The 125,000-nt window shown below is 39.4% G+C and overlaps 2 protein-coding genes and 1 long non-coding RNA gene across 10 annotated transcripts in view; 1 reads left to right on the forward strand and 2 right to left on the reverse strand.

Moving 5' to 3' along the window:
- paxip1 (PAX interacting (with transcription-activation domain) protein 1) overlaps window positions 1–14,239 on the forward strand; it is a 19,390-nt gene extending 5,151 nt beyond the window's left edge. The window contains exons 6-21 of the mRNA XM_053227722.1: window positions 558–1,079; window positions 1,254–2,265; window positions 3,330–3,424; window positions 3,537–3,629; window positions 3,775–3,912; window positions 4,024–4,145; window positions 7,651–7,835; window positions 8,369–8,412; window positions 9,476–9,543; window positions 10,619–10,721; window positions 10,970–11,138; window positions 11,653–11,753; window positions 12,330–12,464; window positions 12,610–12,685; window positions 13,458–13,517; window positions 13,696–14,239. Of these exons, the coding sequence (XP_053083697.1) occupies window positions 558–1,079; window positions 1,254–2,265; window positions 3,330–3,424; window positions 3,537–3,629; window positions 3,775–3,912; window positions 4,024–4,145; window positions 7,651–7,835; window positions 8,369–8,412; window positions 9,476–9,543; window positions 10,619–10,721; window positions 10,970–11,138; window positions 11,653–11,753; window positions 12,330–12,464; window positions 12,610–12,685; window positions 13,458–13,517; window positions 13,696–13,712 (2,940 nt within the window). The 3' untranslated portion in view covers window positions 13,713–14,239. The remainder of the gene's footprint in view (window positions 1–557; window positions 1,080–1,253; window positions 2,266–3,329; window positions 3,425–3,536; window positions 3,630–3,774; window positions 3,913–4,023; window positions 4,146–7,650; window positions 7,836–8,368; window positions 8,413–9,475; window positions 9,544–10,618; window positions 10,722–10,969; window positions 11,139–11,652; window positions 11,754–12,329; window positions 12,465–12,609; window positions 12,686–13,457; window positions 13,518–13,695) is intronic.
- A 6,383-nt stretch (window positions 14,240–20,622) lies between these two features.
- On the reverse strand, window positions 20,623–83,440 carry si:ch211-207d6.2 (sickle tail protein homolog). 6 transcript variants are annotated; one of them, XM_053227455.1, is made up of 20 exons: window positions 82,932–83,438; window positions 61,858–62,108; window positions 47,633–47,783; window positions 45,319–45,517; window positions 43,619–43,712; window positions 36,822–37,477; window positions 35,314–35,418; window positions 35,152–35,198; window positions 34,259–34,416; window positions 33,982–34,157; window positions 31,266–31,402; window positions 30,346–30,493; window positions 29,738–30,086; window positions 28,836–29,013; window positions 27,895–28,142; window positions 26,909–27,049; window positions 26,252–26,371; window positions 25,232–25,291; window positions 23,525–25,138; window positions 20,623–23,103 (listed from the first exon to the last, which is right to left on the reverse strand). In XM_053227455.1, the coding sequence occupies exons 1-20, from the start codon at window positions 83,116–83,118 to the stop codon at window positions 22,966–22,968; spliced, it is 5,157 nt and encodes a 1,718-aa protein (XP_053083430.1). In that variant the 5' UTR covers window positions 83,119–83,438; the 3' UTR covers window positions 20,623–22,965. The 6 variants fall into 6 exon arrangements, with proteins under 6 accessions (XP_053083430.1, XP_053083433.1, XP_053083435.1 ...); XM_053227458.1 differs by lacking the exon at window positions 82,932–83,438 and adding an exon at window positions 72,343–72,497; XM_053227460.1 differs by lacking the exons at window positions 61,858–62,108; window positions 82,932–83,438 and adding exons at window positions 52,610–52,649; window positions 60,119–61,780.
- A 32,704-nt stretch (window positions 83,441–116,144) lies between these two features.
- LOC113542968 (uncharacterized) overlaps window positions 116,145–125,000 on the reverse strand; it is a 9,119-nt gene continuing 263 nt past the window's right edge. The window contains exons 2-4 of one of the 3 annotated variants that reach the window (XR_008300629.1): window positions 124,066–124,810; window positions 117,611–117,689; window positions 116,145–116,947 (exon numbers count right to left, since the gene is read on the reverse strand). This is a non-coding gene — a long non-coding RNA (uncharacterized LOC113542968). The remainder of the gene's footprint in view (window positions 116,948–117,610; window positions 117,690–124,065; window positions 124,811–125,000) is intronic. The other 2 variants (XR_003404373.3, XR_004580287.2) reach the window with 2 other exon arrangements.

Here is a 125,000-nt window from a genome sequence, read left to right on the forward strand (position 1 = left end):
ACGCTGAAAATAGAAATAAAAATGCTGGAAAAAAGTGGCAGATAATTTTGCAGGTGAACTTTAACCCAGAAAATTTGCAAAGCTTAGAACCATTAAACCTCTCTTCTTCATAAAATAAAATCAAGAATTGGTAATTATTAAGCATTTCGTTAAAGGTGCGATAGTTGATCTTTTTTTTTTTTTTTTCTAACTTGTACAAAAAACCTGCAAAATATGTAGAATGTGATATAAACTAATGGTTTAAGCCGAGACCTCGGGACAAATGCATTCTGTAGGTGAGAAAACCCATTTGGAAAACTGACTTCCGGTCCGGAAGCGTAGATCCAGGGGGCGGAGCTTTGTGAACATGGCCGGAAATGTAGGGGGTGTGTCCAAAGTGTTAAGAAAAAAAAAATCATTCAGATGTTTAACTCACCTTCTTAACTGTTAGAGAGCTAAATTTGGGGGAAAAAATACTAATCTTAGCCAGTTCAATTTCTATATTGCTGAATAATAGACGTATAAAGGCAAGAGCTCACGCATCGTGAGGCGTTTTAGACGTTTTGCTTTGTTTCTAGGCAAAATACGAATGTGCTCTGAGACACAGCGGGATTAAAATCGTCACGCCGGAGTGGATCACCAACTCGGTTAAGGACAAGAGCAGGAAGGATGAGGCGCTTTACCACCCGAGGCTCACCTACTACGAGGAAGAGGAAGAGGAGGAGGAAGATGAGGTCAGCGAGGACGAGAACGAGCGTAGTTCGCGCTCCGAAGGCAGCAAGCGCTCCAGCCCTGCCTCGTCGCGAGGGGCGTCGCCTTCCAGGCGTCCTTCGCCCAAAGCCGAGGTCATGTTCGACGACTCGGACGAATCGGATAAAGAGGAGCTCAACCTGAACTGGACGCTGTCTAAGCACCGCCTCCAACCGAGCAAAGACACGGCGCTCATTAACCTGTGCGACAGCGTTCCTCCTGTGCCAGGTAACGCCCAGGGGGCGGAGCGTTCCGAGATGATTGGTGGGTGGAATTCTGGGCCACGCCCATTGCGGAACATCACTAAGAGCGGAGAGCAGCAGCTTCCGCGGCCGGCCAACGTCGCACACGTACGTGTTCTCAAAATATATTTTATGTTTGTATGGTGATATTTTAAAGTGTATATATTAAATAATTCATTAGCGAATCGAACCACAACGCTGTTGAATTCTGCGTTCTGATTGGACGAAATTGATTTAGTCATTAGTCATGTGTAGTAATTATTGGTGTTGTTATTGTTTAAGATTCTCCAGAGTCTGACCTCTAAAAGCGTCGAACCGCAGGGGAATCAGAACCAACCCGGCGTCCCGAATCAGCTGCTCTTCAACGCTGCGAAACCGCCGCAGCACGCAGCACCACAACTCGCTCCTGAAGTGCAGCAGCAGTTACTCCAACACCAGCAACAACAACTGCAACAACAACAACAACAACAACAACAGCAACAACAACAGCAGCAACAACAACAACAACAGCAGCAGCAGCAGCAACAACAACAACAGCAACAGCAGCAGCAGCAGCAGCAAACACACCAGATCCCTCTACCACCACAACAACAACAACAACAGCAACAACAACAACAACAACAACATGCGCAGCAGATGCTCCAGCAGCATCCCATGATGCACCTGCAGCCGCCGCCGGGCATGCAAATACATCATCCGCAGCAGCAGCAGCAGCAACAAGCGCCGCCGCCGCAGCAGGCAGGGTTTCCTCAAATGCCGCAACAGCCGCATCAGTTCCTGCAGCAGCAGATGCACCAGCAGTTGTACTCGCAGCAGCAGCAGCAGCATCCGCAACAGCAGCACGGCTTCCTGCAGCAGCAACTGCGACCGCCGCAGCAACAGCAGCTTCTCCGACCGCCCTTGCAGCAACAGCAGCTGCAGCAGCAACAGCAGCATGTGTTACAGCAGCAGCAGCTGCTGCAGCAACACAGGCTTCAGCTGCAACTGCAGCAGCAGCAGCAGCAGCAACAACAACAACAACAACAACAACAACAGCAACAACAACAGCAGCAGCAAAATCAGCAGCAGTTGCACCAGCAACATTTGCAACAACAACAACAACAGCAGCAGCAGCATTTCCTGCAACAGCAGCAACAGCACATGCAGCACCTGCAGCAGCAGCAGCAACACTTGCAGCAGCAGCACCAGCAGCAGCAACAGATGCAGAACACGCAGGCTCTGCAGCATCAGACGCAGACGCAGCTGCAGCTCGTGCAGCCGCATCAACTGCTGGGCCACGAACCCGGGCAGGAGAGTAAGTACCGCAGGCTGCGGGGTTTTAAAGGAGAGCAAATGTGCAGCATTTTACCCCCTTACCTCAAATATGGGGCGATATTTAACGATTATATCACGATACTCTGATCAGTTAAGGTGTCTTTGTTTGTTTGTTTGTTTGTTTGTTTGTTTGTTTATCTTCTGAAGAAGCACAGAAAAGAACAAAAAATTTTGTAGAAGTTTTTACATTTTTACTTTTAATTTTGTTATTTAAAAAAATTCCATTATTATCTTTGCTTTCTTTTATTTATTATTTATAAATTTAATTGTTGGACCTTTTTAAAAAAAATATTTTTTATTACAATTTTTTTTAAACAGACTTTGATTGGAAGCAGCTAATTGTTAAATTAAAAATAACTAATAACCTTTTTATAATTTAATAAGTGTAAAGTTACAAAAAAAAGTTGTAAAAGTTACAAATTCTTCTCTTTTTAAAATATTGTTTATATTTTATTTTATATTTTTAAATATTTTCATATATTTTTATATATTTTTAATTAATTTTATTATTATATTATTAAATAATTTTATTATTTATAAACAGTAGTCATTGAACTGATTCTAAAGTTTGTTCTGAATTGTATAATTTAAATTTTTACAAATTTTTAAAAAATTTTTCCTTTTAAATAATTGTTAAATAATTTATTAATGACACATTAATTATGAATTAAAATGATAGATTATAAATAAATCATTTATTGAACATTTTATAAAACTATAAAATAGTATAATTTTTTTATTTAAGATTTAATTATTTAAATTAGTAGTTATTAATAATTATTAATTCTACATCATAATTGCAGTTTAATTTTGTAAGTAAATAAACCGAACACTATACTAAGTGTTTAAGGTCATTTATTGAATATATATAAAATATATTTGACGTTTGTCTTTTATTTATTTATTTATTTAAATGTTTTATGGAGAGTTTAATGTCTTCAGTTTGACCCCTGATTGTTTCAGTGATCGGTATATTGATTGAGTTAGTGATCGGTTTATTGATCAGTTTATTGATCGATCCTCCTGTAACATCTTTCCGCTCAGTTCCTGAAGATGGCTTCCTCGTCGGCTGCGTCTTCGCCATCGCTGATTATCCGGAGCAGATGGCTGACAAGCAGCTCCTGGCCACGTGGAAGCGGGTCAGAATCCGGATCATTATCCTGCACTTTAAACTTAAACCCTTGCTCTCTAATTAAAAGAACCCGGTTGTTGCTCGGTAACCACGTTCGTATTATTGTTTATTTAACGCAGATCATTCAGGCGTACGGCGGCTCCGTGGACTCGGCGTTGAATCGCTGCACTCACTTACTGTGTGAAAGTCAAGTCAGCAGCATGTACCTGCAGGTAAGCACACCTGCCTGTCTGTTCCAGCAAGGTGTGATAACCTGCGCATTAATATCTAACACGCTGTAAGATGAAGCTATTTGAGCTGTAAAGGCGTTATTTTTCGAAAACTAACGCCAGCTCTGTCATCGTCTCGCCACGCCAGGCTTTGAGGGAAGGCAAGCGCTGCGTTACGGCTCACTGGCTCAACACGGTGCTGAAGAAGAAGAAGATGGTTCCTCCTCACCGCACGCTCCATCTGCCCTTCAGCTTCCCCCCAGGAGCCAAACCCTGCTCGCAGCACGTACGAACAACTCCGCCATGCTTTTACTCTCTTTCCGTATGATGTATAAAATCATATCGTATCATGATGGATGAGTTTGTTTTTATCTTTTTTTTTTTTTTTCTTTTTCAGATTATTTCAGTCACAGGGTTTGTGGACAGCGATCGAGAGGACCTGAAGCTCATGGCCTACTTAGCCGGAGCTCGCTACACGGGATACCTGTGTCGCAGCAACACCGTCCTCATCTGCAAAGAGTACGAATCTAATCACTCACTCACTCATTCACTCATTCATTCTGATCTAATCCGGGCGTTCCTGAACTAGGGGTCGCGACCCCGCGTGGAGTCTCTCGAATCATATCGTATCGACAGATGGGTTCATGAGAGAAACTCACAATCTCCTCTCATGTTTCATTCATTTATTTTACAAACTAATATTAGAAATACTGGATGGCGTGTGCTAATATTTTGAAATGTTACTGGGATTCAGACAAGCCACGTTTAAGTTAATAGTGTGCGTGTTATTTTAGTCTTTTTCCCGACATTCAACAATAAAAACGGACAAATTTCCCCGTCCTTCTACCTCCGCTAAACAAACTAGCGTTGTGTCTCGAATCACACGGAGCGCTACTGAGCGCTAACGCTAATCGCTTTTCCCGTCAGAATTTTGAAAACTTCCTTCAAACGTACAGAAAGCTCTGTTTTTTTAACCCTAACCCAGCCTTCTGGATTTTCTAGATCAGTGAGTACTCTGGAATGTAAAGTCAATCAGAAGCTCATGACAACAATCACGACGACGGCGGAAAGTTTTACAGAGAGACGGAGCTCGTCAGTGTGCTTAACGTCGCTGTGCGTGAAATTGCTAAACGTGTTACAGTTCAGACAGACGGATGTTGTGGCTCTGAGTGTCGCTTTTAAATCTTCTGGAAGTACGTAAGATACGGAGCGAGTGCGTGAACAATGCCGCTCGCGTAACTGCTGCTTCTACACACGCATCCAAAAATCACACGCCTTTGTTTTTTAACTTTGTGGTCACAGAAACCTCACAATGTCCATTTATGGGTTGTTTTCCCCCCAAAAAGAAAAGAAAAGAAACGTTGCTCATCGTGACCTGAGCGTTATAATGTTCTACATACGAATAAAGATCTATTTTGAGATAAAATTTTTGACGTTGCAGCTAGCAAAACTCTAATGATAACCTATATTTTATTTCACTTCATGATCAGAAAGTGAACTTGAGCATTATTGATAATTATTCTGTAATATTAAATACTGTTTGGGTTTAATAAATATATATAAAACGCAAGATATTTCACTTCCTAAACCTTTTAAAGTATTAAAATACTCTACAATACTGCACCTGTTTCAGCATGTGCAACCAACCACACGTGGATTTTTTTCTTTTAATTATTACACCAACGTTTTTTTTGCAAAACACAGAAGACAAGAAAGAAAGATGGACCTCAAGCGATAACAGGAACTAATGTCATGGATATTCCACACCGTTAACTGTAACTAGAAACAGATCATTGGAATTATTGGCTACTTGATGTGGTATAAGAGGAATAAAACACACGTTACTGTTTGTGTCATGTGGCACGATTTTGATCAGATAACTACCCGGTTGTTTTTTTCATGATCAGAGTGTTAAAAAGGAAAATAAATAACGTTATAACAGCGAGTTACTCGGGGACAACGCCACGGATAAAGCAGTGTTTTTTTGTTTTTTTGTTTTTTTTCCCCCGAAGTCCTTGACCCAAGGACACATCGGAGACGAATTTATTTAGAAATCGTAAAGACTTGAACGTGTGAAGATTTGGTCGAGGAGTCAGAAGGAGGTGTTTAGTGGTGTTGGTGTTTATGGTCTCTCTCTGAAACTGTCTCTCTTTGAGACCATTATTCCCACTTCACTTTAAACTCTCATTTAATATCAGAATTTAATATCAGGTTTAATCATTTCTGATGATTTCACATTATTCCCTTATATGGACTGGACATGTGCCGTTATATTGCGATAATTATACTATCTCTCTATATCTGTGTGTGTGTGTGTGTGTGTGTGTGTGTGTGTGTGTGTGTGTGTGTGTGTGTGTGTGAAGAGGGTATTTTTTGGCAGTAACACATTTTATATGTATAGATTTTTCATGCATATAAATATTTATTTAGTTTTATTATTTATTTATTTATTAATTTTGCTCATTTCTTAGGGAGATAAAGAGCAATACAGTACAATACACGCACACAGTCACGTCCCCTCTGATGCCGTCAGCAGAATAATATCGTGCATGATAAATATACGCATGATTCATAGACCTGTCATGTTACACCATGTTACATTTTTTTTTTTTTTTTTTTTTTTTTTTTTTTTAACATGTAGTCTTAATTTCACAACTGTCTATTTATTTTTTTTACTGTAATTATAATGCTGGGGCTTTAAAACATGCCACATGACTGTTCTTTTTTTCAACAAACACAACATGATGGGACAAAACTCGAGTGTTTTTATTCATTTCTTCCGTTTTGGCTTTATGCAAATTTGTGTGTGTGTGTGTGTGCGTGTGTGTGTGCGTGTGCGTGTGTGTGTGCGTGTGTGTGTGCGCGGGCGTGCGTGTGTGTGTCCGTGCGTGTGTGGGCGTGCGTGCGTGTGTGTGTGTGGGGGTGTGTGTGTGTGTGTGTGTGTGTGTGTGTGCGCGTGTGTGTGTGCGGGCGTGCGTGCGTGTGTGTGTCCGTGCGTGTGTGGGCGTGCGTGCGTGTGTGTGGGGGGGTGTGAGTGTGTGGGTGTGTGTGTGTGTGTGCGTGCGTGTGTGCGTGCGCGTGTGCGTGTGGGCGTGCGTGCAAGTGTGGGCGTGCGTGTGGGTGTGCGTGCATGTGTGGGCGTGCGTGCGTGCGTGCGTGTGTGCGCGTGTGCGGGTGTGCGTGCATGTGTGGGCGTGCGTGCGTGCGTGCGTGTGTGCGCGTGTGCGTGTGTGCGTGCGTGCGTGTGTGTGGGTGTGTGTGTGTGCGTGCGTGCGTGTGTGTGGGTGTGTGTGTGCGTGTGCGTGGGTGTGTGTGTGTGTGTGTGTGCGTGCGTGCGTGTGTGCGTGCGTGCGTGTGTGCGTGTGTGCGCGTGGGTGTGGGTGTGCGTGGGTGTGTGTGTGCGTGGGTGTGTGTGTGCGTGTGCGTGCGTGTGCGTGCGTGTGGGCGTGCGTGCGTGCGTGCGTGCGTGCGTGCGTGCGTGTGCGTGCGGGCGTGCGTGCGTGCGTGCGTGCGCGCGTGCGTGCGTGTGTGCGCGTGTGTGTGCGTGTGTGTGTGCGTGTGCGTGTTAAAGTCAAGTCAGGACAAATCATTTCAATGCTTGTAGCTGTTTGGAGAGAAAAATATTTCCGGACTGAGAAATGTCACGGCTCAGAAAACATCAAGCGCAAGAATATAAGAATATATGATCTACATAAACATTAAATATTCTATAATCCATAATCAGCACATTCTTTATATTAATGCAGCTTCCTGGATAAATGTATTTTCTATTTTCCAGTTGAAGCACAGTCCGTAGGATTGACCACGTCCTTGTCATGATAAAGTTATTAATGATGATGATGATTATAATTATTATTAACGTGTAAAATATACTGTACTTCATTTGTACGTCTCATAGAACTGGTGCATTTTAATAATAGTGTATAAAGTTCATGGTGGTGTGAATGATCTCTCCTGTGTCTGTAATGCTAATCTGTGTGTGTGTGTGTGTGTGTGTGTGTGTGTGTGTGTGTGTGATTTCTAGGCCGAGTGGGCTAAAGTACGAGAAGGCGAAGGAGTGGAGAATCCCGTGCGTAAACGCGCAGTGGCTGTGCGACATCCTGCTGGGAAATTTCGAGGCTTTACGGCAGATCCAGCACAGCCGATACACTCAGTTCAACTTAACCGAACCTCTCGCTCCGAACACACACCTCGTCCAGAACCTGCTGGGTACGAGTCCCTGAAACCAGTCTGATCATCTTCACTCCTTCATTAGTGGAGTATTTTTTTTTTTCCTCTAAGGAATTTTATCTTATGCTTATGAAATATTATTAAAAAAAATAATAATAATGTGATTTATATGCTGAAAAATGATGTCGGTTCGGTACAATCTGGGAACCTCTTCCCTTCCTGATCTGTTTTCATGAGCAATAAGGTGTTTATTGCTGTCTTTAGTGTTGCACTATTGCCTTTTTTTTTTTTTTTTACATTTATAATTATTTGTGACTCCTTTTCATGCACTTTCCATCACCGTACATATAAAATAACCTAAAACAGTTACAGTCTAAAGAAAAGCCAACATTTTAAATTAATATTTTGATGTCGATGCGTCTCTCTTGGTGTTTTAATGTCTTAAACTTGATCATGTAGTTACCTGAGTACTATAATATCATGAAGAATGTGTAGATCTTTAGGTCCTGTGCTTTCTCATGCCTTGTTTAGTTGATGAATTGTCTTAATGTCCTTTTTATTTTACTCTTCAGCTGCTTGGAGAAATCCTGTAAAAGTCTCGCCGGAAGCGTTGGTGGTAAGAGGACTTTCTAAAAATCGCCTTTTTTTTTTTTTTTTTTTTTTTTTTAATTGGACATTTGGGACTTGTATTAAACCTAGTGAAGGACAAAATGTATTATTTATTAGAGACTTATTGGTCCTGTGGTGGGTGTAATCTGGCTCCCGTTGGATTTTTATATTAGAGGACATTTTCGTAACTCGTTATACGGCGATGATCTAAAAGTATCTAGAGTAACAGCAGTTCTCTCCAACATGTTTTCACACTTTTGTGCAGTGAACAAATACAGAAATACAAAATTACCTCTTAAAATGATCCAGGATAAGTAACCTTAGATACCCAGGTCCTTATTTATCACCTTTATGAGCAACGTGATGATATAATATCGATATTGTTATAAATTATGCCACAGTACACCTTTCTGAGATATTGCAAATGTTAGGATATTTTTTCTGACTTTTTAAGATTTTGTACTTAATCTTTTAAAATGGTAAAATGTTTCTTTTTCCTTTTCAGAGCTAGATATTTTTTTACACATTAAATAAAATTATCTTTTCAGTTGTAACATTTTTTATATACAACTCTACTGCTTTGTTGGTCTGTATATTGTATTCGCAGGAATGCCTTCAACCAACGTGATGTGATTTTTGTTTTTGTTTTTTTTTTTGTTTGTTTTTTCCACGTCACCCAACGCTTCATACCATATATGGTTAATTGTGGGCGTGTCTGTATTTAAAATGCAAGCTTAGGAGCCATGAGCAATGGGTATTTATGATCACACGTGCGTCTGTGATCTGCGTTTGCACATTTGATGAAGTCTGATGTTATTGTCCCTCCGAGAATTCTGAATATTTTGTAGAAGAAACGATTTAGATCCTGTGCCACTGTTGATAAATGAATAGGATAGACATTATGTGAGGTGCTGATTCTATAACAGCTCAAAAAGTCCACAAGCTTTGTCTCTCTCTCTCTCTCTCTCGTTCTCTCTCTCTTTCCCCGTGTTGTTAATAATGATGATGGACTTTGTGTGTAGTGCTTCGTGTGTTATGAGTGTGTCTGAGTGTCTTATCTCCGTGCACAGAGCCTCCGTCTGCAGCAGAAACAGAAACAGGCCGAGGGAACCTCACAGCCACCTGCCAAGAAGCCCAAGTGAGTACTGGAGTACACTTAAGTGTGTTTATCTGAGGTGTGTGTGTGTGTGTGTGTGTGTGTGTGTGTGTGTGTGTGTGTGTGTGTGTGGTTTAGTCTTAATGGATCACAGACGAGTTCACGCTTATTGGACTGTTTTAACGATTCCGACACTTGAAGCAGGAAGCTGACGATAGGGCAAGTGTGGACCGGTTAGGGTCGTAACCATGGTAACTCTGCTTCATCCCACTACCCCATTGTTGATTATTTTACCATAACAGCACCACATACAGTGGTTTTTATACCTGAAATGCATTTAGAAGAATTATGAAGGAACTGCAGCTGTGTTTCAAACACAGTTTCAAATAAAAGGAAACTCTCTTTTGGTTGTGGTATAAAAAAAAACCATATATATATTACACACACACACACACACACACACACACACACACAGTGCTGTGCAAATGTTTTAGGCACGTGCAAAGAAATGCTGTAGAGCAAAGACGCCTTCAAAAATAATGAAATTAAATGTTTCTACATTTAAAAAACTCTATAAAGAGCAGTAAACAGTAATAAATGAAACAAAGTCAGTATTTAATGTGACGATCCTTCACTTTAAATAAATAAAGCAGTATGTGAGGTGCAGTGTGTGCAGTTTTATAAGGAAATGAGCTGGAAGTGTTACTGAGCATCTTGCAGAAGCAGCCACAGTTCTTCTGGAGACTTTGACTGTCGACTTGCTTCTTATTTCTGCAGCGAAACCCAGCAGCCTTCATTATGTTTTTATCTGAAAAGTGTCTCTTATGGAATCTGCTGCTTTCTTTACTGACATACAAACATTTTTCTGTAACATTTCATTTTGTGCTGGAAAACTAATGTTTGGAATCTAAAATGTTTTTGTACTAAAAAATATATAGGGTGCCTAAGACTTATGATTCTGATGTTATAGCGTTGATGCTTTGGCTAATTTCTATCCCCAGTTTCCTGTTTATAAATCTTTCTGTCATGAGTTATTACTGAAAATCCCTCAGATATGGGCTAGAACTTGAGACGGGGCTCGTGAAGTAACTCATACATTCGTTCTTTCTCTCTGTAGAATAGAGGAGCTGCCCACGCCGTCTAAAAAGCTTCCTCCGGAGTCGACTCCGTATGTTTTCTTCACTGGTTTTGAACCTGTTCAGGCCCAGCAGTATATAAAGGTAAGCGAACTCGCTGTGTCTCCTCATTTTTCTGTCGTACAGCCAGTTGATCTCCTCAGTACCGGAGACTGTAGTGCGCTTGTTCTTTTTTTTTTTTTTTATTGATTCGTTTTCCAGAACACGTTCAGGGCAGAATAAAGTCTTAACCGCAGCTCGAGAGCCGAGAGAAATCAATATTTGATCCGAGATGACACTCGAGCGCTCGTGATGCCACGCAGCCCCTCACACGCGTCCTCTGTCTGTTTCAGAGATTGTACGAGCTCGGCGGTGAAGTGGCGGAGAGCGCGCAGAAGTGCACTCATCTGGTGGCCAGCAAAGTGACGCGCACGGTCAAGTTCCTGACGGCCATCTCTGTCGTTAAGCACATCGTCACTCCGGAGTGGCTGCAGGAGAGCTGGAAATGCCAGAAATTTGTGGGTGAGTGCGAGTGGAGGACGGCTTTAAGACCGTTTTAACGCCTTCTCTAACAGGAAGTGGGTTATACAGAGAAATAGGAAGAAAAGGCAAATGAGAGACGCGGATATTTACCTGAATTATTGTGGTTTTTAAATGCTTTATTACGATTATATAGACTGATCAGCTTTTGGATCAGTGTGTGTGTGTGTGTGTGTGTGTGTGTGTGTGTGTGTGTGTGTGTGTGTGTGTGTTGTTGTTCCATCCCCATATTTAATTTTGTTAGTGTTCAGTAAAAGTCCGCTGCACGACTTCTTAGATAAAATGTACTAAAGCATATAATTTCTCAAAAGTATCATTTCTGCTCAGTTCAGATCCTGAGAGATGTTTGATTTTATGAAATAACTTATTTTTGGATTATATGGATAAAGCTTTCATAATAAATTTTCATGCAAGAGCCCTATAACAGCGTGTGTGTGTGTGTGTGTGTGTGTGTGTGTGTGTGTGTGTGTGTGTGTGTGTGTGTGTGTGTGTGTAGATGAACAGAGTTACATGCTGAGGGACGCCGAGGCTGAGGTGCTCTTCTGTTTCAGTCTGGAGGAATCACTAAAGAAAGCTCACGCTGCTCCACTCTTCAAGGTGACGACCATCATCACCATCACCACCACCACCGTTCCTCTCCTCCTTCTTCATTTCTCCTCTTGCTTTCTTTTTTCCTCCTGCTTTCTCATCTTTTCTTCTTTCTTCACTCCATTCTCTTCTGCTTTCTGTCTCCCTTCCTCCACAGTTCTCCTCCCCGTGTCTCCTTTCTTCTCCTTCTATCTCCTCTTCTTCTTCACTCCTCCTACCCTAGCCTTCTCATAACCACTCCTCCTCTTGCATCTTCTCTTCTTCCTTTTCTTCTCCTGGCCTCTTTTGTCCTCCCTCATCTCCTTTCTTCATCTTTTCTCCTCTAGTTTTCTCTTCTTCCTTGTGTCTTTGTCCCTTTTTTTTCCCCACTCACTGTGTTTTTTTCTGTCTTTACCTCCTTCCTTTTCTTCAGTCCTCTCTTCTATTTCCACTTTTCTCCCATCACGTTCTCTCTCCTCTCCTTCTCTCCCTCTCTTCCGGCCTGCGCTGTCCTCCTGCACTGACGCGTGGTGTAATTGAATGTCACAGAGGAGTTGCTGTGACTGAGATGTACGTGTATTAAAGATGTCTGTTCTGTCTCCTCAGGGCAAATTCTTCTACATAACGCCGGGAATCTGTCCGAGCCTCAGCACCATGAGAGCCATCGTAGAGAGCGCCGGAGGGAAACTGCTGTCCAGACAGCCGTCCTTCCGTAAGATCATGGAGCACAAGCAGAACAAGGTACTTCCTCCTCTTCCTCCTCCTCTTCCTCTCATACCTTTTAATACTCTTTCTAAAATAGTTTAGGGGTGAAATAACGTTTTCAGGAAGCAGCGTGTAGGATGTGTTGCAGCCCACGTTCACGTTTGTTCTCCTCTATAAACAGAACCTACCGGAAATCATCCTCATCTCATGCGACAACGATCTGCATCTGTGCCGGGAATATTTTCTGAAGAACATCGGTAAGGACGCGGGGAAAAAAAAATAAAACTCTCGGAGTGTATCGAACCGGTTTAACGTATCCGGTGTGTCGAATGGGTTCATGGGCTCATGGGGTGTTATAAGGGTTTATACCACAGCTGTGCTGGATTCTGGATTCTGATTGGTCAGAAGGTGTTGATTAATTTTCTATAACGTCAGCTCTTACAGTAGCGCAGGTTTATATTAACGCGCACGTCCTAAGACGTTACCGTTTCTATAGTAACGGCTTTTTCACATGGACTTGTACGGCACGTAAACAGATTAAAAAACATTATATGAAGTGATTTAAAATGATAAAATCTCAGCTTACTGTTTCTTCATCTTAAGACACATTCGTAATTAGGAGAAACCTTGGGAGAAATAATATTTATTTAATTAATATCACGTCACAATTCATGCTTAAAAATGATATTAATGATATTAATGATAGATAGATCGATCACTTTATTCATTCCAGAGGGAACTTCACGTATTACAGCATCACAGCAGAGTGTTAGAAAGTATACTGAGTGTAATTTAAGATTATAAATGAAATAAAATAAGAATAAATATATATAAAAAAAGAATACAGTCTGAGTGAGATGCAGTAGTGCAGTGAGATGTAAACATTTGTAGATATAAGCAGCAGAAACATTTCTAATTTGTGTTTGTATTTTCACACTGTTTTATATCATCACACAATCTGCCTGAGGCTTATTATTATTATTATTATTATTATTATTTTTCTCTCTCTCCGTCTTTCCGTGTTATTAGATGTACACAACGCTGAGTTCATCCTCACAGGAGTACTGACGCAGACGCTGGATTATCAATCATATCCTTTTTACCGGGCAATAAAACCCACAGCGCTCTCGTTCTTTACTCCTCCTTCATCTGTCTGTTTAACCTGAACCTTTCCTTCTCTCTCTCTCTCTCTCTCTCTCTCTCTCTCTCTCTTTATATTTACTGCTTAAATCATTTCCTAGTGTCAGTCGTGTCCTTAACAGTCTCACGTATAAATTCACATGATCGGGAGGACGTCCTCGGGAAGAGAACACTAAACTCTCTCTGTACTGGTCGACGCCGAAGGTTCCTTTTTTTATAAATATATATAAAAGAAAGACAATACAGTTTGTTCCTTTGTTTTTTTTTTTTTCCTTCTTTTTCTCTTTTTTTTTTTTTGTACCTGGTTGACAAGTCTTTTTTGTAGAAATTACTGGTGGGGGAAAAAAATAAATAAATAAATCGCCGTTATTTTTTAATGATTGTTTTAAATTATGGCACATTTTTCCTGGTTTGTTTTTGTCTCGCTTTTTGGAATAAAAGTCTCCTTATTGTGACCCAAACCAAACACATTTTACGTCATTGTGTGTCGTGTAGGTAGAAACACACAATAAAAATGTACTACAGTGTGTAAAATATTCTACTTCGGACTAGGAAGATGCCGATATTAATTTTTCTTCTCATTGTAATTACCTTTTTATAATTTTTTTTAGAATAAAATTGTGTTATATAGGAAAGCATTGTTTAAAAAAAAAAAAAAAAAGGGCAAGAAAGAATTTCTCCTCGGTCCAATCATCAGTCCCGTAATTTGCCCATAATTAAAAAAAAATTACTTTTTATTTAATTAAAAAAGGTACTTCCTGAAGCACAATTTCAATATTACTATATAATTGTATATAAATGTAATTATTTATAATATATATATGTATATATATATATGATTTCAGAGGCAGCCTGTCACTATTTACTCACTGGGTATCTGATCATCTCGTACTCTGTTGTAGCTCCTCTTTGCTCTCTGTGTGTGTGTGTGTGTGTGTGTGTGTGTGTGTGTGTGTGTGTGTGTGTGTGTGTGTGTGTGTGTAGGGGGGTAGACCTCTCTTTAAACCGTTATTCCTGATAGACGGAATTCAATTAATTGTTAATGAAGTGTTACGGGTACTTACCGGTGGAAGGGAATTGTGCGCTGTGAGCCGTTTTGCCCGGGGCGATCCCGGTGCCCCCGCGCTGGGCTGTAGGGGGGAAAGAACCCCTGCTAGTGCCCTTCTAATAACGGAGAAATTAAAATGCACACAGCCAAGGTCATGTAGTACAAAAGCTACTGGGACGGAGCGCGTTGAACACTGCTGTTCGGAAAATGTCCGCTAAAAGACTAAAAGATAGAGGTCGTTCCTCGTATGCCTTCGGTCTTTCAGCAGCAATAATAATAATAATAATAATAACAATCATAATAATAATTAATATGAATCCAAATAATAATCTTCTTTGAGCTCAAGACATCAATCTACCCTTATAAATAAAAATAAATCCACCTTGTACTGTTTCTATAAATCATTACATTATTATATATCATTATATTATAAACTATTGTTTAGATTATTCTTTACCGATTATTTACGATTATTTATTTATAAACCACCCTGGATGAGCCAATGTGACAATTTCTTTCCCCAACAATACCACAGTTTATCACCATATTATCAAAATGCTGCATTTTTAAAAATTATTACGCTATTAAATTATTACGGTAATAAAAACATCACTTCCTGTATTTGCCTTAAATAATGCGCTTTAGAAGAACAGACTTTATCTCAGGAGGACAAGACAAACGCTGGCCCAAAATGGAGGACTGATTTATATTTAGATTTAATATCCGTGTGTGAAATATTCGGAAAGATGTAATTAGCAAAACAATACGGTGTTTTAAAATATGCTGTAAATATTATAGGACGATATTTAAAGATATCATGACACAGGATGTGTAAATGTGATGTATACGTTTTTTTTTTTTTGCTAACAAAGCACCAGGAAGGGCCACAGGGTCAGAGGTTTGTGTTCAGCATTTATACAAATAAAAGTTTTTCACAGAAGGAAAGAAGGAAGGAAAATTAAATGTGTAATTAAACGTTAAAAATAATTAAACACATTTAATGTGTACTCAAGTAGTGACAACTTTTAGTTGTCAAAGACAATAATGATGATGCTTGATGAAGTGAATCATGATGATATAATATCATAATATCTATATTATTGTCATCTGAATCCTTCGTGCCGCTTCTCTGTGCTGCGAGAGAGAAATATTTAAAAAATGTATTGCACAGCTTATGAACAGTTGCAGGTTGGAGATGGAGACAGAAGCACAGACACGCTGCAGACGAAACTCCACCTTCATCAGTAACTAACAGGCTCCGCCCCTTTTGTCCTGCGGTGCATGATGGGACAGGTGAGTGCAAAAAAAACACAGGTGTGTCACTCCACATTTTATGTTGTGATCCATCTGTTAGTGTCGTACATTTTTTCAGAATAGTGAAATACTGAGTGAGTGACTGGTGTGATGAAGTGGACGTACTGTTACTACCCTGCAGTTGATTATTTTCCTGTAACACAACGTCCCCAAGTGGTTTATTCCTCTTATACTGCTGCTGTTTATTAATGATTACAATTGTTTAGTTTCTTAAAAACGTTATTTAATGTCCAACAAACAGGTTAGTTCCTGTTTTCACTTGCGTTATAGCAGCTACAAACAGTCGTTTCCTCACCAGACAAAAGACAAAAACATGTAGCTTGTCATGTTACTAAGAAAACCACAAAGCGTAAACTCCTCTATCCCGAAAATAGCGGAATACTTAGTTACATTTACGTACACTTACGTGTTTACTAGTTACACTTACGTACATATTTAATCTGTTTAGTGGAGCTTCCCTGTGAATGAGCTGTTACTATAGAAACCATAACTTATTAGAATGATCACATTAATATAGCAGATTTTTTTTTTTTTTTTTTTTTAATACACAACTCTGCTGTGGTACTTTTTCTCTTCCATGTTGGTAAGTAACTTGAATTAAACAACGGTGCCAATAATTTGTCCGCAGCCTGATTACCTAATTATTTCCCTTAATTGACACACCGCTTAATTGCAATTAAAAATGCAAATGATGGCGCAGATCTTTGATTAAACTCTAAGTTCCTTGTTGGTTTGTGGATGTCCTGGAAGATTTGTGTCTGTTGATGCTCTGCTGCAATAAAACATCAGGAGACGCCGTAATTAACCTTAAACGCTAAAAAGGATGTGTGTTTTAATTACCGTCCTGTCGGCAGCGATGCAACGTACGGCCTTGTCTTAGTGGTAAGTGTGTTATAATACACAAATTACATGCTAATTAGGCAGAACAATGCTTTGGGATTCACAGATTTACATTTGCATATGAGCTAATTAACTTTCATTAAGGAGTGAGCTAATTACTAATCTCAGGCAGATGAGCTTCAGCACGTAGAAGAGATCTGAGCCGTGTCTTTTCGTCTTGTTTTATAAGAACCACGCTCAATTCTCGTGATAAATAATTGTTTTTACTGATAACTACACAATTAATAATCAGAGCTGAGCGTTTAAAAACAATGCAGTTTCTCAGCCTGAACGTTCAAGAAGCTAAAGGTTCTGTAATAATGTGCATTTAACTAGCACTAATTAAACACCATCACTGTAGTGTGTGTGTAGTGTAATCTTCAGCCCACTGATAATGAAGTACATACATATGGGCAATTTAATGAATTATCTAAAACTAAATCGAGCTTGTCAAAAAGAAAAAAAAGTCACGCCCCACACAGGAGAAGAGAAAAAAAAAAAAACCTCCAAATTAATAGACGTGCCAATCATTTGTCTCGGAGGAATTTCTCTGTCCACATACATTAACAAAGGTATATGACTTTTACATCAATCAGATGATAATTGCTTTTGTGTCTGCAGAAATGAAGTTAGCGCTGAGGGGCATGAGCACCATTCCAAAACGCCCTTTTCTCCCCCAAAACCCATTTTTAAAGACTTTTGTTTAAGACGCTGATCAAAAGACAGGCGCTGCAGTTCTCTTCTGATATCTCAATACACTGTCTCGAAATTGTTAGTTAAAATGTGTGAAGCGGTGAATAGTGAGCTCTCTGTGAGCCTTTCTGCTGTGATGATCATGAAAAAGTGGCGCTTTGAGAGTTTTCCAGGATTTTAACGAGCAGTTTCGTTAGTCTCGACGTTTCTGAGGCGCGTGTAGTTGATGAACAGTGTCATGAACGATGTGTAGTGCTGTTAAAATAAAATACTGTGACGCCGACAGGGCGGCGTGATGAAGCGGAGTTACTGTTGCCACCCCGAGGTTGATTATTTTCCTATAACAGCACGTCCCCAAGTGTTTTATTCCTCTTATACCACAGCAATCTGCCAAGCATTACTAAAGAATGTCCTACTTTTTATCCGTTTGTAGTTGCATGTAGTGTTGGGGAACCTCTGCAAAACTGTTTAGTTCCTGTTCTCACTTACGTTATAGCAGCTATAAACAGTCGTTTACTCACCAGCCTCTTTTTTACTCTCTCTCTCTCTTTTTGTACAAAAACAAAAACAAAAAACCTGTCCTGAAGATGTCAGAAAGCTTAGTTACAGCTTTACCTCTGACTTTTACAAAGCGCTGAGACTCCTTACATACGTGTTAAACAAACATCTCCTCTCAGAAACCTTTTTTTTTTTTTAATCGGTTTATTATTAGTAAAGCATCCGCTCTGTGAATGACAGTTACTATAGAAACTATAACCTTAATATGGACCAATCAGAATTTAGGAACTTTAATGTCATCAAATCCTTCAAATTTTAAGAAATCTTAGTCACGGAAATCATGTACATATTTATTGCTATTTTTTATTTATTTATTTATTTTTACAAAATTGTTCTTTTTGTAATATACTGTACATTATATTACATGTTATTGTTTGATGTTTTTTTATACACTGTCGCTGTGGAAAGCTGTGTTCTAGCATTAATTAGATTTACATCCGAATTGAGTTATTAAATAACATGAATCACAAATACATGTTTCTAGATAGACGTCATAACGTATACTTTTAACACACAAGGCCTTATTTATTTCGTTTTATTGCTTTAAAATAACGAGAGACGGATTTTTGCTGTTAGTGAAGCGTGCTCAGTCTGTCTGATCCGTCTTTCTGTTAGATTAGTGAGTGAGTGCTGCTCTCTACTGACCGGTTCGATAATTACAATAATAACATCCTCTTCATAACAATGACATCTGATTTAGATGGAAGTTTATTTATTTAAGAAAAAAAAAATCATCTATTATTTATCTAGGATTTACATTTACACAGTTCCAAAGTGAAAAATAAAGGCGTTAGGCTAAATACAGCATGTGGTTAAAATTTATTTTGCTCATAGTGTTAGAAAAACAATGTAATATAGTCATAAATTTATTAAATTAAGATTAAGAAATGAACTGCTGTGTTCAAACCGGCTGCGGTGACTTCTAATTTTTCTGATTGAAGTGTTTTCGTGTTCTTAGTGCAACTTAGACTTATTTAATTCATGAATGCGAAAGGAAAAACATCAGTTTGTTTTGGTTTAATATGAAGAAAATGTAAAACTTTGCTTTCAGAACTAAAGGAATAAATATAAAATATATTCGGTAATTATTTACTGTAAAAAGTAGAACAGCTTTAATACATACACCGATCAGCCATAACATTAAAACCACCTGTCTAATATTGTGTAGATCCTCCTTGTGCCGCCAAAACAGCTCTGATCCATCGAGGCATGGACTCCACAAGACCTCTGAAGGTGTGTGTGGTTTCTGTCACCAAGACGTTAGCAGCAGATCCTTGAAGTCCTGTAAGTTGTGAGGTGGAGCCTCCATGGGTCGGACTTGTTTGTCCAGCACGTCCTGCAGACGCTCGATCAGATTGAGATCTGGGGAATTTGGAGGCCAAGTCAACACCTTGAACTCTTTGTCATGTTCCTCAAAGCGTTCCTGAACAATTTCTGCAGTGTGTCAGGGAGCATTATCCTGCTGAAAGAGGCCACTGCCATTAGGGAACACTGTTGCCATGAATGGGTGTACTTGGTCTGCATCAACGTTTAGGTAGGTGGTACGTGTCAAAGTAACATCCACATGAAGGCCAGGACCCGAGGTTTCCCAGCAGAACATTGCCCAGAGCATCACACTGCCTCCACCAGCTCGCTTCTTCCCATAGTGCATCCTGGTGCCATCTCTTCCCCAGGTAAGTGACGCACACGCACCTGGCCGTCCACATGATGTAAAAGAAAACATGATTCATCAGACCAGGCCACCTTCTTCCATTGCTCCATGGTCCAGTTCTGATGCTCATGTGCCCAGTGTAGGAGCTTTCGGTGGTGGACAGGGTCAGCATGGGCTCTCTGACCGCTCTGCAGCTACGCAGCTCCATACGCAGCAAACTGTGATGCACTGTGTGTTCTGACTCCTTTCTATCAGAGCAGCTTTAACTTTTTCAGCAGTTTGTGCTTCAGTAGCTCTTCTGTGGGATCGGAGCAGACGAGCCTTCACTCCCCACGCACATCAGTGACCCTTGGGAGCCCATGATCCTGTCGCCGGTTCACCAGTTGTTCTTCCTTGGACCACTTTTGGTAGGTTCTAACCACTGCATACCGGGAACACCCCACAACACCTGCTGCTTTGGAGATGCTCTGACCCAGTCGTCTAGCCATCACAATCTGGCCCTTGTCAAAGTCACTCCTTACACTTGCCCATTTTTCTTGCTTCCAACACATCAGCTTCGGGAACTGTGTTCACCTGCTGCCTAATAAGTCCCACCCCTCGACAGGTGCCACTGTAATGAGATAATCAATGTTATTCACTTCACCTGTCAGTGGCTTTAATATTATGGCTGATCAGTGTATAAACTAATAAGCTTTTAATGTGAGAAGCTTTACAGAATTCAGCTCCAGTCTTTAGCTTGGTTGAAGACCATTATGGAAAATGCTTAACTGTAGAATTTTTCTTCCTTACACTTGTGTGACGTTCTGAACCTTTCTAAGCAGCAGTGACCTTGTGCATGTTCCTCGGAGGAATTTAATCATGGTGCTTGAGTCATTTGAGCAAACTTGTGAAAGGAAGAACACAAAGAGAAGTGCTAAGCGACAGTCCTTTATTGCATAGACACCTTTATATGAGCATTCCTCCACACAGCCTTTGTACACGTTTTACAAAACCAGAGAACATATTTACAGCATTATTTTTGTGCAAACGAGAGTCTTTACGATGAAATACCTAGAAGGCATGCATAGCAGAGAACTTTGGCCAGGTAAGTGAAAACAGCTTTCTTTTATTATTGAACACATCACTTGTGTATGTAGTTTAACACACTATTAGTGGCACAAAAATATTATCTAAACTACTAAGGATATTTTAGTAATATGATATTTAAACAATCACACACACTCTTTCTCTACAGGTGGATTCTAACAGAAGGTAAGTCTTAATGAACATAACTTTGGTGTTGTAACTGAAAAACTCGAACTTGAAAGAATAATGTTAGCTAAAACTGGCAGTGTGCTGAACCCCAAAATCAAAACACTGATTAAACACAGATCACTTCTTTAGGCTTTCGCAGCTTTCTATGATAAGGATAAAGACAATGTCATAGTTTTCATTTTCAGAAAAAATACATTTCGCACGTTATATTCCAACCGTGTCATTCTCACACCTCTAAAAAAAAAACAGAACTCCATTAAATGTCAATCTAATCTAATCTCTCAAATAGAAAACCTACGCAAAAACACCAGCACTAGAGCTAGTCACTAACTTTCCGTTAGCAAGTGTGTTATAAAGAGTTCTTTAAATCGAAGCAGTAGTAGCCAAAACCAACACTGCTCAGAAGACAACAATCCCAAACACCCACTTAAACAGAACAAGTCAATGGCATGTAAAAGATGTACACGTCCCCCCACAAAGTAAAGATTTGCAGAAACAAAAAGTAAGCAAAGAGAGAAAGAGAATTAAAATTTTGGAGAGACAAAACGTTCATGGTGTGTCCTCCTTTGATGCTGGTGGTGTCAGGCTGAAGCTCAAGCGCTGTCTGATTAACCTTATGCTCACACTGGCAGCCATTTTTCACCTTGCGATGTTCAAAATGCTTTCCGTTGGTTGCTAGTGAGTTTCCCCTATATTAAATATACTGATGGTTGCCATGGTTTCACTGGTAAGGCCACTATAGCAAGATGTCCACACAAACAACAGAATTTGTAATGCGCTAGCTACAGAACATGTATCTTCCCACTAAAAATAAAATTCAGAAAGGAAAATCGCTTATGTATGAAATGCATCCGTGCTGCAAGTCACCATAGTATTAGCAAAATAACGTTCTTGTTAAAATCAAACACAGGAACTGTGAGAAGGAACCAAATGTGGAACCAAATAACAAGGATAACATTTCACAGGTGGGGCAAAGAAAGAACCATTCCTCGCTTAAATTCGCTTCACTTCTTACTTGCGTAAACCTTATTAGGTCACTCACCATGCCCACTTCACATCAACAACAGTTGGTCCACCCCTCGTTGCTCAAAATCGGCAACTCTCGTTGAAATTAAATGACTTCCGACTTGGTGTCGGTGTAAGCGCAGGGTTCGATTCGACCCAGACACAGCAAGCACTGGGATAGGGATAGAGATGGGGATGAGGAATGGTAGCCAGATCAACTGCTGAGGTTGAGTATTGAGAGTGACAGGATGTGATCTTTGACCCACTACAAATCACCAGAGACGTTGTGGCTAAGACGTGAGTGAGCACTTGTTGGATGATTAGCAGGGTTAGGTTCAAATGCAAAGATGGTTTCCAGAGTTAGTACTAAAACTGGCTAAAGTGTTAGAAACAGGTTAAGCATTTATATACTTTCTAAGCTGCAATGGTGCTCTTGTTGCCACCTGTGAATAAAAATGCTGGAATGTTGATTAACAAAAGTGTAAATGTGTATACTGTGTATAAATATCTAGTTGTAACATGGTAACAAAAATATTTGAGTCTTGCTGGTTATATATGTAAAAACTGCATTCTCTAAAAAGAAAAAAGGAAATTTGGCACGCCACAGGTGTAGAAAGCTAGCATTTTGCCTCATTAAACATTTTAGTATGTGACTAATCCCCCCTCTCTCTATACACATCGATATTCTTTTGATGTCCTTTGTGTGTTAAGCGATGAGATTGTGTAACGCGTTTACACATATATATAACTTCAAAAAAAAAAAATTTTTATAACATTTATTTATTTGGCTGATGCTTTTATCCAAAGAGACTTACTCTCTATGGCTCAATTAGAAGGTTAAGCATCTTGCTCAAAAACCCAACAACTTGGCAGTACTGGGCCCATCACAGTAGACCAATGTCTGGAGAGTCAACAAAACCACTCACAAGTTTACAAGACATCAGGAATTTGTGTCTTTAGCGCATTGCAAGTGGATGTTCTGCGTACAGGTAGCTCTACAGTAAAACTACCTGTCGGAATTGGCTTTGGGAGTCCTGGAGCTTTGGTGGTTTTGGAGGTTTTTCCACACTTCCTGCTTGTTGCCGTGATCTGGGTGAAGCAACTCGAGTTGTAGAAGAGGAACCACTGGTGGTCTGGAAAAAAAAAATCGCAAGGAAAACAAATCAGGGATGAGCTGAAGGAGAATTGAAAGGTGAGAGCAGCAATTTATGGGATTTCAGAGACCCAGGAAAGTACAGCCAGCATGCTGAAGCAAACCAACCTCTCACCATGCACAATCAAGTGATCGATCAAAGGAAATCAGTTGGATAGGAAATACCATCACCGTGTCAAAAAGTGAAGTGGTAAAGACAAGAACAGCAACCCATCAAGACTCCACAAATCATAACAAATCAAACACAGGACTGAACAAAGAGGGGTCCCCGCTGTGAATCCACCCCACAGGCACCTAAGAAACACATTCACATTGGATTAAAGTCAGTGGTTAGAACGACAGAATCTCAGAGGCAAACCCAAAGCACCGAGAGTCAGGCGAGAGTAGCTGAATGGAGAGACCTGTTTAGTGCTGCCGGAGCAAAGTGAGCTGGAGGAAGAAGGCCGAGGAACGCATTGCACTTTGGACTTCTTCTTCTGAGGAGGCTTCTGAGGCTTTGGCCCAAGAGGAGCTGGTTTCTTTGAAGGACTGCTTTCGGCCTGCACCGTTTGGTTCTCCACAACTCTTTTGACTTTTGGATCTTTACAGGCGGCGTCAGGGGACAGTCCAGGGTCCATGTTTGTGATTGTGGTTTCTAGTTGTTTAATGGTCTCCTCCAGGCTGTCTATGGTTTTGTATGCAGTTTGACAGATCTCATTAGTCCTTCCTGCAGAGTTTTGCTGGGTGGTGGTCTGGGATTCAGATGGTTCACTGGCTGAAACGTCAGGACTGGCAAAGTCTATATTTGATTTAATCTCAAATCTCTTGGCTTCTCTTGCTTCCTTCAGCGTGCCATCTGGCTCCTCCTCATCCTCATAAACCACCACCTGCAGTGTCTTTTTGCCTGTTTTTGTACCAGTACGAAGAGCCTGGCCAATAGCTGCCAGTTGCTTCTTGGGGAACTTGAACTTAAACTTCTTTTTAGCTTCTTGCTTGGCGTCACTGGGGAGGTCTACTTGGGACGCATCCTCTGCCACTGCAGAAGAGCACTCACTGAGGTTCTGCTGTTGACCAGGCACTTGGAGATGATTACCACTACCAGTGCTCTCTGATTTCCTGCCAGGCTTGACCTGATCTTCAGCCGTATCCGTGGCCTCCTCTTCTTCTTTGATCTCCTCAGTATCCTCGATGATGCGCTCCTTTGAGAGTGTCCTGTCCAGCTCTTCCTCGCACTCGAAGATGGTGGAGAGACGCTTGTAGGCCTGTCGGATGTCCATGGGTTCATCAAAGACGATGATGACTGGTTTCTTGCTGAACTCGCCGTCCTCTGGGGCGGACACAGTCTCATCCGTTCCTACTTTAACGGTTTCAACATCTTGTTCCTTGGAGCTCACCAGCTGCTGGTATTCCCCAGTGGACAGAGCCTGCACTCTGGTTTTGGTGATCATGAAGGCGATGTTGTCAGGTGGAGGAGGAGCCTCCTCTGCAGGAAGGTCAGGGCTCAAGCTCGTCTCCTCACTGTACCCGGTTCTACCCCTAGATGATCTCATTACCACCTGCTGCTTGTCTTCCTGGTACCTGGTTTCTTCTGATAGCAGCAATGTTTTTGGTCGCACCAGTGATTTAGCCACCTGGACCTCGGATCCATTGCTGGATGGTTTCTCAGAGGCATGAATGAGATTTTCAGAAGAAACCAACTCTTCATTCTCTGGCTTACTGGTGATGTTCTCAGATGCCTCTTTTGGAATCTTTGCTTCATCTCCATCACTGCTGATGTCCTTCTGAGATTCTGGAAGACTTGCATACATCATCTGAGTGTCAGTTGACACTTTCAGGCTTTCTTCTACTGATTTAGGGGAATCTAAAGTCAAGTCAGATGGCGTTAGTACGTTCGGCTGTTGGGTAAAATCAGGAGAATTCGGATGCGCCACCTTAGACGAGGAAACGACTCCTTCCCTAGGCTCGTTTTGGACTTCAGATCCTCCGAGTGGATTGTCGCTGGGTGTTTTTGCCGTGCCAGTGATGTAATATATGACCTGATGATAAACAGACAGAGATTTTTAATGCAACGCAACTCAACTTAAATATACACTGGAAGAAATATTGACAAAGTAAGATAAATATTTTACCCCAGATCCAGGTGAAGCATGAGGAGAGTGTTTTCCATCTTCGCAATGAAGAGCTGTGCTCTAACATTTTTTAAAGACAGATAATGAAATGGGTAAAATCTTACATTTAACAACAGATTTTAAAGCCACACGTTGATGCAAGTGTGTATTAAAACGATGATCAGGAGCTTTATCCACATATTCTTGGTAGAAATCATGCAAGCAGCCTGAAAATGAAATGAGTTTGACGAGGAGATGAGACATTAATGAGTTTTAAATGAATTCAAAGGTGAAATGTGTTCTGTCAGTTGTTCATCAGAAAGTGCAGAAGGCCCTAATGGGAAAGAAATTTGTTAGCATATTCATTTAGCATTCCAGGAAGACCTAGATGATCAAAATTTTAGATCTAGATGCCATTCCCATGTAATTTTATACACATCATCCTCGGGATTCTTCAAACTGAGTGTGCAACTCATGTTTTTCGAGTAGCCTTTAACATAAGGTGGTTTGAGGTGGGATTGTGGAACTGGAAAGGGATGTAACTCTGAAAATGTTTGTTCAAGTTCAGGGATTCTGGAAATCTAGAACCATAAACCAACCATCCAAATAATGCTTAAGGAACTCTTTAAAGGAGCTAAAATTGTCTTGTTTAACAGCTCCTGAAGAAGTTCCTGTGGTGGAAACCTGCTAAAATTTATACTATCACACAAAGTAAAAGTTAAGAAGGAGACGAGAGACACTTGGGACACTGAGAAAGACAGCAGAGAATAAATGCATCTTTCAAGACACTTTAGTTCAGCAAACGTTTAATGCCATCAAATCATTCCTTGGTCCATCGAGCAGCAGATGTGTAAGTATGAGAGTGGGGTTAGAGACACTGCAGCATACCAATGTATCTCTTGAAGCACTGCAAGCATAGTTAAAGCCAAATCAAGGCTAAGTGTTAGTAAAGTTGGTTAAAACGGCGTTAAGGGAGTGTTGATACGGGGCATCAGCGTTATGACGGCGAACAGCTAGGGGGCACTAGACTGAATCTGTTACCTTTGGGTCATACGAGGAGAGCGAGAAGGCCGGCTCCAGCTCTCGGTCTGGGAACACGTGGGTGGTCAGGTCAACAATGTATCTGGGCTCTAAGTCTTTAACCGGACACTTCTCAAACACCTGGAGTGGAGTGTGTGTTAACATTACACACTATTAGTTCTTTCAGAACTGAAAAGCATTGATTTTTGTATGTAATTTCATATGTTTACCGCACACCGTCCAATCGGAAGGCAGCTACGTAAGTAGGCAGCATTTCTAGCCATTCAGAAGACAATGGCCCTCTGAGAGTTTCCTTGTACTGGTCAAAGAAAACTCGGTGTATTTTTGAGCCTACACAAAATGTGTAAAGTTGGCAGGTCTTTGTGAGGGAAATTGTTAGAGTCAGCTCACCACTAGAGGTCATTAAACACCAAAATATGGCACACAGCAGAGTTGGAACGGTTTCAGATGATGCCTAAAGACAGAGTGCTGGTGTCAGCATGGGTGTGACTCACATAAACCAAGTGTGTTTGTTCCAAAACACCTCCACCCCCCATCCGTGTGTTGGACAGGTTGTTTTTATTTCACCTTGCCAATGCTGACTTCATACCTGCACTCAGGCTGAGGGTTTACCTGACTAGGTGTGACTGTGTGTGCGCAGAATATGCAACTACTCACCTGCAGTTCTGCTATGATCTTATCTTCATCGTCTTCCTCCTCCTCACGTGCATTGACTGGAGGAAGTGTGCGTGGTTTGGGTTTCAACTCTGGACGAACTCGCTGGGGTTTGGACTGGAGAGCCTCCTCCTCCTCTCGCTCCTGATGATAAAACAAACTTTAACACTTCAGTGGTGGTTACACTCACGTGCTCTTATGCTAATTTAACATTTCAAAGCAAAAAGCCATAGCGAAAACACCAGAAGTTTTAAAAAAAACAAACCACTTGCATCTTTATGCTTATGTGAAACTTAAGATATGAATGAAAGTGTGTTAAATATTTTTTTTTTGCAATGTTGAGTAAACCGCTGTACTGAATAGCGCCAAAGTAGTACACGATCTGTGGTGAATATTCTACTAAACGCTGTGCTGTAACCAGTAAAGCTTACATTTAAATGTGCAAATGTTTGTGCACCCACAATGCACGTATGACTAATCTTTCAGTTGAATAAGTCTGTAAATGTTACATAAACGCCTCCTTACACACATTGTTAAAGATCCTGCTGTTATAGAAAATTAATAATGACACCTTCTGACGAATCAGAATCCAGAATTCAGCAGCGCTGTGGGATAAAACAGTTTAACTAATAGTTCCAAACTTCAGCGCAGACAGTTTTACTTATGACAGATTAAGTATGAGGAAATCTTGCATTAAGTACCTTTTTTGCTCAGGTTATGTCCCAAACTGCATACGAATATATTACATTATATTGCGGTTTAAGACGTAGCCCATGAGGGTGTGTGATGTATTTTTGGAAATTCGTTCACCGTTTGTGAAATGCTTGGAATACACGTAAATGCCCATGACAGATTTGTGCCTGAGGGACAGTCTAAATCTCTTAAACAACATTCATGCTTGGGTTAGTCTGAGAAATGTGTCTGGGAATGTGATTAAAAGAGGTTTCTCGCTCTCTCTCTGTCTCTCACACACACACACACACACACACCTGAGGTGGGGCAGGGTCCTTGCGAGTGGTGTAGATGACCTCCCCGGAGCGTCCAGTCGTCAGTCCCGTCGCTGCGAGGTGGAGTCGGCGGGGCGGGGCAGGGGGTGGAGATTTGTTTGCTGCATCCTGATTGGGCGTTGCTCGGTCCACACTGGCTCTGTGAAGCTTCTCTATAGGAGATTTATGAACACACTCCGAGCTGGTTTGGACCAGTTTATCTGCTACTGGTTCAGCTGGAGTGGTGGCCTCTGTTTTGAAACGCACAAACAGAAACAAAAGCACACATTTTTGGGTGCACGTAGGTGTTAATGGTCGAGCTGGTAGTGCAAATGTTTCATTTGGAAAGGTGCGAAGGCTTATAATCACTCAGCGACACAACGTTTTACTAAACATTAGAGATACGATGTGCATGTAGAAACGTGATCACTGACCCGATGTATAACATACATTTAAAGCAGTCAACAATTCACAATGATGTTTCAATACAATGCAGTGCAAGAAAAGCTGGGCAATATTAAAAAAATACTGCAATAAATACTTCAGCAAGCCATACTGGAACAAAATAACATTTATAATTTATATATCTTTTTGCAATTTTTTTCACATAAAAGAATGTTCTTGTGTCCTGGCTTAGACAATTAACCACAACATAAAATATTATTATATCAAAATTAGCAGTTAATCAAACTAATTTCAGTTAATGTCTAAGAAAAATTACTAGACACACCAACTCTTTATTTAACTTAAGCTAAGTTAAGCCTCGCCTCCTCTGCATTATCATTGGATGCTCGACTCAAACAGGCACAATCATTTCCTCTGGCCACGCCTCCTTTAAGCAAGATTAATTGGCACACAGGCCACACCCCCTTCATCAAGACTGAAGGCTTATTTAACATTCGATGGAATTTCATAATATGATTAAAACCAGCCGTGGGACAGACCTGGATGTGGGGAATGAGGAGTGTCCACTTCATCAGGCGGGATATATGTCGTATCTGAGGCTTTGCTCTTCTGATTGGTCAGCTCCAGGTCAGGTATATTCTTCATCAGGTTGGCTTGAGCCTGCTGTAAAATGCGCTCCATGTCTGCTTCTTCCTCGGCCTGTCTCCTGTCCACTGCCTGCAAGCACACACCCACACCCTCAAACCTCAAAATCTCTCATGTGTGTGTGATAGAAAGGTCCAAAACATTGACAGTACGATAATCCTACAACCCAATATCACAGTTTTCAATACATCACATTGTGAAATTACTTGGTTTTGAATTTTAAAAAATGATCAAAACTCTAAAAAATGTCTCACTCAAATCCAACAAAGAGGAAAACAGTTGCAGAGAGCTGCTATTTCTGACATGACACTGTTGTACATTAACACCATTAAAAAAGGAGGAAAAATCCAGAAAGGAAATAAAGACAAGAAAGTAAAAAGAAAAGAAAGAGAAGGAAAAAAAGCAAGATTAAAAACAAGGATAGAAAGAAAGGGGGAGGAAGGAAGAAAAAGACAGGCAGAGAAAGAAAAACAACGACGATGATGAAAGGTGATGAAAAAATACAAAGAATGAAAACAAAGAAAGAAAAAAAAGTCAAAGCATAAAGAAAAGCACACAAAGGAAGAATGAAAATAAAGACAAAGCCAGAAAGACAAAAAAGAAGAATCTAAAAGAGTAAGACAAAACAAAGACATAAAGATAAGAGAAACAGGAAAAAGAAAGAAAGAACGCAGACAGAAAAAACAGAAAGAAATACAAAAGGAAAAACAAAGAAAGAATGAAAGGCGGGGCTTAAAGTGACGTGAGGGTGGAGGCGCGGTCTGTGGGTGAGAGTCAGTAACTCGCCGCTCCTCACCTCGTCTCTCTCAGCGGTTTCTCTGCAGCTCGGCGGCTCGTCCTGGACGTGAGGGACATCACCGGACTCCTCGCGGCTCCTGGAGGTCACCGTGACCACGGCGGGGGCATCTCGGTTGTGACTTGGGATCAGTGCCGAGCTGCAGGATCTCTGCGCCATGATGGGAGAGGAGGAGACGGAGACGAGCTCACAGTGGGCGGGGTTAGAAGAAGAGGTGATAGTAAAGTGGGTGGGGTTTGAGGATAAATGCTGTGGAGTTGTGGCCGAGTCTCGGGTCAGTCTGGGGGAATCGGGTGACTCAGGCTTCACGGAGATCGGGTCAGTGCGGAGGGAGCCTTCTGTAGCACGTCTGCTTAACACACACACACACACACACACACACACACACACGTCTAGATAAAACATCCTCTTAAAGGTAAATGGATAAAATAAATAAAAATAACTAGGAAAGGTAGAACAAGCATCACTTTAACACTCTACCATGTCATCATGAAACTGCTATTATAAAATGTAGGTTCTGATGTGATTCTGATGTGTGTGTGATGTATGTGTGTGTGTGTGTGTGTGTGTGTGTGTGTGTGTGTGATGGATGTGTGTGTGTGTCCTACATCCTGAGGCTGCTGAGAGTCTCAGTCAGGGCTTTGACCCTCTTCAGCATGTTGTCCATCTTCTGAGGTTCCTCCTTCAGGAAGCGCACGGCCTCCACCTCCATCCTCAACACCGCGTGCATCCTTGACTGCAGAGCTGGGAACTCTCCTGATGACGTATACACACGCGTACACACACACACACGCGCACACACACACACACACACACACACACACACACACACGGGCATGACTATTCAAGCCGACTGAACAAACTTGTTTCTGCTCTCAGCTACACGTCGTGTTGTGAAATCAAACCTGACAGAAGGAGAATTATGACTGTCATGTTAAGTCTGTAGTAACAGCAATGACATTCCTGACAGACCCATGACTTTACACGGCAACCTTTAAGATTAATACTCGGCCTCTTTTAATCTGTTTTCCACCAAAAGTGTTGTTTCTGACCATTTTCGACCAAAGAACCTTCAGTGCATCCTAATCAATCTGTTTAACTGATGCGAACTACATGCTTTTTAAATTTAATATTAGATAACTGGAACACAGACTGATATTTTATTGCATATTAAAGACATATTTTTGAGTGATGACTCTCAACAGCAGCTGATGTTAAAGTATGGAGCTCCTACACAAAATATATGAAGGTTAGAAGGTCTGAACAGTGGTTCTCTGTTATCCCTGAGATTTAAGCTCACATCCTGCTGGTCGCTATGCTCAAGCAGTTACCAGTAAGCCATCATTGTCTACTTTATTATATCATGTTTTTAAAATATATTTATATTTTTAGTTTTAAGTGCAAACACAACTTGCTGCAGCTCCTTTCCTCCATGCGACTGACCTCTGGATATCCTTGCAGCTCAAACCGTTAATCACAAGAACAATTATTTTCAATTTCACTTGCTGTATCATGTGACGCCGCTTACCTTTCAGCGTGGCGAGCTTCTCCCCGACCTTCCTCAGATTAACCGCTCCGTCCTCCACATCCCGCAGTGTGATAGGTCTCTGAGCCTGAGCCGAGCTGGAGTTCCTCTTCAGCTGCTCCACGTGTTTCTCCAGCTCCCTGTAATGATGATGCAGAAGATTAACACTAAAAACAGGCACATAATGGAGTTCCGCATGAAATAAAGCTGCTAAATAGCAAAATAAAGCAATACATTAGGCCTGGATTTGCTTTGTATTTTTGTAAAGGAGCACTGCAATATAAAATGATTAAGTTACTGCAGTTTTTTATTGCAGAGCTCAGTTTTTTGCCTCATGAGCACAACCACAGGTTTTCTAAAGGTTATAATATGCTGGTAAACTTGTTTTACCCTCTTGTTGCATTAATAACACGTTTTATTTTTATTTTATTTACAAAAAAATCTGATTAAGAGTTGAAACACCAGGTGGATATAAATGCATTATTTTGCAACCTGAGTTCACACGTCAAACGACAGCTTTAAAATGGCTGAAAATCATCCAAAGAGAGAAAACTGAGCGTAATTTACAGGTTCTCCTGCTTTAGAACACACCATTAGGACATATTACACTCATTCTTGTTCTGATATTTCGATTAAATTATTCTGTTGTCTCTCGCAATCCGGTAGAACATTTCCATTCCAGTCCACTAGATGGCAGTGTTGCCAATTTAACCACTTTTTAGGCCACTAGCAAAACAACATTAATATAACTGCTGCAAAAGTGATTTATAAAATTTTCAGATTGATTCTTAGCTGTAAAAGAAGTCAAACAAACCTGTAATGATACCATTTTGCGTTAACATCGCACACGACTTCTGGACAAACAGGCCGTAAGTCGCCCCCTAGTGGCAGTTGTATTGCATTTACAGAACATTTATTAAGCCCTTTTCCCTACATGAAACATGGGCTTGATAATTAACTTCCTGTAGATATTTTTGTCATATATGATGTACGGTACTGTACATGTTTTGATGAAATTCTAATTAGCTAACATCAGCTAGCTAACGAACCACAAACGAACACATTAGAACAAAAATATTCTACACAACCTATGACTAAAGTATGAGCGATGATGAAGTAAACGTTGGATTTCAAATACAAAACTAATAACCTGTGCTACTTATTTCTGATAAAATGTATTATTTCTTGTATTGTATTGTATAAATGTATTATTTCAACTTGCAGTCTAATGTGTGTAAGAAGCAGTGAAAAGGCGTTTACAGATTCAAATTTAAAGTGCGTATTTGACCAACATTGATCCGGGACGTGTGTTTTTAGGAGGTTTAGTACCTTAATTAGATTTATATTTAATTTACATGATTATATCTTGGTCTAACCTGGCTTTATATCACACACCACAAAGAGAATCAGAATAAAAATAAAGCTCTGATTCAGTCAAATCCTGATTTCTGCTGGTCTGCAAACCATGTTTTTGCACCGTGAACTCATACATTATGAACATATGTCTTGAGCTTTCATGTTTTGTTGTTTTCCAGTAGCTAAGTGGAGATTTATTGCAGTGAGAGACAGGCAAAGAGTAGAAACCTGTTTGACACGATTGGGTGAGAGAGAGAGCGAGGTTTGGGTGTGTAGGACTGAATGGTTCGCTTCAGGTACGAACAACTGCCAAGTACTTCAGCCAAACAGCAGCACGGATCAAATCTTCTGAAATGTGTGGAAGCTTCATCAACCATTTCCTGTTGAAGTCACAGATCAGTGAAGAGAAAAGCTCTCGGTCCTGCATGCATTTGTTTTGTTTGTGAGGCCATATGACTCGCTCGCCCACACACACACACACACACACACACACACACACACACACACACACACACACGCACAAGTTTCTCATAGCGTGATGTGAGAAAATAACGTGTGTGAGAAAATGATGCCTGTTTGCCTTCAGCCTGGGATCGAGAAGCCTCGGGGGGAATCTGAGCTCTGGGGCAGAGTGACAAATCCCACTTATTTGATTGTCAAACACACACGGCTTCTGGTTGCACAATCAAACCGTGTGGTGTGTGTGTGTGTGTGTGTGTGTGTGTTAGGAACCCAACAGCTGGAGCTCTGAACACTCTTGACATAAAGGGATTAAAATATTTGTAATCTTTGATATGGTGAAGTTACTGTAAGGAGATGTTTATTTAACACTTATGGAAGGAGTCTCCAGTGTAACAGTCAGAAGAAAAACTTCAAGTTTTCAGGACAGAGACAGGAGTTGAAGCTTTTTTTTTTTTTAATATAATAAATATAATTTTTGCAGTTTCTTGGTAACGTTATGCTTTTTTATTATATTATCTTCAAGAGAGGAAACAGGGTGGTTGGAGAGGAGGTGACTGCTGCTGCGATAACAAAAGCGAGAACAGGAACCTTGTTTCGTAGATATTCCACAACACTGAGTGTAACTATGTATCATGGATAAAACGTAAAAGACGTCACACTTCTTGTTCAAAAAATAAAAATTTGTAATTGTCGGCAATTTGCTGAGGTGCAAGAGGAATAAAACAGTAACTCTGCTTCATCACACCACTCTGTCACGCAGTATTGTGCTGTAACAGCGTGTCACTGAGTGTTACTTACTAAACAGACAATATTTCTAGCTGGGACGTGAACTCACAACCCTCTGGCCTTGTTAAAACAGTTACAGGTTATTTGTGGGCTGTTGTTAGTGCTAGCTTCTCACCCCAGCTGGAGCAGCACGCTCTCCTCCATGACCTCGTATCTGTGTCTCTCCTCGTCCACCTCCATCCTCTGCTTCTTCAGCGGTTCTTCCAGCATCTGCAGCTTCTCACACATTCTCACGGTCAGTTCCTCCTCCGCCTGCTTCAGCATCGTCCTCATCGCCAGCTGGTTCTGCAGCTGGATACGACGCACCACAACGGTCAGACACACTGTACACACAGGTTCTCAAACAGAACAAACAAGAACAGTTGAAGCTGTAGTGATGGAGACGCTCTTACCTGCGTCTGTCGGATCTGATGGAGCTGCTGGCGGAGGCTGGAGACGTTTCTGCGGAAGGTGGACAGGAGGATGCCGAGAGGTGGGTCTCTGAGTGAAAGAGACACGGGAGGCTCGGACAGAAGAGTGGGACTCCTACACACAGCCACGGGGGAGACTCCTGTACAACACACACACATACACACACACACACACACACACACACACACACACACACACACACACACACACAAACAATGCCTCAAAGTTGTCTCTCTGGTGTTTCTATCTATGTGAACTCACTCAGACCAAATTAGTGGCTTGTACACATTGATCAACCCAAAGACACGCCCCATAAACATTAAAAACAAACAAACAAACAAGCAAACAAACACCACCCTATATTTCATTTTAGCTAGCTGGCTAAAATTCTGAAAATACACACGAGTGAATGCCAGTGTTTCCTTCTTACTACTTGTGGACTACCATATATGGACTCAAAGACACACATGTATTTACATATGGTCTTCGATACACGCCCACATTCTCATATATGGTCCTCAAGCCACGTTCAACCAAGATACACCTTCATTTCCATATACAAACTCAAGGACATGCCCACGTTCTTATTTTATACTTTAAAGACACACCCACTCAGGGCACACCTATATTTCCATATATGGACTCAATGCCATGCGTACATTCTCATCTGACCTTCAAGCCACGCCCCTTAGAGAGAATCACAATTTCCGTTTTCGTCTCAGGCCCTAACATCAACTAGTGTGCTAACAGCTAACCATGCTAAAGTTAATTAAAAATGTTTTAGAAAAAAAATTTACATGCTTCTAATTATTTTTTAATTAACTAATTATGAGTAATTAATATATAGTTGCTCATGAAGAGGATATATACTAACCGCCACTGTTTGTGTCTTGAGCGAGAGACTCGCAGATCAGTTTCTCACTGAAATCAGAGAAGTTCTGTTGGTCAGTTTTACAATACAACCAATTGCACATATTTTAAAAAACACACATATTAATTTAATGCTAATTTTTTTGGTCATGATGCTGTTGTGTACCTTGCTGTCTCTTTTCCTCCGCTGGAGTTCGTCCCTTTGAGAAGTGCGTGCTGAACGAGACCAGTGAGGCTGGCTAACTGCTGCTCCATCGCCTTCATGCGCTTGCTGAAGTCAAAGTAAACCGCAGTTAAAAATTTAACAACATTTACCACAGCGAATCCAACGCGATCCTAATAATCCTCTTCACTGTGGCTCTGAAGGCTAGCAATGATTTATTTACCCCAAATTTACCCCAAACGCTAAATGTGCATGCTTAAATCATCACAGATTCATAAAATACAAGCATAAGCTAGCTAATGACTAAGTGTAATGCTTAAGCTAGGTAGCTCGTATCTTCCGTATAGACAATATGAACACAGTGATTGTGGAATTGACGCATAATTGATAAAAACACCAACATTTTCCTCACGTGTGGGAAAATGATTAAGAAAAAACTCTGTATAACTAAAATTACACGTAACTAGATTTAGCTACAGCCGCTTTTCTTCAATGTTTGACTTTTCTTCAACGTTGCTACGCAGCTCATGACTTTGACATCTTGACATTGTGAACATATTAAACGTGATCACGCGACATTTACGTAAACACTAGCGTGGTTGTCAAATATGTTTAAATGTGCATTTGAATTTCAGATACTTAAAATATTTATATAACAACATTCTGCCATCAGACGAGAAAAGATTTCTTTTGACGAACTCCAAACATTTTTCACACAGAGCTTTTCAGGAGTTAACATCTCGTCACATGTATTATTTAATTTCCTAGCTGTAATTTGAGGGACTTTTGGTTATTTAGCGGTGGCCATGCTAGCTAAACTGTTCTGGTGGCCGATACTGCCCCCTAGTGACATGCCACTTTTCTTACATCAAGCTACGACTGGCATTTGACCAAAACATTTGGGGAACACGTGTTTCTTCTATGGACTTGTTTTAGACAAATAAAAGTAAAGTATAGGATCCTAAATATTCAAATGTGGAATTTCACCTTTGAAAACATAAATATTATGTAAATTAGACTAATAAATCGAATAGCTAAATTATGTCTGACCATTAATGATCATCCAAATCACTTTTGATGTATAGCTCCACCCCGAATCTTTAAGCCACGCCCCCTATCTGAGTCTGATGATGGTGTGAGTGACACCAAACTACATTTAAACTGAATTCAGGCTAATTCTTGGCTGAACTCTTCCTCAGAAGTACCGATGAGACAGCAGAGTTGTATTTTCACCGATGTGGTTTGGTTTGATGGGTGAAGAAAACATTAGCTGTCATTTCAAGCCTTGAAAAAAAGACAAACGCAAACTTCCACATCTTCTGTCACTATGTTGAAATACCTGAATGATGCTCTGCTGCTGAACTGCGTTTTCACGTGTTCATCATTTCCAAACTTACAAAGACCCAAAACTGTGTCTGTAGTTGTTGACAGCGCAAATAAAACATGCTTACACAACACCAGTGTCTCTTCTTACAAGGTCTTGAAGTAGCGAAATGTGAACCGAGCCTCACCTCTGAGGATCTGCTGATGTAACGAGCCCCTGGAACGGTCTTTCTCCGTGCAAATCTGTGTACGTGGGGGGCGCCATGTTCCCTCTGGCCCTCGCTGCCACCTCCAGCGTCCCGTTGCTCTCTTTCCTGTAAGATCTCCGCAGGGACGACGTCCTCTCCACCATCATGTGTGGGTTCTGTCCCGGGTGGATGTCAATCATCCTGACCTCGTTGACCCTTTGAGGCGAAGGGGGCGGAGTTTTCTGATTTTTCGGGCTCAGCGGGCCATGCTGGTTCTCGCTGTACTTGCGAGATTTCTGCCTGTAAAGGGAGTGATGGTGGAACACGGAGCCGTCGGGGGCGTCAGACATGCTCAGGCGTGCCTCGGGAAACCCGTACGGGTCCACGTCCTCGTCTGGTTTGACGTCCCGCCGCTCCAGGATGGCGCTGGAACACGGCGTGCTGGACACGCGCTCTCGAGGAAGCGTGGCGCCGGCTGGCATGGTGCGAGAGTTGTAGGAGAACCGCGATGGTGACGAGGGAACGGAACGAGCCAGCGGTGGAGACAGAGAACCCTGGAGCCCCTGGATGGGATTTTGGGACACAGGAAGTGTGTGACCCATCGACTGTCCACCAGCCTGCTGCTGTCTGGAGCTGTAAAGCCTCTCACGAGAAACCTGAGAAGAAGATGAATGAAATTTGTTGTGTTTAATTTCAGCCCATGTTTTTAGATTTTACACCAACATTTTATAATAAACAAACTGTTTATAGTAAATCCAGATTAGAAGCAAATTCAGATTGTTCATCTTGGCCTGTTCATAGCTCCTGGGCTTTTATCTTCATAAATAGATTTTTTTCATAATTTGTAGAAATGATCACAGATTTATAGTCAGTTCATTATAACTGTTTTATTTTTTTAACCCTTTAACGAACTCATAAAATACTTAACGCCCCACTTACAGTTGTATAATTTTAAGTGAAATAGAAAAAAATCTTTTGGTTCAATTCTACAGATACTACATTTATATTTATATTACAATCAAAAAAATCCAAATCCATGTGAATATGCAAATTAGAATGCCTCCATCACAGAATGCTCCACCCCCTTTCTGTGGTAAACGTGTGGTACAAAGCCTGTGTTTGCATACTGAAACATGATTGGCTGTTCTATATTATGATGCAATAACACCAGTCTGTTAAACACTAAATCAGTTTTTCCCCAATATTTCTTAAAAGAATACACCAAACCACTGCTGCAACATCTGTTCACGTGAATTAATTTTAAACATTACTATTTCACCTTGCTTGTTTCAGAGTGAAAATATCCTCACAGTTATTTCTGTGCTGTAAATAAAACTTCATTTTATAAAAAATATGAAAAAAAAAATTGTTAATATTGTTTCACTTCAGTAAAAGTTTAAACTTTGTTATTGTGAACCAAATGGAACATAAACATTTAAACTTCGTACTTCGTGCTCATTTCCTTCACAGCCTTAGAGAGCCGCCGCATTGTGACGTTACTTGGCTGAAAGTGTGTTTACCTTCATTTGCATTTGTTTACCGGAGAGAGAGATTTGCACGCAACAGGAAACACACGTGTGTGCAGCAGACGATACACACCTCCACACCGGAGGATTAACTTGTCTATGGGAAACAACGAGCATCAATGCGCCGAGTTTTGGTGGAATTAAAGAGGAATTTAGTCTGAAAAGCGGCCCGTCCTCATCGCAGGCATTTTGTTCTAATGAAGATGAAAAGAATGAAACTGTTTCTTGTCTGAACGACTCCCTATTCACATTAATAACCAGGTTTAGGAACAGAATAGAATCCGGCTCCTGTGTTGTTGTGATTACGGCTGAAAATAGAGATGGAAACAAAGGGCTGAGTGCGGCACAACAGCGGCTCTGCCCGAACCTGTCGGAGCCGAGCGAGACGCAGAGCGAGACGCAGAGCGAGACGCAGAGCGAGACGCAGAGCGAGACGCAGAGCGAGACGCAGGACAATCCGAGCTCAGAGTAAAACCCGGTCTGTCTCTCATCACCTTCACCATTAGAGATATCAGAATGTGTCTGTTCATGCACATGACCTCAGACTACCTCACATCACATCACTGCAGTTAGTGACGCAGCACAAACGCTGCATTTAAGACCTCGGGGAGTCCTCAGGTTAACATCCTCCTGCAATAACCGAGCTGGGAGACGTCACGGAGCACAAACCCTGCGAATAAAACCCGCTAGTGCTGCAGAAAAGTCATCCCAAATAACCCTTTATAAACCTTTACAATGAAATCGATTTCATTTTCTCTACTTTTATATTTTCTCTACTTTTATTTGTATCATTGACATTTTATGAACATTTTAAAATTTTTCATTAAATGTTTTTTTTTTTCTGAACTCCCCGTTTTATCTCTAGCACTCATTTATTTTTCACTTACTTTATTATTAGTTTCAGAATGATTTATCTTTTTTTTTTTAGAATTTCTTTTACATTTTTATTTGCTCTGTTTCCTTATGGTTCTTTCTTTACTCTGTTCTTTTAGTTTGCTTTTTTAAAAACAAATTAAACATTTAGAGCTGCATTTTAATGGATAAAATTTATTGCTTTTGTTGTTAATAATAACTGTCACCACAGAGATTTTACAGGAAACTAAAAACCTCATTAGAAAACCTGCTAGAATCTTTTATTGGTATAATATGCAAAAAAGTAAGAAAAAGGAAATCCATTTTTAAAAAGTCCTTACTGAGGATTTAATTGACATAAATCTATTTCTGTGTTTTTTTTTTTTTTAAACAGTGCTGTTGCTGGTTAGCTGTATGCAAATTAGTTTATGCTAGCTCCACCCACTGGATGTCACAAACAGCATTTCTTTCTTTTATAAGATCTATTATATTACATATAAAACAAAAGAAGGGCGAGTCAGTGCAGTGCTTCTAATGCAGAAGAATTACCCATAATCCCCGGGGGAAGGCGTGTTGCAACAGGTGCTTAAACTCTGCTGCACATAAACCACTCGACTAACGGTTCAAGTTTCTCATGAGAACTAGAAACACATAAAAGACGCTTGTAAAACCGTGAGATCATTAACACGTCAGCGTGCAGGAGAAGCGGTAGAGTTCATGGAAAAACTCCTGATTCAGTGTTTCAGTTTGTCTCGGACACACAGGAACCTGACTGAAGCTGACTTTGTGCCTTTAACGCCTGGTCCAACCCCCTAAAGAGATTTAATCCACAGCTGAACTGCTGAAAGACAGCCCTGAAACGCTAGAACCAGACAATAAGTCGTTTAATAGCCTCAACGAACAGGTGTGTGACGCTAACAAGCGTGTCGAAGCACGTACACGTCTGTCCTTTCGCTCTGAAAATGTAGTGCTGTCTTGTTCTGTGGTGGTGATGGGCGTGGCAGGAATGACACAAAGACGATAAGTGATGACAACAAGCCATTTATTCTTCTGTAACACGTTTAATAGTGATGAGAATTTCGTCTCTTTTCAGCGAGTCACTTCATTTGACTTGGCTCTACAACAAGAGTCGAATCTTTCAACTTCCAAATGACTCTTTGCCATTTTTTTCTTAAACCAGACATAGTTCTCATCATCATTCCGGCTAAAGACGAAGCGGATGTTCTCCTTAAAGAAGACTTCAGTCCTATATGCCTATATATAAATCATGGCTAATAATGCTAATAACAAAGATGTTACTTTTTCTGGAGAACAAAACACAATCCCTGGATGTCTGCCAAGGGGAAAAACGTGGGCAAGACGACAAGAAATATCAAAATACTGTCACATATTCTCACGGTTCACAAATTCACACATAATACAAGCTATCCATCATGATTTATTGAACTTGTCTGAGGTTTGCTAACAGACATAACGTTTCAAACAAACCTATGAGTTTGTCTAGTTTTTTATTTTAAGTATTGACAAAGCTGAGGACCTTTTGTTTGTCCAATGCTAATCATAATGCAGCTAGCATGACTAAGCATGTTAGCATGGTTTCAGATGTAGCACATTCCAGTAGTGTCATAATCAATATAATCACAAATTAATGCATATTAATGACCTTAACCAGCACAGTAACTCATTATAAATGTATTTGGGTTGAATTATGTTAATTTTTAGGTTAGTTAACATTACTAGCTAGCTAGCCATAACATTATTTTCCTTGCTAGCTCGCAAGACGTCCCTTCTCAGCATAACATCTCAGTGTTTTATTAGTACAGGACTGTAAATATATACGAAAATGCACTGATATGTTTGACAGCTTAATAACGTTCCTATGTTTATTAATGTTAAGGATGTAGCTGCTTGCTAGTTAATATAATGTTCACTTATTTTCTTTGCTAGCTTGAAAGCAAAGTTCTTAAGGAAAATCTGACTTTTTTGTTGTTAGAACAGAACGTTAAAAACAACTAAATATTACTTTTTTGTCTTCTATATTTGATTGTGAAGTTAATTTCCACACCACTAAAACGTAAAACTAGGCTTTAAGAGCTGAGACATTTAATAAATTATGATTTTTCACCTCTGCTGTAAGATTTTTAATGTTATGTTTTCATGTAAAGTCAACCGTAACTTTTGGTGAAGCAGGCCTGCCGTAAATATGCTAACAAACAGGCAAATTGCTATAAAGCTAACGTGTCATTTATGCCGTATATCATGAGATCTGTTTTTAAAAAAGCTTTATAGTCTATAAAACACTCAGAGATGCTTCACTAAGAGTATTTCCTGTCGTTCCTGGTGAAGTACGGCTTTAATGGTAGGTCTGATAACATCAGAATGTAGCAAGCGTGAGCCACACATCACACTGTGTGCGCTCTCATTAGTCAAAGGTCAAAGGGCGTGACCTCGGGGTGAGTTTAACTCACAAACACACTCTTGCAGGAATTCCAGTTAAGGTTTGGGAATAATGGAAGGAAAATCAGAGTCTGATTTGGCACATCATCCCTGTAATATAAAAAACATTTTCAGGGACATGTTGGAAAATTCTCTAAGCCCTTTTGGTTAATCATTTAAAACTGGTCATTACACAGTTTGTTCTTGGCGAATCAGCATCTGGTGTAGTGTCATTCCTCAGTGTTTGTGTGTGATGGTTTCAGACGGAGAGCCAGACACACGCTCACTGTTATTAACTACAATTTGTGGTAACGCTGCGTCCCTAATCGACATCACTGGCGTCTTTTAACTGCCCGAGTATCAGACACGAGAAAAACAGCAGGACCAAAAAAAACTGCTTTCATTTCATCATGACTTCACCATGTAACCTTTTATCCCACGCTGCTGCTGAATGCTGGATTCTGATTGGTCAGAAAGTGCTGATTTTAATCGTTTCTATGGTAACAGCTCATTCACAGGGACTTGTACGACAGACGTTGCACTAATTATAAACGGATCAAAAAAAATCGTTGATGTGGTGAAGTTTTCTTGAAGTAAGGAGATGTTTATTTATCATTTAAGGAAGGAGTCTCCAGTGTCAGAGGTGAAGTTGTAACTTGAAGTTTTCCGACATTTTCAAGACTCCGTGAGTTTACGGTTTGTGGAAACATGACAAGCTGCGTTTTTTTACTTCAAGAAAGAGGGAAAAAAAAAAGAGAGACTGGTGAGGGAACGACTGTTTATAGCTGTTATAATGTAAGTGAGAACAAGAACTAACTCGTTAGACATTAAATGTAACTATAAATGGATAAAAGTATGACTTGTCGCTCTAGGAGACGTGCTGTTGTATGAACATAATCAACTTCACGGTGGTGACGGTAACTCTGCTTCACCGATTAGACTCTGAATCACAGAACCGCTGTGTCATAGATCTTGCTGATTTCTTCAGTTTTTGTTTCTTTAACATTTTTTTCAGCCCTAAAATGAACAAATTAGCTCCGCCCCCACAGAAACATAGAGGCTAACAAAGCTGTACCTTTCTTAAAAGGATAAACATGTCATTTTAGCGTAAGGTTGGGTGGAGAATGCTTTCCAGAGGCTTCTTGTGAGCTGATCTTAAAATCTGAATAATTAACGACTTTCCAACGTTTACTAGAATTTCTCTGCTTCATTTAACGTAAAGTGGGCGGGGCTAAAATTGGACAAAACGATCATAAGCTTCACAGTCATAAATCATATCATACACTTTACACCATATTTCCTGCTACTTTATGTGGCAACGTTAACGTGTTACCGTTAAGTAAAAAAAAAAAAAAAACAGCTAAACGATCGATGCTAACTTCACGCATTTTTCATAACTGATAAGATAAAAACAATTTTCAGGAAAGGACAAAAAAAAAAAAAAAAAAAGTCCTGAATTTATGGGCAGTTGTGCTGAGTGATACGATGATACGAGACGATAAAATGTTCCTGTAAAGTCTTTACACATGGCTTTCATTAGACCACAAATAACAGCAGGTCTGGTTCCAATTACAGCGGCTAATCCGCACCACATGCTAGCAGGAATGCTAATGCCACTGTCTGGCCTCCTGAAGCGGTGTGTCGCATTTACTGCTCTTACAGGAAAGGAACCAAAAATAAGATCGAGATTTACACAAGTTTACACAAGTTTACAAAAAGCAGTGTAATGACATCATAAAAAAAAATAAAAACATATGATATGATCATTCTTTTCCTATCTCCAAAATCACGTAGAGAACTTACAATAGCGCTGATATGAACATATTAGAACGAATTTGTCATTTTTTTTTTTTTTGTGAAAAACTCCTTAAAGATGGCAGCAGTGTGTTTGGTGAAGCAGTGTAACCTTGGGGTGTGTGTGTGTGTGTGTGTGTGTGTGTGTGTGGTGTGTGTGTGAGAGGGAGGTGTGAATGTTTCACTCACTCTGGCGTCTCCGTTGTTGTTTCTCGAGTTGTGATTAAAGGCCTGATTGGGGTCTTTGTGATAAACCTTCAGGTAGGAGTGCGGCGTGATGTTCCTGCAAACACAAAAACACAGAAAAGGTCGACGCCTGCGATTCGGAATCAGAATCATTTTCACCGCTGAATGAATCAGTAACAACAAACTCACTGATTCGATCTGTATTTTAACACACATGAATGAATGAATACGGGGTGTGATCATCTGATCTCAGGCATGATCGCAGCGTTATCGCATCAGGCCACGCCCACAGGATACATCATCATCAAAACAATTAAATAAAACGTAAACCAATGGATGATTCGTCTGCGCCATTAACAGTCAGGGATTCACAGCAGCAGTTTTTAAGCTCAAGTGATCCTTCGCTAAGCCCCGCCCCTTGTTTCTGTGTTCAACAAGCTTTCAAGCGCTGAAGGTGATGTTTAAAATGTGACATAAGAATTAAGAATTAAGTCTCTCCAGTGTCAGTTTGGGAAAAAAAGTGTTTTAGCTACACATGATAGTAAATTCAACACTTCTGTTGTTTCTCAGTGTTTTTGTCTTTGAGAGGGATCAGAGAGGCTGGTGAGGGAGCAACTGTTTATAGAGTGATAACAGGAACGTTCCACATTAAATGCAACTATAAATGGATAAAAAGTAGTGCGTGTGCGAGGCTGCGTGCAGACAGTTGGGTGGCTCTCAGGTCCACACCCTCCTCTGCACCGTCCCCTGCGGCTCACACACCAGTCGAACAGGAAAGAGAGAAAGAGAGAGTGATCCAGCGTGTGTGTGTGTGTGTGTGTGTGTGTGTGTGTTGTGAAGAGCTGGGCGTGGCTGTTCAACGTTTGAAAGTTATGGGAGCAAACGTGTGTCAACACACACGCCTGAGCCGTCTGTCAAAACACGTCGCTGTTATTTTAACAGGCACGAACAAAAAACATAAACATGCGGATAAATGGCAGATGTTTTTCAGAAAAGTAATTACGCCGAGATCTGCAGGAGCGTTTATGCTCAAAAAGCTGCAGATAATCAGCTGCATAATCAACTGTATAATGCCTCATTATGTTCTATACAGTGTATCATATATAATATAGATGACACGGGTTCCAGCTTTTACTGTAGTCACAAACAGCTTGCACTGACAGCGAGCAATAAAACACTCCACGTGCTGCTGTTCTAAGAAAACAATCAACAGCAGGGTGGCGTGATGACGCGGAGTTACTGCCAAAACTCTCACGCTGATTATTTTCCTATAACAGCATGCCCCCAAGTGTTTTATTCCTCTTACACCACAGCAATTTGTCAACAATTACTTTAATTTTTTAACATTTAAAAACAAGTACGACAAGTCATACTTTTTGTCGGTTTATAGTTATGTGGAACATCCGCAAAATGTCAGTTCCTGTTCTCACTTACGTTATAGCAGCTATAAACAGTCGTTCCTTCACCAGCCTCTGTTTTACTCTCTCACCAAGTTTATAAGACAAAAAAATAAATAAATAAATAAAGTAGCTTGTGTGTGTGTGTAAGGAATTAGCAGTAGGTATGACCTGATAATCATTTACAAAATATATCGCAATATATAACTAACACAGTATTGTTAGGCATGGACGTTATTAAAGTTAGGTGTAAAAATACTCATGTTTGATGAATTAACGTTTTTAATATTTAAAAAGTAAACCTACCTGACGTCTGTGAGCTCGTAGTAGACGTTTCTCACGTGGTCCTTCGTGTAGATGGCCATGTTGGGCGACTCGAGCATCGCGAGTGTGAGCTGCTGGGGGAAAGCGCTGACGAACAGAGCGCGCACCGTATCAGCACTCGACACCTCGTTAGGCATGAGGATCTGCTTCGTCTCCTCGCCGTACTGCAGGTACAGAACACCTGGAGAACACCGAGAGAACCCACAGCTGTCTAACTAATCCATGCGTGTTACTGTACAGGTTCTTATCACGCAGTACGCAGAACTGTAGAGTTCAGTGACACCGGCGTTAACTCAGCCGACATCGCTAACAACACAATCCGAGCATTCAGAGACAAAAAGCGGAATTTTATCAGCGTGTGTCTGTAGACCGCAGTCTGACGACGCTTTTACTGAATACACAGACAAGCAGACTGATCAGATATCTCCGATATCGCCATAGCAACAGCTCAAAAATCTTAACCTCTACGGCGAAACTGTAAATATTGGCACCTTTGTTAAACTGATCAAACAATAAATTCCATGTCATCTATACACAACATCACTGCTTTTGAATTCTGAGTAAGAAAAAATAGGTTTTTTTCATTAAAAAATAAATAAATAAATATTTGTTTATAAGGTGTGGACTGTTTTTTCCCTGTAAAGTCATCTGCATGTTAAAGAAATGACTGTAAATTTACAGTTCCAGGTTAATTACTGTAATTAATATGTGCAGTATTCTGACAGCTGTACTGTATTTTATTTAGTGCATTTTTATATATTTTTTAACATTACTGGAAAAATATCTGCTGTACATCTTAAATATATAAAAAAATATCAAAAGGTCCTAATGTAGGAATCTAATCTAATAAACTGTCTTTATTATAATTGTGTTCATTTCAGAAGATTTTCTGAGTCACTAGCTAACTTCTTTAAGTTAAAATAAGGAGCTGGACTGACTTTAGAGATTTGTAAAGAATTTCAGTGGTGAAAGTAAAATCCAGACCAAACATATGTGGTTAATATCTGTGTTCTTATTTCAGTCTTACTTTCAGTAAAAGCTAAATCCAGCCTCTAATTATCAGTTTAAACCACATTATATTTACTGAAGTGTAAAGAGTATAAACTGGACTGTGTGTGTGTGTGAGAGTGTGTGAGAGAGAGAGAGAGAGAGAGAGAGAGAGAGAGAAAGAGAGAGAGGGAATCTTAAACCCCTGCTATTTAAAATCAAAATAAATCCCAGCAGTGCCGTGGCTCTGATTCAGCTCAACACCACTGGAACAACACCCCACACACACACGGCACATGGTACGATCCAAAACTTCGGCTTCTCTTAAACACCAGCTTATTTGTTGGTGCACGCTCAGCCCAACCCTCGGGCTTCTGCTCGCCTCGGTGTTGTGTTTAAAGAGAGACGTAATGGGATCTGACTCCAAACGGAGGAATCGCACCTAACTTCCAAACTAAACCGTTTCAACAAGCAGTGGCAGATTTTTTAATGTGGAAAAAAAAAAAAACACATCACCACCGCACACCATGGCGAACAGAAAGAAGTCAGAAAGCAGTTTGGAGAAAATTCTTTGATTTTAAAGTGTATGTAGTAAATGTATATCTTTATTGAATAAAGATTTTCCGCCTGATGAGAACTGTCAGATTGGCGGTAGTCAGTGATTGGCGGAAGCGTTTCCCTGGTAACGCAAACAATTTGACAACGAAAACGGTGTGAAGAAAAGCAAAAGTGGAAAGTAAAAGTTTATGAAACACTTTTTTTTTTTTCCTGTAAGCCAAATATGTGATGATGCATGCATATTTCTAGAGACACTCACAAAAACAAGTAAAAGTGAGATTAGGGATGAGTGATATTATATCCCTGAATCGTCACGTCAGTGAATCGTCACGTCAGTGAATCGTCACGTCACTGAATCGTCACGTCACTGAATCGTCACATCAGCGAGTAGTCACGTCATGATACTTGAAGACTTTTCAACGATACTTTTTTTAAAAAAAAATTGAAAACGGTCAATAGTACCAAAGAATTCAAATAAAAAATAAACACTATTCACATACGAAAAGTCTAAAGTATTCTTTAAAAGTGTTTATACTTAGAAACTTGAGACAGGAATTAAAAATTGAAATGCATAGATGCATAAAAAAATCGAGTCCCATCCCATTACAGTGAGACAAACAAATTAAGAAAAATATTCCAACTTCGCTATCTGTGAACGCAAAGCGAAATCATCCTGGCTTCGGATTAACGGAACGTTTCTCACGATGAAGCTGAAGAATGTTTAAATATCTGAGAGAGGAAGCGGTGATACCCAGCGAGCGCTCCTTGGTGTGGTTGCTGGACTTGACGACAGGGAGGCTGGCGCGAGTGCGGCTGCCCCGCGTGAAGGACGCGAGCGCTTCTCCTTCAGACATGACGTCTCTCACACACTCCTGCTCCCCTAAAACACCCTGAGTCCTGATCTGGAACAGAGAAACACACACACACACACACACACACAATGTCAGAACATTAGATTAGAACTTTAAACTATCGTCACTCGTCCCGCGCTGTATTTGAGAGTACACTCACCAACAGGTTCATATTAATGCGCTCTTTCTAATGCGTTATCGTTTCCATAGTAACAGCACATTCACAGGGACGTGTACGGCGTACGCTCCACTAATAAGAAACGGATTTAAAAAATTGTTGATGTGGTGAAGTTTTCTTGAAGTAAGGAGACGTTTATTTAAACACTGATGGAAGGAGTCTCCAGTGCTTTTTTAGTTTTTAAATCTACAAATCTAATGAAGTTAACGTTTTTTTTTTCATAATGTTAGTGCATTTAAGGTAAATGTCAAATTATCTGTCTGAATTTTCACAAACTTTTTCCTTACACTTTAAAGTCGGCATCCTGGGAGGTTATGGAGTTAAACTCAGTCATGATGGGAAATCTCAGAGTCATGTTAAATGCTTTTTGGTGGCTGTAAAGGAGACGAGGAGAACAGATAGAGACATGAAGAATGACAGAAATAGCACAGGACATGTTCATTTCCTCCTCCTGATCCTCCACACACGAGGAAATGCAAAGTGTGTGTGTTTCTGAAACCACAGCGATCATGTGGGCAGTTCGTCATAAATTATTAAATGTTTAAAGTCTAGCTCATGGAACCAGCAGCTCTGAGAACGACCACATTTTCCACCTCCGTGTGCGGGAAAGATTCTTCTGGAAGCTCGTCATAACGACTCTGTATGCAAATAACCAAAATTACTATAGTGCAAGACTCCTGCGATTACCATTATTATTATTATTATTATTATTATTATTATTATTATTATTATTACAGTAAGGCGTCTGTGAATGAGACTAACAAGCACTGAAACATACGATTCTGATGAAAAAAATTATGTTTTCATCAAATACAGGATCATAATAATATTGTACATCTGTGAAATGTCTTTGTATAAAAATGAAGAAAGGGTTTTAGAAGGTTTACTGCCACACACACACACACACACACACACACACACACACACAGCAGGCTGCTGGAGGGAATCTCCCTCTTTATTGCATGAAATACAAACTGTCAACACAATTACAGCTCAGTTTTTTCATCTGCTGCGCGACAAAAATGTGATTTGTGTGCAGTGGCAGAGCTGCGATTAACACACACACACACACACACACACCCTGTCACTCTGCAAATCTGTGACAACAATCAGAATTTAGAGAGATTTACTGAGAGGTCAAGTAGAAACTCTACTAGGATATGGTGACTCCGTGGTTAAGAGGTTGGGTTTCTGAACTGAAGGCTGTGAGTTCAAATCCCAGCACCAGCAAACTGCTACCATTCAATCCCTGAGCAAGACTTTATCCTTCAACAGCTGTTTTATCCTGTCTCAGTTTTTATTTAGATAAAACTGCCAGACAAATGAGCTACATGTAAATGAGCTAAAAGTAAAAGAGCTACTGAGTATGAATAAAAATCCCCAGAGAACAGCCTAACACAGATCTGCATCAGCTCCAGATCCGGCCCGGATCCGTTTTACAGAGCTGCGCCAAAACAGCTTTAGAAGCAGCTCAGGTTAATAAACAATAAGGTCATAATGTTATTTTTAATATTTCACCTGGTTTAGAAGTGGTGCAAACTCAAGTCTGGCCTCGCAGCCACTTCCTGTATCATTACTCACGAAAACAAATTGTCAAAAGTTACGGTTTTGTCAATACAGCATTTTATTTTTCACAAAAAGTAAATTTAAGAGGCAAACATAAAACCACTCACTTTTAAAATAAATTTTAAGTTGTGGAATTATGGCTTATAGTCTGTGTGGAGATTCCGTGCATGTTCTATGGGTTTCTTCCAGGTTCTCCGGTTTCCTCCCACCTCCCAAAAAGTGGGCTAAAATAACCCCTTGGTGTGAATGAGTGTGTGTACGGAGTCCTGGGTGTATTCCCGCCTCGTGCTCGGTGTTCCCGGGACAGACTCTGGATTCACCGTAATCATGACCAGGATAAAGTGCTTACTGAAGATGACTGAATGATTCTTTCAGTGCAGTATTCATGAGGAAAAACACTCCTGCTATTCCTCATCACTGCTGGGGTCACTCGCAGATCGGTAACGCTCATGAGCTAAACGTTAAAGGATAAAGCTTAAATATTATGATGTGTTTGTTAAGGTTTTTATTTTATAGCTTGGAAGGGAACTGTGTTCTCGACAGACCTAATCAGAATGTTTGTACATCCAGGTATTCACTTTAATATCTAAATTACCCTCGGCACTATTCAGAACCTCAGACGTAATTACGGACTTAAGCGCTATTCAGGAGCTGCACAGGAGTTACACACGAGTGTGGGGCGGAGTTTAATTAAAACAGAGGCGTGTCTCAGTTACGCACGATTCTGACCTTGAACTTCCTGTTCAGCGCCACTGTCTGACATGTTTTATGTAACTACAATATGTCATGCTGAAATTTATATTCTGACTGTAAATATACTCAAAAACAATATTTGAGGCCAATATTAAATACATCAATATGCTACATCTTAATCAGAGACATCTCAAAGAGTGAATTATTTACGAATAAAATTATGAATGAACTTCAAGTTTCTTCGTAAGTGTAGCAGAAGAGTGTTCGGTCAGCTTATCCTTCCAACCAGGGACAGGTTTATTTTATTCATTCAGCAAATCAAAACAGTGAATTAAAAGCGTGATATAATCACCTTTGTCTTGCTCAGACATCATCATTTAGTATTTCTTTTGCGTGAGAAAAATCCTACAACTACGGATGCATAGTCTGAATGTGGGGCCCAGAAAACGGATTTAAGTTCTGCGTAGCCCGACTCTGAATACACGTAACTTTCCCCACGTAAATACTGGATCATCTAACGCACATTACAAAACAAGAAGCAGCTCAAACAGAAGCCACTTGAACTTGAAGTTTATTTTTTTGCATAAATACTTCACTTCAATAAATAATTCACAACTAAATATCTTCATATTCTGTTTCCTGTGTGTTCCTGTTTGTACTTGTATTGTGGCATTTACATGTATATGTAGTTAAAAATGTAAAACTCTGCGTAGATGATCTGTCTGCATAGACGAATAGTATCTACAGCTTATATTAATAAACAACTTAAACAAAACAGACGCTCAGAGAGCTGAGGAGTCTAACCCTGGTTTTAAGAACAGCACTGAACTGCGTATGCAAATGTACATCATCATTGAATTTTTTTCAGCAGTGTCAGAAAGTTCCAGAAATGAAAGAGCAGCGTGGTTTAATGGTTTTTAGCTTGACTGCTCATACTCGCTGTTATGAGCTGCAGGAATGTGTGAGAGAAAGGCAGCACATTCTTCAAAACCACAATCAAAACACGAGGCGCTGAACTGGTACAGAGTTTAAAACACTAACAGCGAGTCTCCTGTTCACTCGGACCAGTTTCCCAACCTCTAACAGCCTGCACAACCGACCACAAAACCTCCCAGCGCCCACAAACAGCACACAACCAACACTGCTATTCAAACTACAATTACAGCAACAACACAACAGGCACCAGTAATCTGAGCAGGGTTGCCAGGTTTGTGCTTTTCAGTACGGTATTGACTGGCAGCCAAGATTTTTTTTTTTTTTTTTACCCACAGGTTCAGGGTAATTAGATTAATTAATTATCCTAGATGGGTTTTGTTAATGTGAACAGTAATTACATGGTCAATTATGTGATTAAAATGTAGTCACTCAAAAGATTATTTATTTGATCATCATTCTTCTTTTCATTCTGAGATTATTATATGAGATTTTTAAACCCTTTTTTTTTCATATTATCTTGTTTTACTGCCAGATGTTGAGCGTAAAATAAAATCCAATAAAATATGCTTGAAATGAGTAAAATATCTAGATTAAATAATAAGCTAAATATTTTTATTTTTGTTACATAAAAATCTCAAAGTAAATTTCAGATAAATTACCCATATTAACAGCTGAACAGGTGAAATGGTTTATTAGTAGAAATAAGAAATAACATTATATTATTCTAAGAAATATATTAATTATAATAATATCCACTAAAATGAATTAAAAACTGGACTGATTTCAGTGCATGAATTGCTTATTGTCAGTGAACTGGTTTAAGTGTCTGGCCATTCTCAAAGTGATATAATAATAATAATAATAATAATAATAATAATAATACCATTTTAGCATCCAAAACTTTACTTTACATTACTGTATATTTGGTGATGATGGTAATGGTCATACCTTTAGGATTCACTGCAGTCCGATTTCTGCAAACAGTTTTTGGAAATGGATTTATTTTGCCTTGAGGTTTTTTCCTCACACAGACCTGGCAACCCTAAATCTCCATATTCATGTCGAACATCTCAATAATTTATGTATTTCCTGGCACAAACCCAACTCCACATGAAATACTTCACACTCAGGCCAGAAGAGCGTGCTGACTGACATTCTGCTACGGTGCCAAAAGTTTTTCCACCCACTGAAAGGGGAGACGATTCCAGTCATTAACATTTCAACACAAAGCCCCGGACATAAAGGCGCTAATGAACACGGCTCGTGCAGGAAGTTCACTGAGAGAGCAGGTTTATCCTGTCAGAGCTTTACAGATGGACAGGGTGAAACGATGTTTGTGTGTGCATATATACGTGTGTGTGTACACTGTAAGCATATGAGGCGGAGGTGTGTGACAATAATTTACAACTTTGTCTGTTGTAATCTTTATTTCATTCAGAATTCAGTTCCAAGGGCACCGTCACAGTGTAAAAACATGGAGGACAAAATGACAGCATACACTCACGTGGTGTTCCTCAAGGTTCCATTCTGGGTCCACTGTAGTGCTGAGGAATATAACAATATATTATCAATATTGTGATAAACTGTGGCTCAACACACTTTTCTGAGATATCGCAGGTGTCCTGATATCTTAAACATTTTAACAAACAACTGCAATCATATTTTCTCCCCAATTTTTTTCAGCTGCAATCTGCCCTCTTCCACATACATAAGCGCTGTGATTGACAGGAGAGACAGAGTTATGCCCCTCCCATGCAGACAGCACAGACAATTTTGCTTCAGTTTTGAAGACTCCCAGCCACAGAAGGTTGAGACATCGTCAGGATTCAAACTTGTGATCTCCAGATGATAAAGCGTCGCTCTGGAGCCCGCAAAAATGTCCAGATTTGCAAAAGATTTCCAGTTGTAATAGACATTAAGTAAGAATAACTTCAAACTTCATAGTTTTGTTTAAAGGCAAGGCTGTTTTGCTTTAGCAGTCATGTATATCATCATACATACTACGTACCCTAGAAATGTCTCAAAGTATCATATGATATGTTTGTCATAATCACACACCTTTAGCCCATGATTTAGTTCACCAAACAAAAATGTAAAAAAAACACGCTGGACATGCAGGGATGATTCTGGGTACTCTTTTGCTCTTTTTTTTTTAAACAAATAATCAGGTGGATTTAAAACAATCGGCCAATCAACAACTTTCTAATGTACATGCAATTCAGCTGACGAGTTCCATGAAAGTGTAAAAAACATGGAGGACAAAAGAATATTTTGTGTAATGTAATTTGAAATACGATCTCGTGAAAACATAATGAAGGGAAATGTATCCAGTTATTGTAATATACAGAGTTAATATCAGCACACGCCTGAAGCCAGTAAAGCCTGCACTCCTCAAAAACATCCTTGTCCTTTTATTTCACAAAACAGCGACTAGACGCCTACGGCTAGATTAAGGGTGTAACTCCGGCGTATTGCTGTATTTGGACACCGAAGTGGAGCAGAGTTGCGACATGCACAAACTGTTGCAGAATCAAAATAATTCAGTTCTTGCGCCAGAGGACTGTAATTAAAACGATCTGTGGTGAAGCTTCATTCTAAAGCCAAACGTTTTATTCTCATAATGTGGATAATGTTTTATATTGATATTTCCATCAAGCTAATTGCTTCCTTCTAATTAAAGACTGTATGTGATATGTGAAACGTTCGATGAGTTTCTCAACACAAACGATCTTAACAAACATTTCTGAGCTGGGAATTCTGGGTGTCCCTCAGGGACCAAAGAGTCACTGAATACGTTCTTAAAAAAACCAAAAAAAAACCCACCTTTACATTTGTATTGTTTGTACGTTCAACCATCATCCAAGAGTTTTAGATCGGCTCTACAGGCATCACTCGTGCTCATAGTCATGTGGTATTCCTCAGGGCTCCATTCTTGGTCCACTGCTTTTTTATTTTTGTTTTGTTTTGTTTTACACTATTGTTTTACTAATTTTTAAACTGTTCTTTACTGTATTTTCATTCTTTTTAATCATTTTATTTCTTATAAACTCTCTGCAAAGTAGCAGCGTCATTGCCAAAAGTTTGTATCACAGTTTAAATCCTTTAAATCCAATTTCTTGTTGAAAATACATTTTAAAAAATACTAAAAAAAAAGACAAACCACATAAAATTTAGCAATCCAGTCCAACACTGACTGAACACTGCTTTATCATTATTCATTATAAAAAATATATTTTTTTATTTTTTTTATTTTTAATAAAAATTAACTAGGGTGTTTTTGCACTGTTTGTCCTACACATTAACACACATCTCAGAAATTAAAAAATATTCGATTTTCATTTGTGAAAGACCAACAAATAGATCTAACGCTGCACATTGTTTCACACTTTAACTGTATATATAAATATATAAGAATATATATATAGAATATAGATGCACACCTGTAATTCTGTGGATGGATACACATCAGTGTGTTTTAATAACTGGCTCTGAGCCTCGTTAAAATTGATTATTTAAGCTAATGATTCACAGATCGTGTACTACACAGTAATTAGCTTTCTCCTTCGGGACAAATAAATTTGTGAGAACACTTTTGCCTCTACATCACATCGTCACATGAATTTGATTACTGATCGACCAATCGCAACTCTCCGGAGGTGAAACGTCACTAAAATAGTCGTAAACCGGTGCGGACACTCCAGCAGTGTGACTTTCGCTCGGCCGTATCGCATTCTGCGTGCACCGTGTGTTATACGCAGGGGTGGGCGAAATGACAAAAATGTCATATCACGATATTTCTGGACATTTCTACAAAGTACCATACGATACGTATCACGATATAAAGGTTTCCTGACAAACTGCCAGCAAACAGAAGAGTTGCATTTAAAAGAAACCATTAAATCATCAAACTAATTCCTACAAAAATAAATTAAAACAACGGAAAGATTTTAATTATTCAAAACAGTAAAAAAAAAAAAATTAGCTAAATTTAATAAGATATAACAATAGCATAACATCTCAGAATAGTCTATTGTGACATAATTTATCACGATACGGATATTATATCGTCCTATCTTCATATCAGTCCAGCCCTAGATATACATCATCTTCTCAGGTAAAGGTGTTTCATTCGAGTATAACTCCTTACACTCTTTATAAAATTACATAAAGATGGACCATTAAGTGCTCTTTGACTGTCGCTTTGGAGGAATCATTAAAGGTTTTATGTAGAACCCAACACCAGGGGATAAGATTAAAGTTCCTTTAATTCATACCACTGTACCGGATTGATCATCATACCATCCATAAATGTGCTACATGGATAATAAAAATAATAATAATAATTATAATAACAATTCACATCTGTGTAAAGAGAGAGACTCATTAAGGGTGTGTATTGGAATGCAGTGAAACCCAAAGCAGCACAGATAACGCCTTCACCTAGTTCCCATACACACTTCCACTCATAAAACACACACACACCCTCAAACACACACACACACACACACACACACACACACCCTCAAACACACACAATCCCCTTCTGAAAAGAAAAAAAAAAAAAAAACTGTAGAAACCATCACAGAAATTCTAATAGTTTCCACTACAAGTACTATTACAAACCATCAGGTAACCAGTAAAACCATCACCATTACTGGTCCTTAATGGTTTCCACTAGAAACAACATGCCACCAGCAGAAGGCAACAAATTAGTAGTAGAGACAAACAGGGACCATTACAGTTTCCATTCAAACCAATACAATCCCCATTATAACCATTAAAACCATTACAAATTATCTGAGGGTTTCTATTGTTTTTTTTTTCAGCAGGGTCACCACACACTCTCGCCACACACACACACACACACACACACACACGTGTGCTGACAGACGCAGGAGGTGCTGTGGTAGATGGTATCTCAGCACAGGTGCTGGTGCGGTACAAGTTTCCTGGCCAGTCATGCGTAACGACACGCTGCAGGAGAGAATAAAAGCCTCGATTGTCCTCGCTGCCAAATTTCACATCCACTCGTCCTGAGGTTTATGGAGCATGACAGGTGGCTCGCTGCGCTGTGTGTGTAATGACTCAGCCTGCAGTGCCTTCATTAAAAACTAGCGTTGAGCAACAGGCTCTGAAAGACTAAACCGGTTTGGACGTGGGAGAAATGGAGCAGATGGAGAACGCAGCATTTTTCGAATTTCAAATCGACACAAAAAGGTGTCGGATGTGAATGACGTCAGTCAAAGGCGTTCCAGCTGTGGCGAAATCAGGAACTCATTTTGCGCCACAAGCCGTAACAACATATGTTAGCATTCAGACACTGTCATTATGCGATACTTAGTCTGTGGGAGACAAAAAGATCCGTGTAGAGACGTCTCAATTAGAGGAGTAGGTCTAAATAAAAATCAGTTCACAGAAGAAGGCAGAAGAACGCTTCCTTATGTCACCTCATTTGGTCTCTCGTGGGAGTTCAGAGATTGCCACTAATCACAATAAGAAACGCTAATAGTCATAATGTTCAGGTTAAAAAAAAAAAAAACCCGTTTTGCTTTTCCATCCACACTAAAACAGTGCTCATCTTTTCAAATACACACTTTAAAGTAGACAAGAAAAAAAGCAGCTTTTTGAAAACACAGATGTATGATTGTCATGAAATTACTTACCTGTGAATGGAAACAGCTGATTGGATAAAATGTTGTACTGAATCTTTGAATTTGATTGTAAAATTTGATTTAGATTTTTTTCGAGGGTGCATATGTAAAAAAACCAAACAAAAACAACTATGAACTACAACTCTTAAGAAGAACGAAAGAACGAAACAAAAAAGTTACAACTTTAGAACGAAAGATTACGAAAGTTACAATACAAATTTTTATCCAATCAGCAGCTTCCAGTCAGCGTTTAATAACAATTTTGTAGACAATTTGTACACAAACTAATCAGTACGCTCACTTTCTCACAGTTTTTTTTAAAAAAATGCAACACGCTATCTCAATCCCACTCGCTCCTGCAATTATTAATTTTGTTTGTAGCTGCAATATTTTCTAACAAACTCTAACAAATTTGTTAGCAAGCATATACACATACTGTGATATATCTATCTCTATATATACTCATGCATTGTAGAAATGTCATCAATGTCCTCGAATACCTCATTGTTTAACATTTTTGGTGCTCTAAAGTGAAGCAGTGCACTCTGAAGGCGCTCGTCTGCTTCACTGCGCTTTCTAATCACAGCTGGAAGAGGCTACGGTTCATCTGCGCTGGTCTTGTGCCAGGCCTTTGAAAATCTCGCAAAGGCCAGAATAAATCAAGCCTCCTCAGGCACGCTCTCCGGCTCCAGAGGATATCGGAGGAGGGAAAATAAGGGCATCGCTCCCACGGGTTCGATATCGCTCAGCGCCAAGGGCACAGGGATTTCAGCCAATGAGAAAACACACGCTGAAAACGCACTGGCACCGGCGGGTCTGCGCGAGCGGCGGGGGTGTGATGGGGTAGTTACTCTCACCAGGACACTTTCAGAAATATGGCTCCTCGCCGTCATCACAAATATGAAGATTAGAGAAACGAGAGACGTCTGATCAAATCTCACAGCTCTTTACTAGCTTTCCTGTCCAAGTGTCGCTATCAGGATCGTAAATCTGACCACATTTTGTGAGTACGCTAATTACATTACAGCTACAAATTCTAATTTACATCTTTACCACACTCATGAATTCACACGCTTTAATGCTACACTTCCGATTACACTGTCAGCGATTGGGTTTTAGTGATATGACAAAAACAGCACATCATACGATACTTGACATTTCTTCAATATGCAATATATCATGATATATAGTTCGCTAACAAACAGCTTGTAGTTACAACTTGTAAAAGTTTTCAAGCTGCGGCTCAGGACAAGTTCTGATCTGTAAAGCCAGACATAAAATTGAGTGAACGGATGTTATGTGAGAATCATCGATATTAAATTTGTTTAGCAGGTTAAAGGATTGTTTTTTAAATCCCACTGCCGCAATTCTTGAAACAAAATTCAATTTTGCTTGGAACCACTTCTGATTTTTTTCCCTAACAAACTTACTTAGTTCTTTTTCCTAAAATACGAACAAATAAATCCTCTCAGCTAGTAAATGAGGTGGGATTTCAGCTATAAGAACAAATCGGCAGACATTTAAACTGAGATTTTCTCAAATGCTGTAAAGTGAAAAACCCAAATGATCGTCTTGAACGATTCCTCGGACAAATCCTTCGGCTCACAACTTCAGCTCCTGTCTACAGTTAGTTCCTGTTTACTGTATGACACACAACAACGGCAGAAAAAACTTTAAGTGTGGTTTCATCTGATCCCGTCATATACGACCTCACGTTAAATGTGTATAGAGACGTTACGAGGAAAAAATAAACCTCAGATAATAGATAATGGATTTAATATTTAAGGCCACGCCCACAAGCGATAATAGCAGCAGTCCCGACATGCCCAGAAGAAACTAGTTACAAGTGACGCAAGGGATTTTTCACTTGCTAGTGTGAACACACACAGTCATAAATTTACTTTTCAAATACACCATTCAGGTTTCGCATTTATTTTCAGCATCAACGCGACATTGTTGTAATGCACAAAACAGTATATTATCACAGTGTTGTGTTTAAAAACGACTGTGTTGCTAAAATACTAAGTGTCAGTTTATGTGGCATGTGACATTCCTTCAGAAAGTGTCCAAAAATGATGCATTTTAAAACACAACCTGCTTCTGTCCGAACAAAACAACGGTGTACTGACGATATTTTGACAACAGCGGTGCGTGCGGTAGTAAATCTGTTTACAGAACATGCGTGCTAAAGAGTGTACGCTTCACTAAGCCCATAATTTAGTGAGGGATGAGTATAAACACCATCTACACAACACAACACAACACACACAGCACTGTCAGTGCACATCAGCATTTGATAAACTGCACACCGAGCAGGAAAATACAAGCAGGAAGATAAGATTATGAAGATCGTGAAAAATGAAACAGGAATTCAGCCAATACAAATACTAAACCTGAATAGCCTGAGCTCAAATCAATCGTTCTGTTTACATTTGCATTTACTTTGTACTTGAATTCCTGCAACATTTATGCAAATTCACACATTTGTTAATAAAGAAATGCCAGAAAGCTCAGGTTTCTATCAGAGGTGACAGTTTCCCAATACAATAAACATGATATTTAGATTTGCTGAGGTTTTCCTAAGAACACAACTGCTATGTTACACATCTAAAGTTCACATATTTTTGGGTTTAAAGTTAGTAAAGACTAAAAAAAAAACTTTGAAAGGAATACAAGGAAAAAAAAACTAATCACTGATGAGTAACAGTGCAGTTAGTCAGAGTTACTCAGTACTCTGAAACCTGAGATAATTCCAGAAAAATGTACTGTGGTTGCAATTTATTGTGATATCAATAACATATTCTCACACACTCACACACACACACACACACACACACACACACACACACACAATACTGCTATTGTTGGTCATTTTTTATACAAACCAAAAGCAAAAACACTAATAATACAGTACAAACTGTTACAGTATGTTATTATAATAATAATTATTATTACTATACATTTACATTGGTGCATTTTGCAAATGTTTTTGAATCTTGTTCCAATTATCTAATTATCTAGCTGTTAAACAACAACAACAACAACAGTGCAAGAGTGACCAGAGACAGCATGTTCCTTCAGTCTTTCTTTTAAAAAGCTGTTTCTGAAAGGTGTCTGGAGGTCTTTAAGCTGATGTCATGTCCTGAACTAGTCAGCTAAGTGCCTGATTCCCGGTTAATCCACTTGCACTGCACGCTGTAGTGTGTTTCCTGCTCTTACATCTATTTCACCCAATTAAATAAAGGCTGATTAATTAGAGTTGCGCGTGCTGAGTTGCGTCAGTGCGTAATGAGAAGTAAAAAAGAAAAGGGGGAAAAAGTAGAACTGGATGAAAAACGCTGCTGAAAATCACAACTCAGTACCTTATAGAGTGAGATCCGAGTGTTCCCAGACTTCACCGCGCTGATGGACGCGTGCACACCGGGAGTCGGCACGCGGAGGGCGGCATGAGCCAACCGAGTCGCGCGCCACAGCAAGCTCCTGCACGGTTTCCGGTTAGATTCCCCTGCTCGCGGACTTTTCTGTTGTTGTTGTTGTTGAACACACACACTCTCTCACACACAGTCTCTCTCACACACTCACACACGCGTGGGTGTGTGTGTGTGTTGAAATGAATCCTTGCTCAGCTCTACCTGTTAAACCTGCCCTTCTACTCCTAACTCCTCCAACTGAACTGATTCACTAAAGGAACCGAATCCACGACGACGAATCGGTTCGACGAATTTTGTACAATACACCAACAAAACATACATTCATTTCTGAAATACAACAATTCTGCATACACGTGTAATCGCTGCAACAGTGCTTGATTAAGTACTTTAATACGCATGTTTTGCTGTTGTTGTTGTTGTTGTTAGCGATTCATTTGAATGATTCTCTTTAATCGACTCTTATGAATGAGTCGAATCAGCAAATCAGCTCGCAAGTCATTCTGGCAAGTAAACTTTTTTTTTTTTTTTTTTTGCTTTGCTGCAGGATTAAACTATAGACATACATTTCTTCATCGTCTTTGTGTCGAAAAAGGAAAATTCAAATCGATTCATTTCACGTAAATGGTTTTGTTCGGAAGAGTCGGTTCAGTGTAGTGAGTCGTGACGCTGTAAAAGCGCCGTCTTGTGGCCAAAGCGCGTCATTACAGTGTAAAGTTTGCAGTTCAAATCTGTTCTGCAGCATAGATAACAATGTCAAATGTGTTGTTCCAAACTAAATCTTTTCAGTCCTAATTGTAATTTTAAAACACTCAGACACACACACTTTTAATCATTCAGCAAGTAAAATAAATATAAAAACTCTAAAGTACATCCTGGATGAAAGATTTCAGGCACATCGGGGTTAATCACGCAGAAAGGATGCACTGGAAATGTCAAGTGGAAATGAACAGCTATAGAAATGTCATCTCCACTAAGTCCATTAAGGGGGAAAATGCTATTAAAGAGACATTACATTGCACAGTAGCATCACAAGAACAAATTAATTAATGAGCTCATTTACAAAAGCTTCAAAACATACTTCAGAGATTTATCCTGTCAATAAAGTGATTGTTTCTGAGTTGGCCATGACAGTGACGCTAATCACAACTCTGTGCTGAACGCTGCACCGGGGACGAATGAACTCATTTAATTTAATGTAATATAGTATAATTAAAAGGAAATGTCATCTCCAGCCAGTTATACATTAAACCGTGAGATGAGCTGTGACTTCTAAATCGCCACAGAACTGCAAAACATCGATTAAGTAAGAAGTAAAACACTCCATGTTGTGCTGTTGTAGTAGAATCCAGAGTGACGATGGTGGTGTGATGAAGCGGGGTTACTGTTACTGCCCTGCAGTTGATTATTTTCCTCTAACAGCATTATTTTCCCCAAGTCTTTTATTCCTCTTATACTACAAAGAATTTGTATTAAAATTCACACATTTTTATTTACGTGGAGCGTCCGCTTTACACGTCTCTGTGCATGCATAGCATCAGCTATTACTACAGAAAGGATAAACCTGTTTAATCTGCAGCTGCACTACTGCCAGAGCTGCAGTTCTAGAAAATTAATCAACACCTTTTAACCAACCAGAATCCAGAACTCAACAGCACTCGTGAGTCTCTTACGTGATCCCGGAGTTTCTCCTGATGTCCGGCGATGGTCGATGCGTGATGAGGGTATTTCTGCTTCAGGAGCTCCAGAAAGGCCTCTCTCCGCCGCTCTGCGTTCTGCGTCTGCATGGTGAGTGCGTGCTTTCGAGGAAGCGTGCGAGGAGACCAGGGGTTCGATCGGTCACACACGTCCCTGCTGCTCGACTTCCTGTCCAGACTGTCCACATCCTCTGCCGAGCACGGCCTCCGCTCTCTCTTCACTTTCTCTGATGAAGAGATGAAAAACTCACATGTTGGAAAAGTTGATAACTCTGTATGGGATTTTGTAAACAAATATACGTATACTACAAGTTTTAACATATCATATACACGCATAATCTATACGTTCCCTCATGTTTAGTGAAATTATACAGGAAATATATACAGGAAATATATAAATATATATTTTTTAATTATGTGAGCTGTTGTTTAAAACTATCTTCGAGGTCAATATTTATCAGGGTTGCCAGGGTTTGTGTTTTTAAACAAAATTGGGACTAGATCTTATTTTAAAGCAAATAATCTCAATTAAAATGGAATTAAATGGAATCAATTTTCAGAGTGGCAAACAAAGGGAAAGTGTAAGTGCAGACAGTGTATCTATGAAGTATAAAACCTTTTACGTTTTAAGGCATATGTATATATTGAAATATGGCGAGAGAAACAGGGATAATGTCCAGGTGCACCACAATGCACAATGTCCTTGTTTCCCAAACAAACACTGAGAAAAAGAAGAAAAATGTCTTCCTTTTCCAACACGCAAAGTTTTTTGTGTTAGCTTCAGGTCCTTTTGAGACGTAGAGAGTAAAGTTCCTGTGCTTCCTGTCACAGTGGTGTAAACCCATAACATGTTCATGTATATCTCACATCTCACATCAGTCATTCATCATCATTTTCTTTGAAGAATCATTTAAAATGTACATTGGGACTGGAATCCGCAATTCATTAGCATGATAAGCCACAAAGCTACGCTAATTTACACCCCAAAAGCACGCTAGTTGTTTGCAGAGACCACGTGATGGTTCGATATTTATACAGGTCACACTGAAGAATCCGAATGTTGTGTTATCATCCGGTCTGTAACAGGTTTCTGCTGAGAGCCGGTCTCATCGCTTGTCTCTGAGGAAGACTTAAAATGACCAGATATTTGTTTGTGCTGCTAATAAGCCATTTCTGAAGAACAAACACTGAATCCCTGCTGATATTTCAGTCCCAGTTCCATAATAAACAACTTTTTTTTTTTTTTAACTGTGCATGGATTAGGACAGAAAAGGAAACAAAAAAGAATCAGATTCTTTTTTTCCGCTAATATTATTAGCACTGAACTCATATTATTGATATTATTATTGATCCAAACACAATTTCTATTTCTGAGCTAAGAGTTTTTATAAATATGAATTCCCGGTCAGTCATCGGGAAATCCTGAAAGAATGTGGTTTGGGATTCAGTACATATTAGTCCACTTGCTAATCATCTAAAAATCAAGCTACACTGTTTGAGCTAACTGTGCTCTGTAAGTAATAATTCATTTTATAGAGTGATAGTAGCTAACACACTAGCTAGCTAGCTAGCTATTTATATTTAAGTACACCATTGATAACATCTGTGGAATGCTAGCCTGCTAGCTATAGTTATAATTTTTTAATAGAACTATGTTTAGCTAATGAAATCTGATGACAGCTTGTCATGGTACCTAACTAGGTAGCTAATTTATTATTATTTTTTTATTTAAAAAAAATCTGGTACATGAATACACTGACTTGTGTATGTCCAATCTAGTAAGAACATGTTTGGGACCGAGCCACAGTTCAAGGCCATGCTAATCTTGCTAATAAAAGCTAAATGACATCATGGTGATCTGACTTGACCTGTAATTACATTCCCACATGTGCCAAGCCATTGTTTTGTACATTGTTTTGTATGGAAAATACTTCATAAATCCATACGCAGAACTTTCCATTAAATCCAGGTTATTATGATGATCCAAGGAGTAGAAGTGCGCTTTACTCCACAGGATGTACAGATCACTTCCTGTTATATTAGCAATGAGCTAATGTATCATATGGAATATATAACAGGTTATAACACAGTTACAGAGTATAACATGAAAAAAAATTATGTTCCTGGTTTGTAACAACATGGCTGTGTTTTCACCATGTTTATGAGATTGATTAGCGGTTGATGCTAAATTAATCACTGTGTAATTTTAGTCATATGGAGCATTTTATTAGTAATTGACCAACACATCTGAGGTAAATGTTGATGTTCCTGATAATTCTGTCTTGTTTTCACCTTCACAGTGTCTGTGTAAAAGGCTGAACAGCTACATGCTAGCTAAATAAATTCTTAGCCTCAGTCACTAGCTAGATAATGCTCTGCGTTTATATTTCCCGGTTGCCGAGCAACAGTGTTCTCAAGACTTGAGCCACTCGAACCTGAATCAACCTTTTTCCATGATGGAAATGAAATGAGAACTTAATAATTCGGCCTTATGCTAAAAAAATGCAACATTTTCTTCGAAATGATGAAAATGTTTGAACTGGTTGATTGGACAAAAGTGAAAGTTTTTCCTCATAAACAAAAAAAAGTGATTATATGAATGAATGAATGAAAGAATGAATGAATGAAGTGATTATATTATGTAATTAGCTAGTGTGCTATGTTTTGATCCATATGCTAGCACTTTATATTTGGAGAAAGATGCTGTTACAATCCAGACTTGTTCGATGACATTACAACATTTTTGATTACAGTGAAAGAACGGCTTTTTATTATGCTAATATAACACTAGCTAGCTAGAACTAACATACCTACTGACACCTTAGCAAAGTCATTGAAATGAATTAACTTTTATTAAGTGTATGTCGCAGCAATAAATGCGCTAATTAGCATAACATTATTAAATGCACACTCTTCCTTATAAAGGACCTGCTCCATGCAGCTCATGTACCTCGGTCTTTAGTTACAATAATATCTCAAATTTCACAGTTAATAAACTGTCACTTTTTTACCCAAAGAATTGAAAAGATTTCTGTGCTGTTAGCAGGACATCGTGGTCTTCCATCATGTACTTTTTCCCATTCTTTAATGAGATGTAAATTCCACCCTAAGCCCATTTTGGTTGATAAAAGGAGCTGCATGTTCAGACTCATCCCGATCAGACAGATCCGCTCGGAGACACAGACGGCTGGGAAGTCTTTGGGACGGCGTCAGTCTTTATTTAGCTCCACTGGAGTCACAAAGTAACACAGATGTGGGCTGCGGTTCTTGGTGCAAATCTCGGACAGGCTCAGATCATACTCGAATCAGGAAACTCTCTGTGAATGACCTGGAGCTCAGATCCGGAATTCTGACAGGAACCAGACTTCAGATAGCGCGCGTTCCTCATCGCTTATCCAAAGTCCCAGTGCAGAGATCTGAGCAAACTACACTCCTTTTCCGCTCACAGCCACATACACTGCTTATATTTATACAATTTACACCAAATCGCTGCTGAATTCTGGATTGTGATTGGTCAGAAGGTGTTGATTAATTTTCTATAACAGCAGCTCTGACAGTAGTGCAGGTTTATATTAATGCGCTCCTTCTAATACGTTATCGTTTCTATAGTAACAACTCATTCACAGGGACGTGTACAGCAGAAGCTCCACTAATAATAAAAGGATTTAAAAATGTGTTTATGTAACTTCTATGGAAGGAGTCTCCAGTGTCAGCGCTGTGTAACAGTCAGAGGTATAGCTGTAACTTTCAGTTTTCCGACATCTTCAGGACAGAGGAGTTTACGCTTTGCACGCTTTTATTTCTTGGTAACATGACAATCTAACACTTCCAACATTTCTTGTTTCACTGACACTTATCAGATTTACTCTGATTTCAGAGGATTTAAAATAAGGTCATTAAAACAAAAATGCTGAAATGTAAGAGGTTCAGAAATGTTCACACTGGCGCTGTAAATCGCATATCTCACGCCAGACAGATTTATTGCAGTCTCGCTGCACCAGAAGGCTGCTCACTGTTTTTCCAACAGATGTTGAGTATCTGTTTTTATGTATGCTGGTGTAAAATATGGCGTTAAATGTTCTGGTCAAACATCTGGAAGGTTCTGTGAGCACAGCAGCATCATTAACGCTTGTTGAGAGGTCGTAGATGACTGACGACGGAGCAGCTGTTCACATGCTAGTGCTCAGTGAATACGTGATTGTGTTTACTAATGCGCTGGCTAATATTCTCTCTCACACACACACATACACACAGAGAGAGAATGAGAGAGAGAGACAGATAGTCAGTGAGAGAGAGACAAGGACATAGAGAGAGATAGAGAGAAAAAAGAGAGGGAGACAGTGAAGAGAGACAGAGACAGAGAGAGACAAAGATACAGAGAGAGAGTGAGAGAGGGAGAGAGAGAAACAGACAGAGCAAGACAAAGAGAGACAGACTAAGAGAGAGAGAGACAGAGAGAGATACAGACAGACAGAGACAGACTAAGAGAGAAAGCGAGAGAGAGACAGACAGACAGAGACAGACTAAGAGAGAAAGCGAGAGAGAGAGAGAGAGAGACAGTCAGAGACAGACTAAGAGAGAGAGAGAGAGAGAGAGAGAGACAGAGAGAGACAGAGAGAGATACAGACAGACAGAGACAGACTAAGAGAGACAGCGAGAGAGAGAGAGAGAGAGAGAGAGAGACAGACAGTCAGAGACAGACTAAGAGAGAAAGCGAGAGAGAGAGAGAGAGACAGAAGGATAGAGAGAGAGAGAGAGAGAGAGACAGAAGGATAGAGAGAGAGACAGACAGAAAGAGAGATATACACAGAGTGTTAGTAGTTTTAGTGATGCATTACAGGTGTGTGTGTCTCAGCCAATCAGATTCCAGAACCCAAATGATCCACTTTATAATGCAATAATTAGCATTAAAAAATTGATTTATTTGATTTATTATGTCTTAATTAGAAGTGATCACACCTCTCTTGTTTTTAATTAACCATGTGTAATGAAGTAATGAGATATGAACAGGCTGTAATTTGGTGATGTGCCTGACTTTGTTCTTTTAGACACCAGCGTTTGGGACACGCCTCTAACAGCAAGTGAATTGAGATGGAGATGTGTGTGTGTGTGTGTGTGTGTGTGTGTTTGTGTGTGTGTGTGGGTGGGTGTGTGGGATCTCTGTTAATGTTTTGCTGAGAAAAAAAAAAAACCTTCTCCATTTTCCTTCCCTGGAAAATCCAGAAGCGTGGTGGAGAAAATCCAGGCATTGTCCTCCTCCAAGCTCATTTTCCAAGTGTGTGAGTTCAAGTGTAGGGGACGATTTCCTCTAAACACACACACGGATGTTTTTAATGAGCTCTTGCATCTCGTCGCCAAACACAGACCCCTCCAACGAACCCCGAGCGCTCGGGAGTGGACTGAAATCTCTTTAATGTTTACACAAAAGACACTTACTTATTTCTATAAGAGACTTATATATATATATATATATATATATATATATATATATATATATATATATATATATATATATATATAGTTATTCATAGAAAAAAGTAATGTTTCATATCTCTACATGCTGATGGACGTCTAGAAATCTGCCGCCAATTAAACTTAGACCACAAAAAGACTGGACAATTATCAGATTATATACACATAACTCAGCTAAAATACATGCACCCGAGAGAGAGAGAGATACGGACAGAGAGTGAGAGAGACAGATAGAGAGAGAGACTGGGAGACAGAGAGAGACAGATAGAGAGAGAGAGGGAGACACATGGAGAGAGAGACAGACAGAGAGAGAGACTGGGAGATAGAGACAGAGAGACAGAGAGAGAGACAGATAGAGAGAGAGAGCGGGAGACATATGGAGAGAGAGACTGGGAGACAAAGACCGAGAGACAGATAGAGAGAGAGAGGGAGACACATGGAGAGAGAGACAGACAGAGAGAGAGACTGGGAGATAACACATGGAGAGAGTGACAGATAGAGAGAGAGAGAGACAGATAGATAGAGAGAGGGAGACACATGGAGAGAGAGACAGACAGAGAGAGAGACTGGGAGATAGAGACAGAGAGACAGAGAGAGAGACAGATAGAGAGAGAGAGCGGGAGACACATGGAGAGAGTGACAGATAGAGAGAGAGAGAGAGAGAGACAGATAGATAGAGAGAGAGAGAGATTTTCAGCAAGTATAGCCAGCTGTAGTCTAGCCTTAAGAAAAATATATTTTCCCTTCTCTTGGCATCATATATTCTATACAAGATGATTTGGAGAACCTTTAAAGGTTCTGTGTAGAACCCTACATCAGAAAGAGTTCCACATAGAACCTTTTATTGAAGAATAAGAACCCTTAATGATCCAACGAACCCTAAAAGAACCCTTGAAGAACCTTTTTTTTTGCCTCCACCTCCAGAGCACTACAAAAATTAATAAATAAAAAAATAATGATAAAGAAAGAATTTAAATAATACTGAATTATATATTCAGGGTAATAATGAAATGATGAATAAAGAATATTGGAAATAATTATTAAATTTTTTAAAATGTCTTTTCTTCTTGCCAGCCATTGCTAGATTTTTGAGCATTGATGGATTCATGGGCATTACAGTAACAGGCTAATCAACAAACTAGCATAAAAGTAAACAGGCTAACTCATGAACAAGCATTATGTTAAAGAGGCTAATCAACAAACTAGCATAAAAGTAAACAGGCTAACTCATGAACAAGCATTATGTTAAAGAGGCTAATCCACAAACTTGCATTAACAGGCTAACTCAAGAACTAACATTATGATAAAGAGGCCCATCCACAATCTAGCATTGAAGTAAGCAGGCTAAGTCAAGAACTAGCATTACAGTAATAATAGCATATTTATTATATTTTATCCTTTTGTCGTCAGCCATTTTTTGTGTTTCTGTTGCAAGATTTTTTAAACCACTAATGGATTTCTAGCTAAAACTGATTTCATGTTTTTCCCTGTTTGTGTTTGTGTTAGCCGTGTTTGTGTTAGCCGTGTTTGTGTTAGCAACCTTGGCCTTCACTGTAACTTTAACCCTGATTACCTTACAATAAACCTTAGCTGGTATTAATTCTTACACATGGGCACGGCTGCAGGAGATCAATTACAGCTTTAATCATCTCTCATCTTCTGCCAAGCTGCAAAATCTCACCATTAATACTGGAACAAATGTGAGGAGTTACAGCCAAGTTCCTCTTTCTAATGAGAAACACTGAGAGAGCCAAAGTTTCACTCAAGCATTTAGAACAATTATGTTAAATTTGATCTAATCTCACAGATAAAGAACCGTAACACTTTGATGAATCGCAGCTGAGGTGGAGAAATTGTCATTCCTCAACCTCGTTATAACACCTTGTTAATGTTGGCAGCGGGATTTGGCCTGTAGCTTCATGACTAATCCAGAAAGTCCAATCCTGTTATATCAGATTTAATACTGTATGTCGGTGCTGTATTAATTTGTCAGAATGCCAGTGAATAAATACAGACTCCAGTTTTGGCTCGTTAACAGTAAGTCCTCGCTCACAACTCCATACATTTTAAATTTCGCTGAAATACTAATTATATCTTTTAAATGACATGCGATTAAATAATGTTGCTGATTTGCTTGCTTTTCTAGATGTTGCGCAATCCTGTTTCAAAGCGCTCACTGCCTCGTTTAACTCCATAGAGTATTACTGCACCTAGTGGTCAAACATGGGAACTGCAATAAGCACTAACAGTGGCACACTGGGGCAGGAATCACGCTGCCCCATACTCGGGGTGGAAGAGCAGTGGACGGGACAGCTAATGACAGGGTTGCCAGATTGGGGTAGTTTAAAAATACTGTGCTGCCTCCAATATCTTGTTTTATAGCAAATAATCAGAATTAAATCTAATAGATTTCTGCAATCAAAGGCAACTTGTAATTTCGGACAGTGTGTCTGTGATGTACAGAACCATTTCTATTGTAAGATATATTGTAAAGATTGGGAAAGGGGGATTATGGAGTGGATAATGTCTCCATGTGCACCACAGTGACCTTGGTTCAGAGAAAAAGAAGAAAAATGTATCTCCTTTTTTTCCAGTGGCTGAATTCGTGGGCTAGTTTCAGGTCTTTCGTGTGGTTTTTGAGGTTTAGATGAGCTGGAAATTTTACAGAAACCTGGCAACGCTGCTTAATGATATTACCTCCAACGTAGCTGAACAAATCTACGTCAAGCTGCCAGACTGTACGCTGGATGACTGTATGATGTCAACTCTCATCTGCCTATTATTATACTGCACACGTACCATTAGCAGTGCTGTACACACACACACACACACACACACTCCTGTATAAACACGTAAGAAATACAGCATGACTTTACATTTGCAGCTGAACCAGCCCCAGGACTTTGGTGACATTTCCATCATGGTAGTGGAACTGAAACACATCTCACAGTTCCCCGAATGTTATTTCACGTTACAAAGAGATGTCACGTGAAATAACTCAGAATCAAGATTTATTTCAGGTGCATGCCACATGACATGGAGAAGAGACAAAGCAGTAAAGCCTACAGCTTGAAAAAGACGTGATGTCAACAAGTAATTAGCAGAAAAATCTGAATCTGTACGTGTTTAAAAATGACGCCATTTCCTAAAAATTATTTTTAGCCAAATTTAACACACAGAATTCGGAGTTTAAATGCTCCAAACACGACCCTAAAATATAAACCAACACTAGCACCAATCACTGCTGAAGGCTCTGTTAGTAACCGGAAGGTTGTGAGTTCAAATCCCGAGATTTCCAGAGACACCTTTTGATTTGCGAGCAAAACTTTTAACCCTGAAAAAAGCGTCTGTCAAAAGGATTAATGTGAAAGAGTGACCTTCTGAAATCCAACCCTTTTATTCTCATTTATACCAAGTCTGGATTGTGATTGGTCAGAATGTGTTGATTAGTTTTCTCTAACAGCAGCTCTGACAACAGTGCAGCTGCAAATCACAGTTTTATATTAATGTGCTCGTTCTAATATATTATCGTTTCCATGGTAACATCTCATTCGTTTACTTTAATTGACAAAGTTGGAAACATTTTAATAAGCTGTACATTAGATTTAAAGCATTTATTAATATTTAGCATGGCTTAGGAGTGTAAACGTCTGACTTTAACATCATATGATATGATTTTAATTCTTGAGACAGTGATGTGATATTTGACGATTTGACTGAATCTGTTACGACACAATACGATATAATAACTTTGTTCAGAATCTGGATTAGTCCTACTGTTAATTCATGAACGATGATGACGTAGAAATGGATTATTTTAACAGTCTCAGAGTTAAACCATCTTGCTAGCCTGTTAAATTATTTACAGTTTTCAGTTTAATAATATGAATGAACTTTTACCCATCAGTTCTCTGTCCTTTTTCAATAATAATCGATTTATGATTGTTGCCTCGATTCATTTCACATCGTTACACCGCTAGCATTGCATAGCTACTGCATGTTATAGCTGATGTTTCAGAATATTTGAATATGGAATAAATACTAAAGCTCGCTCTGCACACCAAGTGTGATCCGTTTAACCTTTCTAAGAGCTTTAATTTTCATTTCTTTAAGCTGTGAGTAGTAAGTTACGCATGTCCACACACACACACACACACACACACACAGCATGAAGGCAACGTAACTTCTAACGTAAAGTCTGCACACCTTTCCAGAAACAAACTTTCAGACAATGAAAACAAACGAACACAGCAGTGATTTCCTCCAGGGCTTTACACACGTGTGTACCCGTGTGTATTCCACCTGTTGTACTCATCACATCACCATCTAATCGCAATAAAGAACAAAAATTCAGATAATTATCTAATATTTGTTAGAGCAGATATTTTCACATAAGTAAATTTTAGTCTGTAAACACTTACAATTTATTGGAATATTTATTTTTAATATTTCTATTTCTATTTAAATATTTTTATATCAATATTTTTTTATTCAATTATTTTATTTATTTTATTCTATTATTATTTATAATTATATTTGTTGTGTAACAGAAATATTTAATATAGTTGATCTTAGCTACTGTCACAAAAACATATTTTAAACAACAGAAAATCCTTTTTACACAATAATATATTATATATTATATTTATTGGATTAATTTACAGAGTTTTTGCTACAGAACGTAGTTCAGTAACTCAGTGTATTTCAGTGACATGTTTTATTTATTTATTTATTATCGTTCTGTGTATTTCTTTTACTTTATTTTTTACATCTTCAGTGTTGATTAATGGTTGTGTTTTTGCTATTGTGTACTATTTCTTGTCAACAGAAAACAGAATTAAATCATTAACGGCACCAAATTATAACAGCTAAAATTTCATAATCGTGACTCAATCAGTGTAAACAAATCGAAAAGAAGTTCCAACAGTATTTTATCAAAACTTCTCTCTGTTCATGATAAATTTAATAACTGAAATAAAAAAAACTCACCGAGCTGAACGTTCTCTTCTCTTTAAATCACACACGAGGAAAACGTTGTGTCCTGAACACACTCTACTGCTGAAGTGCACTTCCTAACACACTCTCTAACACACTGCGTGTTTGTTTAAATCTGACCGTGTGTGTGTGTGTGTGCGTGTGTGCGTGTGTGTGTGTGTGTGTGTGTGTGTGAGCTGCATTCAGAGGAAGTGCTATTGTGTAGCTAATGGTGTTCCATCTCCTCAAGTGACCTCATCTCCGTTAGAAGATAAAAGGTGTGAGAATCACAGACCGTGTGTGTGTGTTTGTGTGTGTGTGGGGTGTGTGTGGGGGGTGTGTGTGTATGTCTGTGTGTGTGTTTGTGTGTGTTTAGGGTCAGAGTTTAGGACTGGGATCTGTTACACAAAGTCATCCTTGAGTAGGGAGTCACCCGCATACCAACGGATTTCCCAAACACACACACACACACACACACACACACACACACACCCTCACACACATGCACACAGTGGAGCTCTAGTTATTTATTATTAGTGTAGATTACTCTGTGTGTGTGTGTGTGTGTGTGTGTGCTCTAACCTTTCCAGCACCTGCGCATTGTTTAGAGGAAATGGAAACGTTTACTTAGTGCTGAGAGGAGGAGGTTCAATCTCTCACTTCCTCTCTCTCTCTCCCTCTCTCTCTCTCTCTCTCCCTGATGAAAAAGAAGAAATCTCAGCTTTTATTCCAGAGGTGTTAGATAAATCTCTACAAAAACAGAGAAATTCTTACAGAGTTAAATTTCTGCCAAAATTTGCAATATTCATAATAACAATAAATAACTCAGATAGATAGATAGATAGATAGACAGATGGATAGATAGTAAATAAATAAATAAATATTTCTTCATTTTCTTCTTCTCTTTTTCTTTCTTTTGTTTGTTTGTTTCTTTCTTGTTTATTGTTGTGTTTATCTGTGTGTTTATTTGCAGTTTCTCTTTTGTAAAATAATTTTTGCACATTTTTTTCAAAGGTGGACAGAAATCAAATCTTCACATTCATTCATAGTTCTTAGTGATTATATAATTTTATTTATATTTAGATTTTTATGTTTAATATTTTGCTTTACATTTCACAACTAAATTAATTCCATAAATAAGTTTATATTAAACTGTAACGTAAATAAAATTTACAATATTATCAGAATTTCTTTTTAAGGTATACAAACAATATTTTACATGATTTTAACATAATGTTTTTAAGTTAGAGTAAATAAGGTAATAAATGCAGGTTATTTTAAAATGTGTGTGTGTGCGTGTGTGTGTGTGTGTGTGTTGAGTACGGTGGTGCTCTGTATAAGTGATTATCAGCTTATCAAATTATCAAATTATTATTATCAGATTATCAAATTATTATTCCTCAAACATCAGCACGACGCTGTGGTTAGCTGCGTAGCTAACCACAGCGTCGTGCTGATGTTTGAGGAAACATCGCTCCTCTCCACAGCACTGCACTTCTGACATTTTGTTTTTCTGCTGTTCAGATGAACCAGAATGTCACTCTGATGTGTTCACTAAAACCTCTAAGCGTGTCATGAAGGCTGTGTGAGAGACGAGAGACGTCCCTGTGCTCCTGTCAGCAGATTGAACTGAAGAAATGCCGCTTCATCATTTTACCAGAACGTCTGCTACACAAACGCACAAATCTACACACATTTCTACATCAGATGAGACGAGCTGGGTGTCTAAAGTACTGAGTAGCCTTAGCTGGTTACTGACCCACACACACACACACACACATACACACACATACACACACACACACACAATTTTCAGGAACTAAAGCATGTTAAAGCCAAACACGCTAAAAACAAACAGCTGATGAGGGAATATTTAGCATGAACTTTATTTTTTATAAAATGCTAACTGGCTGTTTTTACACTTAAGTCTCTCTCTGTGTGTGTGTGTGTGTGTGTGTGTGTGTTCTGCGCTGCTCTTATGAAGACCATTCGGGATTCTCCAGGCTTGACAAAGCCGAGCTGATTGATTTAGTTCAGCCGTGTCCTGGAGCGTTGATCTCAGCTCCGCAATGCTGTAACGCTTCACTACACACACACACATACACACACACACACCGAGCAGATCGGATTGTCCACTACACAGTGGAGACTCTGGAGTATCACACACACACACACACACATGCCGAGCAGATCGGATTGTCCACTACACAGTGGAGACTCTGGAGTATCACACACACACAAACACACACACACACACACACCGAGCAGATCGGATTGTCCACTACACAGTGGAGATTCTGGAGTATCACTTCCATCTATCACACACTCCTCCTTCAATGAGACTGACACAGAAGACACACCTACTGCACTGAGGTAACAGAGGCCACGCCTTCTTCTCTGAGAAAAAGACATAGAGGCCACACCTCCTTCATTGAGACTGATACAGAGGCCACACCTCCTTCTCTGAGACTGACATATCAGGCCCTTTGCTGAGACTCTGGCACAGAAGCCATGTCTCTTTCACTGAGGCCACACCTCTTTCAGTGACTTAACAGAGGCCACACCTCTTTCAGTGACTTAACAGAGGCCACACCTCTTTCAGTGACTTAACAGAGGCCACACCTCCTTTAGCGACTTAACAGAGGCCACACCTCTTTCAGTGACTTAACAGAGGCCACACCTCTTTCAGTGACTTAACAGAGGCCACACCTCCTTTAGTGACTTAATAGAGGCCACACCTCTTTCAGTGACTTAACAGAGGCCACACCTCCTTTAGCGACTTAACAGAGGCCACACCTCTTTCAGTGACTTAACAGAGGCCACACCTCTTTCAGTGACTTAACAGAGGCCACACCTCTTTCAGTGACTTAACAGAGGCCACACCTCCTTTAGCGACTTAAGAGAGGCCACACCTCTTTCAGTGACTTAACAGAGGCCACACCTCCTTTAGTGACTTAACAGAGGCCACACCTCCTTTAGTGACTTAACAGAGGCCACACCCCTTTCAGTGTCTTAAGAGAGGCCACATCTCTTTCAATGACTTAACAGAGGCCACACCTCCTTTAATGTCTTAACAGAGGCCACACCTCTTTCAGTGACTTAAGAGGCCACACCCCTTTCAGTGACTTAACAGAGGCCACACCTCCTTTAGTGTCTTAACAGAGGCCACACCTCTTTCAGTGACTTAAGAGGCCACACCCCTTTCAGTGACTTAACAGAGGCCACACCTCTTTCAGTGACTTTACAGAGGCCACACCCCCTTCACTGAGATAACACAGGCTGCTACTCCTTTAGTGACTTAACAGTGAGTAAAAATGGAAAAAGCAGCCACTCAAATGTCATATATTTATAAAAGTGAATCGAACACAAGGACTTAGAGCGGTGAAAATAAAAAAGCACAGAAAAACAAAGCTACAATCCTGAAAAAGATGAAACTGGCCCAAGCGTTAGTGATGAAATCACACTGATGTGTCTGAGGCGAGGGGTCATATCTGCTGAATCTTCTTATGAAGGTCATGAAATGTCACAACATTTTTTTCTTAAACTTGAAAGACCTCTGCGTTATGAAACGCTGTCCGAATAAAACACTGTCTGACTGTCGCTATGTGAAGACGAAGCGAGGACGAGGTTCTGCTGAGGCATGAAGAAGCACATGCGTTTTTAGACAACTGTGCACGTCATCTTTAACTCTTACACTACTGATAATGTCATGAATTGTTCTTACATTTTATCTTACCTAATATCACGGCACTGATGAATTCTGGATTCTGATTGGTCAGAAGCTGCATTTTATTGTCTTATTAACTTCCAGACAGAGAAAAAAACAGAAGCCGGTGAGGGAATGACTGTTTTTATCTGCTATAACATCAGTGAGAACAGGAACTCACTTGTTTGTGAAGATTACACTAAATGAAACTATAAACTGATAAAAAAATATGATGTGTCACATGTCTTGTTTAATTTATAATTGTTGGCTCCTTGATTCGTTCACCCTATCTTCCATGGACTGGAGGAGCAATGCCGGCACATTTGGCATAAATGGAAAATTGAAAAATAGAAAATAAGACTTTTTGTCAGGCCATTCCTTTAGGATTGTTGAGATCATCCTTACAGGTTTGTTCTGTTCACTACAAATCTCAGCCTGAACTCCTACTGACTCAAACACACAGCTCTGTGTATGTCTGTGTGTGTGTGTGTGTGTGTGCATGTGTGTATATGCGTGTCAGGATTGCTCATGGCGTGTCCCAGATGGGAGCTGGAGTGGAAGCACTGAGGAGGCAGCATGTTAGAGAGGAGTATGTTGTCTTACTGCTGCTGCTCAAAGAGAGAGTGTGTGTGTGTGTGTGTGTGTTGTGAAATCAGCTCTCAGGCTAAATCACTGGTTGTGGATTTGACCACCAGCACATGGAGTTTGGTGTAATTTCCGCAGTGCATTAGTGCAGCAGGTCGATGCAGACACAGGAACAGAACCGGTGTAGTGTGGAACGATTCTTTCACATACACAGTGTTTAGTGTGTTTGAACAGAACCCTGGTGTGTTCTACTCTTCTGTGTGGTTCTTTAGGTGGATGAGAACGCAGTGATCACATTCGGGTCCGAGAGCGTCTGAGTGAGGTGGATTTTATTCAGAGGAAACCGGATTACCCGGAGGAAACCCCCGAAGCATGGGGAGAACATGCAAACTCAGCGCACGCAGGGCAGAGGCGGGAATCCTCGAACCCCCAACCCCAGAGGTGCGAGGCAAACATGCGAACCACTAAGCCACTCTGCCCCCCATTATTATTATTATTATATTAAATATATATTACTAGTAACATTTACTGGAAGTCTTTATTGTCTGTCGGTACAAGTCTGTGCTCATTTTCACCACTCTTGCCCTGACTGGAAGTTAGATGGTATATTTACTCCTCTAACAGGCTGAAAAGAATGTTTTATGGAAAACCTCAGTTTCTCCAGTTTTATGTGAAAGGTGTGAAACTATTGCATGTACGTTGCTGTATGATTGCACTCACGGTTTAACGACATTGCTACAGCCACTCAGCCAAAATCATGACAAAGCACTGAACTGCTGCATTGCACAAAGACAGCCACAGGAGGTGCATTTTAAAAATAGTGTGCAGTTTATCAAGGCTGAAGCGTCACACTGCCCAGATTTACTGAGTAACACTGCTGAATAATTTTACATCATCTGCAAAATATCCGCTTTAGCATGAAGGACTCGTGAGGGCTCTGGGGTAATTCTTTTTCCTCCAGAGAACCCAGGACTGCCGAGTTCAGCCTGTGCCTTGGGCTCCGTTCTCCTCCACCACCCAGCTAATCGAGTGTGATATCACCGGGGGAAAAACTAGTCACACATGGGAGAGCTATTTAATATTAACCACAAAGTAAAAGTGGTATTAATTTGGGTGTACCCAGTTGCACATTGCTGGGGTCAAAAACACAGACAGAAAAAGATCAAAAACAGGAAGAGGAGCAGGAACTAGTGCTGTGTCTCAAATGCGAAAATGAATGCCTAGTTAATTAGTGTTCTTTAAAAACATCCCAAACTTCCTGATAGTTATTATTTTCAAGCGTGAAATATGTGGTGACACTCTTTGTATCTATGTTGATTATGTATATTACTCACAACAGACTGCAAGTTTATCGTCAAATGGAAACGAATGACACCTTGAACAAACATGTACAAAGTTTCATCCTTTAAATAAACGTGCGATGGAAGTAAAGTGTAAAAAAATAGCCGTGTTATGTATGTAGTTAGCATGCTTTTCTCACTAACCGCTAATTAGCCAGTTTAGCTCTTAGCCATGTACTTAATAAGCTACAAAAGCTGAAATGTTTGACATTCCCCTTTTTAGCAACTTGTCACAGTTTATACACACTAGCACACAAATAGGAAGATTTCTCTAAAGCAATAACACTCTAGGACAAGGAAACAGAAAGGAAAACGAGGAAATGAATAAGACTAGAGGTGCTTTTCCAACAGACAGTGTGGTATGGCATGGGATAGTTACGAAAATGAATGCAGAACTGTCTGGACTCAAGTGTGTAATCATGTTTCCCATCACATGACAGTACCTGTGAAGTAGGAGGAGTTTCTCTAGAGGATGTCATGGGGAGATCCGGAGTCTATTCTAGGATTCACCCTGGCTAGGATGCCAGTTCATTCACACACTCATTCACACAATCTAGTCTAGACAATCTGCCTACCTGCATGTTTTTTGGACAGTAGGAGGTAATCTGAGAACCCAGAGGAAACCCACCTCGTTGTACTCAGTGGGAATGTACACGAATTCCTCCTTCACATCACAGTCCCCAATAAGGGTGATGAACTTATTGAATTTGGCTGTCAGGACACATCCAGAGAATGTAATGAGACTGAATCTCAGCCATGATATGGATCAGAACCTGCAGTCGAGTCAGATTTGACCCTAGCTTTAAAATGCAAGGTAAGTTTGGCTGGTTTACTGTGAGAAACTTCAACTCGGCTCCTTACAGCTGGGAATGTTTGGTCCATAATCCAGTTGTCTTTGCCATTCCTGATCCGTTTGTCTCTAAACGCAACTATATATAACCCTGAATCTTTTGCTCTCTGGAATAGTTCTGCCACAGTTCATTTGGGGATTAATAATGTTCCCTTAAAAGCAGCATATTAATAATATTACTAAATTATCCATGAGGTCAAATGCAGTCCATCTCTATCAGATATTACATAGCTTAGATTTCTACTCCAGATTTGGAAAATATGATGTTTAAAAATAGTCTACTGTTTTCTGCCGAGCTGCCAATCACCCCGCCTCTTTGTGCTGTATGAAACCCCAGAGGTCCTCTGAGTTATAAAGTCACTCAGATGAATTCTGGACCAATTTGGCTTCTAAATGGACCTCATCTGAGCAAGGACAGGCCTTCCTATCTTCTTTAAATAAACCAACTGTCAGGGGTTTTAAGTGTGCAGTAAACAGGCCGGACGTCAGTAGAGAGCTGCCATTCATCAAACACTTGCTTCATAAAAACATGTACAACTTTCAGGAGCCTTTCAGTCTCAGTTTGGGCCGTAAGTGCCGTAAAACCAGTTTAAAGCCCTATAACAGGACGAGAGCAGACATGTAGTGGAGAGGGATGTCTGTTAAATCTGTACAGAGAAATTTAAATAAAGAGAAATGTCTAAAGAAGACACCTATGTTTATGTGATTAATTTGTAGATGTTTTTTTTCGGGGCAAATTTAAAAATGCAACAAATTTCAATCCAGACAAGTTGCAGATAAAGCCTCTGACATGGTTTCATTTACCAAGAGTACACTCAAGAAAATATATCTTTAATTTAATTATATACTTTTTTATTAACGAATACTCACCTTAGAACAGGACGGCTCTAATAATCAGCTCAGTGCTGTGTGTTTATTCAGCCAGTGGGCAGTTTGATCAGCTCGAATGAGATCATGAGCAAGGGAATGTATCCGATCAGCAAAAAGAGTCTGTTGTGCTAATCTCCTCCATACAGACAGGAATCAGGAGACAATACAGACATGTGCTGCCATCAGGGAAGTCGTACAATAACAAGGCAGACGAGCCTCAGACAGTCTGCATTTATCCAACAAAGCAAATAATGCAACAGAAAGACCAGAGTAATGTTAAGCATAGCTTTTTCTACCTACAGAGAATAAATACAGCATGTCTGTGAATGTCTGTTTCATCCAGTCACTGAAATAACTTTTAGTGGTGAAACAGAGTGCCAGATATCATGAGAACATTCATCAGTGAGTGAGTGGATTCTCTGAAATACCTGGCTGATAAGGTGTTCCTCAAGGCTCAGTATTTGGTCTGCTGTTGTTTGTATTTTACTGTTTATTAGGGGTGTAATGCAATGATGCTATCTGTATCTGTATCTGTTTAGTGCTCCATATATCCGTATCTGTACCTGTATTCGAATTTAAACCCAAAGTAGGTATGGACTAAACCAAAAGATGGGAAAACATTAGTAAAAAAAAAATGCAGATGCAGAAATGTCAGCAGTGTCAACATGGTGGGTGAATTCTGGCTCTGACAGTTCCTCAACCTCAGCTACATCACTCCAGTTCATAACTGGTCTCAATTAAATATTTAATTGCAGTTATTATTTTTGTTTATATCCACCTTCGATATGTGTTAACGAATTAAGTTGCTTCAATTTTAAAACACCGCAACCCTGTCCAGGCAGTTACTAAGGATGAATAAATAAATGCAGTAAAAGCATCACACAGCACTGCATGTTAATGTTAATGAGCATGGTCTTTTTTTTTCCTGCAAGCTTCATATCTGACAGCTTGCTCATCCCTACATAAAAGCAAAGACCTCCAGCTTGCTTATTATATGCTTCTAGTCTCAACCAGATGTGAACCTTTTTAGCAAGAAAAAAATTCATATCTGTATTTGTATCTGTTTAGACCACATTATCTGTTCATTCTGAATAATGTATTTGTATTGGGTTACATGTTGATGAACCTCAGATGTTTTCCAGCACTGATACTCTTCCAAAAACCCTTCAGATTCATACTGAAGTCACAAATGAGGCATAACTTTAACTTTGACGCAAATAACATAAGACTGAACTTATTCTCTATGGGCCAAAACTATACATTTTAACATTGACAATGCTGTTATTTTCTCTTTTTTTAGTGTTTCTGTCATTTTCAACTCCTTTAATTGACACTCTATAGTCCAAACTTCCCACTCTTAATCCCTCATCAGTGCTTTTGTCTCTAGCCCTCTACATCATTTAGCTTCCTTCATAAAAGTGTCAGTGTCAGATCTTTCTAAAATTTTCTCATTGCCTGATTTTTCCTCACCTGCTCCTGACACAATATTACACTGGAACTCCAAAATCTTCACACATTCAGATTTAAAATCTTTCTTCTTGTGTATAAAGCTCACTCTGACCGACCCTCTGTAGATCTTCCTGTTCGGCCTTGCTCACTATCTCACCATCTAGCCTCTGTAATATTTTTGGCAGCACGTCACTTCTGGAAGTGCTTTTCTCTATCAGACAACACAGTTCCACTTTAAAACTCTTTTCACGTGCCTAACCAATAACTCAATTGTCCTTTGTCCTTTTAGTCAAATGCATTAATGTTCCTAATAGTGGGCCTCATTATCATTTACTATAGTTGTGTGTAAATGCTTTTGTTGACCAAACTAAAAATTCCCACCAGTTTTACAGACGTTTTGCTGATTTTCTTTGTACACACGTGCATATGTTGATAAACACCAATCATCTGTACAGTACCAAGCATATTCACAGCGAAGCTGATTTACATTGAGCCACGCCTGCATCTCTGTAAAAGGCAAATAGAGCTGAAAAAGACAAAATTGCGACTAAATGGTGGAAGAGCGCCTCCTAAACATAGTGTGTGTTAAATCTTCCACTAATGCAGCTCATCCACTGCAGCTCATCAGCTACCACAGACACACAAACCCTTCTTCCTTTTAAAAGGCACCATTACTTTTGTCCTAATTGTTGATTCCCGGGCTGAGAACCAACCCAGCCACAGTGCCAGTCCCAAGCCCGGATAAAATGGGAGGGTTGCATCAGGAAGGGCATCCGGCATAAAACCTGTGCCAAATCAAACAAGCGGACTAATGATCCACTGTGGCGACCCCTAACGGGATCAGCTGAAAGAAAAACAACTTTTATCCTAATTGAACATCTAGTTTTATTTGTCTTAATTTATGGATTTGATTTGGATCCCTGTCTTTCATAAAAACTTTCTTAAAACTGTGTGTAATCGATTAAATAAAATGTAAAAATAATATTTGAACTTGGCAGTGTAATCTGCATATAAAATCAACAATTATACAGTGAACAAGATCAAGCGAGGTTCACTTTAGAGAGTCTCGTTAATCGTATATAAATAACTTTACACAAACTCAGGAGTGGAAACGTAGGATCGGAGCATTTTTCCGGAGCCCAATTTTGTATGCATACATTTCAGGTTTTTAAAAAGTGCAATACAAATGTAAAATATTATTATTGCGATGAGTGAGGGAATGTCTTGAGTCACTAATTTTAAGTTCCTCTGAGAATCCCACATCTATTCAGATGCCTTTGATCCCACAGAAGAGCTCGGTGTAGCATGTATTAAATTATAAATCTGTTTATTCACTGCATGCCTTTATTATTTATTGTTGATGCTTGATATAGCGAATATTCTGGATAGCATTATTGAAGCATTTCCTTAAATAATTATCTTACATTTAACTGCTAACTGCTTTATACTTTGTATTGTTTGATATAATATGCTAAACTGGTAGCCATAGACTTCCTTTAACTATTAGCAACGTTAGCCTTGTAGATGAAGAAGAAAAATAAAGACATTTGGGGTCATGTGATGCACTTTTTCTTCTCAAACTGTCTATCAGCAATCAATATAGTGTGACTGGGCGTGTGTTATAATTGTGAAGACATTTCACCACTCGTCTGAGGTTCCTCTTTAGTTCTGCTCAGGATGTGACATATACCTCAGCAGTAAAATATATCATTCTGATTTCATTTCAAAGGTCATTATGGTATTTAGCAGGAAGAGCCATCTTTTTTGAGATGATAAGAGCTCTGTGGAAGGTACCAGTCATTACCTGGGTTGGAGATCATCTTCAGGCTCTGCTCCTGAAGCTCCTGCTGTTGGTTCGGTGTGGATCTCAGCAGGTTTCCTTCACTGCCGGCTCTCATCAGCCTCTCACCCACGATCAGCATCCTCGAGCGATCCCCTGACGGCTCCTTCCGCGACTGCTTCGCTGGTTTCGCCAGACGTGACGAGATCATTTTGCGTTGTGTTGAGGACGTATCTCTTCTCAGGATCAAGATCTCAATATCTCAAGATCTTCTCGCCTTCTTCGTCTTTGGCAGCCTAAAATGGAAGCTGTTTTCTTGTGCACAAGAACTTCATTGTGCTTGCTCAGAAGTTTGGATGAGAAAAGAGCCCACTTCACACCTGTCCTGTCTAAGCAGTTCCCGTGTCCCGAGACCCTCGCTGCTGTCCCTCACTAATCCCTTCCACACTCAGCACAAACGCTCCCTCTGGCTCTGAGCTCAGGAATCAGAGCCCTCGTACACTCAGCTAGCTGTGTGAGCTGCACATGGATTTAACGAGGCGAGACGATTACCATGGAGTGAGTGAGCGAGACAGCGACAGAGAGAGAGAGAGAGAGAGAGAGAGAGAGAATAGAGCAAGCAAGAGATTTATTCCCTAACTGCATGCGTCATGCTGAGAGGAAAAAACCCCGAAATGATGGACGTCCAACAGAAATTGCAGCGTTTACAAAATCAAAGTGAGAAGAAGCAGGAAGCTGGTTAAAATGTCAGGTTTACACACACTCACATTCACAACATCTTCATGAATATGTCTCCCCTGCTTACATCATCCAGACGCAGATTTTAAAGTTCTTCTGGTATCTTATTTAAAGCACCTCTCTACGTACCCGAACGCATCCGATTCCCTTTATATGATTTTATCATTATATACGAATAATTTCAAGGCCTCCTTCGTGAATTCAAAGTGAACTACAGATTATTATTTCTTAAGGCTCTGGAACTCAATATCAATGTTTATCAAACGCTCAGCATCTTTTGTGCGCTTTTGAAAAAGCAGCTAATCATACCTGATTTAGTTTTTACTGATTTATAGTCATTATTTATTTAAACGTACTGATCAAATCGCAGGTTTATATTAATGCGCTCGTTCTAATACGTTATCGTTTCTATAGTAACAGCTCATTCACAGGGACGTGTACAGCAGACGCTCCACTAAAAATAAACCGATTAAAAAAATCATTGATATGGTGAAGTTTTCTGTAAGGAGACGTTTATTTCACATTTATGGAAGGAGTCTCCAGTGTCAGTGCTTTGTAACAGTCAGAGGTAAAGCTGCTTTCAGTAACATGACAAGTTGCGGTTTTTTTTTTTGGCTTAAGAGAGAGAATAGAGAGAGCCTGGTGAGGGAACGACTGTTTATAGCTGCTATAATGTAAGTGACAACAGGAACTAACTTCCACAACATTAAATGTAACCATAAACAGATTATATATTAAAATTGCTGTGGTATAAGAGGAATAAAACACTTCAGGATGAGCAATTTAAAAAATTAACTTATTTACATACGTCAGGAAACATTCTCAGAAATGTCATTTCGCTATATCTATACTTTAGCTATTTAAGTAGCTAGCTGATATCAACAACGAACAGTTTTTAGTTAACAGTTAAGAAACATTATACAAAATGTAAAATGTTAATAATTTAAATCATAATTATGTCATTACAGTATAACTTCATGCCCAAACTTCAGTATTTTTTGTTTACTTAAAAGAATAAAGAGCAATAAATTTTTTTTTGTAAATAATCGTTTTTTCAATATTGACTAAAATTATCAGGACAATCATTTTAATCACTATCTCGTTAAAAAATACCCATTGTGTATTACAGTGTGAAAGAGGTTTGATTTAAACCAGTATATCTTTTGTTAAATTGTTCATAAGCTTAGTGTATACAGGTGCAACATGGAATTATTTTTAAATCAGAAATAAAAACAAGTTGAATTATTATTAAAAATAATAATATCAGAACATGTGTCAGTTTCTGACAGGTTTTTGTTTCTGTCCACAACTTTCTTACCAAAAGAAAAACAAGTCCTAGCCAGGAATTAATTTCTGTTTAATTAATAATCCATCTCTTGAATAATATAATTAATGGTAGCAGCATTGTCTTAATGCACATTCTCTGTCAAAATAAAAAAACGCAAACGCTTGACAACTCAAAGGATGAATTCCCAAACTCGAGGCCATTCTGTGTAACATCCTGTTCATTACTGAGTTTTTCTCTGCATCATTAAAAACTATTTTTATTACACGCCGTGAGAAGCCTGAGGGAGGGCCGGCTCTCTAATTTGCTCTCTCGTACCCTGGGGATGAAAAATAAATTCTGTGAGCAAATGTGAAAAGGTGACAAATAATCCAAAAATACTACAGCCAGAGGTACAGAGACGCAGAGCAACACTCACACGCAGAACATTAAAGAGATCGGCTTCAAAAATACTGTATATTTTACTCAGTTCTTATATCCGGTGATATCATCCTCCTGTCGGACGAGCCATGCAGGAAAAACTTCTAAAGCATTCATGCTAAACATATGACTGCTAGTTATTTCTTTAAGAAATATTCATGTTCATTTTTTTAAACAGTATCTTTGTGGCTGGGTGAAAACGCCACATATTTACCCACAGCTATTTGCAAAAATTTGCAAAAAATCTACAATTTAGTAACATTGCAATGCGCTATTTTTATATTTATATAATTATTGTTGCTAGCTTTAGCAGTAGCTACTTAACTTGAATAGCCAAGGTCACTAAGCTAGCCAAAGTTAGGCTAAGTATTATATCATGTACTTAAAACCAGTCTTGGTGCTAGCTGACATTAACTTTATATGTGTTTATTATCTATAAAAATGAATGATGTTCTTTAATTAATAAAAGAAATTGGCAAATTGCTGTGGTATAAGAGGAATAAAACTTTGCAGGACATGCTGTTATAGGAAAATAATCAGCTTTTGGGTTGTAACGGTAAGTCTGCTTTGTTACACCACCCCAGAGTTGATTATTTTCCTAGGACAGCATGACACTGAGTGTTTTATTCCGTACATAATAGATGTAGGAAAACATAGGTGATCTCTGGACTTGTAAAAAAAACAGCACTGATCTCTTTTTTAATTGTGAAACCCTTGTATCTGTCATAAAGCTGTCATGTACTTTAAATGTAAAAACATGTAATAACTGCACATTGGGAGCTTCAGCATCTTCACCTCCACATGTTCGGGTGTCGTATTAAACAAAAAAGCCCTCTCAGTAGTATGTTGCGCAGATAAATCATTAACCTCCTCCGCTGTTTGTGAGCACAAACTCTGTGGCTTCGCTATTCCGTAATGAACGCCTTCAGCATTAGCGTATCGAAATATCAGGAGGGCCTTCAGTCTTCTGCCTCTCTGCTGCCGCTGCTCCTGTCGAGCATAAAATCTATCACACGGAACAATAACTGCGGCGCTGAGGAAGATATCGCTCCCAAAAGCGCTGTTTTCAGTCATTAGTCTCTCTCCACAACGGCTCCAAACTCGAACCGCAGCAGAGGAGTGAGAAGACTGATGAGACCACTGATCGTAACACGGATCCTGAGAGCCTGCGCTTTCAGGTCGTGTCTGCTCAGGATTTTAATGGATTGTGATAAAACAGGACAAGATCGATCTGCTCGGTTACCATCGGAGGAAGTGTTTACTCACAGGGAGAAATATTTACAGGAATATATGAGGAACGCTTTGGGCCTGTATTTTAATGAGGCTGGGTCAGCACTGGTATCATGGTATTTACTTAATTAAGAAGATATACATGCAGTTTTATAGCTGTAGAGCCCTGTGATGTATCATCCGAGGTTCTGTGCTAATCACCGGGAGGTTGTGAGGTCAATCCCAGGACTGTCAGAGAGCCACAGAAAACTTCCCATAAACTCTCATAAAAACATGAACAAACTGTTAGAGCAGCATGTGTACAGTAAAAAACATACAAAATGGACAAACTACCGTAACTGCTGGAGTATCATGTCCACCGTAAAAACACTGTCAAGTGGATAAATCACTGTAATTACTGGATAAACCATAAAAACCCTAGAAAATGGCCAAACTACAGTAATTGTTGGAGTAACACAACTAGTGTAAGCACACAAACAAAGGGGAAGAATATTGTAAATACTGGGGCAACATGTCTACTGTAAAAACCCTAGTAAATAGACAAACTACCGTAACTGTTGGAGTAGCACGTCTACCATAAACACAAGCAGGCAAACAGACAAATTACTGTAATTTGTTGAAGCAGCATGTGTACCATAAATACACTAACAAATGGACAAATTACCTTAACTACCTATGCAGCATGGCCACTGTAAAACAAATGTGCAAACTACCATACTGTTATACAAGAACATGTAACAGACTACCGTAACAGCTGGAGTAGCATGTCTACCGTAAAAACCCTAGTAAACCTTTCACACCCTGCCGAATGAAGATTGCCATAGCTTTGAACTGCTAATACTTTTACTAAACTCTACAAACCCTGTGGTTGTGGCTGTGGTACCATCGTCCACCAAAATGTAACAGGAACTTTACTGATGAATTTGTCGATTTTTTAGGGAAAACTGTCCCAAACTATGACACTGACATTATTTTTCTTTTCATGTAAGTTGTAACCCTAACACTACTTTCCTCCTCTGTTCATCTGTGATGTTCTCTCATAGCACTTTTTGTTTTGCACCACAAAGACGCCGGGCTCCATTTCCTGTCGCCGAGAGCGATGCAGTCAGCTGAGGGTGCTTTAGTTTAATTTTTTTATTGTGAGTCGGCGAGCACTCCAGGGCAGCATCTCTGACTTTGGGTCTTCAGGAAATGAGATTTTTGAGCTGTTAATTTAGTTCACCTTTGCTGGGAGCAGAAGGACATGCGAGAGCAAACACACAGATCGGACAAGCTTTTGTATTCGCAAAGTGTATGTGTGTGTGTGTGTGTGTGTGTGTGTGTGTGTGTGTGTGTGAGAGGAGATGAGTAAGTACAGACTCTAATGCTGCTTATGGGTTATTGATTTTGTCCCTCACTTGGCCACGAGGTCTCACACAGAGGACGTTGAGGAAGAAGAGGCAGTAAGTGTCCTGTAGCTCTTCGACTCTTTCCTCTCCATTAGCCACAGTGCTAAAACTGTCACTTTGTTACCTACAGAGGGGGTAAAATACAGCGTTCATTATGTCCACTGAGGCTGAGGGGCAATAGTCGTGTGTCCTGGTCAGGAGTAGGACGCTCAGAGTCCAGGACTGCGTGCACGGTGCTGTAAATCACATCCATCTAAAGCTTAAATTACCTTTTTACGTGTTATGTTTGCATTTCCTGAAAAAAGTTCTCAAAAGTTGATGAGATCCTTGCAGGGTCAACTTTTCACATTTAAACCAAAAACACGTGTAATCGTTGATATGGTGAAGTTTTCTGTAAGGAGACGTTTATTTCACATTTATGGAAGGAGTCTCCAGTGTCAGCGCTTTGTAACAGTCAGAGGTAAAGCTGTAAACTTTAACATGAAAGCTGTGTTGTTTTTGTCTCATTAAGTTCAAGAGACGGACAAAAGCGTTAGACTTATTTATATTTTTGGTAGTTTGTCTGTTAGGGTTTTATGTTAGAGTAGATGTGCTACTCCAGCAGTTTTAGTAATTCGCACCGTTGGTTGGTGTATTAAAGGCAGACGTGCTGCTCCAACAGTTTTCCATTCGATATAGTTTTATGCTGTACAGTACATGCTAATCCAGGAGTTACAGTAGTTTGCTAGAGTTTTTTTTCTGTAGATGTGCTACTTCAGCACTTACGGTAGTTGGGCAAATTGCTAGCATGTTTAGTTTGTTCAATTACTTGTTTTTTTTACGATAGACATGCTAGCCCAACAGTTCTTTCCATTTGATATGCATTTATGCTAGATGTGCTAATCATAAGTAGTTATGGTAGTTTGTCTATTTGCTAGAGTCTCCAGAGTAAATGTGCTAATCCGACAGTTATGGTAGTTTGTTTATATGCCAGGGTGTTTACGGTACACGTCCTGCTCCAACAATTTTGGTAATTTTTTTACTATTTGATCAAACAATTATGGTAGTTTAGCCATTTGATATGTTTTATGCTATACATGCTAGCCCAGCAGGTACAGCAGGAGTTTTTACTGTAGACATGCTACTCCAGGAGTTATGGTAATTTGCCCATTTTGTTCATGTGATTATTATTTTTTCAGTAGAACATACAGCTGTTTATTGTCCTTGAACTTATTTGTGTATTTCACATAAAGGTTTTACATATTATACACCTAATTATTAGTTATTTGTTAGTGACAGGTGTAAGCCAACACGCCATGAGTCACAAGTTTACTCTAGATAATCATGATGCTCATATAATTTGGGTAAAATCGCCTCCTGAAGTCTGAACCCTGGGAGTTGTGAGGTGTTTTAAGTGAACTGCAGTGTAATTATCAGCACTGAGTCATCCTCACCTGTCCAACACACTCGCATCTCCTCCTTTGATATCCAGCTCATTTCAGCCTTCATTAACTTCCACGGCTCTGATCTTCTCTCACACACACCTGCACAGACGCTCCAGCATGTGGACGAGAGAAAATTAACATAAGCTCTGCATTTAATATCGAGTTTATTTACATTATTCATTCATATTATCATAAAGATGCTCCTGGCTCATTAGGGATAGTTTATTTAGTTTTATTTTATTTTTATTTTTTAAATCTTCATTAAGAAAACCTGAAATCAAAACCAGCCTTTTTTTACACTGTTAATTTTTGTCCCTGGTCACAAACAGGTTTTTTTCTCAGAAGAGTAAAGAAATAAAAATAGCCTGAACTAAAAAAGACCTGAACGTAACAAAAAAAACAAAAGAAAAAAACAACATTTACTCCTAGAATGAAAAATAAGCCACTGTAATTAAGTACTAAACCTACAATTCAGGCTCCTTGCCTATTTTTATACAGTATGTCTTTTTTTTTTTTTTTTTTGTCTTTTAGTTTTTAGTTTGTGTTCCTTGGCACCTCAAAAAGACAACATTTTTAATTTACTTTTTTTAAAAATGAAAATGCAAAGAAATTATTTCACACATAAATATATAAACAAATATTTTTCCACATGAAAATCTGAATTTGTGATTAGACATGAAGGAACGAGGGCTTCTGTAAATTAAATAATATTTCAGGCCACACTATCACACAGATATTATACATTTGTATATGTTGTATATTTATATTTTTACAGTTTATGTGGTTGTCACTGCAAAGAAAATGGCCTTGATAATCAGACCTGGTCCTCCAGTGTCCTCTTGTGACCACATAAAGAAATACATTTATTCTACAAACTGCAGCAGAACTCTGAGATCTGATCACTGCTGAGTCTAATCCACAGTGATCAGATTAGCTTTAAGCTAAAGTAATAATAATGAATCAACTTGTTTAGCAGAATAAAGCTTCATTCAGTGCTCATACACTGTGGTGGAACCCTTAAAGGTTCTGTGTAGAACTCTACACCAAAGTGGCTGTGTATCAGAAAAGGTTCACATTTATGAAGTGAAGAACCTTTAAACACACACACACACACAGACACACACACACACACACACACACAGATCCTCTTAAAGAACTCTTTTTCGAAAAATCATCATATCGTATAATAATATTTAAATTAAAAGTGCTATGTGATCAAGCATCTCAAATGGATTTTAATATATTTGAGAGTAAATTTGTGAAAAAAAAACAAAACAAAAAAATTAATCACTGAATTATCACTGGAATTTAATACAAAAAAATAGGCCATGTTAATTAAGTACATTTTAATAGAGCTATTTTTCTACAAATAACAGTATAGTGTCTTAGCTTTATTTATTACTGATATTCATCATTTTCTCAAGTTTCAGTGCCAGGAATGAGTGACTACAGTGATGTGAAGCTAATTGAATTGTAATTTAATCAGCTTATTTCACTTCCTCTGCAGTAGAATTAAAGCGTCTCTCCATAAATCGACCATCTGTCATATTTAATATCAGTCTTCCCTTCTGCCTGTTAATTAATTTCTCAGTTTTATTTCTAGATTAATCTTTCACATGAAGTCCTGCAGCTTCTTATTTTGACAAATTTTCTGAAAGGTCCTGTTTTTTTTCTTTTTTTCTGAAAACTGTCCTGAAAAAAAAATTAAAATGTATTTTAAAAACTTGCATTTATTTATTTATTTAAAAAAGTAAAACTAACTTTATGTAATTTCAAGTAAAATATACTTGAACTATACAGTTAAATTCACCTGTGGTTCCTTTCATTTAAGTAAATTTCACTTATTTGTTTCATTCAAGTGAACTTAAATAATTTATGTAAAGCTAAATTAAACAATTTTTATTTTTGAGAACTTATTACACTAAAAAAGCTCATGTCACCTAAACTATATGTATGATAATTAACTATAACTTTGACTTATGATGATGATGGATAATAAACATGCTTTAAAAATAATCACATTTGTAATATGATGATATTGTTTGATACTGGCGTTACATCTCTCTCTCTCTCTCTCTCTCTCTCTCTCTCTCTCTCTCTCTCTCTTAACTACATACACAAACAGAAATCACACTGAGAAGTTTTCCTGTATTTATTTTTATTAATTTGACTAATCCAAGGCTAAACACAGAGACTGATCAAACACTATACTGCGCCTTTTACTCTACATACAATACTCTGTATTTAATACACTGCTGTTATTAACAGATTGAGGTGGACATATGTTTAAAGGAGAGAGAGAGAGAGAGAGAGAGAGAGAGAGAGAGAGAGAGAGTATAATTTGGCTCTTTGCCAGTTTCTGTCTGTTTAAAACCCAGACTGGCAGCTTGGTGACCTCATTTCCACACTTATACATGAAGAGGGATTAATGTGATTAATGCTGCGACCATAATCATGATGAATTAATTAAAAAATATGTAAATTAAAGCACATCTGGGATCCTGAAAAATAAAAAATCATGTTTAATATAAAATGTGTAATAGTTAAAAAGGACTGTGTTGTGATGTGGCCAGTAGGGGGCGCCAGGCAGCCTGGAGGAAATACACTAACAAGTCTTAATGTTTGATGACTTTGCATATCATTTACACAAATTCCAGAATAAAATATTAGTATTACTATTTCTAATCCCCAAATAGTTCTACATCTGTCAGCTTAAAAAAGTGTAGTCACCAATAATTTATTATTGTTTTTATTTACTATTTTATTTTTTTAAATATATTATTTAGATTTATATCTTATTTTAAATGAGGTGTTTAGCTAAATAATCAATATACACAATGCCCTATTTACTGAAGCTGAGGTTATGCAGGCTCATGTACAGTAGCCATAGTAACCCAAAGACTCGACACAAAGAGTCGACTCATTCTCGAACCACTCGAATCACTGATATTAATATTCAATATTCTTGCATTTATGGCATTTTTAGATGTGTATTTATTTTTTAAAAGATCTGCATCGTTAGCCTAACACGTTGAGGGTTAAAAATAATGATCCATCTGCAGTAGTGATGTGTCGCTCGAGAATGAGTCGGCTCACATATATGCGAATCGGCTCTCAACATTCAACTAAAAGCGCGTATTCAAAGAGCCGACTCATTCGCGAACGACACATCACTACTGCAAATGAATCATTATTTTTCCCAGCTAACAAGGCACGTCTTTTCTAAAATAAACGTCTTCAACACAAGGTCATTGATATGAAAATGAGATCAGTTAATATACTTTATTATCACTTCAAGACTTTATTTTTTCAGAAGATGAGGTTCGGATGTTAAAGAGTCGGTTGGTGTTGAAGCTTCATTTATTGCTGCTCGATGATGCGTGAATTATTGATCCTGAAAGCTTTGGACACACTGTTTAACTGTGTTTAACTCCAAAACTAGTGACTAAACCTGATAAAGAGGGTATAAAACTTTCCTAAAAGTCCCTGTAATGTAAACAGTCTTTATAAATCAATGAGCTGAGAGACTGAGGAGTTGTTTGTGTGAATTAAGGCACCATATTGATGCCCTGAGGACAGACTCTCACACTACAAACTGAGGGATTAGGTGGAGATTATAAAGATTATCCTGTTTAGCCAGACTAATCTATTTTAATAGACTTTTCCTCGTCTGGGAGAAAAAAGAGACAGATTTGTGGCTCTAAAATGCACAACAGCTCTGAATAAGACAGAACAGATTAGATGATATAAGAGCATTAATCGGTTATTTGTGATCAGAAAGTTTAATAAGATACTATAACTATAACATATTGGCTGTAAAAGATGTGCTTTGTGTTTATTAAAGGTTAGGGCTAATCATACTCATATTGGCCTGATCCCAAATAGTTCCCTATTGAACATCCAGTGCACTATATAGGGTGTAGTAGCCATTATTTCACACCCTACACAGTGCCATTATTTCGTGAGTAAAGTCATGTTAGTGCACTACATAAATATTTAACACTCTGTACAGTACAGTTATTTAAGCAGCACCCAGCTGAATTTCAAATGCCCTCACATTGGATCTAATACCCTACATAGTGCACTTATTTACAAAGTAAGGAAGTGTTTTGTTTCAGCCATTAGATTTAGTTAAGTAAACTGGATAAAACAAGCAGCTAGCTAGCTTCTGTCACACAAAATACTACAGAAATATCATTCCCAATTAAAGCTAATAACATTTTTAGGGAGTCAGATCATCTGGCTCAGCTCACTTGTAAGACTCGATGCTTTCAGCTCCTGAATAACTCCATTTTTTTTCTGTAAACCAGACTAAGGTTTGCAATATTTTGGCAAGTGGTCGTTCTAATTTGTCTATCTATGGCTGTAAATGAGATTGCAAGAGTAAAATATTGCCTACATTTATAAAACAGCAAAAATACAACTCTGGCTCACACGTAAGAGTCGGCTCTCGATGTTCACCAAGAAGAGCCGAGTCGAAGATCCTACTCATCACAGATATAAATGTTTTATGTTCTTGCTTTTAAACCGTTTTTAAATATGTATGCATTTTATAAATACGTTTCTTATATATGCTCAACTGGTTGTTGAGTATATATCCAGATACGATTCATCCACATAAGAATGAAAGTCAATTATAACATATCTCAAAATGTTAAGGCCCTGTTTACACCTGGTCTTTTCATACACTTTACTAGGTGCAGTTTAGGACATGCCTTATGTCTTTACGATATGAATTTTTGTTGTTGAGAATGAGAATAAGGCATTGAATATTTATACTTGGCACATACTGTAGATCAGCGAACTCGTATCCTGCACCTCTGCTGTGTCACGCTGACATTAAGCGAGCATCAAGTGAACACTCCATGTCCTGTACACTTCCCTCTGTAGGTCTTCTCCGGGGAATCCGTTGAAGTTGGGCTTCTTTGGTCAGGATGCCAGCGTCCAAACAGAAGTGTCTGAGCTTCCTCCGGTCACATGACTGTCTACTGAAACAGCACAACTCATGAAGGTACAGGAGTTCATGCAGTTTTTAACAGACTTACACAGAATGTGGTTATAATACAGGGGGTGAGGAAGTGACAGCATATCATAAAATAGTTTATAAAATACATTTAACCATGTTTATACCACAACGCTGCTGAATTCTGGATAGTGATTGGTCAGGAGGTGTTGATTAATTTTCTATAACAGCAGCTCTGACAGTGGTGCAGCTGTAACGTACAGGTTTATATTAATGCGCTCATTCTAATACGTTATGGTTTCTATAGTAACAGCTCATGCACAGGGATGTATATAGCAGACGCTCCACATAAACATATAAAAAAAATGTATATAATCTTGATATGATGAATTTTTCTGTAAGGAGACATTTATTTAACATTTAGGGAAGGAGTCTCCAGTGTCAGTGAATAGGAGGGCAGAGAACAGGAACTAACTTTAAATGTAACTTTAAATGGATAAAAAGTACAATCTTTCATTCTTTAATAAATAAAGTAATAATTGTGGATAGATTGCTGTGGTATTAGAGGAATAAAACACTCGGGGACAAGCTATTACTGGAAAATAATCAACATGAGGGTGGTAACAGTAACTCCGCTTCATCACACCACCCCGTCACTGATTATTTTACTGTAACCGCACCACACACGCAGTGTTTTACTCCGTACATGTCACTTGAGATATGCTGCATAAAAATGAAATCCTGTGGAAACACCTGACGCTTTGCACTGCTGCTGCATTGAAGTAATGATATTATATTCCTATTATAAGGAAGGTTTACATCTGCACAGCACATCATCATGAATCTCGCAGAAAGCGGTGTCTGAATGAAGGCTTGGCTCGGTCTTTAGACGAGCTTGACACCGCTGACACCGAGTGTCAGTGCATTCCGTTGGATTTGCTCGCCGAGTTCATTCACGCTGTGGCTCTTTTCACGCCGTTGCTGGAGGATTCCTGTGTGTGTGGTGGTGAGCGGGCCGGCCGGCTCTCCCGCTGAGAGGGCATATGGTGGCTTTGTGGCCTAAAACGGCGGCCTTCATCGCGCCTCCTGCCCGCAGAGTTAAACAAATTGATTGGCAGGCTCGCAGCTGAATGAGGGCCCCTCTCCCAAACATAATACCTCATTATGTATTTATGTTAAGGCGACCCTTAGCATGCGTGTTGATGATTTACATTCACAGGAAACTGCTTCTTCTTCTTCTTCTTTGTAATACAAACTCACATTTTGTATTCTCACCTTAAAACCAAACTTATGAAATTAAGGTGGAAATATAAAATGTGAGCTGAAAATGTATGATTTTTCAGACATAACAGAAACATGTTTTTTTTAATTCACATTCTTGCTGATTCTGTTTTTTTTTCCTGAAAGGAGATGGACACTCTGAGGAAGGAAATCACAGTGAAAGTGAAGTTTCTCCAGGCTCAGTATGAGTCCCGGCTGAAGCGAGAGGCCGATGCCTTCCGTACAAGAATTAATTACAAAGTCAGAGCCATTGAGGAGCAGCACAAAGAGGTCAGCTGTGCACACCGCTGCTGTCTCGATGTAATAACGTGATTATGAAGCGATTAAAAATGCATGACCAACCACGTTCATGCTTTCTACATGCTGTTCGCTTCATAAAGTGCTGAAAATGTTGAATATTTCATCTGAATTCAACAGAATTTCAACTGTAAAGTTTTCTGTAACATTGATGGAAGGAGTCTCCAGTGTCAGACCTTTGTAAAAGTCAGAGGTAAAGCTGTAACTGTAAGTTTTCTGACATCTTCAGGACAGAGGAGTTTACGGTTCGTGGTTCCTCTGTAACATGACAAGCTTCAAGAGAGAGAAAAAAGAGAGGCTGGTGAGGGAACGACTGTTTATAGCTGCTATAACGTAAGTGAGAACAGGAACTAACCTCCTTCACAAACGTTTCTCAACAGTGAGTGTAACTATAAATGGATAAAAACATGATGTTCTCTAATAAATTCTACATTGTAATTGTTGTCAAATTGCTGTGGGGTGAGAGGAATAAAAGACTTGGGGACGTGCTGTTATAGGAAAATAATCAACTTCAGGGTGGTAGCAGTAACTGCGCTTCATCACACCACCCCTTCACTCTGTATTCTAACAGTATGACACACTGTGTTTTATTCCTTTCTCAACGTCTAAACTCAAATTAATGTCTGTCTTTCTGTTCAGAAAGTAAAGGTTCTGTGTATCGGCTGTCACCAGCAGCTCGCTTATGCAATAGACCTCTTCAAAGCCAGCTATATATTTCTATAATGTATAGAAAAGAACAGAATAATTTTTCATTTGCATATTATCTTTAACTCTGAAACTGTTTCAATAAAACACTCCATGAAGAAAACCGGAGTGATGGAGGTGGATCCCAGAGACACCAGATGACTACAGGAGCTTTTAAATGAGACCCAGGAAAAGGATTTTAAAATTGAGAGCATGAGTGATCAGCTGAAGGAATACAAGGAGCAGCTGGAGGTACAGGCACGTTCACAAATCATCCAGATGAGATGATGAGACACATGGTTCAAACACACTTTATTACTTTATCAGTAATGATTCTTCATATTTCACATATATATGATTATTCAAATACAGTATTTCTAACATAAATATGTGACTGTGAGAGATTTGTGAGAGATATACTCATTCACACTATGTCATATTTACCAAAAGTACATAGCATAAGGAGACGGACGATCTCACAGATGCCTGAACCCTGTACCTGGAGATTTCACTGCTCTAACACACATGATCCATCTAATCACCTAACAGGCCCATCCTCAGTCGATGTGTGCTCGTTAGAGTGGGGAAATCTCTGAAACGTGGTTTGGCACGGTGATATGACACTGATATTGAGATCAATTTTGTCACTGTATTTTTTTTCTGAAAATATCACACGTATCATCACTTAGTAACACACACTGACTCCATTGTTACACAGCAAAATGCTGATTGGACATCAAAATACAATTTATGTTTAATATTAATTAATTATTTTTGTAGAAGTTATTAAAATGATCGTAAATTAACACTATTTTTGGAAAATATTGCATTCTGTTTTTAATTTTTGTTGCACTGGTACTTTGTTTTCAAACTGAAATCTCACGCTTTCTGAAAATATTTTTATACATTCTTGGATGAAATGGGATTTCTGGACATATATGTGTGGTAATTAATACTGTCAGAGTAATCTGTGGTAATTATGATCAGTTCGCTTTACATGAGCGATCTCTGTAGCATATAAATCCCAGAGATGGGCGTGTCTTCATATTGTCTTCACCTCATATTAATGCATATTAATGCTGATTGTTTTATCGTTTATTATAAGCATTTGTTGTAAGACTTGTTGCTGCACGAGCATTAGTAGAGGATGTGACCATAACATATCAACCACTCAGTTTGGATGGAATATATTTTACCTGGAGTTATTTCTACTTGTCCTTTTATACGAGTTTGAAGACAACGTGAGCTTTCCAAACACGGAAACGCACACACTATAAAAGTGACTGTCATGACGTATTCAGACTAAAATTCCAGGGATCCTCTGGTAATAATTACATTATCCATCTCCACCTGTAAAACTAATCTCATCTGAATAGAGCTTTAGAGTTCCTAAAAACATTCACAGTTTTTCCCTTGTCACAAGAGACTTTTTTACATATCATGACTTATTTAAAAATAATTTCCTGCACGAATGCCTTCTCTATATCTCATCTATATCATAAATATAGTGTGGTGTTATGTTTTTTTCCCCAAGAAACATAATTAACTTAATTGCAATTTAATGGCCCATTTTGGCGAACAGCCATTTATGAATAATGACATCATTGTTCTGTGTGACAAAAATTAATATGCATTCAAATGCAGTACAAGGCAATGTGAATGGCTAATCAGGTGTCAAAAGCAGCCACTCTCGCATGGCCTGCGTGACCTCTCGCTCTTTCTCATAGTGTTAGAGCTTTAGCTGAGCACAGAGGCAGATGGCACGTTATAGCATCCATACAAACACACTGCCACTTGGTGTGTGAGAGGGGAGAGAGAATCTTGGTTCAGGAACAGCTTTGTTCTCAGGGCTAATGAGGTCTCTCTGGTCAGAACTTCACTGAGGATCACCTGTAGTTCTGCTTCACAGCAGATGGTGGAGCCAGAGGTGAGGGATGGAGTTTAGTGTCAGTGAGCATCCTCTGATTGGATTAGATTTTGGCTTAGTGATAGTGTAAGATAGGGGAAGTTAGTTAGGAGGAAGTGGATGGAGATTTTAGAACTGGCACCACCTGTAGAAGACATTTTGCTTCAGCATGTTAGACTTAATACATCAGAGCTAAAATCTGGGATAAACTCTGAGCTGTATGCAGGTCCAGCTCTGGTTGAGTCGTGGTAAGTCACATTTGAATAAACATATGCAGTTCCTGACATGCACTGCCTCAGAGAAGGACTCTCTACGACATTCAGCCATTTGGGATCATTCCAATGGGGGCAAAATGTTACAGAAGCATCTTCATACAGCCTACTGTCTCTGCTTTCCTTATGAATGAAGCAAAGAGAGAGACGGAGACAGAAAAAGCGAGAGAGCGTAACAAAACAAGAGCGAGGCAAAAAAACCCTTCCTTTTGAAAGCCTTTGAACGGCTGTACGCTCCTAAGTGTGACAGGCATGCAAAAGGCGTGTTAATGCGCATGGCCTGAATGGACATCACAGAGACCTGATGGACTCCATGCGGCTCTCGGCCTGCGGGCTTCAGCGCGATGACGGCTGATGTGATCTCGCTGACACTGGCAGGGAGAAATACAAAGACAACAACTCCCCCCCTCTAAATGGAAACGGTGCTCACGGAGAACCCCCGATTCCCCCACCTTCGCCTTCCTCCTCCATCCCTCGCTCCCTCCCAGCCTGGCAAGGGCTACGGTCCTTCATCCTTCAGCTGCCTCGACAAACTTCCTGAATAAATTCGACCTGAATGACAGGGGCACCCGAACAGTATGATATGCCATTATTCCTGTCAATAAAAAAATGTCCCCGGCTTTGTATGTAATGTACAGCCTTCTGTCTTCCAGGCGCAGAAAAGAGAGAGGCAGAGTGGGCGAGACAAAACAAAATGCCCTCCTCTGAGACTTTTTTTTGTGTCTCTTTCTTTGTTATTCAGGGGGAAATGGTAGGAGGCAAAAAGTTGTCCGATGGCTTTGTCTCATATTTGCAGCGCAGCTTGAGCGGCGTGTCTTTTGTTGGGCACAGTAAAAAAGGGTAAAGTGAAAAAAGGGTCTTGTGTCATTTTTTTGTTTCAGGCTGCAGATGATCCGGAGGAAAGTTGGCTGTAGATGGAGAACAGCAGGATGCAAGGTGACGTCGATGGCCTGCACGTCAAAATAGAACAAATTCAACAAGTTCTCATGGCTAAAGACCAGAGCCTGAATTGGTTGAGGCTGAATTGAGGCTGATTTGGGTAACATTCATTGAGGCACATTTTTAAACTTGCTTTTATTAATACACTTATTTGAATTTGGCATCTTGTGAGGTTTTTAAAGTCAGTATGAAAGGACTGTACACTAGGCCTGGGCAATAAGATGATATGATAGAGATATTGTGATATAATAACATTATTATAGTCTTTTATAACTCATTTATTACTAACTGTAAAAACTATTTTTGTTTACCTTTCCCCCCTTTTCTAAGGGAAATTTTCTTTTAAATGTTGGACAAGAATCTCTGACTATGAAGTGGCCCTTGTTAACAAAACATAATGATACACATGATGTATCGTGAAGAAGATTCAGAGAATTGATCTTGACCTAAATGTAATTTTACACTGGCTACAAGGCTAATGTGGTTAATAAGTAAGAGAGACTTATGGCATCACACAAAATGCATGTCTAAATCACCAAACACTCACCTCTCCTCAAAAAAACTGTCTGGCTCAAATAAGATCAGGCCACACTGAGTCTGATGGTAGTGTTGGAGTGACACCTAAGAAGAAGAAAGTGATGGAGCTGCTGAATTGTTTGTAACTCACGTAAACTCAAATCCACTCAAATCCACAACCCCAACTGAAGAGAAGCCACTGTGAAAGGATTCACACATCCACACAGTGCACCGTGCTAAACTGGAGACTATATGCTTCTATTACGTGTTAGCTCCAGTGCAAAACTAAAAAAAAGTAAACCATGGACACCAAAGTCGTCTTGGCTGATTGATTTTGGGGCTATGGCGACACTGTAAAGATCATTTCTTGCTGATGTATTGTAAATGTAACAAACAGGTCCTTCACAGTGATATTTTTGTATAAAATATCTATTTAAAATCAATTTTAAAGGGCAGGTGCTTTAGAGGTCAGAGAAGCATTTATTAAAAATATTTAAATTCACACCATTCTTATCTTTTCCTGTACTGTCTGATCAGACAGCAATGTTTGAGGACACTTAGTAGATCATGGCTATGATCCTGCAGCATGCGCTGTCTGTGAGAAACAGGTAAACACGAGACAGGTGTATTTTCGAAGGTCAGCTCTTTATCTGTCTCAATATTTGATCTTCACTCATTGCTTATGTAACTTTGGCAACCATCTGAATATTTTCCCCAGGGGATCTCGATCGTGGCCAAATGCCGCCGGTTTATAAACCAGGCGTCGTACGACCCGGATAACTGAGCTGTTCTTAATCATGCTTTCTTTCCAGTTTTGTTAGTTTTAAGAGAACATCAAGTCCTTTGATACATTTCTATTGAAAAAGCCAAAGAGGCTTCTGTTTAAAGGCTTTTGCATGGGCTGTGACTAACCTTAAGCACTGTCCGGTGTGTAAATGGAAAGAAAGACATGCGAATGCACACAGCACACAAACACTTGGCCCTTTAACCCAGTGGTCAGCGTTTGGTCAGAGTGTGCGAGTGGACGTGTCAGAGCCAACAGCCTGAGTCATTCAGAGCGGCAATGACCGCTGACCTGAAACTTAACGAAAGAACAAAGAGTGTTCACCCAAACTTCTGCCTTCTTTCTCCTCACCTACACTGCCTTTCTGAGTTATTTCGCAATTTACTCTCTCTCACAATCTCTGTGTCCTTAGCCTCGGCTATTTCAATGGTGAAATCAACAGCAGCAGATAACAAGAAAGTCCTATTACATGTTAAGTCAGAGGCAGAGGCAGAATTACATTAACATTAACAGGAAATACACAAAATACACAACAGCACTTATGATACAATAATACAAAAGACAGCTGATGAAAAATATACTTAAAGGAAAAGTGCAGCATTTTACACACACACACACACACACACATTTTTTGGTGAACTGTGTGAAAATCCAATTAAGCCTCAAACAAAGAGAATAAATGAAGGATTTGATTATTAGTCACTTTTTTTTTACTCTGCACCTTTTTTCAGCTGATCATTGAAAATGCGCAACTGAAAGTGCAGTTAAATGTAGATAAAGAAAGTGGGAGAATGAAAGTGGGAGAAAGAAAGTAAGTTGTGCAGAAATATAGACACCCAGTGTATTCACAGACAACTTGTGAACTTGTGTATTCAACACTCAAGTGATTAAGGTCATGAGAACACTGTTGCTAGACAACTTGGAATGACAGACACCGAGCTTAAGCTTTGTCATGGCTGGAACTAATGATTTAGCTAGCTAGCACATAGCTGTTAGGGTTTTTATACTGACAATTTAAAAGACTGAGTGACATCAGAAGACAAAGCTGTTCCGAATGTCAACATTTCTCACAGATGTGTTGCTAACTTACTAAAAAAAACCATCTAAAATTACACTGTAATTACACATAGCACCAAATGCTATCTTTTATAGGTCCTGCCATATTGAGAAACATCACCTTTGTAAAATCTGAGGTATGTTCAAATATAGCTGTGTTCATCACATTTACGAGAAGATGCGACATGAACGACTTGTTATTCGCCACTTTGGAAATCTGAATGGAGAGCTGAGATGTGAGGTCAGCAATGGAAGTTGGGTTAGCGGTCAGTGCTAAATCTAATCATAGTGTAATTTTTGCCTTATTGAGCTTTTTCCTAGTAATTTATCAACATATCTGAGGTAAATGTTGTTATTTCTGACAGGATTGTCATCTTTTTTTTGTCGCTGCTACATCCTAGCTAGCTAAATATAAACATGGTGTAATTTTGGCCTTATTTAGCTTTTTCCTAGTAATTTACCAACACATCTGAGGTAAAAGTTGGTATTTCTGACTTGTTTGTCATCTTTCCAATGTCACTGCAGCATGCTAGCTAGCTAAATTGTTAGCTTCAATCATTGGTTAGTTATTTGATATGCTGTAGCAATGGAAGTTGGGCTAGTGAACAATGGTAAATGTAATTACAGTGTAATTTTTGCCTTTATTTAGCCTTTCCCTAGTAATTTAACAACACATCTGAGGTAAATGTTGATATTTCTGATTGGTTTGTCATCTTTCCATTGTCACTGCCACAATCTATGTAGCTATCTAGCTAATATTTTCAGTCTCAGTATGAATAGCGTAGTTTTTCAATATGGGGGGAAGAATGGAAGTGTAATTGAAGTGTAATTTCAGTTTATCAACAGATTTGAGGTAATTGTTGTTATTTCTGACTGGATTGTCATCTTTTCTTTGTCCCTGCTACATGCTAGATATCTACATTGGGGAAAACAGTGGAAGTTGGGTTATGGATGGTGCTACATGAACTTTTTCTTAGTAATTCACCAACACAAATTTAGCTTTATCCATTTGTTAGCTTATACATGGTGTCCAATTTGAACGTACCACAGGAGTGGAATTTTCATATGGGATCTTTATGTAAACATGATGAGCAAACAGTATCATATACAGTATATACGCTGTATGTATAGGATATGCTGTACAGTAGATCATATGGTGAATGAAAATTCCTGTTTACTCAGGCCATTTGGCATGTAGAGTTTCTGAAGAGGAATCGATCAGGTCTTAAATGGATGCTGCAGCAGGTTACAGCTTTTAAACGTTTTCCCTAATCTGTATTACCTGCAGCCCAGCCATTTCCTTTTACCAGAAATGTTTGCTGTGTACTTACTTGGACAAATATGGCAGCATATGTCAGGTAAAGGTGAGGATAATTGTTAGCCTCCCCCCATCAGATTGCTGCGTTGTTGTCTGAGTTAGCACAGGGGGGCATGCCAACAGAGCGCGCCTCCGAACCTCCTCCACTGTCGAGCAACTGGCGAGTGAGAGCGACAAAGCTAAATCATTTTATTACCACACATCTTATCTGACTCGCTGTCGTGTCCCAATTGGTAAACCAGTGGCAGAACGACACACGATGGCATTATTTATGGCACTGTTTATCTTTTACTGGGGCTATAAAGATGAAGTGCGTGTGTGATCGCAGCCCGGCGCAGTGTTAAGAGTGGCGTCATGCCAGCAGTTGGATTATTTTCAGCACAGCGTGCGGTTGAATCAGCCACCACTCTACCTCACCAGTGACTCGAGCAAACATTGACCCTTTGAGTCTTCTATTTCACTGCGGGCATATTGAAGCGTTTTAATTTACATGCTATTACTAGTGAACAAAGCAAACCTCGTTGACGATTGAAAAAAGAAACGGACGCTCATACCAGCTCGGAATTAACTTAAGTGCTGGTTAGCAAGTAAGATATTGTGTGGCAATGGTGTGCGATCCCCAGGCGCCGTGCGCAGCTAAGCGAATTTCAGCTCCTCACAATGACTGAAATTAAAATATGAACAGCTGAGTGAAAGAGCGAGTCTTGCTCTATGGAGCCTTTCAGTTTTGGCCACACAGAAGCCAGGAGGTTAAAAGTCTCCCCCTGACCTGGCAGGGTTGCTGGGAGACAAGCAGCGAGGGCTCTCTCCAAGCTGGCAGAGTTTACGCAGCAATCAAATGCTCATATTAAACACAGCGCAAGAGTCAAGAGCCACTCCAGTCCGAGCATGTAACTGGTGTTATCATGCTATCATGGCTGTATGGGCCATTTAAGGGCCACACGGCACTAAAGCAAATCATATCCATGAAAAGCAAATAAAAAGCCTTAATCCGCTGTGAGTGTATTGTAAAACGAAGTTGTAGACTAACACACCTGAGCTAGGGAATTAAGGTTCTCAGGATCATTCAAATATTAGCTGTTTTATATTTATCCACTGTGCAAAAATCATAGGTACATGTAAATGAATTCTATATTTTGGAGAACTTCCACAGTTCTTCTGCACGCTTTGCAGGTTCCAGAACAGCCTCCATGATATAATTATCTGAAATTTGGTCTATTATTTACAATTTGTCTGTAGAATTATATATATCTAATATAAAAATATTTGGAAATCAAAATTTGATCTTGTCCACTGATACACTGATGCAGAAGTCAAAATAAACATCGAAGATAAACTTTATATGACTGTTGGATGGTAAATTTTCCCCTTGTTTTATTTTTAGTTATATTTTTAGTTAATTTTAGTTAATTAATTTTTAGTAAGGAAAGCTTACAGCTACTGGTTCAGTGTCATGCAAAATGCATACCTAAATCATCAGACTCATCTCCAACCGCTTCGAGGTGCGGTTTCTATAAAACCATTTGGCGCTCCTTCTTGAGTTTGATCTTATGCCGTACAAGCATCAGACGCAGGTAGGAGGACTAAAGGTTTATGGTGGGATTGCATGTTAGAAATAATTCATATGTTCATAAAGTTTACATTTGATTTTATATTTAATTTCTTTATGCAGTCTTATTCTGTGTGAAATTTTAGACATCCAGTTTGCATAAAACTAATCTTTAAGCTGGTAGCGATATAAATTTATAAAGTAAATTTCTGACAGCAAACATGTCTTTGTTAAGGGAAATATGAGTAAATTTCATTTCTGGATGAACTTTCCCTTTGTGTGTTTCAACTTTATGACATTAAAAAATACATTTTTGCCACTAAATCTCTGGAAACATACAGCTTCCTATGTCTCCACTTAATCCTTGCTAAGTGCATTAATGTTAGTTTCATTGACTCAAAGACAGACTATCATCAGTGTCAATGTCTTTTCTGCTCCAAACCCAAGAACACAAGAGGTTAATGTTGGGGAGCAGGTGGTGTCCAAACAAATCTTCTGTGCAGAAGCCCTGGTTGAAAATGACTAATAAAGACATCCTTATGTCATTTCAATCTCCAGTGAATGGCATTGTCCATATTTAGTGTCGAAGTTCAGAGTGCCACCTATTCAATCCAGCCCACCTTTTGTTGAACAGCTTCTTTTGTGTCGGGCCTGACAAACTCAATGTGAAGGTCTACCGCAGAGGTTATGCATAAAAATGTAAAACGAAAAAATGACGTTTTTTTCCCTCCACATTATTTTTGGTGACTTTGATCAATGGGGCAGTGAATGTGTTGCGGTTGCTGGAGGGCCGGTGCGCTCAGCTGGGTGTTCGCTTGGCCTCTGTGAAAAATTTGGGCTTTCAGATTGAAACTGGCCTTCCACAAGACAAAGCCAGCGATCTAAAGCACCACCGGCTGACCACTGCGCTGCCTGTCTGAAAAGCCTCACTACTGTAGATAAATGTGCGTGGGGGTTCAAACAGGTTCATTTATTTGGACGAAACTAAGTTATTCATGAGAGTAATTCACCACAGTGAAATGGATGGAGCCGAGGAAGTGATAGATCATAGATAATTAGGCAGCTTTGGGTACAGCTTTTGTACACTTTTCATTGACAATAAAACAGCTTGAGAGCAGTATGATAAGGTTTTGTTATATTTTTACAGATTTTATAGATGAATTTTGACTTTCAGCTCCACTCCATTGAATCTCACACCAGGAAATTTATAATATTAATTAGGGAAGAGAGAGAAAAAAATGACAGGGTGGTGTAATGTGGCTCGACGCTGACCCCACCACAGAATTCTCTTTTATCTTATATCTTAATTCTCACTTACCTTATAGCAACTATAAAAACCAGATGTCCCTTAACCAACCTTTCTTTTTTCTCTCTTTTGAAGTTAAATAAAGTTTGTTGTGTTACCGAGAAACCATAAAGTATAAACTCCTCTGTTCCTCTGTTCTTGTACCAAGATGTTGGAAAACCTAAAGTTACAGCTTTACCTCTGACTGTTACAAAGCGCTGACAGTGGAGACTCCTTCCATAAATTTTAAATAAATATCTCCTTATAGAAAACGTCATAAGGGTATGCAAACTTTTGCACTTGTAAATTATAGAATCCAGCTATAGATTAAATATGTATACATGTATTAAAAATACATCTCAAATCAAAAGAAAAAACCCTACAATTTATTATAAAAAATAAAGCATGGAAGCAGAACATTTTTAGATTTCTATGCACATCCCAAATTGTAAGTTTCCAAAGTTTGAATCAGAGCGGAGGTCATCTGATCATCGTGGGATTTTGTTTGGAGAACATAAAGAATCTCATGTCCCTCTCTACACGGGCAGGTGGAGGCTGTCACACTGTACCAGTATGGGGTCACACCCACGCATCATCCTGTCCACCTACAGTGTCCCAAGGGGGCCAAAACTTTCACTGTGCATCACTTTGGACTGGATCAATCAGACCCTTAAACCTTTAGTTTAACCTTTTTAGTACTAATTAAAATGAGCAAATAGAATGTTGGTTGTTGGCACATTGTAAAATAATTATTTGGTCGTGAGTTGAGATCAGCGGTCTTAGAACGCATAATGTGATGTCCACATTATCGGTGGCCAATTAAATGCTACTGCAACCAAAGACGGTTAGTGACAAAGTATCTGTCAATGTGAGACATTTTTGATTAAAAACTCAGAGTGTGAGGGTTAGGGTTAGGGTTAGGGTTAGGGTTAGGGACGCTCATCTACAATCCACCAATAGGAGGACAGCAAACTGACGGCAGAGCTGCAGATACAGTAGCGGTGAGGGAGAAATGTAAACAAAACATGCTAATGCAAGCTCATTTTGAAGAATGCTTGTTTTTCATCATGTAATCTGACATGGAGAACACACGCCATCACACAGACTGTTATAGAATTCAGACAAGATTTATCTGGGGTCTTGAACATAGATATATATATATATATATATATATATATATATATATATATACACATACATACATATACATATACATATATATATATATTTTGAAGCTATAGCCATTTTGAATTCCACTATTTTTCAGCACTTTATTGTAAACCGTCGGAACTGTACACACGCTGGAATCTGCAGAATCTCCACATGCGTTGTATGCATTGTAGTACTTCATTTTTCTGACGTTATCTTCTCCTCCACAGATGACCAAACAGGAAATGGAGAAAGAGATCGAATCCATCGAACACTCGTGCCAGAACGAGGTGAGGCCCTCAACACACACAGCACGCGTTCATTCTGTTATCTGGCACATTTCAACTTGGCCTGGCTGTAGCTGGACGTTTACGGGTCACGACCTCTAGGGCGAAGGACAGTCCAGCCATCAGCCCCGATATCAGAGCGCTAAAGTAAAGCGAGAGGATAAGGAGCACACGCCGCGTCTCGGCCATATTGATTACAGCCATGGGGCTGTGGTTAAAATACAACCATCCACACGGCAGCACATCCGTCAAGCGTAGCCTTTTAACCCCGCCCCCTTCTCCTCAGAAGATCTTGCTCTTCATTTCTTCATCTAAAACATATTGGACTTATATTTCTATAATGCACGGAAATAATTTAAGAGTCAGCCATGCACTCTGGTTGTATTCCTGTTAACTATTTGTCTTACTCTTTTACCATTATTCTTTTTAGATATCTCAGACAGGACCTATCGCTGCTACCGTTTCCTTTCCTTATCAAATAATGCTCCTGACAGAGCAAGGCGTTATCTATAAGGTTTGCTCAGCGTGCGCTATCAGTGTAGCCCAGACATTAAGCATTCATAACCTCCTCCTCCTTCTGTCTTTTTCCATTCATGCCATGGGAAGGGGGGTGTTATAGAGAGGATGGCTCTGTGGACATGGTGTTGGAAGTTCTCGCTCTCTGCCTCTCGCCGTAGTGCTTGGAGAATTTGGAATGCAGCAGGCAGCTGACCTAACACACTGCCAGGCTGGAGTGGGTGAGGGGCTCGGGGGCTGAATGGCAGCTCCACAATAGGCCCTGTTTAAAGTCCACTTCATAAAGGAGCCTCTGCACTGTAGTGGCCAGTCATTGTGGCCAAGTATGCAGCGTCCTTATCTGTGTCTATACCTCCTAGCGCACCGATTCTGATTTAACCGACACGTGCCAGACCTGGAGCGGAATTAGTGACTCTGGGACAGATAAGGATTGTCATGATACCACAAATATAGTATGAAAAAAAATAGAAGGCACACTACATTTAAAATAATTATAGATTGGATTATACTGGGTTTTTTTCTGTATATACTGATTGTTTTTTTAATGAGACAGAAATAAATACAGAAATAAATATTGTTTTCAAGAAACCACAAAACTCATAGTGGAAAACATTAACTCTGACTGTTACAAAGCACTGACACTGGAGACTCCTTCCATAAATGTTAAATAAAGTCCCTGTGAATGAGCTGTTACTATGGAAACAAATAAAGTATTAGAATGAGTGTTAGAATAAACCTGTGATTTGCAGCTGCACTACTGTCAGAGCTGCTGTTATAGAAAATTAATCAACACCTTCTGACCAATCACAATCCAGAATTCAACAGAGCTGTGGTATTAATGAGGATATCATATTAATATTATATTGTCATTAGTTGTCTTCCAGTCCTCGTCCTTCCTTTCTCAGCAATATCCATTACAGCGTTAATGTGCTGATGATTTGAGAAGGTTGTGTTTAAGCAGTAAACTAAAAGAGGGACTAAAGAAGCAGGATTGGAAAATTGGTCTCTGTATAGCATAATTGCTACGTACATGAGCAATCAACACCTCACAACACCTCACTTAAGGGACAACACTGACGCTAATGTTGAATTATCTCACAAGGAAACAAGCAACTGCTGATTAGTGTTTCTGCACTGATCAGTTTCGGAGGTCAGGGCTGAAATCTTCATTAGTGTCCTCATTCAGTACGCAATGTCAGGCCGCTTCACCCCATCCACTGTTATTACCACAAACAAACATCGACGCCTACCCCTTTTCTGCACACAATGGGCTTTTAAGAGCTCTTCTTTTCACTCTTTTTGTCTCCTTCAGTTTGCAAGAAACAAAACAAAACCCAGCAATAAAGCCCAAGCTGACACCCTTTTTTGTCTTGCGTTAGACGAACAACACATTCAGTGACCACTCTTGCTTCGAGACACCCTAAAGCCCTCCCTCCGGCCTTTTGGATGTCTGAGCTGACCCGGGCTGACCCGACCTTCACACCCATCTGAGCCAACACACTCAATCAGGCAGCACCACTTGACTCCAAGCTCTGTGATCGGACACGCCACACCAAGTGGACATTCGGCTTTGTGCATTGCCCAATGATGTAATGACACAGAAATTATAAGCCATCACTGATGTCTGGAAACGAATCAAATATGCCATTTCACCTGCGTTGATCCTAACAATTACCCTTTAGCATGAAGGATACACACATAAAGAAATCATGAAATAACATAATTAACTCAAGACGATGTGTTATGTATCAATTCTGATTGGTCAGAATGCGCAGGGCAAATCCCAGATTTATATTAATGTGCTTGTTCTAATACGTTATCGTTTCTATGGTAACAGCTCATTCACAGGGACTTGTATAGCGGACGCTCCACATAACTATATCATTGTTGATATGGTGAAGTTTTCTATGAGGAAATGCTAATTTAACATTTATGGAAGGAGTCTCCAGTGTCAGACCTTTGTAAAAGTCAGAAGTACTACAAATGGATAAAATGTATAATATATCAAGCTTTAATAAGTAAAAAATTGTTCATAAGTTGCTGTGGTATAAGAGGAATAAAACACTGTAACGTGCTATAAAACACTTTCGGGACGTGCAGTTATAGGAAAATAATCAACTTTGGGGTTTTAACAGTAACTGTGCATGTCTCTCTGTGGTTTATTTCATACTTATTGGTTTTGTTTTTGGTCAGAGGTTAAATGCTGAATGGAAATTTGAAGAAGAAGAAGGTGTGAAAGAAAAGCATTGAGAGATGCTGTTTGCTCAGGACGTCAGATTGAAAGCTCAAGCAGGAGCGGTCCCGAGAAGATGCGCATGCTTCAGGGAACTGACATTAGTTTTTTGCCTAAAAACTGGGTGCCCTCTGTGTATCTCTGCTCTTGAAGGATTTTATGTAACATTAATATAATATTGTGAATCGCCTATACTGTATATATCAACGTGTTATTTTATGTCATCTAATCCTGTTGTGCCTTCTAATGACTGTAAATATGCTCTTTATATTTGGTGAGATTTTTCTACAATGAAGTGTAATGAAACATTAAATCTGAAGTATTCCAAAAATAATCAGATAACAGCTTACATAACCGATGACATCATCAGTCTTATTATTTGTGTAATTAGTATCAGAATACATCAGAATACATTTTTTTAAAAATGATTCAAGTCATAGCTGAGATTTGAGAATTTACTAGCACTGTGGTACAAAGCAGCAATAAACGCCACGTAAGATTCAACTGAATGTTACTTTACAGTTTCTACACCATCAAGGATGAGATGTTTTTGCGGCACAGTCTGCAGCGTAAGGCCTTGCTCAGATACACAGTGGGATATATGATAAATATTAGATTAGATTAGAAAGGCAAGTTAGTATCTGACCAAAAGTGCACATAGAAAAGTAGCCTTGAGTGATGTAGTGCGAGACAGAGACAAGAGTCCCAAGATCTGGATTAACGTAATCCAAGACAGTACAGCACAGATATCACATTCTACAGAAACACTGTCAGTAATAGAAAGTGCTGTAGAGGAGTAAGTGGTTTACAAGTATGCATTTAGGACACAGTGTTTGCATTTATTTTGAAGCGCTCAAGATCTTCTGTTTGAAAGCATCAAATTAAGGAATAGCATTTAAGCTCTTTAAACTCGAATGCGTTCTCATTAGCCGTGATTAGATTATGTATTGAGATAGTCGAGGCCCTGGCATGTCACTACAAATGAAACGTGCACCTGTAGCTCGTCACAAACACACATCAGAGGTTAACGCAGATCAGATTTTAACAGGTGCAAGGTTATTAGGCCTCTCCATCCAGCCCTTAATTGCCTCCAGCTGATGAATATGCATAGGTTTGTGCTCTGTCTATGTGCTCGGGTTTTTGTAATACGCAGCTCTCCACGTGGCTTTGTGTGAAAGCAAGAGAATAAACCCTACATCACCTTATTCTGTCAGGGCAGCACCGTGCCCCGTGTCACCTGTTACAATGAGGGAGACGCCATAAACGAACTGACGGCTCTGACTGAAGTATAGGGAGGCGTAAAAACAGAAGGTTTAACGTCTTGTGTCTTGGACTTGTCCTATCTTGCAGATGGAGGTTCCTGTTTTATGTCAGGGATGCTGTTGAGAAGAAAGTTGCTTTAATGCAGCCTGTTGTTCCACAAACACTCAGCTGGTGAGAGCCTGATTAACACACTTTACTACATGCACACTAATAATCTGATTATCATCTCATTTTCATAGCTAGTCATTTATCCATGAGAAGACATAAACAATGTGTTTACGTGTGATTAAAGGCATAATTGAATTTAACGGAATCTGGATTTTAGCCCAATAATTGGGATATCTTGATGATATTCACTGAAAGATGGTATCATTTTATTTACGGCATCTGAGGATTAACAAACATGACAGAGCTGAGAGGAAGTTCTATGCTGCATTAAAGAGCTGAAAATAAAGACAGCTCACTGAAGGAAAAGAAAATATCATGTGCAATTTACAACCATAAAAAAATTGTCAGATGATGTGTTCTGTAACAGCATGACCAGACAGAGTGCCAGCATAATCAGATTAAAATCAGATTAAAAAATATGTGTAATTGTTGATCTGGTCAAGTTTTCTATGAGGAGATGTTTATTTAACATTTATGGAAGGAGTCTCCAGTGTCAGCGCTTTGTAACAGTCAGAGGTAAAGTTGTAACTGACGCTTCTGTGTTTTTTTTCGTCATATTAACGTAAGTAGAACATAAATGAGAAGAATGAACTTGCTTCACAGATGTTCAACAACATTAAACATAACTATATATGGCTGAAAAGTATGATGCTCTTTACTAAATAAAAACTGTAATCATTGGCAAATTGCTGTGGTGTAAGAGGAATAAAACACTTTTGGGATGCGGTGCTGTAGGAAAATCAAATAACGTTTAACAGTAACTCTGCTTCTCTCATTATTTTACTATAACAGCTCTACATAAATGGCTTAATATAGAAAGAAGTGTTAGACACATGTAGGTTGCAGTGCCACTGGAGACATACAAACATCACATATTTAGAAAGAAATGCTAATTATTGAATGATTAATTATTGATGTCACTTAGCTTTTCATGGTTGATGGTTACAGACAGAAATGGATTTTTTTGCAGTTAGGAGATGCTTTTGTGTCTGTAAATGTTGGAGTGTACATGAGTCTTGCTGTAGTCATCTACAGGTACAGGAGCTCTGCAGGAAACAGGATGCACAGATGAGACCATGGACATTTGCCTTCTGAGTGGACAAGCACAGATGATGTCACCTCTGCAGGCTAGTACTAGCTTCACCAAATCACAACAGCCAGTTAGCGTTGTACAGACACTGGGAATCATAAAGCATTTACTCCATCTGATTAGCTTACAATATTAACATTGCCATGACCTCTGCAAGCTCTGTGTTAGTGACTGACCCTTCCAGAACATAGCGCCAGAACTGTCCCGCTTTAGCGCCCTTTAATCTCTCCTTTTGCCTGTTTATTGATTTCTTGATGATTGGGATCTCGGCTAATGAGCTCAGCAGTCAGGACTGAGTTAGATAACTGCACGCCTTAATTCCCTCGGTCAATACAGAAGCTCTCAGACGGGAAAGGCCGATGCACAGAAGCTAACAAATTAATCTGCTAGATTACACCGCTGTCCTGCGCACAGATTCGTAAGCAGAGACAATAGACAAGTGTCCTTTTCCCCTGCAGCCGTGCACTAAAATCCATCAGCTATCTCCAAGGCAAAGGGCAAGCAAGCGTACACAGTTTCTTGAACTTTCTATAACAAATGAGAAAAAAGGCAAAAAGGTTAATGAAGCCAGAGTGAAAATGTAGACTGTTTATCACCAGCTCTAGCACAGGAGGACAACTTTGTCCCAATATTGTCTCAGATCTCTAAATTATTCCATTTCAATTAGATGGTCCATCATCAAACACTGAATTTTAAAAAATAAGGTAAAAAGAAAGTTGCTATAACTTTCTAAACTATATTCAAATACATTTATTCATATTTATTGATTTATATTGACTAGTCATTTCACACTGACACTTTTTAAAAATCATAATCTAAAAAAACACAGTCACCAGTTTATTAGTTTTACTGATGCATCAACCAACCAACCAGCTAGAAAACCATTCCATGCCAAATATAACAAATGTAAAGAAATATGTCTTAATATGTAAAAACACAAAATACATGTTCTGACAGGTGAATTGTAAATACTAACAGTTCAATTACGTTTACACTTAAAGGTTATTTTAATAAAAACTAATAATAAAATGGTTTTTGCACTAATGGGCATTGACTCCTGATGATTAGATTCTTGTTCAGGTTGGGAAGATCAGAAATTTTTAAATAATTTTTTTAAAGGGAAATTTTTAAAGCACTCATTTTCCAGGCCTGGAATTTTCTTTTGACTTTGTGTAGATATTGTGTCGTTAAAGTACTACAGACTACAGCACTAACTCAGTCTCCTTGTGTCAGATTTTTTGCAATCATTCACATATCATACATGCATCATATACAGCAATCATTCTCGAAAAAGAAGACTGGTTTGAATTGTTTCCCACGTTTCTAACAGATGAATTGTGAATCATGTTTTAATGAAGCTGTTTAAGTGTCAGCGTCCTGCACTCCTGCGAGGGCCACTAATGTGCTCGAGTGGGTCAGCATGGCTAACCGACAGCATGCCTGAGGACAAGGGTGAAAGGCAGGAGGAGGGGTAAAGAGCCACTGGTCATCAGTCGAGGGGGTCTGGTCACTAACCTCTACATTTAACTATGGGAATGCAGCCTATACGTCATCGTTGACACATGGTAATTGAGACGCTGCAGATAAGACACAAGTCCTAACACTGGGACAGAGCCGGAGAACGCCGTTGTCACTCTCCTGATTAGGTTTATTCAGTCGTCGCTGTAATCTAAGGTGGGCTGAATGATTTCACCTCTGTAGTGCTCGCCCACTCTCGCCCACTCTCGCCCACTCTCGCCCACTCTCGCCCAGTCTCGCCCACTCTCGCCCACTCTCGCCCAGTCTCGCCCAGTCTTATATAAAGTGAGCGTTTCATGTTATAAAGCAACATCTGAAATGTGTTATGGCTTTAGAAATATTTAGGTCCTTGATTTTGAGCTTGATTTTTTAACTCCTATAGATAAATATATCAAACATCATCTGTATTTACAACTTGCTGTTTGTGAAGCATTCAGATTTTCCAGCCATGTTCCGAAACGTGACAAAGCCAGTAAAATGTTGGAAGCAGACGGTGTTAGTGCTATTTAACTGTCACTTTCACAAAAGTATTCGCTTTTATTGGACTAGTGCTGAAAGCTACAAAAGTCACTCTGCAAATGATCAAAAGAAGAGAAGAAAAAAAACGCTAAGACACACAGCCATAAATTTTGTCCTTCTTTTTTTTTTTTTAAACCATGAATACGTCTGGCCCATATGCTTGGCCATGGAGCGACGTGAAAGGGGCATTTACAAACCCAGGCCCACCACATTAAACTCTATAACAATCTTCATTCATGGTAACTTATCAGACTCAATTAATCAACCTCAACAATGGCAATTCTGATGTGTTCAAGCACCCTGAAAGGCCTAGGTCAGCACCGGGGCACTGACGACGCCTAGCGCTCCCTCGCCTCTCAAAACTCTCCTCCCAGAATCCAGCGTCTCTGTCGCTCCAGCCTTCGAGCCTGTCCTAAGAAGAAAAACTAGAAATAAGGTGAAAGAAAACAAACAGCTTTGGGGAGATCATAAAGAGCTTTCTTTTCCGTCCCTCAAAGGCGACAAAGCTGCTCCAGCGGATGAAAGCCTTTCTCTCAGGGCGTCTGAAAGGAGCATGTCTTCTCTGCTCGCCTCTGAATGGTATTGTTATGGCTATTCCAGCGGGCTGAAAAGGGGCAACCACTGGTTTGATTCGGTTACACGGTGCGGTAAAGTTCTCCCTCCCACCGCCTTGGTGTGTATGGAGGGTCCGTGACCTGTTTACTCTCGGCCGGGGAAAATGTCATGTCGCCCCTCCCATGGGCAGTCCTCACATTCATTTGATTGGTACAAAAAAATGACTTGGGATGGTTAAAAAGCACTCATACCACATCACAATTTATGGCTCATACTTTTACGTGACACTTTATTTCCTAGTTTGGGGCGTTTTTACAGGCGTTATGCGTTAGATACTGTCACAAGTGCACTTGAGGTTTTATTGATTTTTTTTATTTTAGATTTTATTTTTTAATTTCAGGATTCCGATTAGAGACCGAGGATGAGGATGATGAAGATTTGGTCATGATCGTTGCTCTCCCTCCCCCTCTCAACAACCCGACCCCAGAACGTCAAGTACAAAACTCTTCTCTCACACACGATTCACAGCACAAAGAAATCGACTAGCACATAGCCATGGGTCTGATAAATAAATAGTAAAATAAATAGTAGAATTTTTATAAACTTGAATTTGAAGCACATTTTAATATGAATGTAAACATTAATACATGATTAAAGCATTTTATATAAGGTGTATTAATCTTCTAAAATCCAAGACACTATGGATGAGTAAACATTTCCTGTCCTCTCTCATATTATGTAACATTAGCTTAATCACTTTTCACCATTTTCTGGAGTTTGATAATGAGGGCGAGTATAGGAATTTAAATTTTTAAAAAAATACATTTTGAGTCTTATAAAGTTCTACAATTTGATAGTTAAATTACAGATATAACATTTGGTGGTTTCACCCAGTTTCATGTAGGATCTTTAACATAAAGCTAAAACATAATGTTTAAGATCTTAACATAAAGCTCCAGGGTTTGAGTTTGGACACTCTTTAATCCTCCACACACACACACACACACACACACACACACACACACACACACAAGCCTTAAATAACCTTTTGAAAAGGCATTCATTAGATTGTTTCTTCTCCTCCCACTTCACAGAGTTCCCATAATGTGTAAATAAAGGCTGTGGTGACTTTAACAGGCTTTAATTGACTCCGGGACTGAATGGCCATAATCCACTGCCACAGTGGCCCAAAGAAGCGCGTGTGTGTTCTGTAGCCAACATCAGGAGAGATCCAAGATTGTCCTTTAGCTTCACACGGTCCAAAAAAAAAAAAAAAAAAACCTGGGAAGACTCAGGGCTTCAGGCGTTTGAGGAGGGAAACAATACGAGCTGATCCATTTCAGTTTCTGTAGAGCTTCACTGTAAGCTGGAGATGAATCCACTTCATGTGTGTGGTGAAGTTTCACACTGGAAAAAAAGGCATTATGTTAGTCATCATCATCATCATCATCATCAGAGCATTCTGCATAAATTTACTCAAATGAACATCTTTGATAGCAACCTTTATTTATACTAGAATATAGCAACCTTTATTTATTCAGAAGAATTAAAATATCTCATTGTGAACACTGCATAACATTTTGGTTAAAATTCTTGCATAAAATTCTCTAAAATTAGAAAATCTAAGTAAGGAATAGACCTTTTATTGTGAACATCTAGATCTAATTGTTGAAGGTCATATTCTGATATTTTGTCTTATAACTGATATTACCATTATGTGATCTTTTAATCTGTAAACTCAACAAGTCTATTCTCTTTAAATGAAGTATTATTCACAGTCCCATTAGAAAATAAACAGTTCTGAAAAAGCATGTATGTAATATTTTTTCATGTAACAAACCTTTGTTACTAATACTAAATATTGATTATAATAATTCTGTGAGAAAACTCTAAAACCTTAGTGTATAAAAATGATTCTGACTCTGAGTGTGTATGAGTTTGTAACTGTGTGTGTGTGTGTGTGTGTGTGTGTGTGTTGCCCCTCAGTATGAATCCCCTGTGGTGCTGTACTCCAGAGCCAGCTTCCATCAGCCCTTGTTGATCCTCAGAGACAAGCTTAGAATCAATTACCAATTTCTCCTTTAGCAGAGTGTCATTTCAGGCTGATGTTCATCTGGTTATGGCGAGCTGGGATCACTGCGCCGCGGCCCTGTCGCACAGGGATTATGTGATTATGCTTTAATTCCTTGTAATCTCTTATTAACTAGGCTACTGCATGTCAAATAAAACACAATGCATCACCCTTATAGGCTCTGCTCAGTCTGCCACTATGGCTGAAGTGCTTTTTTCTTTCTTTTTTTTTTCTTTCTCCTTTTTCCTCTTTTTTTTCTTCCACAGCAAGACCACAGTCAGGTGTCTGATTTATATCAGCACCTTAAACGCTCTCAGGAGGGGGGAAAGTCACTAAACACACACACTACAGCACAGTTTGTAAAACAACAGGGGAAAAAACTGGATTTTTTTGTGCACCTCAAGAAATTAATTGGCTGCATTAGTTAGGGGATAAATGGCGATGGCTGGTGTGTTGGATTCCAGCAGAGTTTCACCATAGAGGGTTAATGGGAGTCAAGGCTGGAAGCGTTCCCAGGCCTGGCCCGAGGCCATTAAAACCCAGTACAAGAAACTTATGGGGCAAATCAGCACTGAGCTGCTTCTTTTGCAGCCTTCAGCAGCACAATAAAGAACCCGAGAGCTTCACCCACTGCCTGCGTTACCCAGGGTACACACACACACACACACACACACACAGAAACACAGCTCGCTTTTTGGACCTTGTGATGTGAAGTAAAATTAATTTTATTGCAGCTTTTACACTTATTGTTTGTATAGCATATTCTACAGCACTCATCAGAGTGAATAATGTTTTTATTAACTGATTTTAAAGAATCTCTTGCATTTCTTTTTCCAAATGCATCATCTGTTCCTGCTGAGAAACAGAGAGCAGTGAAGTTCATGGCAGCGACCAAGCGCTGCGTTTCATGCATTTCCCTCCTTTTGTGAATATTAAAACTAAGACTTGTGAAAAATGAAAAAGTCCGAGTCTTGGCAAGTGCAGAAAGAAAGAAAAGAACAGAGAAAGAGAGAAAGAGAGAGAGAGGAGAAAGAGAAACCTTTCTGAATCTCTCCATTTTGCTGAGCGAACAAAGGCGGCGGTGCAGCGGGCTGGGTGTCCGGAGCGCAGGACGCGCACGGCGGAAACATATTGTCGCACCATGGTGTGCGGGGGCTCTCACCACCACACCGCATTCACCCGCACAACGGCGCTGCGCAACATTTGCATATTTGTAATTTATCACATTTTTGTTCGGAGCTTTTTTTTTTTCTGTCGGATTTCTGCGCGCTGAATAACGAGGGAACCTGTTTCCCCTGAGCTGCGAGAGCAAGAGCGAAAGAAGAATTCCTTCACATTACTGAGGAAATATAAGTGTGTCGTGTTTTAGAGAGTTTTTTTTTTCTCGAAATGATAGATGAGAGACATTTTAGGATAAAAAGAATCGTGCGCGCTCCCGAGCATCGGCGCGCACACACTGCGCATTTTTATTTCTGCTCTCATTTAAAAAAGGCTTGAAATTTTCTTTCTTTTTATTTTAAATTACACATCAAGCATTTTAGTATGTTTGTTGATTGTCTTTGTTTACTTTTTTCAGACAATATTTTAACAGCTCAAAAACATACTTATTCATTCATTAGCTTAAAAAAATGACTAGAAAACGCGCAAACTCGTGATCTGGCATCATGACGCGTTTCAAAAGTACTGAAAAAAAATGACACAATTCTTTTTGAGGTTTGTGTTTGGATTAAGGTCCTATGCATCACATGCAGTATAGAAATAATAAAAAATATCATTATTTAGTTGACTAATCCAGTTTTTTTGCTCAAGTATATTTGTCTCAAATTCCGTGGTTAAGATTTGATCATTAAATCAACTAGATTTTAATTTAAAATAATAATAATAATAATAATGGAGAAAGAAATGGTTCATTTCTGAACTGCTATCATCTCTGGGACGGTAAGAAAATGTCAAGAAAGCATGAGGTGATCTGAAAACCACCTGTTCGCTTCGGGTAGGACTGCATCATGCAGATATATTTAATTAAATTCTCCATCATTCTCCAGAGTCTCATTACAGCAATGAACAATAATCCCCCGCGTTTACTTAACTAATTAACCATCAGTGTGTCCCGCAGAAATGATGTAAACACATCAGGTTTCAGTGAATCAGAGGAGGATTTGTCTGGGATGACACCTCAGGCGTGTATTCTCATTCTCCTGCTGATATAACGTATGACTTCGCGGAGTAAAAGAAAAAAGAAGGAGAAGAAGCATTAATAAAAATGGGAGTCAAGTGCCTGGCAGGCTCTGGATGAACCTCATATGGTAACTGCAGCCAGGCGAATAAAAGAGAAGCAATAATTCATAGTATGAGGCATGCAAAAGCTGGACACAATGCCTCTCCTATTAAGCGCCATATTCGAGCCCATTCTGCTGCGCACAAAGATCATAGCACGACGCCTTTATGGCTGTAATGGTGTGAAAGGCGAGTTGGAGGGGGAAGGTCACAGTGGCTGTGCATGGCAGATCCAGGGTGGCACTGGAGCTCTGTACGTGGCCAAGCAAGGCCAGCTGTCTCCAATGCACAGCTTATTATAACTCATCAGAGACGTGCACGACTTATTAAATAGTTTTTTGTTAATATGCTGTGCGCTGATCTGCATCCAGACCCCATGGAGAAGTTCTGGAACCAGGCCAAGTGTCCTTCTGACGCATTTATTATTCATTTTATAGATCATTTTAAAGAAAGGGTGCACTTAGAAGACTATCATCTTCATTCATGGCACTAGGATTAAGAAAAATGAATAATGGTCTTCTTGTTTGTATTAGAGACGGATTTGTGGTCGCTGAGCCACGTGGAAAGACCTTTCACTTTCTGAGCACAGTTTCAAAAAAATCTAAAAAGAGAAAAATAAATCTATTTTTCTTTCTGGTCTACACGAATTTAGGTGACACAAAATTAAATATTTCAATTTCATAATCTCGATTTTTAATGACACTACTATGATATCTAGCATTCTTCTTCTTCTTTAATAAGTTTAGTTTAAGCGACGAAATTAAAATGGTTAAAGAAATAATGAATTATTCCAATTTCCAGTGTAATCATTTTTTGAATATCTGAAGATATCCAGTATGTCTTCTTCTTCTTCTTTAAATTCATCATCATCATCATCATCATCATGCCTATACTTCAGTGTATGACACGTTGGGAGTGAGAACAAGCTTCTTCTTCTTCTTCTTCTAAGGTGTTTATTTACATCCTCATGGTCAGAGATTAAGTGTCTGTCAGGATCAAGGCCTGTAAATGAAGACATTTGGCTACATCAGTCTGTGATAACTAGCATATAAACTAATAAAATTCTTTTTGTTTAAGGACGCAGTTCGAAGTTATGAGGCTTTAATAAACAGGAGTAATAAGAAGACATAACCATCTATGAACCTGGGACTTGAACTGACAGCCTGCAGGTTACTAGCACACAACCTTAACCCTTGAATTAGCATCTATAGTGATACATAAACACCTCCAGTGGCGCATTAACTGGCATTTCCTGTAGCTTCAATCCCATCATCATGGGGACTTTCCCCACATACTGATACAAATCTATTTAAATTTATTCAAATTTTACTTGTGTGAAATTGTGTAGACAATGTGTAGACATGTGTAGACAACAACTGCTTATACTTGTGCTCTGAAGCTCAGCAGAGAAGATTCTACATTATTGACCAAAACGTTGTTAGGTCAAGTTCCAGTGCTACCAGAGAGCCACCGGTGGGCACTTGGGCACAACTCTTAAACCCCAACTGCTCAGCTCTGGACTGGATTTAATTAATCAATTCATTAATTTGTCTTTGGATAAAAGTGTCTGCCAAATTAATCAGTGGCTGTAGCTTTAACAGCTACAGCTACAGCGATGCCCTGGCGTTTGCAGTCTTCAAAATAAATAGAGTTGCTGTTAAATCCGGATGATTTTTGCTGTGTGGTCTCTCCAGTGCAAACAGTAGAGACTTTCATAAGCGTTAATAAGCGTTAAAGCTGCTCATATTTCGGATTATAGCGCTTTCATTAGTGTTTAGCCATCAGGGTGCCAGCTGCTAGATCCAATAAACACCAGTGGAGTCTCTTAAAACGTTTAACCCTGCCAAAATCCCTTCTCTCGCTCCGAGGGGGGGCTTTAATACCCCACCATCCCTCTCCCCCTTTAACATGATAACATAATCATCATTATTCCACTGGATTTATGATGAGAGCAACCCGAGCAACAGGTGTTTGAAGTTTGGTTCACACAAGGGACCCCCAAAAAGGAGGGGACTCTCGGTGCCAAAGTAACCAAAGTAACCTCAAACAAGCGCACTGATATCTTTATTGCTAAGCGTAACATATCCATCCTTGTCCAGCTTTCTGTGCGATGGTTTCTCTGCACCTGGTTATTTCCAACTTCTTTTTATTTTCTTTCTTTTTTGTGTGCGTCTAGGCCCTGGATAGCAGCTGCTTAAAGAGAGACAGAGAGAGGCCCTTACAACGTCTCCAAGACGTGTTGGCATGGTTTTCTCGCCTTTAATGTAGCACTAAGCTTTGTCTTTGGTACAATATGGGAACAGTAAAGAACGACGTGTGGACGTAAGCGCACTTTTTTAACTATGCGACTCTGCAAACAGTTTTGTTTCAAGTCAATTAGAGTGATCAGCCAATTAAATTTATGTGCGTCGATTTTTTCACATGGAGAGGCGAGGGAAAAGGGGCAGCAACACAGAAAGAGAGAGAGAGAGAGGGAAAGAAAGAGAAAAAGAGAGCTGGTCTTTAAGGATTTTAGTCTCATCACCTGGCGTTCATTTTACACAGAAGTGTAATAGCAGGCGTTTCCAAAAAAGTGACTATATTACCAAAAGGCCCTCGCCATCCTGTGCGCTTTTGTTCGCCCCCAGTTAATAACTCATTACAGGGATTTAACAAATCCCTCACATGCATATGTTTGGTGTCTCCATATTTTTTGATCCCTCCGATGAAGCAGATGCTGCAATTGAAAATCCTGACCAAAAAAAAAAAAAAAAAAAAAAAACCTGCTACGAGGCTGAAAGGAGGAGAGGGGTCCTGAACAAAGAGCCTTGGGGAGATCTCTCAGGAAGAGAAAAAACATTTACGGCCAATAAACAGACTTCAACCTGCTCCATTTCAGCCATTGTGCGGCCGTTTTTGAATAATTAAGGTTAATAAGAATAGGTTTTGTGGAGTTTGAATGCCAGGCGCACAGGTGCGGCGTGACAGGATGAATGATGCGCCTGATTTTTGCCAAACTCGAGAGCCCTTCTCTCCGAGCTTCAAGCTGATGGAAAATATTGTCACTTCTTTAATTCACGGCATTAGACGTTCACAGGAAACAAAGGCGGCCGATGAAAAGCTCATGGCTGTAATGAAACACACTTATGGCCCGAGATAAATGAGAGCCGGAGTCAATGGCCAGGCGCGTTTTCGCTTTGCGCGCAAGCAGCCTGCTCCATCTAAATCAAATAAAGGGAACCTTTCCAACTTTTAAAAAGACCTCGTTTTCATTTTTAAAGCCTCTCCGCCATTGCCATTAAGCATATGGGGCTTTTGTACGCAGCAACAGCTCTTGAGAAAGCAACCGGTGTCTATGTGGCGAATCATTTTAACTTTCAGAGCCGAAGCCGCATCCGCGCACAAAAGCGCACAGAAAAAATAAAGAAAAGAGGTTTAAAAAACCAATCTGACATATGTGCGTTTGCGCTTCCCAGACCTGCTTTAGTCACAGCTTCGACCAGTTGCTTGCAAAACACAGGGATAATAGCTTTCTAACGTTTTCTGGGACGGGGATAAGCATGTGACCATGGCGTACCGAGTTTTGCGCACGCACTGGAATGAAGCTCGGTGTGGAGCTGGAGTCTGTCTGAGCTCACTCTCTCTCTCTCCCTCTCTCTCTCTCTCTCACTCTTTCTGATCTGCACTTTTTTCTCATTAAAAAGATACGCACATAGGTAAACATTTCAAACTGATCCTCCCAGTTGGTTCCAGAATTGTAGTAATATTAATATTTCATACCGCGGTAATTTCCTCTCACGATATTATCACGATATTTTTTAAACGTAACATGTTTTTAGTTGAACTTGTGGAATAAAATCCACAAGTTTTTGCATAACTTCCGCGCGTTTTCTTAAGAAGCCACGATGAAGATGAAGAATAAGTTCCTCTATATTATATATAATGTATGCTATATAGTTTTTATTTAAATAAAGATCTGCGGGTAAGAGATCACTCAGCACATGGCTGTGCAGTCTGGAAGATGATGTTATTCAAAGATAGTAGCTGATGAGAATCTTTGTGCGCGCTTTGATCCACGTGGAGCTGAAGAAAATAAGTAAGAACAAAACTCGGAAATTGCTGAGGATAATAATAACCATTATTATTATTATTATTATTATTATTATTATTATTATTATTATTATTATGTTAAAAGTACCGTCATTAGAAAAGTTTTGCCAAACTGTCCTTTCGAGGCGCACAAGAAGAGTCTTTTAGCTCTTTTTTCAGGTTTGAAATTTTTCCCAAATGATTTTGAGTAAATGTTTTACAACACGGAGTAAAGTTCAGCAGAATTAAACGAAGCTTCGGCGCATTTGGTGAGGCAACAGACTTCCAAGTTCACTGGGGCACAAAACAGTGTTGCCTGATTGGCTTTATTCCGGATTAAAGAGGAAAATACCAGGGAATAATTCGGCTCCATTAGGATGATTAGTAGTTAATTAAGTTGTGGTCTGGAAACGGTGGAATCTGGCAACCCTTATCCAAACTGCTGCTTCCTGCAGAGTTCATTTCCAGCCACACACCTCATCAGACATCCTCATCCTCCGAGTCCACAGTCCACCACCTGATGCAGCAGGTGAGTCAGAGGGTAAAAATATTGCTCATCACTGATGTGTCACCAACACACACACACACACACACACACATTACACTCTCAGTGTCAGTGGCAGCGTCAAGTTTCTTCCAAGCTCCAGTCTCCGACAAATGTGCTCTCCACTGCTGCTCCTTCTTCTTCTTCTCTTTCAACAAACACCAAAAAAGTGCCCAAAAATTCCACACACGGTTTCTCTTGAACCAAAATGTTGTGATGGGTGAAAAATATAATCCAGCAGCTCTGCGCTCCTCGGTGTCCTTCACCCGCCGTCAGTCCCAGTCGGTGCCATTTGCCTTTCTAATGAGCCCTAATGAGATGACACGCGCTTTTTTAGAGGCTTAATGAGGCAATAATGCGTTAAGTTTGGGATCACTTCATATTAAATCTGAAAACTGACAGGATTAGTAAGACTTGCAAAAAGAGACAAATAGCTGGAACGCAGAATTAATTGTAGAACCAATAATAATAATAATAATAATAATAATAATAATAATAAT

Source organism: Pangasianodon hypophthalmus, chromosome 21 (genome assembly GCF_027358585.1).
Source record: "Pangasianodon hypophthalmus isolate fPanHyp1 chromosome 21, fPanHyp1.pri, whole genome shotgun sequence".
Taxonomy (NCBI): domain Eukaryota; kingdom Metazoa; phylum Chordata; class Actinopteri; order Siluriformes; family Pangasiidae; genus Pangasianodon; species Pangasianodon hypophthalmus.

Coding starts and splice junctions, on each gene's coding strand:
- si:ch211-207d6.2 (XM_053227455.1), bottom strand. CDS start 83,118: ATGATCTCGTCACGTCTGGCGAAACCAGCGAAGCAGTCGCGGAAGGAG. Junction 47,784..61,857: donor AGGAGAAACTCCGGGATCAC/GTAAGAGACTCA, acceptor TCTCTGTTCCAG/ATCAGGACTCAGGGTGTTTT. Junction 37,478..43,618: donor ACAACAACGGAGACGCCAGA/GTGAGTGAAACA, acceptor TCTTCTTCTCAG/GTTTCTCGTGAGAGGCTTTA.